Source organism: Momordica charantia (genome assembly GCF_013281855.1).
Source record: "Momordica charantia cultivar OHB3-1 chromosome 6 unlocalized genomic scaffold, Mcharantia_2.0 BLBB01000006.1, whole genome shotgun sequence".
NCBI lineage: Eukaryota > Viridiplantae > Streptophyta > Magnoliopsida > Cucurbitales > Cucurbitaceae > Momordica > Momordica charantia.
The window spans coordinates 26,237,446-26,353,333 of record NW_028275164.1 but is presented as its reverse complement, the minus strand read 5'-3'; the positions used below and the strand labels follow the sequence as shown (position 1 = coordinate 26,353,333).

Sequence of the window (115,888 nt, the reverse complement as noted above, 5' to 3'; positions counted from 1 at the left end):
GGAAATAGTTGCATTAACTAGTTGAGATACTAACCATCATGAGATGACATGGTGGTCAATAAGGACCAATGTAAATAACAAAGAGTATAGAGGAAATGAGTTCAATCTACTTAGGATTTAATATCATACGAGTTACGTACAATTATTTCTTTTAATATTTAACAAATAATTTTGAGGAAAGTCTCTCAATAATAATAATAATAATAATTTTGAGGAACTAAAATATAAATTAAAATCATATAAAAATTTTAAATAATTATCTTTTAAAAAGTATAAATATTAACACCAAATTTTGCAAATATTAAAAGTAGGGTTATTTTATTTTTAGTCATGATAGCATATTGTATTAATTTACCAAATACTATAGAATATTATCTTATATTTATAAGTGATTTTTCTAAAAGCAAATTTACAAGCAATTATTTTAATAGCCACATCAATCCCAAACTAAGTCTAGATCTAGCCTTTTCATTCCCATTTTTGTATGCGAATACCGAAGAATGTCCATTGTACAATACGAGGAGGACGAATAAAAAAAATAACCAGCAAATTATATTCAATTCACGGACTACTTTTAACTATTTTTCAAATTTCAAAAATTACTCATGTCTTCTAAAATTTTATGGATCGAATAGACCTCAAATTCAAACCTAAGAAAAAAAGTATTTTACCCTTATTTATACTACTGATAATTTTTTTTATTTTAACAAACAGAATCATATTAATATATACTTTTAGAACATATTGAGTTTTTTCTTCTTTTTTAAAACTACAGTATTCTATTTAATTTCTTTATTATTTATTATTTATTATTTATTTTCAATTTGTTAACATAGAATATCGATATTAGATAACATCATACAAATAAAACTGATCTATGATTTCTTATTATGAAAAAAATCATACTTACTTTTCCTAATTTATATAATTTTATTAACAAATATTACAAACTTCAATTTAATTTTACGTAGCTGTTATTAATTATTTTTTTAACCGTATTATTAATTAATATTAATTAAACTGTTGAAATAGATTTTTTTTTTTTAGGATGAAAAGAAGTTCAACAAAAGGAATTACAAACTCAGAAGAAATAATTGAAAAAACTTGCTGCAGACAGTACTCCCACACCTCATCTAACTCTTTCTCCAACGCCAAGTTGATCTGGATGTGGGCAGCAAATTTTCCACGAGCATGGATATAAATATCCGTCAATATTTACATGTATCCATGTTTTCATGGATTCAATATCGACATGAGGGATACATCGAAACTTATTATAGTACAAAAAAAAATCGACAAAATATGAAAAATATCAACAAAGTGTCACTAATATATACATAATATCTATATTAATTATTTTTTAACTTATTTAGAAATATGAAAATGTTTATTTGTTAATTTAAATATTTTTTACAATTTTCCAATTTCTATAACTTTTATAGAAATATCCATCGACATCGACACATTATCGATATTTCTATGAAATTGAGACCTCGACATTTCTATCGACATTGATATTTAAAACCTTGGCTATAAGTGATAGTGTTTGAGACCCAAAGTATACGCTCGTTTGTTAATGTTATGGTTTCTTGTTTCTTGTTTCTGTTTCTTCATTTTTAATAAAGAAAAAATGAATTGCATGATCCGACATCCATGAGTTTAAATAAGATAAAATAATCAATTTATTTATGTTGTTGGGATAAAATTATGGAATCAAAACTCCAAAATAAAATAAAAGTGCCAATTGGGCTTAAATAACATTAAAGTCCAATTTATCTTATTTGCCTTTAGGTTTTGTTTTATAAAACAAAATTGGTTGCTAGCTGCGGACAAAGTTCAAGAATAATGTAATTTAAAAAACAAATTAGAAAAATAATGTAGATTTAAAAATAATAACAAAAATAAATTTAGTATAAATAAAAAAATTACAAAATTAAGTTATACATTCAAACTATTGTAAAAAATAGGTTAGGGGCCAGTGAAAGTCAAAAATCGCATCATGGATGGAATTTAGGTGCCAACATGACATAGATGAGGTGGACCTTGAACAATGTGTCAGCAAAGAGTTCCTTTAAAATATTTAAATATTTATTTATGTAGTTTTTATTTATTTATTTTACATATAAAATATTATTTATTTTATTAGTATGTTAGTTATTTTATTTTTTATTTCCTACATAGTTTTTATTTATTTTATTATAATTTATATAAAAGGAATCACACGTAACTAACGACAACCTATAAATTGAAAATAAAAAGAAGTTAAAAGAGTTATGAAATTAAAATTAAAAAAATAATATAATATAAAAACAGAAAATAAAATTAGAAAAAAGTTAATGAAATTAAAAAAAAAGTTAAAAAAACGTTGGAAGAATAATGAAAATGAAAAGAAGTTAAAAGCGAAAATAAAATAAAATAAAAAGGATAAAAGAGAAATTGGAATAAAAGAATTGTAAAAACGCTGGAATAAGAGTACAAATTGAAGGAAAAAAAAGAGGAGTTAAAAAAGAGAATGATATAGAAAAGGTTAAAAGAGAAATTGAAAGAAAAAAAAAAGTAAAAAGAGAAATGAAATGAAGATGAAAACGCTTGAGGAAGGATTCGTACCTGAGAATTGAAGGATGGTAATGAAGGTTATAACCACTGTTGAACAACTCTAATCGTAAAAGAAATAATATATATAACATATAAAACTTGCAGTAAATGCATACGATTACCATTCCAACACATAGCTTCCTTAAAGCCATGTCACACCGAATTCACGGTCAATGACTGCGACTTTCACAAAATCGCAGTCATTGGCTACGATTTCGACTTAACTCGCGTCCGAAAATTACGATTTCACCTGAAATCACAGCCATTAAATGCAATTTACCTGAAATCGCACCCAATAAAAACATTATTTAGAAAAAAATCCGCTAGCTGCGTACCTTAAATTAAAAACAATGGCGGTGTGTTTTGGGTGGTGGGATGGTTGCACACATATATTGTGGCGCGGCAGTGTTGCTTTTGGCAGAGAAGAAAAAATAGAACTTGGATCGTCATCGGGAAATCGTTCTCATGGGTATTTGGTAAGGTTTTTCATTCCTATTTCTTATGATCATATTGTTGTAGTTCCCTAGAAATTAGGTGGTTTTTGTCTAGGCCTGTATTATCCATTGTATTTAGACGTAGCTCGTGGTTGGGTGAATCAATATAAATTATTTGTGTCATTTCTATACTTTCCCTATATCTGTTATAATTTTTGTGGTTGATTGTGTTTTTCACAGACTAACTGTGGAAGTGGGAAAATATTATTGATAAGTTTTGAAATAAATTGGAAATAGAAATAAAATATAAAATATTGTTTCCAAAATTTTTATATAATTTTAAGGGCCTTCCAAAAAAAAGAGAAATAAGAAACACACTTTAGTTGTAAAATGTTTAGATTTCTTAACGAGAAATAATAATTGAGAGCGTTACCAAACGGCCATAGTTCCTCTTTCCTATGGTTCCCATTTCCTCACCTGAGAAGTTGACAGATACGATATGAATGAAGAATTGGGAAAATGCCTGTTTCAACGGCCCAATCTCTAACTTCAATAAGAAAAATGTGTGTCTAATACCTTCCCTTTCCTACCACAAAATTTACTAAGATTTGGTATACTCTTCTACTTAATATTTTGGAGATTCTATTTCAAAACTAATTAATAATGAAATGAGTAGTACATATTTATTATAAACTTTTGTTAGGTTCTTATTTTCGATGTATTATCCTTAACATGTCCCTTTCAAGATCGTGATTTTTCGACTCATCGATTTTGGTCGGATTCTATTTTTTGGACTGTATGCTCATTTGAAAATTTGCAATTCTGATACCATATTAACAACATTTATGAGGTCACATCTCAAAATCAATTGTACGAGAACAGTAGTCCATGTCTATTATATCCTTTAACACCTCAAGAAATTTGAGTACGTAGGAACTTGTCCCAAAATCTCTCTAGAAAAAACTTTATTTTGCTGGGAAAAGTTACATATGCCAAAAATCTTTCCACCACCTCATGAAAATTTCTTATACAAATTCTCTCGAAGTTAGGGGTCAAAATCCTCGCAACCTAACCTCCCTTACTGTACAGTATAAAAAAGCAATTAACAGATCGAGAAAAATAAGACATTTAATTTCACATCAGGAAAAAGATATTTTCTTCTTGCTTAAATACTATTTTGTTTATTTTAGTTCATTTTGATTTATGTAATATTAAAACATCTATTTTGGTAATTTTATTTTCAACTTTGGTTCGTAAATTTATTTTCAAAACGTCTATTTTGGTCCGTACACTTTTTAAGGATGATCATCTTGGTTCATTCATTTTCTTTTTAATCTCACTTCTTTCGATCTTAATTTTAGCATGACATGTACTCACTAAATGTTTTGAAATGTAACCACAAATTTGATTAAATAGTTTTGATTGTGTATAAATTTTGTGTTAAAATATTGTAAATAAGGACCAAATTGACTATTTATTTTAAAGTATAAGAAAAATAAACGAACATAATTCTGCGGTTAAGATATATTGCTGAACTAAAATAAGTGTTTTAAAAGTATAGAAATTAAAATAGAATTTAATTTTAATTTTTTTGTTTTAGAGGTGTGGGGGAGGGTATTAAATTTTCATCCACCTATTGAAATTTCGATTGACATTTTCATGTGTCCGTAGATTCAATATTAACATTTTCATAATATTGCAAAAATTGTCAAAATATAGAGAATGTCAACAAAATATCATAAATATAGATATAATATTAATATTAATTATCTTTTAACTTATTTATAAATGTTTGAAATGTTTATTTGGTAGTTTAAACATTTCTTAATCTTTTTTAATTTTATAACATTTCTAAAAATATCTATTGACGTAGATATCTTATCGAGGAAAAAAAAACTCATGTAGGGATACATATTTTGTAGTTGGATCAATGCACCTCAATCTGCGGTTCATAGGCAACAAAAAGATGCACCAATGACTAGTACAAGGGTAATTGAGATTTTTACCCCTTTCGTTGGATTTTTTACCAATCTTATTTGTGACATCTTTTACTTTTGCACTCGTATAAAGACTAAAATAACCTCACATCCTCTTTTTTTTTCTTTCTAACTTCTTATTTTGCCTTTTTTCTTTATCTCTCTTATGTTTTCAATTTTCTTTTCCATTTTAACAAAATCTATTAAAATTTTGGAAACGGCATGAATCTCGCCCGAGATTGCATGAATCTCCGTCGTGATTCATGCAATTTCACCTTGTTCTTTTTTAGGTAGGATTCGTTGAAATTGAATAGATATAAATATAGATCGGAATTTATGCAATTTCAGCTTGAGTTTTTCGTTGACTATAAAAAATTGAGAATCATTCACGGCAAGAATCAAACTAGAGTGCAAATGACCACAAATTTACTTAAGTTTTTAAATTTCTACAATAAAACCTCGGGCGAGTTTGTACCTCGGACGAATTTTGGATCCGTTTTGAGAGTTCCATAAAAGAAAGTATAGGCAAAAACTTGGATGGGTTTGTAAAAAACCCGCTCGAGTTCAAAAACTCGTCCGAGTTTGCTCGGGTTTTCATTTCTATGGGTGAGTGTTGTAATCTCGGGCAAGGTTTATTTGTTGTATACTAATATTAGAAGTTTTGTTAGCAACATTCTCCTTTGCTTGTTGGCTTCATATGTCCCGTTTCTCCTTTGTATCCCAAATTCCAATTCTCCAGCTATCAATTTCTAGTTTTTAGGTTATTTTTGCATAAATTGACCAAAAGAAAAATTGTAATCTCCACTGGATTTGAATTTTTTTTTTTTGTTGGGAAGCCAAGCAGAGCTTTATTAAACTAAGATTAAATTAATAGGTATATAAACAATATTGTCCTAAATTGGAGCTCGTTCAGGGTGAGTTATCAACGAATTTGTCCGAGTTATAGTCGAGATTTTTTGCTCCTGACTTAGGTTTTTTCACCCTATTAATGCAATGTCTTACTTTCAATTGACATGTCATGTTAGAAAAAGTTGATTTGGGTTAGAAAAAATAATTTTAAATCGAATCAAATCAATCAATATCCCCTAAAATTAAAAAAAAAAACATCTATTAGATTATAAAAGTAAGTTTTTAAAAAATGGATCAATTATTGAGCAAAGTGAAAAGTTTTTTTAGATTATGCCTATCAATTTTCTAGATTGAAGAAGCCATAAACACCAAATTATGGATACATGGACATTTTCATCAAATTCTACCTTCTAAACTCCAAAACTCTTTATTTCTTCTCCCAAGCTGGTTTTTTGCTGAAAGACCCAACAAAAAAAGAAGGAAAAAAAAAAGATCTCTCGCGTGAGAGAGATTCTTTTTCCAAAAAGAAAAAGGAAAAATCCACCTTTCTTCCTCGGACCAGATCGATTTCCACTTTACCAAAATTCTACAGTTCCTCTTTCTCCATCAGTCATCATCATTCTTCCCACTCCTGCATCTCCATTACCCATTTCTCTCTTTTACTGTTCATGCCACCGTTCCTTCTCAGACTTCTCAATCGCCATCAATGGTGACCATTACTGAAGAGCCAGACGAGTCACTGACGAACCCATCACAGCCCAGACCCAGAAAATCGAGCTCAACCTCGAAGCCGCCGCCGATCGCCGCCGCTGCAACCGCCGAGACCTCCAAAACACCTCCCTCTCGGACCCCAAATCCCTTCACCTTCTGGTTCTACTTCACTCTAATCGTCTCTATCGTAACATATTTTTTCGCATCTCTTCCGTCTCTCTCTCCCCAAGACCCCAAATCCTGGTTCTTAAGCTTACCCACCAGCCTCCGTCACCATTACTCAAAGGGTCGTCTTCTGAAGGTACAGATAAACCCTAATTTGTCCCCTATCGAAGTTTTCGCCATTGAAAATGGCTCAAAAGGGAGCGAAAATGTGGTCGTTGTTCATGGGCTGGGGCTGAGCTCTTACTCCTTCCGCAAGGTATTGGAGTCATTGGGTTCCAAAGGAGTTCACGCGGTGGCGTTTGATCTGCCCGGAAATGGATTTTCCGACAAATCCACGGCTGAGATCGACGAGAGCTCAAATGGGGTTTTAGGGAGGCTTTTGGATGTCTATAATTTGATTCAAGAAAAGGGTGTCTTCTGGGCATTTGATCAGATTGTTGAAACTGGGCAGATTCCTTATGAAGAAATTCAAAAACATGTTCCAAAGAGGAAGATCTTGAAGCCAATTGGATTAGGCCCTGAAGAGATTGGTAGCATTTTGGGGCAAATCATAGATACAATTGGTTTGGCTCCAGTCCATTTGGTTCTTCATGATTCAGCTTTATCAATGGCTGGATATTGGGTTGCAGAGAATTCAGGATCAGTGAGAAGTTTAACTCTTATTGATACCTTATCAAAGCCTTCTATTCCTTTATGGCTCTTGGAGTTGCCTGTTGTGAGAGAGGTTGTTTTGGGATCCAGTTTTGTGTATTCTAGGTTGATTAACTTATGTTGTTCTAAAGGGAATGATGTTGCCTTGGATGTGGAGGCTCATAGGGTTCTTCTGAAGGGCCGGGGCGGGCGGAGGGCGGTTGTTAGCATGGGGAAGAAGTTGAATCATAGCTTTGACATTGCAGAATGGGGTGGTTTGGATGATCTGAAAAGTGTGCCGATTCAGGTTATTTGGTCGAATGGTTGGTCGAATGAATGGAGTGCAGAGGGACGTCGGGTTGCTGACATGCTTCCACAGGCGTCTTTTGTTACACATTCTGGTGGACGGTGGGCTCAGGTAAGGATTCTTTGATTATGTAGTTTTAATGAGTTCGGCTTATGTTTATGTAATGAGTTTCCTGTCTATATTTTGTGTTTTGCTGGGTTCAAGAGTATGATTAACTCCTTCTAGGATGTGGACTTTCATGGATTTAAAACGAAAACGTCATATGGGTGCTGTTTCAGCATTCGAGTCGGAATTTTCATATCTTAGATTGAACCATTGTTTTTCTAAAGCCCAAGGCATAAGTTTGAGTGAAGTTGGGGTGCTAAAACAAATATGTTACTTTGAAATTGAACATTATCAACCATGACATGTTAAATATGAAGGTTGTTCAAAAATCAACAAATTCATGTGTTTTAACATCAAATTCGAACATTGAGAGCTGGGGTGCTTGGGTATTAAATTATGATAGAATAGGTGAAAGTAAAGTTGGGAGAGGCTAGGGATGGGAGAGAAATGTCAAATGAGAGGTGCGACATCGGATAATTTATCGAGGAAGCATAGTTCTGAGACAATAGTCCTGTCAGCCACTTAGACAGAGACAGAGACTCACTAATGTGTTTGCTGAACTCGAACTGGAGATAGCAGGGAGTCGGGAAGAGATGCTCAATACACCGCAACTTTGTTTGAATCATACAAGAGTCTAAAAAAAGTGAAAATAAAAACAAATTGAGTTGAGCATCTTAACACCCGATGCGATGTGAGGCATCAGGTGTGCTTAAGCCTTGCCCATAAGAGATTGCTTAGGCTTCTGGTGCCATTTTTGCCTGGGAGAGCCCCTCTTAAAACTCTACTTAATGCATTTAGTTATTTAACCATGACTGTTTTTGGCTATTGTCGGGGTAATAGGCTGATTTCGTCTGGTTTGACTCTCTAATTATCATTTTTGTTTGCCTAAATGGTCTCTGTTAGCCAGTGAATATTTGTGTCATCTTTTTATCGAGACTTGGGCTGCTCGATGTCGCGTTTTGTTCAATATCTCTGCTTGTATAATAGACTTTTCATTTTCTCTTTCAAATTCAAATACGCTCTTTATCTTTGTTAACCTCAGGAGGATGCAGCCGATGTAGTAGCTGACAGTATAGCTCAGTTTGTGTCCACATTACCTCCCACAGTTATAAAAACTGCCGAGGAGCCTATTCCCGAACACGTTCAGGAAGTACTCGATGGATCGGGGAATAGTGACGGCCACCACCACCACGATCATGGCACCCATGACCACATTCATGGAGGTGGTTACATGGACGGATACGGGCTCGGCGGTCATTCATGGTGAACCAATATCCTCTTCTTTCTGCAGGGACGGTCCCTAATGAATCGCCCACATTTTTCTGCCAGATTGTTTGTACCTTTGCTCGAACTCCACACAAATGACTTCCTGACGGTAAACGTATCACCACGACTTGTTAGCTTCTTAGATATCTCAGAAGTTTTTTCTTACAGGACGTAGAAGATTGTTTCTTGCTGATTGCCTTGAAATTATTTAATCATGTGTTGCTTGAGTGTATCTGATCTTACACTTTCTTTTCTTGATACTGAATTCGGTTCTGCCAAAGACGAAGAAGTTTAGGACTTGTTTGGTATGCAGTGTTGGTATAGTTTTGTGTTTTAGGATGCAAATTTTTATAAATGTAAGGATTTTAAGAATGACAGGAACTCGTAACATGTGTTCTCAGCTTCACTTTCTTTTAGCTCTTCTTTTGACATTTTACTTGTTTGTTATTTACTTTTTCTCTACTTTTCTACTCGTCTTCGGAAAGAACTTGGTAACAACAATCGCTCGTTAGCTGAACTTGAGCATAACTTAGCTAGTCAAAGCATGAGTAACCTCTTTTCAAGTTCATTGGTTCGAATGCTACGTTTGAGGTTTGAGGGATTAGTAACTTAAATTTCTCAATGCTAAAAGATATGCTTTTAAAGAAAAGTAATGAAAAGTTGATAAGTTCCTTCAGGTAAAGACATGTTAAGAACTTAATTTTCCTTCGTTTCAAAACCCTTAGAGGTCGTTTGGTTGGAAGTTTCAAAAAGTAGTATGAGATTAAGATGGTTGAGAATAAATGCTTAAAAACCAAAGATAATTATGTGGTGGTATTGGAACTCATGATTTTTTTTTGGAGACGGGTGTCTTAACTAAATGATTAATGTGTCGTTGAGGGGATGGTGTTAGATTTGTATTAAAATTAATAAAAACCAGATTTCAACAATTAATTTACATTAGATAATTTTAAGTAAATAATTGGTAGTGAATTTATTTTTAAGTTAAATTATTTAAAAATAATTCTAAATAATTTGTTATTATTATTATTATTTTAAAGAAAAGTGGTCGTAGTTCTTCAAATTTTCAGTTCTGGGGTAAAGTTAATTGGTTGTTCAATCTTGATCTCTATGGGTAAGAAAGAAATGTGAGGTTTTGATAATAATCAAAATTAAAAGAACAAATAACAAAATGAGAAAAAAATAATAACAAAGTACCAAATAAAAATCAAATAGGAAAAAAAAGGAAGGAAGAAGAAATGCACGGACCAAGAAAAAACAAATGGCAGAGACAAATCAAGATGAGAGGGAGATCATTTCGAAACCCTCCTACTTATAGTGTTAATGTCCGGAAAAACTCTTTTTCTAACATGAGTTTAATATGTCAAAGTCCATTTTCACCTTTTTAAACTCTCTAATTAAACGAACTCTTCAGATGTCTGGAATCTTATATGTCCGAAATTTTAGACGTCTCGAATTTCAAATAACCACATTTGAGATATCTGGGAATATTTTGATAACCATGTTTGTTTTGCAGGATTTATTCGTGGGAATATTTTAAATTTATGTAATGTTCCAAAAATGCCCTTATTGGTCATCATATAATTTATATGTTAAATTTAATATTATTTGAAGTCATATAAAAATTGTACTTTTATTAATTTAATATTATATTTTTATGTCAATTTTAGTTTATGTTTGGTGACTATTGGAAGAGTAAAATAAACGAAAGATTGCACCTAGATTTGAATTAAAAACAAATTAAGATATTATACCATTAACTAATGTTTATTTTATATCGAAATGTAACATATAAATAAAATTATATTTAGATGTTTATCAATTAATTAGTGCATACATTTATTTTTAAAATAAGATAAAATAAATGAGAAATAAATATTATTGATGAAAAAATATTATAGAATAAAAACGATGAGGGACAAAATTGTCAAAAGAATATGCACTCAATACGGGAATCTTAAAAATCCATGTTAGAGGACAACATCTAAAATTGCTAAGATGTCTCCCGTATAGGCATCCTGGGATGCTAAGGCATCTAAGAATGTCCGAGAATCCAACATTCCTATCAAACAAACACGGACATTTGGATGACCATCTCATAAAAATCTGAGATTTCCATCCAATAAAGATCCATGATCAACTAATAAATATATATAAATTATGGATAAAAATATTGGAGTTTCAAATTCTGACCTCCACGTGGCAAATTCAAAAAGAAAAAAAAAAAGAAAAACCATCAAATTCTTTCCTTAGTATAACTGGCGAATAGATCTTTAGAATTATTATTTAATTCCAAATATATAATATCATAATGACCTCTTGGACTAACTTCATGATTTTAAGTGTAATGTATTGACACTCTCGGCTTGGAGTTTTGAAGGCCATTCTTAGGTGAGTTTGGCACAAATTTTAATTAAGTACTTTTATTGTTAAATATTTTTAATCTTTTTTTTTATTATATATTTAGTTACAATTTTTAAAAAATGCTATTAATGACAAATTTGTTTGGTTGTACCGCATTCAAAAAGTGTTTATACTTGTCACAAAATATATTTTTTTTGTTATCCCCTAATCTTCAGCCAATAACTTTAAAGTTTTTTTTTTCTTAATAATCCATCTGAAGTATTTATTCAAAAAAATATTTTAAAATAAATATGATTTTTATAAATGCCTTTTACTTATACTTTTCAAAAAAAACATATCTAAAAATCACTTAGAAATATATATTAGACATAGTCTAAATTAGTCAGAAGTAATTATAAAAAAATATATATTTAAAAATAATTTTTTTCTTCAAAAGTCATCCTAAATCGACGGTTGAGTGCTTTCTTTAGGGGAGAACACTTAATTTAAGTGGAGACAACACTCATGAGTTTCTCATGAAGCAAACACAAATTGATATGCAACCAGATGTTCAATTCTCAAATATTAATATATGATCTGTGAATGTTGATGACACTCATGAAAATCATAAAAGTGTTGAGAGCACTCGTGAAAATCAAGATAGTACAATTTCCCAAGGCACATCAACAACCATAGAAATTTTGAAGGTGTCTTCTGATCAGGTAACATCGTTTGACTTCACCTCATGTAATACATGAGTGATCAACTCCTATAAAATGGAACCAAGATATTTGATTATGATAAATATATGGATTTAAAAAATTCAATATGATCATGATCTTAAAGCCAAAACTAAATACCTCATTAATAATTATACATCTTCTCATCGTTTGTCAAAATCTGATGTAGTTGTTGTAAAGCAATTATCCCTTGTATGTATTGTTGGAAAAATTAAATAAACCCATGATTATCTAAAATAAAAGCCATAAAATTCCAGAACAATCAAGATCAAGGATCTAAGCATGGAAGAAAACCAAAATCTATAAAATGGTTATAACTACCTGAAACCATTAAATAGATTGACCATGATCTGCAAGAAGTTGTGATTTGTGGTCTTCCTCAACTATGCAACCCAGACCAAATATGGGCAATACTCTCTGTTTGATGGGGCACAGGAGGCTCAAGAAGCATAGTGTATTGGGGACCATAACCATATATTTATATAGGTTAATCCTAGGGTTTTCCATAATCCCCTAGGATTAATGAGTTGGTTTCTACTCAGCAAGCCACACCACTAAATAGGAAGTCATGGACCCATCATTAAGATCACTTGTATGCCCATTAAATAGCCAAAATATAATTGCACTTTAATTTGTTACCCACATATGAATTAATTATTAAATTAATTCCAACATGTATTCCAAGTAATGAGCAAGAAGCACCGATGGATTCAAAATGGAAGAAAGCTATCAATGATGAAATGAAACCTTGCAGAAAAATCATACATGAGAACTTGTATTACTACCCGGATGGAAGAAAACAGTTGGATGCAAGTGGTTTTTTACCGTCAAATTTAATCTTGATGGGATCATATATCGCTACAAGGTAAGACTTGTTGCTAAAAGGTATACAGAGAAGTACGAAATTGATTATGGGGATACATTTGCTCTTGTAGCAAAAATAAATACCATACGTGTACTTATTTTCATAGCAACAAAACAAGATTGGCCACTAGGCCAGTTCAATATTAAAATTTCATTTCTCAATGGAACTTTGGATGAAGAAGTATACATGGATCCTCCCTTGGGCATAAACTGTGATGGTAAAACATGCAAGTTGAGAATGACTTTATACAGATTAAAGAAATTCCCTCTAGCGTGGTTTGGGAGGCTCTTTACTTTCATGAAGAAGATTGGATATAAACAAAGTGATGCCGATCATATACTCTCTTCATCAAGCAAAGTTTTAAAAGGATGATTGCTCTTATTGTGTATGTTGACGACATGATTGTTACAAGAAATAACTTAAACGAGATAGCTGCCCTCCAAGAAAGACTTAAAGTTGAATTTGGACTTAAAAGATCTTCGGTACTTAAAAATATTTCTTAGGCATTGAAGTTACAAGATTAAGTAGCAAAATCTCTCTTTGCCAATAAAAATATGTGTTGGATTTACTAGTAGAAACTGACATGCTTGACTCTAAGCCTGTTGAAACTTCCATTGAAATGAATCACAAGTTAGTCATTCAACATGATCAAACCCCAACCAATAAGGAGATGTATCAAAGATTAGTTGGGAGACTAACATACGCGTCCTGACATTGCACATGTGGTGAATATTGTTAGTCAATTTATGCTTGCACCAAGTGAAGATCATATGAAGCTATTTATGAGAACTTGCGATACCTGAAGTCTTCTCCGGGAAAATGATTATTTTTTGCAAAAAATTGAGATATGGAAATCAAGGGCATACATATGCGGATTGAGCTAGAAGTCAAACTGATCGAAAGTCTACATCAATGTATTTTATATTGGTTGGAAGTAACTTGGTTATACAGCGAAGCAAGAAATAAAATGTGGTAGTAAAATCAAGTGTAGAGACAGGATTTCGTGGAATGGCTCAAGGTATATGAGTTTTGCCATGGATAAAACGTATTTTACACGATCTTGAGATTGTCTGTCAAAATCTATGATGTTGTTATGTGATACAAAGCATCCATAGCAATTGCAAATAATATGGTTTAACATGATAGAACCAAACATGTTGGAGTTGATTGACACTTTATCAAATATCATCTCGACAAAGATTCAATTAGTCTTCGCTCTGTTGATCTAGCAGATATTCTAACAAAGTATCTAAACAAGATTTTCGAAGCTCACCTAACAAGGTAGACATGACTGATATATGTTCACAATTTGAGGAGAGTGTTGGCGTGAGCATTCTAACGAGAAAAATCTCTGGTCAAATATTTACAGATTGTGTAAATATTCTATTTATAATTAATTGGCATATTTTTAGGCGGTAAAATAGGATCTTGTTGTATTTTTTTTTTGGTTATATATGGACTGTAATAGTTTCAAAGTAAATATACAAAAATTGATTCTCCATTTCATTTTTCTACATCTTTTAGGGCCAATTCTGCAATGTACAGAAAGGCTAAGACGAGTTAAAAGGCAACCGCTTGATTGAAGTTTGATCGTTCAACCTATATTCTTATTCTTATTTTATTATACCAACCAATCGAATTGCATTCAAATTTACTGGATAAAACATATCAACTTCCTAATGCGATCCTCGGCAGATAAAAAATAGTATATATATATACACACTATTTTCTATCCCAAAGTAATTATTTTCTTTTTGGAAAGGATCCCAAAGTAATTCCCTCTTTATCTTATTGCAACCATGATTCATAATCGATAGGAGTCATTAAAAAAACCGATGAACCGAAAATCCAAATGCGAACCAATCTAAATCCACGAGTTTGGTTCGATTTAGATAGAGGAAAATCTCAAACATTTATTTTGGTTACTTTCAAGTTTCAAAAAGATAAAAAAGTTTTCGATTGGCTCGGTTTATATAAAAAACTCAAAATCTCGGACCGAACCAACCCAATAACAAATATAATTTTGAAAAACCCTAATCTCCGCTTCCCTCTCCCGCTCGATTTCTCAGTCGCTCTCGCTCGCCATTTTCTCTCAGATTCACGCAATCACGACTCGATTCTGCTTCCCTTTCGATTCCTCAGACGCCGCCGGACTGCTCCCGCCGCCGTCGCCGCCGCACTCCAGGTTCGATTCCGCCGCCTTGAAGTTCGATTTCCCCATCTCATATATATAAAGATGATAGTTGTAAATTTGCTTTTTGCATAAATTTTCTTGGTCCAGTTTCTTTTTCCAGTTTGACATTCAAGCTCAACGAATTGGCATCACTGCCCATTTTTGTTTAGTTCACTCATTTATACCTTTCATTTCTTTATGGGTTTCCTGAAAAAATGTGCTTCTTCCATTTTATTTAGCGCCCCGCCCACCAAGATCCGCTGTTCTTTGGTTCACACTTCCCTCCTTCACCATCGCGGCTTACAGGATCGTGGCCCGATAAATCCTGTCCTCTAACGAAAGACCCAATAAGCCCAAACCGAAAATCGACCGAACCCATCGGTTCTGTCTGTCTCTCTCTCTATCTCGACAAGCCCTCAGGTGACTGTGAGATCTCTGCAGTTTTCTCGCATCATCATTCTCTCTACTGCTCTCTCCATAGCACCAAAACCTCCGGGTTTCTCGCCCCCTTTCGGTATTATGTTGTTTATTTCCTTGTTCTTAATTTCAGTTTCTGTTTATGTTCAATCTCTTCACAGTCTCTGAGCAATGTTCCTAGTGGTTAACTCTCGATTATGGACCTTCCTACCGTTGTTATATCTGAAATTTGGAACTGGGTCGATCCAAATATAAGCACCTTTCTGGAGTTTAGCACTTGGTTGTTCTGTAATTTTTTTTGAATGCTGTTTATCGCTTTCGAGACGTTTTCTGGAGGACTTGGTGTGATTGTTTTAATTACCAAAACTAGAAAGCTGGTCTCTTCAATTGTACCTGGTGATTTCAATTTGAGAGGTGAAGTTGGTTCTTTTTTTCTTTCACAGGTCCGATGATTTACACGGCTATTGACACCTTTTATCTCACTGATGAGCAGTTGACGAACTCACCTTCGAGGAAGGACGGGATTGACGAAGCCACTGAAACCACTCTTAGAATCTATGGTTGCGATCTTATCCAGGAGGCTGGCATATTGCTTAAATTGTATTTTCTTGCTTTAACTCTATGCCATGGTTTTTATTTATGATATGGGAGCAAGAGTGTGTGTGTATATACTACAGGTGTAGTTTTACATTTTTTTTTCGTAAATTGCTTCTTTCAGGCCTCAAGCTGTCATGGCTACTGGACAAGTTCTCTTCCACCGTTTCTATTGCAAGAAATCATTTGCCCGCTTCAATGTCAAGGTTACTGTCGTTGCAAATATTATTTTTTTCTGTAATTGAATGGAAGGTAAATAATAACTAAATCCTACTTGGATTGGTCTAACTACAGTTATTTGTATTGCTCCATTTTGTCTATTCTAGCCTACTAGAAACTTTTTTTTGCTAAGACCTCTCTCGCCCCTCTAAACCTTCCATTCCTTCATTATCTAAAAAAATTCTTATTTTTATGCTTTTGTGTGATCTTCAACATTTTAGTAGACATAATCATTGCTTAATTAAGTCTGATAGTTGTATAAGCTCTAAAAACGTCAAGGATTTACATTTTGATTCCTTTTCTTTTTAAAATTCCTTTTTTTAGCGCGAGCGTCCATGGGTATAGGGGATCAAAGCTCCAACTCCTAGTTATTAAAAAAAAAAATATTTTCTTTAATTTTTCTGATGTGATGCTTTGCTGGTTTATGACAATCTCCTGCAGAAAGTTGCTGCTAGTTGTGTGTGGCTTGCATCAAAGTTGGAGGAAAGCCCGAGGAAAGCCAGACAAGTAATCATTGTGTTCCATAGAATGGAATGTCGAAGAGAGAACTTACCCATAGAGTTCTTGGACCATACTCTTAAGGTTTGAATTTGAAGTTTTAACTTTAGGTTTCATTTTCAATCTTAAGATCCATGCTTTCCTCATTCTTAAACGCATGGTTGGAAATCGTTATTCTTTTGTTATATAAAATATTGTGCAATCTAGCTTTGCTAATATATTCATATATATTCTTTTTGTTTGTGTCTTGGCGATGTTATAGTTGTTTCATTATTCTTTTACATTTTTCACTTAATTGATCTCCTATTTTTTTTTTAAATTTAAATTTTAATCTTTACAGTTTACATCAAATTTTAATAATTTTGTTGTATTGACTTAGAAATATGCTGACTTAAAGATGGAGTTGAGCAGAACAGAGAGGCACATATTGAAAGAGATGGGCTTCATTTGTCATGTTGAACATCCGCATAAGTTCATATCGAACTACCTTGCGACCCTTGGAACACCTCCAGAACTGAGGCAAGAAGCTTGGAATCTAGCCAATGATAGGTATAACAATCAAAAGTTTTATTGCCATATTGAAATTCTCTTGCACAGCTTGGTTCTACTCTTTTGGATTGGAAGCCCTTTCTTTAGATAGGGCTCCTCCTTTTTGGCTTTTGTTTTTGTATGCCCTTCATATGCTTCTATTTTCATTTGTCATAATGAAAAGTTCGGTTGCTTATCAAAAGAAATTCTCTTGCAAACTTATATCTTGTATAGATTCAAAGAGCTTAAGTAAGAAAATACAAAATAAATCTTATAAATTGCTTTTGAGTTACAGTTAACACAATGAATTCTATTAAACGAGATTGATTGGTAATGTGGATTGTATCTTAATGACTGCCTTATCTACTGTGCATGTATATGTTTGTGTGTGTATTGTATCTGTACATATATACGTTATATTGGGAGGCAGTCATTAGGTGAATTAAAACGTAATTTCCTTGCTGAAGTTAATAGGAGGTCGTGGGTTTGGTCATGGTGGAAAGGGGGATTTTTCTTTGGACCATTGAACTTGTTCTTGTGCCCAATGTTTCTTGCTTGTAGAAAGGGACTACAATCCTTAATCATAACCTCTTTGAATGAATATGGAAAGTCAAAGATCTTTAAGAAGGTTAACCTTCAGAATGGACTTTTGTTTTTAGAAGGTTAAAAAAGTACCTCAAAAATTGTATTACCTAATTTAATTTGCATATGATACATAACTTTTTAGGGTCTTGTCCAACCTACCTACAGTTCTCCTTGAATCTTTTAGACTGGTTGCTGCACGACCAAAGTGGCCAGTGACTTTAAGGTTCTCAAGAGCTAAAACAGATGTCAATACAGCCGTTGGATTTCTTTTAATCTTTTTTTGTACATACTTTGGTCAGTGACTTTAAGGTCCTCGAGAGCTAAAACAGATGTCAATACAGCCGTTGGATTTCTTTTAATCTTTTTTTGTACATATTAGTTGTCCATATGTAATAGCTCCCACGGGGCTGGTAAGGGCTTGCGGCTTCTTGGTCATACTGGCTTAGAGGTCTCAAGTTCGAACCTTAGCACCAAAAATCCTTGATTTCTCTTGGGTCCAGCCTTGGGGCAGGTGTGGGTACCCTGGTTATATGGGAGCAGAGCTCCGACACCCTTGTAAAAAAAAAAATAGTTGTCCATATTTATGTCAATATTTATGTATTGTTTTTTCCTTATTTGTATGTGGTTTTTTTTCTAAGAAGACATTGTATTTGATTTAGAATATAGAAGAAATATAAAAATTTTATTTCTTCCCAAATTTCTAGTCCATCTCATTGTCTACTACCAAGTTCTTTGCTTGAGAACCTAACTGCGTTTAAGTCTCTAATGACCAACCATGGTCCTTGGGTGCATGGTCTCTAATAAGAATCCTACACAGGCTTGTAGGATTCCGTTAGCATATTTACAGACTAATTACCTTTTGTTGATAGTATTAAGGAGAATTACACTCTAGTTTAGACCTTTGAGAAGAGTCTGATGCTCTCCAATTTAGTTCTATTCAAGACAAAGACTGTCTTCTCTCTCCTTTTCAATTACTAAATACAAATATACACATATAACCGACTTACTAACTACTCATAAGATCAACACATAGTACATCTCTCCCCTAGCTCTAATTATCTATAACTACCCATAAAATCTTCAAAGTACAATTGCTACCTGCCCCCAACCCTTAATCGACCTTTCAAATTCTGTGCCAAGTACAAGTGTAACAGATTGGAGGCCTATCAGATTGGTGGTAATTTGGCATACTATTGGAGTAGAAGATCTTAACTTTAAATCTTACATATTTATTCCTCCCTAATTTGAATAATGATAGTCTATATGTTTGCCTCGATAGTACAACTAATATTCGTATATGTATGAGCAGGGGTGTTGAATAAATTAAATAATTATTTTTTAATGGTAATTAATTAAACTCAACCTAATCTAATAGTTGAAAGGTCCTGGGATTAGTGGTAATTATACATGGACATATCACGAATGTGAACATTTAGAAGATTAAAGTTCTTTTAATACTTCGAAACAGAAGTTCTATATTGCATCACCGAATCAATCTCAATATTGCTAGTACATGCTGAATTATTATTATTCTCAAGTAGTGTGATAATTTTTCCCCAGTAATTGGTATTATTTTATGAGAATTTGTAATACTTTGAGAGGATATTTTTTGATGAAATATACATTGAGAGGACATTTGGGGGGGGGGGGGGGGGGGGGGGCAGGTTAGTGTTCTCTCTCTTTCTCTCTCGATAATTATGGATATTTGATACATGTTATGGGTACGTAATTATTTCCCTTAGGGGTGCAAATTTCTTTTGTTGTTGTAACTTGTAGTTTTGAACTAAAAACTACATCTTATGTAAGTTCTCGTGAATATTCCATGCATGCTAATTGCTATGGGAGTGTGTGCTTGTTTGAAGTTTTTTGTTTTGTTTTGTTGTAGTTTTGAACTTTATTTACTCTCTCTATTGATGTTGATGGATATCCATGTTAGCTTTTTAGATAATCGGCTGGAGTATGGTGACTAATGAAAGAACCTTTTAGGATAGGTAAGAGATGGAAATGAAACTTATACTTGCATCTGTATTAGTGTGAATGATACCTGTATTTGTTTTTTTTAAATAAGAAACACGTATATTTATGTATTTGTGTTAACGAACTTTGGGGTTCCCTAGAAGTGTCACATGTACTTTGTTGCATTTGTGTGAAAGAAACTTAAGTTTCTTCTTAGTTACCTGGGAAAAAATCTAAAAAATTCTCATCCCAACTGCAAAGCCATGTGTGTGACTTCTAATTTTAGTTTTATTTGGCCTCATGCTTCTTGTATCACACATTACCTGACTGTATTAGCAGGATATAACTGTAACAAAATGTTGAGTGCACTGTTCAAATTCCTTCATACTCTCTCATCAAAGAAAAAAAAACCCATGTTATATTAGAGCGTTTAATTTCATTTTTCTTTTTTACATGGAGTAGTTTGCGTACAACCTTGTGTGTCCGATTCAAGAGCGAGGTTGTGGCATGTGGGGTAGTATATGCTGCTGCTAGAAGATTTCAAGTACCCCTTCCTGAAAATCCACCTTGGTGGAAGGTGTTCGATGCAGAGAAGTCGGGCATTGATGAAGTCTGTCGAGTTCTAGCACACTTGTATACCCTTCCGAAGGCACAATATATCCCAGTCTGCAAGGATGGAGACTCATTTACATTTTCTAACAAGTCATGGGATTCACAATCTCTTCCAGTCTCCAAGGTCTTCATATTTTGCTTTGCTTATTTTTTATGATTTTGTCTTTTTGTTTAGTTAAAGGATTTTGAGATTCAAATCTTCAAAATCCACTTGGCAGTTGCACCACTTGATCGAGCATGAATGCAAATATTGCAGTTTTGAGCAGAAAAACTCCATTTACTTGGAAGTTTGTTGCCATTGCCAAGGAGGAAAATTGGAGTGCAGTGTGGTGTTTTTGGTATAGACCTCCGTTGCATAAGTTGATTCTTCATCTTCCCTTTCGCAGGAAGTTCCACAGAGTAGCCCAGCAGCCAACGACGATGTTTCTGCTGTCAAAGTCACTCCAGGAACCAATCCTGAATCAGGTGGGTCCAAAGATGAGTTGGTTAAGTTAGCCCTACACAAACTCAAGGAATCTAAGAAGAGTGATGATGAATCCAAGAGCATTCCTTCAGAAGCCACTGCCAGGGAGGAGCTCGTGCCGAAATCAAAATCTGATCGAAGAGCTGATATTGGTGGAGAAAGGAGCAAGGACAGAGAGAGGGACAGGGATAGGGAAAGAGAGAGGGACAGAGACAGAACGAAGTCCCGAGATCGGGATAGGGGCCGGGATTCTGACAGAGAACGTGAGAGAGATGATGCAGACAGAGACAAAGTCAAGGATCGAGCTCATCGATCGAAGGATAGAAGCAAGGAATCAGGTTAGATTCTGAATATGATTGTTTCATGCACTTTGAGACAAAAGAATATATATGGACTTCAAATTGAATAACAATATTTGCAATAATAACTGCAGGAGGGCATTTGGAGAAACCAAGACACCACTCATCGCGAGGTACTGGTTTATTTATTTTTCCCTGATATTTGGTTAGAGGGTCTTCCCCCTACTTCTATTTGTCTACTTACTTTTCACGTTTAATGAAAATTTACTTGGTTCTCGAGTCTCTGTGGTCTTTACTATGTGATGGAAATTCTTCGCTTTTTGTTTTTGTTTTGTTTTTTTCAGATCGTGATTACCATGGCTTGTCTTATTCTTCACGCGATAAAGATCGCCATAGGCATCATTGATACAACGGGATCAGGTGAGCCCGGTGCCCGCTACACTTAAACTGGAATCACGAGCTAGGTATTGATTTGCATACTTTCTACTGATGTACATATTGTGCCCCGTGCCCGCTACAAATTCCATCGACTCATGGGGGATGTTGTTGTACTAACAAAAGGTCACCGAAGCCCATGTTATTAAAAGTTAATTTACGTTAACATTTTTATGAAGTTATTAATACTTATTATAGCTACAATTACAATTATTGTATAATCTATAATAGCAGTTTTTTAAAGCTATAAAAATTTGTGTAGCAATTCTTCAAACATCAAAACATTTTTATGACTTTTGTAAGTGTTGGTCTTTCATAGCATGGGTTGTCATGACTTTGCTCAAAATGCCATAAAATCTCTACAAAGTTATTATAGGTCTTCTTTGTGGCAGTGCTTGTGTTCATATTGATCAATACTTTATTAGAAACTCTTTTTAAAAAAATTTAATCTAAAAAGAATTTTTATTCAAAAGTATTTCTAGAAAAAAAAAAATTCTAAACTACAATGTTTGACAAACTCACCTTTAAGTTATAAATTCTTAAATTTTAAATTAGGTGGACTAAATTGTTACTACCGTTAAACTGTGAAAACAAAATCATGACATACTTAAATATATTGACTTAACCATTAATTCTTTAAATTATATGGGCTAATTAATTATTACACGCCAACATGTTGTACTAAAAAAAAGGTTTATAGACTAAATAACATCAAATTTATTTTATTGCCAAAATAATGATAATAAGAAAAATAAAATAAAATGAGAAAAAAAAGAACCAAATGCAATCAATTAAGTTTTCAATACTTATTTTAATTTTTAATTTTTAATTTTTCTGTGGTCGCATTATATGTTTAAAACGGAAAAGATCATGGGCACAGACCATGAACCTTGTAAAATAAAAAAAGATTATTTTTTTCAAATTTGTGCCACTAGAACACAACTCATCTAAGGGAGAGTGGAACTTTTCACTAAACTACTTTATTTCTTTTAAATATCTAGAATTAAAGTGAAATGTTTTGAATTAGAAAAAGAGTATAAAAAATAGCTGAACTTCAGTCCGTGAGTATTTTTTTAAAGTACAACAAATGTGGAAATGGAAGATTGAACCTCGAACTTTTAGATATATGTCAATTATCGATGAATTATTGTTCGTTTTGACGATGAGTGACAACATTTAATACAGATTCACCAAATAACTATAAAAAAGATGATAATATGAACTGGAACCCAATTGTAGTATTAAAAAACAAAAGAAAAAGAGATAGCAAAAAATTGGTAGAACTTTATTTATTTATTCCTTTTTCTTTTCTTAATTACAAATCATGCATCTTCCTACACAGTTATTGGGCAAAAATTAAAATAAAAAGAAACAAAAAAGAGAGAGAACATTTGTTTAAAGTTTTGTATGTGTAATATTAATGGCATCCAACAAATTGGTGTCGTGTGTAATGCACACTCCTCTTTCTTGAGAATTGATAAAAGTAGAACTCTTTTTGCTCCTTTCGCATGCTCTTCATGATGATTAATATAATGTTCATATATTTCTCGACTTTTCGAATTATTTTCTTTTGATTTTTAAATTTTCAAAAGGTGTATTTTAATCTTTCTAACTTCCAAAACTTATGCTATTCTAGAATATCAACTTTTTCTTCCAACAAATTAATGATCACATGACTTCGAGTATATGCATTAATGCGTTGACATGAGCATGCATGTATTTGAACCATACAAATGTTGGGAATGTGACTAAATTAAGTCTCACATTGACTAGATAAGAGGAAGATTATGAGTATTTAAGTGAGAGATAATATTTCTATTGGTATGAGATCTTACGAGTGAAACCAAAAGCAAAACCATGAGAACTTATGCCTAAAGTAAACAATATCATGCCATTGTGGAATGTATGGAGGACTCGTTGTCCTTAACAAGTGGTATAAGAACATGATCTAAATTTTAAACCTAGTTGTGTGTGAATGAACTCAGTTACCAAACAAAAACGGATTTATTAGAGGTTTCTTTTTGTAGTTGACACCAGGTTCCCTCAATGTGTGATATGTGTGGTTGTGCTATATTTGGATGTGTTTGGCAACTCTATATAAGAGGAAGCTCTCCTTGCTTGTTGGGAGTGGATGGATGAATGACTATTTGATGTAAGATACAAGTGATATTTTGTTTGTGGAGATGATTGTTAGAGTGCAAACAAAGTTTTCTACATTGGTTAGGCAAGATCCATAGTAGGGAAACAATTATCTCCATTGGTATATGAGATATTTTTGGTGGAACAAAAAACAAAGCCACAAAGATTATGCACAAAGTTGACAATATCATACAATTGTAGAGATACGTGGTGGTCTGTTGTCCTTAACAAGTGGTATTAGAGTCATGGTCTAAATCTAACTGTGTCGATCAAATCCTTAGAATTCTAACAAAAAACTAGTGAACCTCGTAATCGTATGAAAATTGTGGATGAATCTCCAAATCAGACAAAAAGTGCTCTGAGTGGCGAGCAAAACAAGCTCTATCATGTTTGGTAGACTGATAGAATGCGAAGGATAGCTCTATTAAGTTAGGTAGACTGATACGAAGAGGATGCTTTGTTTAAGGAGAGGCAGAGCCGACTTAAGCTATAGGCGAGTAAGGCAATCGCCTAAGACTCCCAATTCTAGAAGCGTCTCGTATTTTTAATATAAATATAATATATGTATAGTATTTTAGTTTTTAATTATAAATGAAATTTAAAATATAAAATAATATACTTTCCATAAAATTTTCCTTATAATATTGAAGATACAAACTAATAATTCTCTGGAAAATTAAAAATCCATGATCGAGGAGCTCATAAAATTTACATCATTTCAAATTGGTTAACTTTTATCTTTTTTTTTTTCTCTTTGCAATTTTTTTCAAATTTCTTTAAAAATATCAATCATTAATATAACTTCCTCAAAACTCTTCAAGTTTATGTTGGTGACTGTCCATATTTCTTATATTTTTTTCACAAATAAACCCTTTCAACTTCTCTTTAGAAAATCCGTAAATATATATTTGGTAGCTGGTTAATAATTTTAACTTTCTCTCTCCCCCTCACCCTCTCTCAATCTCAAATCATGTTGCCAAATAGAGCAACCTCACATCAGAATGTTAAGACATATGTATCTAATCATAAGGTTCAGAGTTCGAATCCTCATTCCATAGAGAACGGTTATGGGTCATGATGAATTATCATCATATGTTAAAGAGAAAAAGTTGATAAGCATTATGTTTTTCTAATCACTCCGATGTAATTATCCCAAAAAAAAGTGGGGTTCCTTAAAAAAATTAAATTATAAAATTGGAAGAATTTTTTTTTATGGGATTTCTCCACCTCGAGAACCACCATTGGTATATTTTATGGTTTTAATTTCCACTCATATTTAATTGTGAATTTACTCTAATTTCCTAATCCATTCTTCTCTCTCATCACTTTAAAATTAATTAAAAGTAAATTTGGAATTACAAATATTTTACTCACTTACAAGATTTGATGATGGTTGATATTTATTAATTTTTTCAACCCCAGAGAGAAAATATAGAGAGATTCTGTATGCTTCTTGTTTTGTACCAGCCACTTCTCTCTTTCTTACATTTGGTTGAAGTTTTATTTATTTATTTTTTCATCATTATTATTTGAAAAGATTCGAATCATATATATTTTTTAATACGTGGGTGGAGATTGACCTTACAACCCCTGGTTGGAGATATGCGTCAATTATCGTTGAGCTATATATTTACTTTGACGATTCCAATCATATTTTAATTTCTAGATTTTGAGGTGATTTTTATAACTATAATTTAAATTAAAAAACTCTATTGTATGCCGATATTTAATACTTTATAAGTGTTTTATTCTTAGCCCTAAACTCCACATTAACTTCACTAAAATGACCTAATTTATGTATTATATTTAACAAAAACCTTAGACCAACCTCTTTCAAATCTATATTGGCTCAGATATATATTAACTTAAAACATAAGTCCATATTACCTATATTAGTAGAAATTAGTGGAGAATTTATAAGGTTTAATTTGCAGTCCCCAACTCCCCAAGTCCTACTAGAGTTTGGTCAATTAATATAAGTCCATTAAGTTTCATCTAAGAGATATTAATTTGATTTAAAAAATATATGTAAGAGATATTAATTAATTGTGAAAGGGCACCATGTGGCTTGTGGGTGTAAGTTGCATGTCACAAGTTCAAAAAAATTTAGGCAAAAATATAGTTTTGACCTAAAAAGTATTTACCCAACTTTTAATTTGTTTCTTAAAGTTTAAAAAGTTGTATATCAATCTCTCACATTTTAATAAATTTTGAATTTGTCTTTACTTCGAAAATAAATATAATAATTATGCATGTGTTGATACGTGTTTTTGGATGGGGTGACACGTCAGTTGTTGTCTTACATGGCGTTAATGATGTGTGCTTCATTTGGTACATGCAAACAAAAACTTGCACGTGTGGTGCTCGACCACGTATACTTAGAAGTTTAAGTTAGTAATAAGTCTATTGGTTTCCAACCGAGCTTAATTAAAATGCAAGAGATCAATTGCACGTACCTTTGAAAAGGTGAGACTTCGTCTTTTATAAAAGTTGAGCATTTTTTTTCTGGTAGAAAATTGAAAGATCTCTTGACTGTCGTTCTTTTCCTGAATGTCAGTGGATTTCCTGCTTCCCAAGTTTGGAACTAATTAGTTGAGCCCTCTCTATGATGTTCGAGGCCATCCCTCCTCGTCTTTCAGGTGTTCGAGCTAATTAAGGTTTGGACATATGTGTCCAAGTGGAAGAGGACCATGTAATTGATGAAAAGACTGAATTAATGTGGATTGTGGTTTAGCTCATATATATGTCACATGTTAAAAATATTTAGAAGGCTTTTTCTTTTTTGAAAAAAAAACGCTTGATATTTAACAAAAATTTAAAAATAAATATATTATATGAAATCATTTAAAATTTTCAAAATTTGACTAAATCTTAAGGAAGCTTTTAAAAACATGGAAGATAATAAACAATATTATTATTAATTAATTTGTTCTTCCTTGAAAAACTAGAGAGGTAAAAACTCATTATTAAATTTCTTAAATAAATATTTTAATAAATATCTTGTTCTTTTGACAACCTAAATATAGTAGGCTTAGACGGTTGCCCATTAAAATTAGTCGAACTGTGCGTAAATTAACTTGAACGCTTACAAATATATAAAAAAAAAATTATGAGCTCTATTATTGTGCAAGTCTCATACCATATAAAACGAGTAGCTGCATATAGGATATTAACATCTACTTCTATATTTTACTCTCAATTAATTGTTTCCATTTTTGAGGGTCAAAAGGGTTCCTAAAGTATATATGGTACGTAGAAAAAGAACCTAACAAGTATAGGTTTCATGTAATTTTTTTTCTTTTGTTAATTAGGATTTATAATTAATTTTTAGGTAACAATGAAATTTTGGTTAATGGAAGAATTATTAATATAATAAAATAGCTCCGAAGAACTCCTTTTTTATGATACTACTAAAAGATTTTCTGTAGACATGAAATACTAAAAATCAAAATGTGATAGAGAAAAAGTGAGAAAAAACTAATTAACTTTCCCACACCCTCCAAAAAGAAAATAATCCACAATATTAAAAGAAAAATATTATAGTGTTCACTGTTCACATGATAAAAAGTCAGTAAATAGAGAGAAAAAAATCTTAGAGCAACCAATTTTTTTTTTTCTTTTGAGGCAAGAGCAACCAATTAATATGATATTATGTCTTCAAATTTGGGGACCTAACTTATAAAAAAGGGTAGCCCTAATTTCATTAATGCATCATGTATTAAAAGTTTTTTTATATATATATAATTAAAGAGAGAGGTTATATTTTTATATAGATACACAGATATAAAAAGGGAAATCTTTATTATTATTTTTCGCTAATATTGGAATCTTCATCAGGTTTTCATTTTAGTTACATTGTATCTAAAGTTTTTATTTTTTTATTATTCTTCTTCTTTTATCCCTTCTAGATTCTTTATTAACAACTTGTAAAACAACATTCATTTTGAACGATGACACTTTTCATGCCTGATCTTAATATATGTTATAAAGTTAGTTATATACTTTATGTATTTTTTTCAACAAATGAAATGGTTTATTGTGTTGATGCTGGATTTTGCCGAGCTGAATAGATCAGCCTGCGTCGAACTCGATCGGACAACCAAAATCGAATTGGACGGGTAGTTAACTTATATTATAAACTTTCGTTGTTAGGTCTCTTATATTTTCAACGTGGGATCCTTAACATGTCTTCTCAAGAAAGTGTTTCTTTTGTATTCACCAATCTAGGTCGAATTCCATTTTAAAATCAAATGCTCATTTGAGCGTTTGGACTCTGGTACCATATCAATATTCATGAGTTTCGTTTCAAAATTAATTAGTAAGGAGATGAATAGTCCATTTATATCGATGTGGGATCCTTACCTAGGTGGGTCCTCTCCATTGAGTGGCCAGTTGAACAGATTTGACCTCATAGAAGTGATTGGTCCACATATGATGTCTAATTTTAACCTCCAACCAAAATGCTTTCAAACAAGTATATATATATACATATACATACACATGCGTGTGTGTTGCAACAACATTGCTGATCAGATTAAAGTTTGATAGAGCTTCAACATGGGAGACGACAATTGGGAAAAGCTTCAGCTGCCAAGTGCTAACGTTGGAAGATTGATGAAGAAGATAATTCCTCAAACGTCAAAGATTTCTAAAGAAGCCAAACAGACAATGCAAGAATGTGCAACAGAGTTCATCAGCTTCGTGACAAGTGAAGCTGCAGAAAAGTGTAACAGAGAGAATCGTAGAACTCTCAACGGAGAAGACATTTATTGGGCTTTTGGTGCTCTTGGCTTGGATAACTATGCCGACGCTACCGCCAAGTACTTGCTCAACTACAGGGACGCCCAAACAATGAAGATTCATAACAAACATTGTGGATTTCAACAACAAGGAGAACATAACAACCATGACGACAACGGTGACGACGACGGGAAATTTTATCTGGCTAACAAGGGTGAAAGTTCTCAAACAAATTAGCAAACTATGTATATTATCTAGTATGGCTCGTTTAGTAATGTTTCCGCTTTTGTATTTCTGTTTCTATTTCCTTATTTTTAACGAAGAAAAATAGAGTATCTCCAACACTTATGCATTCAAGAATGATAAAACTATGTTTTTATTTATGTTTTGGAACAAATTGGTAATGGGAACAGGAATAAACATAAGTAGTTGTAAAATGCTTAGATTATTTCTTAAGAAAATTCGAAATGAGAAACGAGAAACGGGAGCGTTATCAAACAGACACCCAATGTCTTCAACCAATGTTCCAATTTCGTTTTCTCCGAACTAATTTTCATTAAGATCTATAGCCTCCCGGGAATCTCATTCTAAAATCACTTGCGAGAGACCTAATCTTTTGACGTAGAACTTCACGGAGGGCACAAATCCTAGCCAACAGGACAGTCTCTACATCATGAGAAGAAGAATGTAGCTCACTTATATTATAAACCTTTGTTAGGTCTCTCATCTTTTCAATGTGTGATTTTATTAACAATATCATTTAATTGTTTGATGGTAGAATAATGACACAATAACATCATGGATCAAAATAGACATTTTGAACATTTAAGTACTAAAATAAAATAGGAACATATAGGACTCTTTGGTAGTTAGGTTTCCGTTTCTTGTTTTTTACTTCTAATTCACAATTTTTTAGAATTATAAATGATTGGTAACTGTTTCTGTTTCTTGTTTCTCATTTTAAGAAATGTTTCCAAAATTGGATAGAAATTTTAAAAATTAAACACGACAAAATCACTCACAATCTTTTAATTGGAGATATATATTAATTACGGCTGAGCTAGCTATATGCTCACTTTGTTGGCCACGGTTATTTCATTTTGATTATTATACATATATTTTAAAACATAAGTCATGTGATGTCTCACATAAGTTTTTTTTATTAAACACGATACAAAAGTTTAATACAACGACAAACAAAATTTTAAACAAAATTCCTAAGCAAAAAAAGAAAATTGGGTAGAATTAAGTATGAAAATAGTTCAACGGAATGCCAAACACTTAGGGGTCATTTGTTTCGTGGGAATCCAAGATATCCATTGGACGGACATCTGTATTCCCACGTTTGTTTTGTTGGGAATGTATGATACTTAGGCATCTTGAGATACAAGTTTTGGATGCTTTTTTGAAACGTGGGTATATAAGGTTCTCGTGTTGAGGGCATCGGCTCTTTACATTTTTGCTTCATTTTTTCCATATATTTTCTCTTTCATGAATTTTCTTTATTTTTCCCCCAAAAATTTTTTATTTTAATTTTTAATTTATAATTTAAATAAAATTAATGGACTCATTGTCTAATATTTAATTTTATGCAATTAAATATATTTGTATATTACATTTACATATAAAATAAACTGCAATTAAATTATATAATATCTTGACTTATTTTTAATATTTTGAAGGAATTATATTATTAATAATATTTATTATCATAAATATATAATTTTAAAGCAACAATTTTTTTGACGACCAATATATCTGTGATATTTTTCCTCTTAAAAAAATATAATATGATGGTAAGATAAATAAATTTTACCCAAGATAATACCAATTGTATGATGGCCTTTTTGGAAAAATATTAAAGTTGAAAATGAAATATATATTGAATTAATAGAAATTAATTTATTCTACAAAACAACATATAAAAAAACAAGATATTAAATTAATTCAAATAAATCTATTATATAAAATGAATTTATAAATTATATGAGTATTCGTAAGAGTATTTTTGGAACATTTTATAAATTTAACACATCTCAAAGAACAAACCCTGCAAAACAAACGTGACTATCCAAATATTTCCTGACATCCTTAATAAATTTTCCTACGAAACAAACATGGATATCTGAAGATGTCGGACATCTGAAATTTCGGGCATCTGAAGTTCTAGGCATCGATAGATGTCGGGCATCTATATTTCAGAAAAACAAACGATTCCTTAGAGCCTTGAGGTCCTATTTACTTTGATATTTCAAGTTCGAAACCTACATTAGTCACACTATTGCTCAACCTAGGAAACAAATCAATTATACGGCTCTATTAACGTAAGTATTCACACACGTCATTGATTTCGAAAAATAAAAAAAGTATGGAAATACAAATACCATAGTATGATTTAAACATTAATATATTTTCAACTTATTCTCGAAGGACATTGCTTTTGACTTTTGAGTGATGATTATATGAAAAATCTCAAGAAACTCTGTGACATTTGACCACAGGTAATAGTTTCTAGTAGAGCTTCTTAGTAATTATAGCCATAGGACCAAAAGAAAAAAAAAATCAGAGAGAGAAGTCTAGATCTTTTCATAGATTAACATTAATCTCCAAATCTTTGAAACTTGGGACCAACCTAAAAATGATTAAAGAATATTTTAAGAAAGCTATCAAAATGCATGGATTCTGCTCTTTGATCCAATAGCTTTGAAGGAATGTTTCCTCAAAGAATTGATTAATTAGCATTGCCTTTGGGTTTTGTGTGCAATAATGTATATAAGCTGCAAATTTTTGAGCTATATGTCAAACTATAATATTTTATGTATTAACTAAAGCCTTCATTTTAATCACAATCTTTTATTGCAAATTTTTTAGAGCCAAATTAAATCACACACATGCCTCCATGTGATCATAGAGCCCAAGCAAGTAACTTGCCTTTTGCAACATTCAATATTATATGTACACATTCATCATCCTTCATGGACTTGCCTCTGAGGCTAATCTAATCATATTCTAAAGTCATGAGAATCAAGATGAATATATATATATATATATATATCCATTTATCTGCACGCACAAAAATTTAACATCGATTTGGTACTCTGTTGAATACACTCCGATACTTAAGTTAGAAATCAAGTAGGGAGTAGATGGGTACATAGTAGAAAAAATATGAAGACAGCAATCTTGAAGGTGAGAGTTTGTTTGAGAGTGTGTGTCGAATTCTCATATGGAATTGTGTAGAGGAATGCGACTTATCTTCATTAGAATTAGTACTCTTTTATTTATATAATATATATAGGGAGAGAGAGACATAGTGCACAGTCCTCCTCCCTCTCCAACGTCTACAAGAGAGCAGATCACTGACATAAGGGATCACACTAAGAGTACGTGGGGATCATTGACATCCTCTGTTTCCCATGTCTCGTAGATAGGGGCACCAAAACAGTGTCTTGAGCAATCCCTTGAAGCGCATCATAGTTTGAGTACAGGGTGTCAACACCCTGCTATTTGTATAGAGTGAGATGAATAAATTATTAAACTAATTACAATTAATTCATATATGTAAAAATTTAAATGGCTAATATATTTGAGCTATTTAGTAAGAATATTGATTAAGCTTGATTGTGGATAATGTGAACTTCTCATTACGTGGCTCATTGAATAGAAACCAACTTAAGATTCTAATTCCTAAGGGATTATGTGAGTTCTAGCATATATGGTTGATTATTGGGATGAACAAAATAGAGATGAAAAACAACGAGAGGAAGCTCCACCGAAAGAAGAAGAGGAAATAAGTCAGACACAATTCATGTAATGTCAGGGTGCCTATGGCAGTACAGTGAGAGCATATATATACAATTAATGTATATATTTCACAATTATAATCCCCAACAAAAATACTATGTTGCCTTGGCTTTTTGTTCCTCATCAAGCTGCAAGTATTGCCCATGAATTGTTTGAGCCTCTCGTTTCTCATATCAAGCCGAGAGAATTCCCCATATTCATTTTCAGGGTATATCAAAAGAACACAAAAAAAATTTGTTGCTCAATAATTTCTTATGTGAATTTGAGACAATCCATGTCAGTCAAGAGTTAGAGACGGCATGAAAGTGAAAACAAAGCAAATTGTTTCATCATATCGCTCTTGGAGGCTTTTCCAACAATGCAGATAGGTAGACTTCATTTTTTGATTTAGGAGCAATAGCCCATTTGTGTTTCTTGTATCTAAACTGCAGAAACATATACATGTAGTCGTCGAGATCCTTTCGATCGCAAAAGAACCGGTCGATCCACAACAAACCTCCTGGCCGTAGAACCCGATCCCAGTCGAAAAGTATGAAATCCAGCAGCAGCATGTCCAGCCAGCCATCCATGAACCCAGTGGTGTGAATCAAGTCCATTGTGTTATCAAATAAAGGAAGGCGTTGGTTTAGTGTCACATAAAGAGGAATCAAACCTCTCAATGCAATAAACTCATTGAAAGGAGCCCCAAGGTTCAAGGCTGTGGTCACGATGGTCACATTTTGTTCTTTCATTCTCGCAGCGAAGCTCCCCGAGCTGATCCCGAAATCCAACCCGACCCGGATCTCCCCCGCCTTCAATGCCAGAACATCCGATAGCACAAAGTCGACCGAAAGAGAGCTATTGGTGACCCATTTTCGCTTCTCTTTCTCCAACTCGAAACAACCGCTACACTTGTTATAACCTCTTCTCGGATTCTTGCTTGACAAGCAAGAAAAGTTCCTACACTGATAGTTACTCCATCTTACATTCCGATCGTCGGGCAACTTCCATAGAGATTCGTTCACCGGATACGGCCTTTGGTAGACCTTCGATGCTCTTGCCAGACACCGTCTCCGGGGCAACGGATCGCAGCCATTGAGCATCAACTTTTGAGCCAAGTTCCAATCATCTTTGCAATAAGAACCAATGTCATAATCCATATAGTCCTCCAATTCCTTCCTATGCAAAACACAAGCATGTCCAATAGTGTTGTATATTTTCTCAGTCATATACATGTTGAGCTTCCCAATTCTACTCTTCTTTGGAGAAATGTACTTTCTTATTTCCTCAACCACAAAATTGTTGATCAAAGGCTCCTCTTGCATATTAGAATTTTGATCATCAATTTTCTCAACCTTTGGTAACCTAATTTGCCTCAAGGCAATGTGAGCATTATAGAGAGGCCTTATAACCTCTTCCTCCAAGTACTTTTTGTGCTCAAGCCTTGTGATGGATCCATTGCTCAACACTTGCTTGTTCTTCTCCATTTCTTCGACAGCGGATTCAAGCTTCGCTTGCAAACCGTCTAGCTGATCGAGCACTTCTTCGACTCGGTCCGACAATGCTTTCACGTCGAAGCTGGCCTCGTAGACGTGCTTCGTGGTGTAAAAGTACCGGCAAACGTCCTCCTTGTGGAAGAAGAATCCAGCAGAGTAGAATTTGAAGAGGCTCAATGTGGTAATGAGGATAACAAGCCCTCCTAATAGAATCTGAAGCCATCCCATGGTTCTTCCAAGCCTGCATTTTGTGTGGATCAGCTTCCTCATTTTCTTAGAGACAAAGTGCAAGAAAACTTTGTCCTTTTTTTTTGCTGCTTAATTCTCTGCCTTCTGACTCCAAGGTTTCAAGCCCTGAACAAACAAAGTAAAATTCCAAGAAATTATAGGAAAAATCTGAATCTTATAGTTTGAAAACCAGTACCATCCTAAATTAACAACATATTCGGAACTTTCGTTTTCTTAGCTATCAAATCATTATCAGACCTAAAAGTTTAGAATATATTTTCTGTTAAGGATCACACGTTGAAAAGTAAAGGACCTAAGAATTTATAATATAAGTGGTTCTCTTTTTATTGCCAATTGGTTTTAAGATGGAACCCATGAATATTAATATGATATCAGAGTCAAAAGCTCTAACGAACATTCGGTCCAAGAATGGGACCCGACCAAGATCGATAAGCCAAAAGAGCTACGAACCTAACAAGCATTATACTCTTCTTACCAATTAATAAATATCTCATCAGGTGGGACAGCTATACTTTTTCAACATCCCCTTGTTTTTCTGGACATAGGATATCACACAATCAGCCAAATTAGAAAATACAAAATTTCTAGCATAAGAAACACACCGTCCAAACCATAACAACTAAATTTGAATTTAACTTTGAGATAATTTCGCAGAGATTTCAGTTTGTAGATTGGACCAAAAAGATTTAGTTCATAAGTTGAGTAAATCTATTATTATTTTCTCAACACACATCAACGGGAGAAATTCAGGAAACTTGTAATTAATTTGATGAATTATCATTTCACAAATTTTCGTCTTTGATATTGTAAATATTACAATACAATATTTCATTTACTTTTCTTTGTAATTATCTCAGCAACCAAACAAATTCTATGAAAGTAAACAGAGAAAATGGCTGCAAAGTTGAACTAGCATTTAATGGGGATTGAAAGTTGAGAAGTTTATTTCTATTTTCTTACCTGAATTCATTCAAACCCAGATGGAAATCTTTCAAGAAATGCATCAAATTGAAGTCAAGTTCCCAAAGGATTTGAGACCATTCATTGAACTGAAACACAAGAGAAGAAAGGGGTTTTCCCATTGTTTACTTCTGATTCAGATCCAACTTGAAATTTGAAACAATTCCCATATGAAACTTTAGAGCTGGAAATTCGTAGAAATTAAGGTATCTTCTATTTTACTCATTGGTTTCCCATAGATTCATGAACTGAAATTATTAATTTACTGATTAATTATTAATCTATCAACTTGGTTCTTGGATTCATGAGTTGAACGAGCACAAATCTCGAGGGTAGAAACCCATGCTTTCCTTGAAGGTAGAAGGCATACTTTATTGCATTAAGTCGGGTTAGACAAATTTATAACCCAAACAATTGAGTTAGACTAAAATGTGATTGAGAGAATCAAACCTCTCCAATCTCTAAGGAATTAGTAAAATATATTAATTATTGAGTTAAAGCTATTTGTACCATTTAATTTTGAATTAGTTTATTTTCATAAATTATGAATATATGCTATAACGAGAATTTCTTTAGTACCCAACTTATTATGCTCTTTGGAAGATTGCAATAAAATCTAATTTCTAGGTGATTTGGTTAAATAATCAGGTTACCTTTGTTAGCAAGAACTTTGTAATGTTTTGTTTTCGGTTTATTCAAATTAAATTTGGGTCCGCTTTAAACGTTTTCAAAAGAAAGAGAAGTGGGTGTCTTAATCACTGAACTATATTTAGGTTAGACACCACTGCTCGGATCCTTTAATTTCTATTGATCTATAATAATTTTAATATATTGAGATTAGTCAGATAAATGAGAATGCTAAATTTCTAAAAAAAAAAAAAAGAATAAAAAAATGCTAAAGCTTAATTCTTTGGAATGGTGGGAGTATATTTTTTTTATTTCTGTAACTAATAATTTAAGAAAAGAAAAATAATAGATAAATTACTATATTTTAGTTCCTATAGTTTGTATTTTGGTTTTAATTTAGTTTTAAAAGTTTCAATTTGATTTTTACAGAAATTTGGTTAAATCTCTACAATGGTTTCTTGCTTGATTAGATGTTAATATTTTTATTTTATTTTTTTTTATTGGACCTCCTCTTTACCATGTTCAAAAGAAAATATGTTATAGTTATAATTGCGCCTCTTGGTTCTACACTACAATATTTATAATACTTGTCTATGCTTATTTTTGGATGAGTGCCACGTAGGTCTTCGTCTCCTAATTCAAGCTGAATCTGCACACATAAATTTAATATCGATGTGGTGCTCTTTTAAATGCACACTCTTGATGTCTAAGTTTATACTTAAGATTGGAGCAAGTCGATATGGAGCACGTAGAATAATTGCAAGAATCTGAAAGTCTGATGTGAAAGTGTGCGTGAATATTGCAAAAGAATATGTGCGCTCGAATCCACCTACTTTATTCCGCTCGGACGTTGTCCACGCAATTGATTGGGAATCCGGACGTGTGTCGCCTTAAACTTATCCGATAACAATATTATATTGTCAAAAGAAAAAGGAAAAAATGGTATTACGCACCAAAAATAATGTGACATTAGAAAACTATCCCCATTCAATAACTTTAGAAATATTTTGAGATATTTAACAAAATTCTAAAAGACCAATGTTACTTTTAAAATTATAAACACTAAATTGAAATTAAACATGATTTGTTTTCTTTAAGAAGCAAAATTAAGGACTAAATGTTTCTAAGAGTATAAAAAAAAAAGGAAAATAAAGGTGAAAATTTCAACGCAATGAATATGCATGCTTCATAATGAAGATATGATTGACAATTTTTAACCTCAGATCTCTATCAATAAGCCTCACTTGTGGACCCCACGTTGACTGAAATTCACACAAAATAAATAAAATGTTACTATCAAGATTTTTGCTTAGCCAAGACCCACCAATTTATTTTTCCTTCCTTAAGGTAACGTTTGCCTTATTTTATTGTCATCATAAATTATAGATTTAAAAACATATTAATTACTTTCAATTGTTATATCCTCTTATCGATTTTATAATTATGACTTATTATATATATATATATATAAACATTATAATGTTTTAGATTTCTTTTGTAAAATCGATTATAATCCACAACTCCTCTCCAATTGATCATATTAAATATATTATAATTTTATAAGATTGATCTTATTTCATTATCAGATACCTTGACCTAACGAAAAAATCAATATTGTTTATAATCGGTTATCATTTTTAAACTCATACTCTCAAAATTAATCTAACACAAGCTATGTACTAAAACTACAAGATTTCACATACAACACTTGTTTTTTACTAGTTATAATAAAAGAATTTTCAAAATTTTAGATCGTGAAGATTGATTTTGAAACGATAATCTATGCGAAGTCAATTTTCTTCTTATTTCCCCTTAGGTTTTCTTTAACATGTTCATCAGATTTGGTGAAATATGGATAGCTAGATATTTTTTATTATAGGGATTGATTTAGCTACTAGATTTTATGGTATGACTATATAGTTTGCTTGTTAATGAATTTACCTTGTTCTATTTATGTCTCTTTGCTTCATGCACATTTAATCTTTTAATCACCACCTAAAATTTAGTACACTCATAAGAGGTGATTAAGAACGAATGATATAGATGTATGATTGAAGGGTTCTAAAATCGAGAGATATATTCATAAAATTTTTTATAAAAATTTTGCTAAACACTTAGACTAATTTCGATATCTGTCTGACTATTGAAATTGAATAGAAGTATTGATTCCATAATTAGCAAGTTAGTTTTAACCGATGCTAGAGAGTCAAATGAATGAAATTATTCTAGGATTTATAATCATTTGTTCTTAGCTAGGATTGATTTGTTAATTTGGTGGTCCAGTCGATAAAATCAAATCCGGAGTGTTTTCTCTCTTCCAATCTTTTTCCTCATTTTAGTTGACTTTCTACATTCAATTAGTTTAGAATTTCATACCTCGATTCCTTATTACAATTGAGTTCTAGTATCAACGTATAAATACTCTAGCAAGCTTGAAATCCAATTGTAAGGATGAAATTTTTTTTGCTTGATACTGTATGCCTGCGGTTAGCAACTCATATTAATACTGTATGATCAAAGTCTGAACCTTGACTTGGGTGAACGACGACCTGGTAGACAAGAATAAAGGACCTACAAAATAGAAGACACTCTGACGTTCAAGTCAGTGAATGACCGAGCTATATTCGAGAGAATATAGTTTTGTGTTCCGGGGAATGAAGCGGAAGGTTTCCATAGGCGGAGCTTCCGATAAGATTCCCGACAAGGCTTCAACGACTCTTTAAGGTTCCGAAATCTATGGTGTGTCGTCGTGAAACATGTCGGAGAGATTATCCTGACGAAGTGTTTTTTGCTCGGTTCGACCAGATAATTGGGATTTCGACAAGCGAAAGATAGGTTCGGCTCGATTGCTAAGAAAGGATCTGACCTGGACGTCAGTTTGGCTTGGCCCCATTGGATGAGGTTCGAGGCTACAAATCTTAGGTATCTTTAATTTTGTAACCAATCATAATTTTCACCGTATCAAGGACTGCCACGTGATTGGTGAGAAATCACCTCTATCAAATACAATTGCCAAACTACCTTACTTATTAACTAGTTTTTGAAAGATCCAATAAAATTGGAAGACAAAGTAGACAAAACAAAGATTTTCTTTTCTACGAGTTACCATTTAATTGACATAGTCCAATTGATTTAAAATTTTGTTTTCCAATTTGTATCCATATGAAAAAGAAAACAAAGCTTATGTATTCATGTTTGATATCAATAGTGTGTTCCATGTCTTTAAAATTATACCTACCACCAACAAAGGAATGGTGTCTTTTAGCAAAACAAAATGACAGACAATATCAAACAAAAAATCGACAACACCAAAGAATTTATGACAATAATGTGCAAGAGAAGAGAAAGTGTTGTTTTTATTTATTTATATATATTTTTTTTAACTAAACCCACAAGAGAATTAAATGAATTTTCAGAATATTCACCTAAAAACATGGGAATTTTCAATCAAACGCATAGTTACTATGTAGGCATAAATATATACTTTTTTTTTTCTCTTTTGTTGAATATTCTATGCAAAATGAGAATATTCAACATTGTGATATTGAACAAATTTATGAACAACTTGATTATTATTATTTTTTGGGTTAAAATATTATTTTGATACTTGTACTTTCAGCTTTGGTTAATTTTAATCTCCATAATATTTTTTATGTTTTCAACTTTGGTTTATTTTAGTTCTTAGGCTTTTAAAATGTTCGTTTTGAGTCCCTATACTTTTAAAAATTTACCATTTTTGTTTTTAAATTTTATTTTTAATCTCATTTTTTCTCGTACAATATATTTTAGTATGATACTAAACTCTATATATTTTTTGCAATGTAACCATGATTTTATATTAAAGAGTTTCCATTATGTATATAATTTATGTTTAATTTTGATAGTAGGGACCAAAATGCTACTTTTTAAAAGTACAATAACCAAAACGAACCTTTTGAAAGTATATGGATTAAAATAAACAAAAATTAAAAATACAATAACCAAAATAAACCTTTCGAAAATTATAAGAACCAAAATAAGCAAAAACTGAAAGTTTAGGGACCATAATAGTATTTTAATCTAATTTCTTTTTAGTTTCTATTTTTAAGTTTATCCTTTTAAAACAAAGTAGTTATCAAACCAATACCGTTAAGAAATTCATTATTATGTTTTTCTATTGGAAAAAAATAGTTTTAAAATCTTAACTAAATTATTAACAAAAGAAAAATAATCGAGGCAAGAAACTTTAAAAAGTCAGTTGTCCTATGTTAAACAAAGAGAATATACATACATATATATATATTAGTACTAGTACTACTATTTCAAAATGCCTAATTTTTTTATAATTATTTTTTAGTTTTTAAAATTGGATAAGATCCTCAAGAAAACATTATGTAAATTGTGCAAAAAGAGGAAAATGTTAATGGATAAATTTATTTAAAAAACAAACTATCAAAAATAAAATGAATATCAACGTTCTTTAACTAATTGATTTCAAAAGTTCATCTAATATTTTATTAATTTATTTAATGCATATTAGAAAAAAGCAAATGATGATTAATTGAGAAAAAAGAAAGTTAAAATCTGATATTGATGTCTATGGCCTCGGTTTGTTAACGCCATTTTGTTTTTAATTTTATGTTTTTAAAATTATGCTTGCGTGTTCATAATTTTTATTTATTATTATTATTATTATTTGGTATATTTTCACCTCTATGAAAAATACATTTACATTCTTAGTCAAATTCTAAAAACGAAAACAAAATTTTTCAAAACTACATTTTTTAGTTTTCAAAATTTGACTTATATTTTGAAAATATTTTTAAAAATTCGGTAGCAAAATAAAAAAAATAAATTGGTGATAGTAGTGTTTACCATTTTAATTTTAAAAAGTAGAAAATAAAAAATAAAATGATTATTAAACCGGACCTACTTTTAATTTTTTTTCTTTTTTTTTTGTCTTTGAATTTTTTAAATATTTATTTCAATAATAATGTTAAAAAAATTACATTTTTAGTTTCTAATATTTTAAAATGTTAATTTTATCTCCAAACATTTTTAAAAGTAACTATTTTGTCCCTTAATATTTGTCCATTTGATATCACACATCAGTGAATATATGAAACATCAATACGTGTCTATATTAACATGTTAATACAAATATTATAGTCATGTTATCCATATATTAAACAATATATTAATGACAATATATATAAATTAAAGTTGGTGCCAACATGAAAAAATATAAGCTATTAAAGCATTTATTCATTCTTTTAACATCCGATGTTCAAATCCACACACCCACATTTGTGGTACTAGAAAGGAAAAAAAGAACTAAAATTGACATTTTCTTAATAGTTTGGAAACTAAAATAAGTATTTTCAAAATTGAAAGAAAAAAAAAACTTGAAAGTTCAAATAAGACATTTTAAAATTTAGGTATAAGAATAATATTTATCAAAGTTGAACCACCAATATTTTAAAAAAAAAAACTTGAAATATAATTAAATATGTCTCATTCTTGAAAGTGATCAAGTCTCTAAATCTTTGTTTCTCGGTAAATAGAAACTATATAAAGGATGGGAAAGTAAGAAAAGAAAAAAAAAAACAAAGAAAAATTTGAACCAAAACATTCTAATTTTGTCAACATTGGTTGAGCATTTCCCACTTCAAATTATGACCAAGGAGTTTAGATTCTATTTGATTACACATTTGTTTTTATAAATTATGCTAGAACGATATTTTATTCTTATAACTTATTTTTCATAAATATTTTTTTAATTTTAGTCAGAGTTGTTGTTAACTTTTAGAGGATGAGAGAAAATAAAGCAAACAATAACCAATAGGTTTAATTGAATTGCTCCAAGTATAAATCTAATAACATATTTATACTAATATAATTTCTAATCATAATCGAAATATGAAATCTAATTCAAATAATATAAGCTAAACTAAATCTAATTCAAATATAATTATAATTAAAATAATATTATCTCACGGTTCTAAACTCTAAATAAAAAATAGTTTATTTAGAAAACATTTCTTTTAGTTTTCCAAATTTGATAGAGATTTAAATTGTTGATAGAAAAACAAAACTAAATAGAAAAATCGTCATGAAGAGTGGCCTTGATTTTCTCTAAAACCCTAAAATAAATAATTTTCCTACTAAATTTCGAAATGAAATCAACTCCTAGAAATGAAATCATCTCTCTGTTTTTTTTTTTATGGAAACATTAATACGACTCAACAACTTATTTATTTATTTATTATTATTATTTAAAAAATTTTGCTTAAAAATTCTTTATAGAACAAGAGTCTAGTCGGTTAGGTGTGGGAGAGGTTCAAACGTCAAATTCTTCCTATGTCTTACAAAAATAAATAAATAAAACTGTATAAAGTAATACTAATATATGAAAGAAAAATAATTATGAAATGTTTAAAGTGTTTACGGTCCTAAAATCTCTACTTTTTTTAGTACGTTAAGTGGGGTGCGGAATTCAAATTCATGAAATCTTGATCATGTCATTTATTGCTTAGGCTCATGTTGGTGACATTTAATCTCTGTTTTTGTGTTTTTGTTTTTTATTTTTTTTTAGGAAAACCATATAATCTATGTTAAACTTTAATATTGTAGGTCTTTAATTTCATGCTTTAGTATCATTCTTAAACCATTGGGAATTTAATAAAAATGTCCAATTTGGTCCAACCTATATCATTTTGGTTCAGTTTATATTACTTTCAAATCATTTTTTTTCCATTTTTGTCCATATTCTTTTGAAATGTTCATTTTGGTCCCTCTATTTTTAAAAAGTGACTTGTTTTGGTTCTTTTATTTTATTTTTAATCTAATTTTTTTATTCACAATTTTAATATAATACTATACTCAATAAATTTATTGAAGTTTTGTATTAAAAATTTCATTGGGCATACAGTTTGTGTTAATTTGTAAATAGGGACTAAAATAATTATACATTTCAAAAGTAGAGGGATCGAAATCTTTTAAAAGTATAGGTGTAGCATGTCATTTATGTGTTCTTTATGTCATTTATAATGAATTCTATCCTTAGTTTCTATCCTTTAATCTTTGGTAACTATTTGATTTTTTGGTTTTGAATTTTTTATAATTAAACTTGTAAATGTTATTTTCTGTATATGAATTTATTTGTTCGTTTTATCTAATTTTTTATAAATATTTTCAAAATCCAAATTAAAATTTGAAAACTAAAGGAAAAAAAGTAGTTTTTAAAAAATTGTTTTTTGTTTTTCAAAATTGACCACGAATTCAAATCTAAAGAAATTATGAGGAAACTAACATTATTTTTAAAAATAAAAAACTAAAAAAAATGAAATGATTATCAAATAGTTTTTATTTCTTATTTTTTATTTTTAATATAAAAACAAAAATAAAGAAGGTATTAAGAAGACAAAAAAAAAAGGATGGATATATAATAATAATAATAATAGTTTAATATATTTATTATGGCTTATTTTTAAATTTAAAAAAATGCAAAATAAAAAGAAAGACAAGTCACAACATCACATATGACATGTTTTAATCAATAAAAATCAACCCCACCATAAATTAAATATTTTTTTAAATAATTTGAAAGATACTTCTAGTAATTTTTTTTTTCTTAAATAGATTTAGGGTGGGAGTTTAACTTCGAACTTAAAGAAAATGAGTAAGATGTCTTAATGGTTGAATTATTTCCGTATTTGCGTAATAACAATTCTAATGTGCTAAAACTTGCCCATGTTACAATTTATGGAATGAGCCAAATTTTAGGGCACATTGGACTTCTCTATACTATTTTAAAGGATTTATCTAATTTTCATGTTTATTAACTATAGAATTAGATGTCAAAGCGAACATAGCTCAGCGGTGATTGACATATACCTCCAACTAAGAGATTGCGAATTCAATCCTCCACCTTACCTAGAAAAATGTCAACTTACCAATTTAACATTTAACCTAAGTCTAAATTAACTTTGAAAATGAACTGATAGATTCTGCAGTTGTTATAGAGATTCAGCGACTATAACATCTTTCATCACTATTTATATTTTTATTCTTTATAGCAATGAAACAAGATATTCCACGTAAGCTTTGCGAAATTATCAATTTTTTTCATAAGTTCTGAGAGAAATTATTCTCGCTCATTGCTAGATTTCGTGGCAAAAAGGCAAATTTTCTTGTAGTGAAAAATATAAATTTGAAAAATGTGTTGTATATCTTTTATATCATCCACATTGAGGATTTCGTTTCAGCCTAAAACATCTATATGTTTGAGTAAACAACCCTTGTTCTTGGAACTGGCCGCTACAGAACTTTTGGGTTTGGTAATAAAAATAATAAATAGTCAGTAAAAGAAGTTGACTCCAACTTCATCCAACAAATCTCTCAAATATATTATTTATTTAAATTAACAAAAGTTTTTTCCTTGGGCAGAAAATTCCCCTAAATTAAACCTCAAAGTTTTTCAAACACTAGCTAATAAACTCCGACAGGCAAGTTTATTACACCCCCAATGAAAATTTAGAACTTAGAAAAATTTATTTGACATAAAAATGGTCATCCCAACATGAATATAATTCAACTTATTAAAATATATATTTTCGATATAAAAAAATTAGAGGTTCAAATTTCCACTTCAATCCTTCGATATGTTATTCAACTATAAATATAATCGACCTTAAAGATACATTGAATATATAAAAACTTAAAATTAAACAATTCCACTCGTTCTTAAAACTTTACAACACTCGAATTTTATTTTATTTTTTTGGGTTTTGTAGTCCAAATCTTGGGATCAAAAAATTATTGTTAATTCTTCTTCTAAGTTATTGATTTTAATTATTAATATAAAAGTATTCTTAAATGGTTTTAGTTATTAATATAAAAGTATTCTTAAAATATATATATATATATATATATATATATATAATAAACCAATTTTTTAAAAAGGAAAAACTTATTTTCTTTTTTTTTAAATGGAAAATACTTATTTTCTAATTTTAAATTGCGTCTTTACATTTCAAATTTCAAATTTTGTGTCGAATAGGCCACTAAATTTTTAAAGTATTTAATATATCCATGAACTTTTAGTAATGTGTGTCTAATATATATATTCATGAATTTTAAAAAATATTGAATAGGCCAAAAACCTAATAGATACAAAATTAAGAGTTCAATGTGTTATTAAACACTTTTAAAGTTGACAACATGAGCTTAGCTTAGTGGTAATAGACATATGTGATTTTTATTTTATGCGTGCAACGGTGTAGAAGTTTCATTCACATAACAATATTTTTCCGTAAAAAACGCGTCTACTTTTTCGTGACATTTTCTCACTGTCATCGAAAACTTGGTTTTCATGACAGTTTTTAACGGTCATAAAATTTGAAAAATCCGAAAAAGTTCGGTTTTTCGTACGAAAAACGCGTCCCAATCATTTATGATAGTTTTTTTCCTTTAATTATGACGTGTTTCTAGTTTGGAATTTATCCTCCATCAAGATCTCTTTTTATTATTTTTTAATTTTTATTATTATTTTGTAATATTCAAATTACTATTACTACCTAACCTCATGTGAAAGGTAGACTTTTCAAATTCATGTGGACCCCGCTATTGCAATTTAAAAATTATATATACATTGTGGAGAACTGATTTCATCAAAAATGAAATTAAATTATCTAGAGAAAAATGATTAAAATCATATAACACATTTTCTAATGAATAGCTCATTTTAATGTATGATAAGGACTTTTATTATATTTAATTTTTTTCAAAAAAAAAAATCATCATATATGTTTACTAGTAATTTTCTTTGTTTCCTAATAGATCTAACTCTAAAAATAATCTGGAAACCTACCTAATTAAAGTAGTTTTGAAAATATGTTGAAATGAAAATCGTATTGAGGAGTCATTTGAAAATGATGAATTTCAAAAATCCATATTAATTATAAAAAAAAATAAAAGGAAAAACCTCAAGTTGATCCTTGTGATAGCTTTCCTAATCCAGCTCTAGGACAAAAGACAACAAAATAATATTAATAATACAATTAGCATTTTGAAATCAAGTTTAATTATTCTAACTTAAAAATAAATTGTAACGTCAACATGAATTCAAGCATCTTGTTGAAGAGGTTGCAAGTTCAATTCTTCATTTTCGGATTTGTTGTTACAAAAATTAAAAAAATAATCGTAAGTATAACCCATTGATGAAATCAACAATTTTTTCTTATTTCAACCTATAGCATCTCTAATTTTAGCAATAGAATTTAATGGAAATTTAAGCTCAATTTGGAACTTTACTTTTGTTAAGTGGCTATCCTCAGACCGCAGGTCTAACTGCACAACTTTACAGTGGCATTTTGGGAATACACAACTTTTAAACTTTTTTTTTTTTTTTTCCTTTTCCTTTTGAGTACAACAATTGTGGAACTTTTCTTTTTGTTGAATACTACCAGAAGCAGACAAAGCTTCTAATTTGTTTCCCCTTCCCACTGGACACCATGAAATATAAATTTAAACTTTTGTGGGTAAAATACCTATTTTACCCTCCAAATTATATGAATAACCAGACATGAACCATAAATAGTTTTAATTTTTTCATCAAATAATTTAATTCAATGATTGAATATAATCCTAGTTTAAATCTTGTTTGGGTTCATCAACCTTAAATAAAAAATCATCAATTTTTTATTCTCATTATTCAATTTTGTTACGTATAAAATAATATTTTATGTGCTGCAGATCGATTTCTAACCTAAGATTCTAATAAAATTATAATATAATACCAACAAATTTTAAAACAAACAATAAAAACAGATTTTCATCAAAGCTCAAGATTAGATCAAAGAAGAAATTCAATTTTAAAGATCATAAGAGACTATATGTGATATATAGTTGAAAACAAACCTAAGATTTAAAGCAAAAGCTTTGGTATAATAATGAAGCACAAATAATTGATTTGAATTATTAAAGTCCATATTTCCCATATGTTCCAAATTTACAAAATTACCCTACTGAGTTTTTTTAGTGGAATAATAAGTGGATTGAGGATTTCAACCTCTGATTTTGATGGAAATATATGTACGTTGTCTTATCCAATTAAATCATATTCAAGAGATATGTCAAAGCAAGCATAGCTCAACGATAATAATTGACATATATTATTAATTTTCTAATTAAAAAAATGAATTATATATAAGAACAAGGATCAGTGGCATTTCCTATAATTCCAATAAGATTAGGGCAAAGCTTTGAAACCCATATATAAATTCTCCAATGGCAGGCCAAAGAAAGACCCTTTCTTTTTTCTACATCTTCTTCTTCTTTGTATCAGCCATGAAAAAAGCTTCCTCTCCACCATGAAATAGAAGACAAATTCCTCCCTTAACCCACAAATTTCTTACTTTCATTTATTTACAATTCCCCAAAAAAAGAAAAAGAAATAAAGACAACGAGAATTCAACCAAAAAATTAGTATTTCTAGGGTTTCTCTCTTCTCTCTCTTAGTTTTTCAATGTCCAGAATCTCAGGGTGTTCTGAGGATGGTGAACGTGAGAAATTGGGGAATCAGTTCAGCCATGAAAGCTCTCAGCTTGGAGCTCCCAAGAAGAAGAGGAACTTACCAGGAACACCAGGTAGTTTTAATTTGCCTTTACTTTTTTGCAAATTCTTTTTCTTTTTAATTGATTTATTTTTCAACTTATCCCAATAACAATTTCATTTTAGTTTTGTGTTGGTGAAGATTTGGTTATAAGAGATTCGAACCTCCGAACTCGTGGTTCATAGTCAAGTTTCTAATCTTAATCATGGTTTATAGGTTTCATTCCGTCTCCATTGAATTTGTTCACGGATTTTCATTTTAAATTGAGAAAATGGGAAATTAGCGCCGCTGTCTCGGTAGGAAAGATAAATTTGAAGGTGTGATGTGAAATGAGAGAGAAAGATGAGAGAGGAGTTTCATAATTGGGAATTTGAATAAGACGACTTTTTAAAATAATTTGTCTCTTCTCCCTGTTTTTTCTTCGAAAATTTGGTTAAATTTTCAAAATTATTTTTGAGGTAAAATACAAGACCAAATTAAGACGATGATCGCATTCAAAGTGAGAATTAAAAATAAATGTGTTAACTACGTCTAACTTGACAAAATTAAGAAGATTATTAGTTAGTATGATTTTTGAAAATAAAATCATCATTAAATGCGCACTAATTTAATACTTATGTCTCTCAAATTTTAAATGTCTGAGTAGTTGGAAGGACTTCAATTATTGGAGGGGGATTACAATGATTGCTATGTACTGTTTGGACTTTTCCCATGTTCATCATCCTACTTTTTAAAGACTTTTTTATTAATTAAAATTAAAAAGAAAACTATTTTATTACATTATTAAAATATCCAAATTAAATAATGGATTTTTGTTAAATTTAATGTTGTTTTCAAAAGACTATTCTACTGGTAAACCCATAAAAGTGTTAGAACGAGGATATTTGATTTATTAGGAACGTTACTAATGTCTTTAATCATTGAGTTTTATTTAGATTGATATATCCAATAGTTATATTATAATGAAATTATATTACTATAGAGCTAAACAAGTTGAAAAGGAAAAAATGGGAAAAGACTTGATGAGAATAGTAAAGGCATGTCATATAAACTTTGAAATATAGATTTAAATAATTGAAATTGTATTGTAAAATTGTATAATTGGAGAAAAAGAAATTTTTTTTCCTTTTTAGAATACAAAATCATTAACACGAGGGTTGGAGATTTGGACCGATCTTTATAGAAATATTGAGGTCTCAATTTACAATAATTTTGATAGAAATAATAATAAAATATATAATGTTGATTATTTAAACCGTTAAAAAAACAAGAAATTCAACTTAAAAATTAAAAAATAATCATTTCTAACTTTTCTTGAACAAGTTTAAAATTTTGTATTATTAATATTATATCCACATTGATTATTTTTTATATTTCGTCAAATATTTTACGATATAATAGAAATGTTCATTCACAATAGAATTGTTAACAAAAATTTAATACCTTGGTATATATGTAGGAGATAAGATTGATATTCATCAATATTTTTATATTTCCATCAATAATTTGATTATGTGAATATAGATTTAAATTCATACTTTTGACATTTTTATAGATATCAATATTTTAGTCTTTGTATATGCATAGACCCAGATGCAGTAGTGGTAGCTCTTTCTCCAGAAACCCTAATGACAACGAATCGATTCGTGTGCGAAATATGCAATAAGGGATTTCGAAGAGACCAAAACCTACAATTGCATCGGCGAGGGCACAACTTGCCATGGAAGCTGAAGCAGAGGACGGGCGGGAGTGGGAGCGAGATGAAGAGGAGGGTGTACGTGTGCCCGGAGCCAACGTGCGTCCACCACAGTCCCGCGAGGGCGCTCGGAGACCTCACCGGAGTAAAGAAGCATTTCAGCAGAAAACATGGAGAGAAGAAGTGGAAATGTGAGAAATGCTCCAAAAAGTATGCTGTTCAATCCGACTTAAAAGCTCATACCAAAACTTGTGGCTCCAAGGAATACAAATGTGACTGTGGCACAATCTTCTCCAGGTTAATATTTTACATTCAACAAAAAAAATTTAAATCATTTTTTTAAAATTATTTTTATCCTTGTTAATTTTTTTTAATAAATTGTTTAACAAAATATATCGTAAATACTTGTTTTTTTCCCTTAATCTAATAATTAAAAGCTATATGTACGGTCGAAGATGAAAGATGAAAGATGTTTTTATATAATTAAATGCAGTTTTTACCACATGTTGGGGGAGGGTTCGAACCCACAACTTTTAGTTGAAGATATATGTCAATTACTGCTGGAAGTATGCTCGTTTTGACCACGTTGTTGATTATTTAGTTAAAAGTGATTTTGGAAATTTTATAAGTGTTAAAAACCACCCTTAAGAGATTTTAAAATATCTTAGGAGTGAGTGTTTATAGAAAAAATATGATTTACTTAAAAACATTGTCAAAAGTCAACCAAACAGATTAGGTATGAGATTTAGAAACAAATTTAAATGATTGATGAAAACTTAACTATAATAATGAAATATTTTTTCATATAAAGTTGGGAGAAGTATAGAAAACTTAAACCTCAAAAATCATTTCATTTTTAGTTTTTGATGTCTTTTAAAATTATGCTTGATTGCTTATAATTTCTATCATATGTTTATGCATTTCTTTAAAAACATTTGAACACCAAGCCAAGTTTAAAAAACACAAGCAAGTTTTTTGAAAACTACTTTTTTTTAATTTTCGAAATTTGGCTTATATTTTGAAGACATTTTCAAGAAGTATATAAAAGTTAAAGAAATATATAAATGAAAATAGTATTTACCCGTTTAATTTTTTTTAAAGAAAAAGTCAAAAATAAAAATGGTTATCAAACGAGACCTAAAAACTTAAAATAGAACCTTCAAACCTTTAGAAAAATAAATAAATATTTTATAGATGTTCACTTACAATCTAGTCAAGCTTAATAGTAGAAGTGTTATTGAACTATATATATGAACTTGGAAACATCATTTGAGTTGCGAGTGGGTTATATAACTAGATAGGTTTGATTCTATAGCAAAATATATGTTCAGTCCTTAAACTTTGAGTTGATTTATTCCATTTCGATATCTAAACTTTCCATATCTATTTCAGTTATTAAATTAAGTAACTATTTTGATCTTTTTTTTATATTTTAATGATTCAATAATATGACCTCAAAAAAAAAAAAAATATATATATATATATATATATATATGTTTTTGCACTAACGTGAAATTCACATAAGTTGAAAACAAGTATTAGGGTAAGAAAATTTTATGTTTCAAAATAACCCAATTTGAACCAAAATTTGTGAAAGTTCGAGAATCAAAACAATAACTAACTTTTAAAAGTTAAGGGACCAATTTAGGAGACTAGCAAGAATTAGAATGGATTAACTTTAAATGTTTGCTAAAATGAGTTGATTTCTTCTTTCTACTCCATAAATCTTATTTGAGTTTGAAGCTTTTTGCAGGAGAGACAGTTTCATAACTCACAGAGCTTTCTGTGATGCCTTAACAGAAGAAAACAACAAATTAGCGCGCCGAGGCGCCATGGCTTCCACCATGGCCTCTCCCTTCCAACAACAAGTCCCTCGCCTTCCCTCTCCGCCATTAACGCTGCCACATGACCTCATGCCCATTCCCCCGAAGCCCCTTAACGTATCAGCCGGAGCCATGTTCTCGTCGTCCAACTCCGAACGAAATGACCACCAGTTTCCTTCCCCCTCCGCCCTCATGTCTGCCACCGCATTGCTACAGAAAGCGGCGCAAATGGGTGCTGCTGTGAGCAGCAGTGGAAGCCCCACCACGAGCTCATCAATGACCCAACATAAGGTGTTAAATTCTCATTAAACTCAAAAACTTAAACGGATAGGTTGGAAGATATTTAATCATTTATTTGTATTTTTTATATATTCCCTCTATTTTTATGAGTGATTATCAATATTAATTGAAAAGAAAATGATACTATAACATTTAAGTACATAAATAGTTAAACTAACTCGGGGTAATAATCGGAGAAAAGTCTACATTTTCTTTAAGGATATTCAAAATTTTTATGTTCCAACTTTCTACATATATATATAATCATTCAAAAACTTTAGGAGAGCAAATGAGAGGAAAGTTATAAAATATTAAATATTCGATTTTGCTTGTTCAATTTTACAATAACTAAGGCATTCGTCCTTTCTTCTTAGTTCTAGATTTAACTCAAAAGCTTTATCGGATAGGTTACAGTATATTTAATAATTTATTCATATTCTTATCAGAAGGGCTACGTTACAAGGATGGCTCCTTCTTCCTTTGGCGGACTATTTCCCCAGACTGTTGCTAGCTTGCCCACCAGCTATTTGCAGAAATGCCCACAAGGAACCACTTCAGCTCAGCTGCTTTATGATTGCAGCACGGTGGACGTCGAGATGATCAACGACATTTCGACGCTGAATGGGATGTTTGATCAGCCGCTCATGGAGGCCACGAGGAAGAAAATGAACGACAAAAATGGCGCCGCGAAGACGATGACATTGGATTTGTTGGGGGCTGAGGGAGCAAAGAAGGAAGATCCCTTTGGAGGGTTGATGGAGAACATGAGTTACTTTCGACATCAAGCAGCAATGGGAAGGCACACATGGGAGATTTGATACTATGGTGTATGTGATTTTATAATTCTCATATAATGAAATGAATTTTTGGATCGTCTTTCTTTTTCTTTCGTTTCCCTCCTGATTTTAGGTAAAATATTGTAGAATTTGAAATTTACTAGAAAAAATACAGGTGCTATACGAAGTTTATTTAAGAAATGTTTCGCTTACAATCTGTGGCTCTGAGAGAGGTGATTTCAAAAGTCTAGATTTTATAGTCTCTGTGGAATTAGCAAACTAGAATAAATAAATTCATATAACCAAACATTTAATTAAACTTGATAAAACCTTGGGCTATGCGAATCCAACCAGTAAGTCAATCCCTCGCTTTAGAGAAGACTTAATTAAGTTTGTAGGTTGAATAAATCTGTTTCAAATAATTTGAAACTGAAAACATTGGGTTTGTGTAACTTGTGTTTAAATTTGTGTTTAATTGTATAAAGAAATGATATTAATAGAATTTGGTTTGCATGTAATTAACTTGTGTTTTTTGTTTGGAAGCTGCACAAGAAAATGGTAAATATAGTCCAAGATTTTAGAAACATGAGTTTAGAGATAGAGAAATGACTCTGATAATAATTTAGTTCAACGTGTTCCAACACTTGATTGAAACTTGAGATGATTTATAATATAATATGATATAAATTATACAACATTGTAAAAAAATAATTATACGAAATTTGTAGCATAGCTGGTTAATAAATTAAGTAATATTATTTTAGACTAAACTAAATATTTAGTCGCTGACTATTCCTAATTTACAAATATATTGCTAAACACAAACATTTTTTTTAATTGAGATTCAATTTTCAAATATGAAAAGAAAGAATACAACTCTATTTTTCATTGAATCCTTGTTTTCGGATTTTTGTTTTGTGAACACCAACTAAATGCACCCTTTGTAAATACATCAATAGTTTTTTTTTTGGGTCCGATTGAAGAAAATTTCTAATAAACAACATCAACAAAATAACATTTTTATTCTGATTGCTTATCATTCTGATTCCTAATAAGTTAAAAATGTCAACCTAAGTATAGCTTGAGGGGTTAAATTACCTATTTCCGACCAAAATGGTATGAGTTTGGATCTACACTCCCATCCATATTATACTTAAAAAATAATAAATAATAAATAATAAAAACCAGGTCTAAATTGAAAATTTGTGAACAACATAAACTAAATTGAAAAGAGAATGAAATATTAAAGATTAAACCATATATTTAGTGAGCTTAAATAATTATTGTGTGTGTGTGTTTTTTTCTCTCTAGTTTCTCATATGTTTATATTGTATTTCTTATGTTATTTGTCTATTTATGGGTCGTTGTTTGTTTTTGTTGTATGTTACCGTAACATTTTTGCAGTTCATTTCCTTTGGCGGCGAAAATTCCTCTCCTCCCTCCCATTCAGTACCCGATCAAATTTTTCCTATTTTGAGCTCCCAAATTAAATCCATTTCAATTTCCCTCTTCCCCCAATTCCTTAAATTCCTCAAAAATTTAAAAAAACAAATAAACAAAAATCCCCCAAATCTAATTTCCTCTGGTTCTCTCTGTTCCTCTCAGAGAAATGGAGGTCCGGCCATTGGAAATCAGAATCCTCAAAGCCCATGATCTCAAAGACGTCAATCTCATCTCCAAAATGGACGTTTACGCCGTCGTTTCCATCTCCGGCGACCAGCTCAACAACCCCAAGCTCAAGACCGCCGTCGACAAGGACGGCGGCACCAGCCCCAAGTGGAATTTTCCGATGAAGTTCGCCGTCGACGATGCCTCCGTCATGGAGAATCGCCTCACCCTCAACATCAAGCTCATGTCCAATCGGAGCTTGGGGGATAGAGAAATCGGCGTCGTTCATGTTCAGATCAAGGAGTTGTTTGACAGTTGCGGCGGCGACGGCGGTGGAGATGGGAGGAAGGAGGAGGAGGGGGAGAAGTCCGGTAGCTATAGTGTTCGGTTGTCCAATGGGAAGGTGAAAGGGACTTTGGATTTGGCCTATAAATTTGGAGACAAATATGAAGTTGAAGTTCCGCCACCGCCGCCTCCGCCGTGTAACGAGAAGGGAGTCGACGCGCCGCCAGTTATGGCCTATCCATCTGGGTTTCCTGGCTCCAGCTCTACATATCCGCCGCCGTCGACGAATATGTACCCGCCGCCACCGCCCGGTGGATACCCCTACGCGCCGCCGCCGCCGGGGGTTATGTATCCGCCGCCACCGCCGGGATATGGGCAGCCGCCGCCGGGTTACGGATACCCGCCAATGCAGCCGCCGCAGGGGCCAAAGAAGGGCGGTGGCGGTATGGGATTGGGGCTGGGGGCCGGTTTGCTTGGTGGGCTGTTGATCGGAGATATGATGTCGGACTTCTGAAAGGCAACGGCGGCGCTGGCTTTTGTGGTTGCTGGTTTGAAAATCAGTTTCGACCCAAAGGATAGAAAATCATATGAAAACTAATTTTTATAAAGTTGTGTAATTGATCTCTTCTGAATTTGGATTTAAAATCCATTTAAAATTGTAACATTTTAAAGTATATTGAAAGTTGGACTCTTTTCATATAGAGTTCATAACATAATAATATTTATATAACAAAATTATACCAATTTTGTCACTTGCTCTTTCATCCCTAAATTTTATAATCTAAATTACACTTTAAATTATGTTTACCTTCATATTATTAAGAAAAATATTTGGCTCCTATTTGAGAGTGTTTCTTCCTAGATGTGCATGCTTTTAGGGTTTTGATTTGCTAGTTTTTTAAAATGTTGTTTCATTTATTTTTATTCTTTTTTTTTAAATGCCGTAATCTCGAGGCTTTAATATAATAATTTTACAAACAGTAATAACATATAAATTCTTCCTTCTCGAGACTTTAATATAATAATTTCATAAAGAGTAATAACATATAGAGAATGAAACAATAGAATGATAAGAGTGCATTTGTTTGATGATCTAAAAATAATCAATAGAATTCTATCCTAGTGGAAAATTCGAAAAGAAGAGGTTGGAGAACCCAAAAACCGAGATTTGGGAGGGGGTCTTCGTTTACAAGGGGAGTATCAAGACAGACCAGTGATCCTGATGGGCCAAATGGTAAGGCAAACGAGGGTCCAGAAGATTTATTTCTACAGGAAAAGGTTGCGGGAAAGAAGAAAGCTTTTGAGTTTGAATCCAACAACGAACCAGGTTTTCAAGGTTTTGGGGTGCGGAGAGGAAGAGGAAATGGGAGGGGGATGGGTTACAGTTATGGTTCTTTTGGATCCCCCTTTGAAAACTCGGATTGGAACAGTGGAATGAATCCAGGGGGAAATGGGAATCCACCATGGATGGATGGGGAGCTGGATCCCGGCGAGTCTAGTTCGGACCATGAAGAACTATTCAACCGGGATCGAGAGCCCTTTCAGTCCTTTAAACAGAATTTCGATGGGATTGATAAGAGATCCTGGGAGTTTGGGGACCAGAGAGGATTGAATCCCAAGCTGAAGATCTATTCAGAAGACGTAGATGCAAGGAATCCTATGGAACAGGAGAAAGCAGAGGGGACTACCCAGGTGGACAATGATTTCATCATGAGCATGGAGGGTGGGGAAGACTCATCCACAGGGAAGTAATCTTTTACCTTAATTTGTTTTTAATGATTATTATATCCTGGAATTGTCGAGGTGCTAGTAGCCCTCGTTTTAAATCAATTTTTCGTGATATGATTGCTTCGTATAATCCGAATATTTTAGTTGTTCTTGAACCTAGAATTAGTGGTCATTTAGTTGAAAATGTTTGTAAGAGTTTTTCTAGTTTTTCTTTTACTCGTATCGAAGCTCAAGGATTTAAAGGTGGGATTTGGGAGTTCTGGCAAACTAACCAAGTGTCCCTATTTGAATTAGACCGTCACAATCAGGCTTTCCACTTTAAAGTATCAAAGGGTTCTTTTTCTGGCCTATTCACGGTCGTGTATGGGAGTCCTCAGAAGGGTTTTAGAGGGGAATTGTGGCAGTTCCTTGAGTCTCTCACTCCTAGTTCTGAGGTACCTTAGTTAATAATAGGAGATTTCAATGAAATCCTGGCAGACGAGGAAAAATTAGGGGGTGCACCGTTCAATCCAATTCTGGCCATCCCTTTCATAGAAACTATAAGTGTAACCTTATGGACCTTGGTAGTTTTTGCTCAAAATTTACATGGAGAGGCCCAGTTTTCCAAGGGTATAGTCGTATCTTTGAATGGTTAGATAGAGGTCTAGTTAATCAAAAATGGCAATTAGTCTTCCCAGAGCATCTATTCGAGTGCTACCAAGGGTTAAATCGGATCATCATCCCATTATGTTAGATATACATGGGTTTTGTGAAAGGTCCGTGTACAAAGACCGTTTAGGTCATGGCGGCTTGGCAAACTCACGGCTCTTTCCAGAATCTTATTAAGGAAGGCTGATCGAACATTGAATACTTCCAAATTGTTTAGCTACCTGTTGTCAACTAATTGTGCTACCAATTCTTATATGTGCAAGTGTACACAATCATCACAACAAGTAATAAAAGTTCGAATTCACGTCGACTAAATGTTTAAACACTCAATATTCACTTAAAGAAGCAATGCAATAAGCCAAAGGGGTTTTCTTCCACTAATAACTAAAAGATGTTGAGATAAAAACCATTTAAAATGATTTTCTTAAATAAAACACAGGTAGTGAGTTTGCTAGAATTACCGCACATCCACAATCACTCAGTAAGATCGTATGAAAACAAGGGCGCAACAGGGAGAGGAAGTCGATTCTTCTAGGCTACCCTAACTATGCTGCAGCATTAATAGAGTGAATGCAGTGGTCAAACAGACAAGATGTTCTTCCAAACACCTCAGATTTTCTACTACTAACATTCATAGACAAACATCAATAGCATGTATGCACAGTTTTTAAGATCAAGTTAGGTGATGTTTATCCCTAAGTCACCACACGCTAAACTCAAGTAGACTCTAGCCTAAGATGAAGGGTTTCGCTCCTTAATACATTTTTCCAAACATTATCAAAGAGGTATTTCAACATGGTGATCAAGCATATTGAAAATAGAGTGATAAAACAACTTCAACTCAAAGCAAAATAAGTTACAGCCCAGAAACTGAGTTTAGAACATCTCCCACTTACACAAGTTGATTAGCTAGACAATGCCATAGAGGGAGTCAAACAAAATGTAGGAATAAAAACAATACAAAGATGATAAAATGAAGAGAAGGAGCTGAAGGCCAGCTCCCAATAGCCACTGATATGAGCCTTCTTCTTCTTTTGATTTTCTCTAACGGTTTGGAGAGGTTTTCTTGGAGTCAGGGTGGATTCCTTCAAGAATGAGCAAGGGGAATGTTTCTTGGTGTTTGTGTGTCTTCGAGGCTTCTCTTCTTGTTTGCATTTATACCCCCTTCAGATATTAGGGCAACAACACGAGCCTTGAGGGACCCAGCTCTCACTTTTGGGTAAAAACCTCCAATTACTATGGTAAATGCCGCTGAGAAACCCGTTTAGTGCTGGCTTGCTACTTTTTGTCTTTTGTTTTTATCTGGAAATGATGTTGTCGCATCGTCACAGCTGCAGCAAAAAGTGCTCAAAATCAGATCATTCAATCGAGTGCTAACATTGAACTCTTAGTAATGCGAGACATTGATTTATCTTTTAATTCAAGCACACTTACTGAATATTTGGGGCTATAATAGACTAACTTTAGTTATTTCATGCAACTTATAGGCACAATTAACTCTCTTTAGGAGAGTTATCACTACCTTGAAAAGTAAGCTAATAAAGTGGAATAGAGAAGTGTTTCGGAATATTGTAGGAAGGAAGAGATCTATTTTAGCTCGGCTGGCTGGCATCCAGAGGATAATTCCTCATAATAGCAACCTTTTTTTTAGTAATCTGGAGAAAAGCCTTAGCAGTGAATTGGAAACTATCCTTCTCCAGGACGAAGTCACATGGTTTCAAAGATCTAGATGTGATTGGGTTCGGTTTGGGGATAGAAACACTAAATATTTTCACACAAAAACTATCACAGCTTGCAAAAGGATTAGAATAGACACATTAAAAAGTGAAAATGGGGTTTGGATAACAGATGAAGAGGTGTTGAGAAGTATGGCTTCTAACCACTTTTAAAATCTGTATGGGAGTCTGAAAAATGGTGCCAAGCTAGACACGTTAATTTCTTTTACTACTCTTCCTTTGGAAGCAATTGATATCTTATCTAAACCAGTGTCACTGAAAGAAGTTCGTAGAGCAGTTTTTTCTATGGGGGCCTTCAAAGCATCGGGGTCTGATGGATTCCAACCGGTTTTTTATCAACAGAATTGGGACCTGGTTGCTCCAGCAGTCTTGGCATTTGCTAAAAGTACAATAGAGGAGGGTAAAAATCAATTGATAAAGCTAACTCTACATATCTAGTGCTTATTCCCAAGGTGGATCATCCAGAAATTATCTTTCAGTTCCAACCCATAAGTCTGTGTAATGTTTCCTATAAGATTGTCACAAAATTAATCACTCTAAGGCTTAGGAAATACATAGGAGGGATTGTATCTCCTAATCAAGCTAGTTTTGTGCTTGGAAGACACATTCAAGATAATATAATCATAGCTTAAGAACTAGTGCATACTATATGGATAAGCTAAAGAGGAAGAAGAAATTCATGATGATCAAAGTAGAATTGGAGAAAGCTTATGATAGAGTTTCTTGGGAATTTCTAGAAGAATCTTAAGATTAGTAGGAATTCCAGTTAGTCTTAAGAATGTAATTATGGATTGTGTTTCAATAGCATTTATGCAAATCCTTTGGAATGGGGATCCTACTCCTATGTTTGAGATGCAAGGGGGTTCGTCAAGGGTGTCCACTCTCCCCTTATCTTTTTGTATTATGTTTAGAATGGCTGACACATTGTATTGCTGATTTAGTTGAGGGAAAAGATGGAAACCGATAAGAGTAGGGACTCACGGGCCAGCTATATCACACTTGTTTGCTGACGATATCTTGTTATTCGCTAAAGCTTATATGGAGCAAATGATGGAATTAAGTTCTGTGTTAGGGAAGTTTTGTGGGGCATATGGCCAAAAAGTAAACAACTCGAAAACTATCATTTACTTTTCTAAAAATATGCTACCTGAGGAACAAAATCTAATAGCTAACACCAGGGGTTTTAGATCAGTTACGTCGGATGTAGGGAGATATTTAGGTATTCCGATAGTCCATGGCAGGTTTCGTAGCTCGCATCTTCAGGGCATAGTAAACAGAGTTAGCATGAGGTTGAATAATTGGTCTGTTGCCTCCCTTTCTTTAGTAGGTCGGGCTATGCTGGTCCAATCTGTGCTTCAAGCCATACCAACTTATTCAATACATATATTTCGGTTTCTAGGAATTTTTTGTAGGAAGATGGATTAGTTATGTAGAAATTTCCTTTGGGGGCACACAAGGTCTAGAGCTAGGATTCACCTAATTAGTTTGGGAAAGGATTAGTAGACCTAAGAAGGGAGGGGTCTTAGTCTGCATAAATTTCAGGATTTTAATACGGCATTGATGGGTAAAATTATTTGGGGTTTAATAACTCGTCCTAATGAGTTGTGGGCCCAACTACTTATTAATAAGTAGGGTTGTTGGGAAGAAGACTGGAGCTTGAAATTTAGACAAGGAGACTCCTGACTTGGGTCTTCAATAGTGAAGGCTTGGGATGAAATTAAAAATTGTTGGGAGGGGCATTGGTAATGGGTGCAAAGTGAGATTTTGGACGGATCCATGGGTTAATGGAAATATACTAATAGATAGCATTGGTGAGAATTGTTATAGAGAACAAAGACGACCCAAAACGAGACAAGAAATTGAAGCCCGAGATCATCGATTGGGGGAGACCAGCCCGCGATGTAACGGGCCGGCCCAAAGGACGACCTAGCACCAAGGCCGACGCCTCGGTGCCGACCCCACCTCGACGCCGAGACCTTCTCAGCGCCGAGGCGCCAACTTCTCAACAATCACCTTCGGGCCAAGATACCATGTGGGCATCCTCCGCTCGGATCTGTATCAGGAGGTTAAACACCCTTATTCGGGGTCGAGGCCGATCATTGGGCCTCGCAACTCTGAATTAGGGCTCAACTACAGAAGGTTCTGGAACTACCCTCACAGCTATAAATAGCAATGCAGCCTAACCCTAGAGGAGACAGGTGATATATCCCTAGTTCACTATTTTCTCAACTTTCCCTTGCTAACTTAGGCATCGGAACCCGTGTGACTGAGGTCACACCGGTTTAGATCGGTTTGGTTTTGCAGGTATTGGTTCCCTTATCATCGAGTTAGGTGTGTGCGAGAAGAAGAACCAGAAGGTCAAAATCCACGCATCAACAAGAATGTAATTATAGAAGGGGATAAGGGGCACCCGGTTAGAGATTATATTACAGTAGATGGTGAGTGGAATTGGGAAGCCTTTGCAGGAAAGATTAACCAATCATCACTTCTAGCTATTGCTAGTATTAGACCACCAGATATTTCGTTAAATCTCCCATATTTCCCTATTTGGATTGGATCCAAGAATGGGAAATATTCTGTGTCGTGTACCTATAATAGTTTCCAGTGCTTAGGAGCTTTGCCACCACAATCCAAATTATGGAAAACTGTTTGGAATTGGGAAGGCGCTCTTAGGATAAGTTGTTTTCTATGGTTAGTCTCGCATGAGAGACTCTTTAACGAATTATGAGAGATTTATGAGACATCTAAGTTCATCAAATAAGTGTGGCTATTGCCCGCAATATGCTGAAACTATCACTTATGTCTTAAGAGACTGCAAATTTGCTAAGCAGGTTTGGATAAATCTAATCCCTATTAATATATCTAATGGCTTTTTTAATTGTGGATTGCAGGAATTGTTAGAAAACAATTTGGTTAAGGTTCCTCTGTCACCCCAATGGCCTTCCATCTTTGTGAATTGCCTTCCATCTTTGGGTTGGGATGCTGGCTACTATGGCAGTGGAGGAATAAAGTCATCTTTGATTCAACAGCCCACATACTTGAAGATCCAAGCATGGTGGTCAGACAGACTGCTGAGAGCTTCAGAAATTCATGGGAATTGGTGTCTAAACTTTCAAAGAAGCCTATTCGCCGCTGGGAAGAAATTAGTTGGAATCCCCCACCTTTTAACTGCTAGAAGCTGAACACAAATGGGTCTGTCCATGGGACCCTTGCTTTAGTCGGAGCTAGTGGCTTAATTAGAGAATCTGATGGGAAATGGATAAAGGGGTTCCAACAGAATCTAAGCTGCTCAACAGTTATTGTTGCCGAGTTCTGGGTCATTCTTTCAAGATTAGAACTGGCTTGGAATGTGGGATGTAGAAATTTGATGGTAGAATCTGACTCGGAGTCGGCGTGCATCTTAGTTCGAAACAGAACCAATTCCACAGCTATAATTAAACCAATCTGGACAAAGATTTCACAACTGTTGAGTAGGGATTGGATGGTATCGATCCATCACATTTATAGGGAGGCTAATTTCTGCGCTGATTGGTTGGCAAACCGCACCTGTAACCAACCTTTAGGTCTCCATATTTGTGAAGAGGCCCCTAGAGGACTTCTGCACTTGTTTATGCCTTATCTCTTGTTAGTTGTACTGGGTTGATGCCCCTTTTATCCTCCGAAAAAAATATATAATCATGAAAATTCTTCCAAAAAAAATAATCATGAATCTGGAAACAAATTATTTGATGAAAACAAGGGTTATATTTTATATATTTGGTATTTGGTAGCAAAATTAGAAATGGAATCTAGATTTAAAATTTTAGAGAAACTGTGTTTTCTTTTTTTCCTTAAGAAATGAAACTGTTTTTTATAATGAATTCATAAGAATGAAAATAAAATAGGTTACAAAATAATTATTTTGATTGAATTTGAAAATTTATTAATAAATAAGGAGAAATAATCCATTTTAATTTAACTAGGTGGTTCCATTAACCTTTCAACTTAATTTCAATAAATTAGAACGGTTACAATTAATACCTCTTTAATCATGTTGATGAATCAACCAATAATAAGTTATAAATATTACATATTGTTATAAAACTAAGAATAAAAGTAAGAACAATGGAACACTTGAGTCCGTCCATATGAAGAGAAAGTAGGAAGAAAAATATGAAATTTATCTATTGAGTATCGACCCAAATGTGTTTACAAATGTTCTCTACAACATCTATTTTAATAGTCAAAACGAACATCAGCGATATTGGTATATGTCTCAAATCAAGATGATCTCTCATATGTTGTATTAAAAAAAACATCTATTTTAGTATAATATTTATAACAAATATAACATAATTTTAATATTTTGTTCAAAAAATTAATTTTAGTAAAAGAAAAAATATTTGTTTAATTTAATTTAGTACAGCGAGAGAATAAAAAACGAGAAATAGTTACTGACAAACAAAAATAAGAGATTCTATAAACTATAAAGATTAGTTTATTAAGATAATTATATAAATTTTAGTTTTATATAAAATTTTCCATTTTGGGGGTGAAATTGATCTAGAAACCAGCATCCCCAAATCCGGCGTCGTAACCGGCGTCGAACGCCGCCATTTCTCCGACGTCGGAAATCATATCTCCGATCAACAAACCACCGAGCAAACCAGCTCCCAATCCCAACCCCAAACCGGCGCCGCCGCGGCCCTTATGCGGCGGCGGGTGTCCATACCCTGGAGGCGGCGGCGGCGGGTATCCACCGTACCCATACCCCGGCGGTGGATAACCAAATCCCGGAGGCGGTGGTTGATACGCGCCCTGCGGCGGCGCGTGGTAGGGGTAAGCCGCGGGAGGCGGCGCGTACGCGGAGCTGGAGCCAGGATACGCAGACGGATAAGCCATGGGCGGCGGCGCGTCGGCGGCGGTCTTCACGCTAGACGGCGGCAGTTGCGGCGGTGGTGGTTCGAATTTATATTTCTCCCCAAATTTATACGCCAAATCCAAAGTCCCTTTGGCCTTCCCATTCGACAAACGAACGCTATAGCTACCGGATTTCTCCTCATCGCCGCCGCCGCCGCCGCCATTGTCGAACAATTCTTTGATCTGAACATAAACGACGCCGATTTCTCTGTCTCCCAAACTCCGATTCGAAATGAGCTTGATCTTGAGGGTGAGGCGATTCTCCAGGACGGCGGCTTCTTCGACGGCGAACTTCATGGAGAAATTCCACTTGGGGCTGGTGCCGCCGTCCTTGTCGACGGCGGTCTTCAACTTGGGGTTGTTCAATTGGTCGCCGGAGATGGAAACGACGGCGTATACGTCCATTTTGGACAAGAGATTCACGTCTTTGAGGTCATGGGCTTTGATGATTCTGATCTCCAATGGCCGCACCTCCATTTTTAGAACCAAAACAAAAACAGAAAAAACAGAGAGATTTGGGGAAAATAGAATTGAGAGTTGAAATCTTGATTGAAATTAGAGGAAGGGAGGAGAATAAATTTTTCTTGGTCAAATGAAATTAAACTATATACGCGTTTTGTGTTTAATTTAGAAAATGGTTGACTTTTCTTTGTGGTTTTCCTGCTAGGGGTGGTGTGGATTCCACCTCACACTTAAGATTTTCATTAAAAAAATTGATAAGGAAAGAACCAAGTATTATTCAACCTATTACATTATACATGTATGGTATGAAAATTGATGAGTTTTTGAGTTTTGAGAAATTTATTCAAATGTCATTTGATTAAACTTAATTATTTACACTAATTTTTTTCTGGCTTGATTTTTATTTAAATTAGTTTTTTTTAGTACAATAAATGAGACTGCGAAATTCGAATACATGATTGCTTAGTAATAGACAGATGTCAATTACTATTGAATCAAGCTCTTGGTTTGAAGGAAATTGTTTAGAAAAAAAGTACTATGATGTACATTTAATGGGTATAAATGGAGGGTAGAAGTTGATATTATGAATTCATTTTTATTGAAATAAGTTAGTTTTGGGAGATTTAATTGTGGTTTGGTTTTATTCTGTGCACTGATTTAATTAGGGCTTTATTTTCATGGAAACCAGTGAAATTTTTAAATTTTGTAGAGGTAATGTAAGCAAGTCGAATTAAAAGTTTAAAAAATGGAAATCTCAATTGATGGTTATTAATAAATGAATTTTATATTCATTTATTAGGACTAGTTTCAATTATTTTTATTCAACCTCATCGGGCAGGAGAACTGATAATCAATTCCATGAGTGGCTGTAAACTGAGAGAAAACTGATGAGACATATTCCCCCCGAATCTTAGTGCAAAACAGGAATCGTTTATTTTGAATATTTCCCCAAGCAACAACATATGTTTTTTATTTTTTGTTTTAGGAAAATGAATATTACTTTTTAGAGGCTACTTAGAATATTTTTCCAAGTAACAACAATACTAGTTTTTTTTTTTTATTTGTTGTGGTAGGTAAACAAAGATTAGTCTTTAGAGGCCACTTTGAATATTTTTATACCAAATCAAAAACAAACAAACAATAACCTAATCGAGCAAACTCAAAAGGATGATTTTGAAAATACGTGTTCCCAATGCCTAGACACTATGATGATATCCATACCTATAAGTTCATATTTTAAGTTATGTTTCAAGGAGAGGAGAGAGAGATTGGAGGTCTTTTTAGAGATGATGATTTTTATTTTCTTCTTTCTTTTTCATTTTCTTTATTCTTTTAACTAGTGATTTGGTGGATGCCAACTTAGTTTTGTGTTATATTCGTATATTTCTAAGTTATTTTTCGTTGTTGAGTTAATATTTTAAATTTAGTGTTTCTAGTGATTAGATCATCCATTATAGGTTGAATTCTATATTCAAAATACAAGATAAAGAGAATTTAATATTTCATGTCTTATTGTGATATATTTGAGAATAATACTTTGGATGATATTTTTCTTTTTAATATTAAATGAAAACATAGGGCAAACATTAAGAGTGAAAAGTAAATAAACAAATAAAATGTTGAACAGCAAAATGCGCGTCCGGGGAATCGAACCCCGGTCAGTACCGTGGGAGGGTACTATGATACCACTACACCAGATGCGCTTCTTTTGCTAAGGATATTTAGCTTATTAATAAGTAATAGTAAATTGTGATTAAAGTCACATAAATAATAAAGTTTAAAATTAGAAACTCCAATACGGGGGGAAAAGCCTGCTAAGATATTTGAAAACCACAATATATTTATTATAAAAGTACAAACTTATTTAAGTATAATTATTTTATTATGTTTTTTAGCCCAAAAAATAATAATAATAATAATTATTATTATTATTATTATTATAATATTAAGAATACGGCACTTTGAAAATTTGAACAATATTTTAAAAATTATAACACTTTTTATTAATTAAATATGTATATGTTCTTTTTCTCGTTCCTAATTTTCTTAAGAAATTTAAACATTTTTACTATTAATTATAATTATGTATAACAAGTTTCTTCTTTCTTGTTCCCATTTTCAATTTGTTCCAAAACATAAATAAAAAACTTGTTTTATCATACTTGAATTCATGGATGTTAGGGTCATGCAATACATTTTTTTTATTAAAAATAAAAAATCAGAAACAAGAAATAGGAATATTACCAAAAGAGACCTAAGAAATCAATATGTTTAATTCGCTACTGTTTGAAAAGTTGGGTATTACTGCCTGAAATATAAATTATTTTGCTCTAGGCATAATAATACAATAATAACAACAATAATATAAGTTGTGTCCAATCCATGTAACTACAGGTTCATAACGAAGATTAAATTAAAATCTTATTGGATGAAGATTAAATTAAAATAGGATTAATAAAGAGATTTACAAACACCCCTAAAGTGGTCTCTATCATATCAAAACGTCACAAACCAAAAGTTAATTTCACTCTTAAAAGTATAATTTCACTTAAAAAGTATGTGCTTAGAGAAATCCGTTGAAAGAAAAATTGCGAGTTTATTTTCGTTGATGTGCCTTGGTCTTTAGTGGTGAGATCTCATTTCTCCCTTCAAATTTTTGAAAAAAGAAAAAGAAAGAAAAAACTTAAATTGTCTCCATATGAAAAATTGACTATCTTTGGAAAAATAAATAAATAAAAACACATGTTAAAAATTTACAAAATGATGAAGAAAAAAGGGAGAAAGAATCCATGTAGAAAAAAAATAAAAATAAAAATAAAAAATTTGAATTGTTACTGAGCGTTGGGTGCAGCCCGCCAAGATCGTTCAAAATCTTCAACTTCCAATCTTGAAGCTCTTACAAACATTATCCAACATCCCCAAAAAATCTCTCACAATCACGAAAATCCGGAGCGGATTCGTCTCCTCTTTGCTCACATTTCCATGGAAGTATTCTGTGATCTCTCTCACGCACGATCGCACTCGTTCTTCGTCCCTCCGCACCTCCTCCATCGCCTTCTTCACGTAATTCAAGAACCCTTTCATGGCGGCGACGAAATTCCGGCTCCTTTCATCCACGCGTAAGTCGTTGCTCACCAGTTGCTGCAGTTTCGCGATTCCCTCGTTCAGATACGCGGTGGAGCTCGCCAGGACGTTCAGATCGATCGTCGCCGCTCGCTTCACGTTGTACAGTTCGGTGCTCAGGCCGGACACCAGATCCAGCCCCATTCTTCGGTAATCCTCTTCCCTTTCTTCCATTGTTCTGGATTTGTTCTTCTGGCTGATTTTCCCCATTATGCTTCCGGATACTCTGATTCCTTCTGATCGGATCATTTCTTGGACCACGAAGTGGAGTAGGGAGGTTTTGCCGTCGGTTCCTTTGACGTCGGAGAGCTTGAGGAGCGCGTCTAATTTGAATGCTCTGGCTCCTCCTCTGCTTGTGCCGACGTTCATTCGGTTCCCTGTTTTCAGCACGGCTTCCAGTAATTTCAAGAACAGTCTGCTGGATCTTAGTTCCTTGCAGGCCTCCTGATACAACAAAAATGGAAGTAGAATTAGAGAGGATGAGTTCAATTTTCCATGATTGATGTCACTGCAGCCTCTGGTTAATTCATTTTGGGGTTAAATTATAAGTTGGTCCTAAAGTAGTCCTTAAATGCTTTAAGATTTTGTTTATTTAGTTCTATAGTTTAAAGAACGAATTTATAACGGGCACCTATCACACACCAAACAATTTTGGAAGTTGAGGGAACTTATAATTTAACCTTTTGTTTTGTTTTGTTTTTTTTTTTTTTTTTTACCTCTAGCATTGAAAACGAATTCCGGAGATGATTCACTTCATCTTCAAAAGTTTCTCTGTAAAGCATGGCTTCTACTCGTTGGAAGGCAAATGGTATTCTCAGAATTGCTATGACAAATTTCTCTGTACACCCCAATTCACTGATGTCCCCTTCATAGCTTAACAATTTGGCCTCTTCTTCCTGTGTTGGTACCATCTTTACTAGTGCTTCAAGTTGTCTTAAGCGCAACCCAATCCCTGATTTTCACCATACAGAATTAGACCGTGGCAAATAACAATTTTACTGTAAATGGCTCATGGGAGTTAAATATGAGATTCATGAAGAAACTATGGAGCTCTGGGTCTATTTGGTTCATATTCTATGGTTCTGTTTCTCTTTAGAAACTAAAATTTTTGTGTATTTGTTCTGGAATTACAAGAAGGGTATTTCATATTTCCCGAGAATTTGCTTATTTAAAGGTAGCTATACCTTGTTCTATTGCTTCACAAACTTGTTCTGCTGATAGATTCAGGGCTTTTAGGAGTATGGTTAGGTTCTGAAGTCTCTTTGCCTCGAGTATATGCTTGCTTGGAGAGGGGCTTTTGTTGCTAGTATCACCATTTTTCATTGGATCTTGTTGGTTGTATCCAAATAGTGACTCAATCATTTCTTCATCTAGCCTGTTTTTTCATGAGTTCTTCAGGTTCAATCAGAAAAAAATTGAAATAACATATGATAACCAAGGGCAAGAACTTACTCAAATGAACTCCATCTTAGTTTGTCCCATACCATTGATCGATCTGGTGCAGCTCTTACTTTGTCCCAATGGAGAGGCTTCAGTTTCGGCCGCAAATTTTCATCTTTTCCAAATGCCATGAATTGAGGGAGCTTGGAAGGAGGAGGAGGTGGAGTTTTGAAAGAGTAAGAGTTTGTTCTTAAACTTGGTGGTGGGCAAGGGGGTGGAGGAATAGTTGATGATGATTGTGAAGGTTTAGTACCATTTTGAGGCGATGGCAGATCATTCCATGGTGTTTGAGATAGTGCTGAAGAAGAATCTGACATTGCAGGAGATGATGATCTTAACAATGCAGAGGAGGAGGTAGATCCAGTTGAAAAGGGTGAAGAGAGGGAGAAGGAACTGCGATCGGTGAGTGGAGGTGGAGGTGGAGGAGGCGGCGGCGGTGGAGGCGGAGATAGAGATGGGATATTCTTTTGAAAACCTGCAGACTGTGAAACCATCTGCACTTTGGGTTCTGAACTACAAGGAGAAAGGGTAAAATGCAACTGATCAGAAGTTAATGGTTTGTTAGATTCATCAAATTGGGTTTCCAATTTATTTGATAAGTTCACAGTCGGCACTGAACAAGTAGTGTTTGTTGTTATCACATTAGCAGAAGAAGATTCCGAAGCATTCGAAAGGCGAAGATTTGACAAATTCGAATCACCACAAGAATGGAATGATTCATCATCACCCGAAGAACAAGATTTAACAGGAGTAACCCTCTCCCCAGAAGAAGAATCAGCTCCATCAGATTCACATTGTATTGACTTCCCATCATCTTCCCCATGAACATACCCCATTTCCTTGGTTGAAGAAACACTTACATTTTCAAATTCTGAATCCAGCATCTCTTGGCCCCTCTCCCCTTCTTTGTGAACTGATAACCCTTTTTCACTTTCAGAAGTTTGCGTCTGTTCTTCAACATCCCTTCCACGTAAACTGAGATCGAACAGATCAAGGCCAGATTTTGGTCTTGTTGCCTTCTCTCCTGTTTCATTCTTTACAGAAAGTTTCTCAGTGGGTTCATCTCTCTGGCTATTGAATTTCTTGCAGACCCAGAAGGCAGCAATAGAGCATATCAAAATGGTGGCTCCTGCAGATACAAGAACTGCAACAAGAATTCTTCTGACTCTGCCTTCTCCTCCATCTTCTCTTTTAGGCTTGTAAACTGGTTGGCTCTTGTGCAGGCGAAGCTGATGAGGGTGGGAATGTTCATGAATGTGCACTCCATGTGATGCAACAGGAGCAGGAGATGGAGCAATGGCGGCCGGGGACGAGGAAGGCGATGGCGACGGCGAAAGCGAAAGATCTGATGGGGTTTGATTTCCCAATCGTAAGCTCTTGAGTCCAAGTAGAGCTCTGACTCTCTCCAGAATAAAAGGTTCATTTCCTCCACTCTCATCTTCCCCTGAAACTCTCTCAAGCTCTTTAACATTGAAGCTCTCTGCTGCATTCAACAGTGAATTAGCAATCAAAATGTGGGAGTTATGAGATGGAAAAGGCATCGACATGAAGATAACAATCATGAAAACGCAGTTCAAAACACAACCCATTTCTCTTCAACCAAGATTCATCAAAACCCAAATGAGAATTTCTAAAAGCTCTGTTCTTTTTCACATCATTGAAACCTAATGTCTGGGAGTGCAGGAAGATTCGATTGCAGAGAGGAGGAGAAAGAAGAAGAAGAAGAAAAATACAGTCTTTAATGCTACTCCAAGGCACCTCTCTGAGCCTGGCAGTTGTTTGTTTTTGGGTATGTAAATTGACCTTCCTTACTTTTCTTCTGATTCACTCTTTTTTTTCCCCAGTCATTATCTCATAAACCCCATCTGCAGAAACACCATTAAATGTACTGCTCTCTGCAGATCTTTTCAAAAAACCTTTCCACTAAGACTTGGACTCCATTCTGTTGTCTTGTTTTGTTTCTTCTGCTTTGTGTTAGAGAAAAGCTAAGCATGCTTTTTTGCTGCAACTTGATCCGTGATTCGGAGCTTTCTGAAGCAAATGAAGCCATCAGATTTGCTTTAGGCTTTTTAAAACAAACTTGAGTTTGTGTTTGAGGTTGAAAATTGTAGGATTTGGCAGATGATCAGAGGGTTTTAGGAGATAAAAAAGTTCACAGAATCAGGACAATGCAGGGAAAAGTTTGTTGTGGGACCCCTGTTTCTAATGGAGTTGCCTAACGATGGATGAAGACGGGAGCCATAAGTTTTCACCAACTTCATAATTAAGAGAGAGAAAGAGGTTAGGGTGGGGACAAAAATTGTTGGAGATGCTAGTCTCACTTCTACTAGAAGTGAAGAAGATCCTTAGTACATGTAAGTAATCACCTTACATATCATTCACAAAATTATTTGGGTAGACTTGAAAAGAATTATTTGTGTTTAGATCTAAAGTGGTTTCGTTTTAGCTCAACAATGCTAGGGTTCGGAAAAGCATCAATATTTAGGACAGTATCTCTTGAGATATGTTCGGATTGGCTAAATCTAAAGTGAGCTAGACCTTACTTTAATCTCTAAAATTTCAAGTCTATTTCAAACTTATTTTATTTAGTCATTTATTGCAAATATAGTCTCACGTTGCTAGAAGTGAAGAAGATCCATAGTACATACAAGTAATGACGATATCATCAACGAAACTGTTTGAGTAGAATTGAAGAGAAAACTATATGAGTTTAGATCTAAAGTGATTTCTTTTTAGTTCAACAATGGAAAGGCAAGAATGAGCCATCGACTTTTTGAATGGTAATAAATGTTTTATTTATTAAGATATGCTCCTTTGACTCACTAATCTATACCTCATTTTAGACTTTGAAATTTCAAATTTATTTTGTTTTGGTTTTTAAGTTTTTCTAAAATATGATCATTTTAGTTTTGAAACTTTCAAAATATCTATTTAAGTCCCTAAATTTTAAAAAATAATAACAATCAAATAAATAACTAGTTTAGTTTGGTTAATGTTATTATTCAGTCATCTAATATATGCTTATCCAAGAGATACTTAGACTAATTTATGTAGCTTCAATATATATCTATGTTAGCACGTAAATACACCTAAAGTAATTCTCAGTTTGTTAAAAAGTTAATAAAAAGACAAAGAGAGCCAAAATTGTATAGTCTTACCATTTAGAGAACAAAATAGAATGAATGAACTTAAATAGATATTTTGAAAGTCCAAAGACTAAAATAAAATGCAAAATTTTCTTATACCACAATCGTATGCATATGAGAAAATTTCTAGTAAGGAAAAATTTTTCGATCCTATTTATTATTTGCCAAATTACTTACATTTAAGAATGGCGTGGGTTGAGATAATAAAATAATATATTATTTAATGATGCATCCAATAGTAGAAGGGAGGAATACGTACTCAACATCGTACGAAAATTTTTTCATATGGATACTTCTCTTCCCGTTTGACGTCATAATAATGTTGGTTGAGTTCAATTAGCAATAAAGAATTATTTATGAAAGAAAATTCATAGTGTGGTAGAAAAATACTAAAATTTCCCCCAATAAAATTGTCGATGTTGATTTGATTGATGATGTAAAGGGTTGACAACTAATGCAAGGTGGATTTCCAATGAGCCCGCAAGGTGATGAATGACCTGCAATAAGAACTTTGTAACAGTAGTATTCGACCATATACACTTCGAAGCTTAATTTAGTCTATTTAGTCCTACTTGGTATCTGAATCAAACTTATTTAAATTGCGTAGAAATTAGGTATCTTTGTGAGGAATGGACTCGGTCTTTTATAAAGGAGCTTTTAGCATTGCTCTGTCATTTTGACACTTCGTATCCAGTATTCAGCGAATTCTACTTCAATGTCGTCTATGTTTTCAAGTTGGTGTTGGCCTCCCTCTTCCCTCCAGCCCTCCCTACTCAATCACCCACCAACGATCAATTCAGCATCGATTTCAGCTTGAAAATCGACCCAATCGACCGATATCGAACATTAAATTATTGTAGAAATGAAGAGATAAAGGTCGAACCCAAAGAAAGAAATGGTCCATCCCATCCCTGTCTCATGTGAAGTTATGTGTGGTTGTGAAATGGAAAAGGGAAAAGAAAGAGAGAGTTTGATGAGTGAATTGTGGGAAGCAAAGGGCCTTAAATCCTTCTTCTTCTCAACTTTCGATGTGGGACACACAACATGAAAACCGACAACCAACATACAACAAATATGGGAATAATTAAATTACATTAGTTTTGTATTTCTCATCATCTTCCCTCTTTTCCCGATTCAATTCAAATTAAAAGTGGATTGGAATTGGAACAACTGTACTGGCTTCTGCACACAACACAGAATAAAGCTTTACTTAAATCTACCTAAATTATTTAATCACAAATATTCTCTGTTCATCCTAGAATATTGTTATGAGCGAGAAGATAGCGGGATGATTTTAGAAGTTTCAATTCACAAGAATATATCCTATATTCGAAATGAGAAGGTATCCTAATGGTCTTAGGATTTTCCTCTAATAAATACTCATAGTAATACGCTACAAGTCTCTACTAATTACTACGTCGAAACACTCTACTCTCCATACTAGACCACCGGTCTTTAGTACTCGTTTTGGAGGTAGATTAGTGCAAATTTAACGGAATCCCAGGAGGCCAAATTTCTACATTAACAAATATTTTTAATTGGTATCCCCAATTTGAATATAATTCAACTGGCTCAGATTTCTATCTTTGACCAAAAGATTGTGAGTTAAAATTGTGAGTTGGAATTTTTACTCTCACACCTTTCCACTAAAAAGAAATATTTATTCTCGCTTTTACTTAATTATATATCTCCTTTCCGAGAAAAAACTTTAGATAAATTATTGGGATTCTATTGTTAGGGTAAAACAAGCTCAATTAATGATAGATATAGCAGCAGTATTTTGAATTTGCAAATATAGTAAAAAATAATAATAATAAAAATAAAAGCAAATATAGCAAAAAAATAAAAGTAAAAAAAAATCCCCACTCACAGAAAAGATTGGAATAAGCTTGAAACTCATCAACATTGTATAAGATGTTTAGACTAAACAACGAAATTTTACCTGAAAACTATATTTTTCTAAAAAATAAAAAATATTGTACCATTTTAACTCCTTTAAAATTTATCATACACAGGAAAAAAAAAACTAAAAATTTTCTCCAAAATTTATATTACTTGTGTTGACTAAAATGAAATAAATAAAAAAAGTTGAAGAAGAAAATAAGATTTAAACTAAAATATTATTACTAATTCAAATGTGGAAAAAGTTTATGTAGGGAACAAAAAGGGATCTACATCAAACAAAATAATTCTACAAATTAAAAACTCTACTATGATGATATTAAATTTTGATTATTGGTACTCCATAATATTATATGAAATGAAATTGTTTAATACATGTTGGTTATATTTTAATATGGTAGTAAAATTATAATTAAAGAGATTAATGTTGGGATCAAGAGCCTTTTACGAAAGGTATTAGGCTTTTTTTTTATTATTATTATTATTATTATTATTATTATTATTATTATTATTATTATTATTATTATTATTATTATTATTATGGAATATGGAAAAAAAAGCCAATTTGTCTTATTTCACATGCATCTAAATTGTCCTATTTGTATCAATGGATACAGATAATGAATATTTAGAGTTAAATATTTGAAATATAAATATTTAAAGTATATAAAATATCCCTACAAAAATTAATATTTGAAAATAAAATTTATCATAGAACTCATTTCATTACCATGAAGTAAAAAAAAAACTAAAATAGGACAAGCATGAAAATTGTATGTGTGGAAGTTATATTTTCAATTCTCAAGACATTGTTTTTAATTTAATTTGATTTAAATTAAATTAAAAACAAAATTTATTGTCTATTCTCTATTTTCAAGTGTTTTGTTCTTCAATTTTAACAATTATCCTTAATATAATGATTAATATCATCACATCACCTATTTGGAATATTAAATATTTTATAAGTTTTTGAAGGTGTCGTAGGAATAAATGGTTGTACCATGATTGCTATGAATAAAATTGATAAAAATTGAAAATTTTTAATTTTTTAGAGAACAAAAATCTTTGTGAAAAAAAAAACGAGTATGATCTCAAAATTCATTTAACAAATTCTCTAGAACATAATTTTAACTAATCAAGATATTACTAGATTTTTAAATTAACGTAATTACCTAAAAACCTAATCTAATAGGGAAGGACCATTCTATATTAGATTTTCAAAAGAATAATGCCATGGTAATTAAACTACCTTTGAACCAAATTTGTAATGGGAAATAAAGTAAGCTATTTATTTCATAGCCATCAAATGAGAGAGAAATATTAAATGCACATCTAATTATTTTAAGATCAAAGAGTATCCAATGTTGAAATACCCACAAAAAAAAAAAAGCTTAGTATTTGATTGTTTTTTTTTAATACTTTTCAAAATACAAAGTCAGAGAGAGAGAGGGGGAGTCAAATTCAAAATAAATGATTACAGACATTATTGAGCACATTTTCATCCCCATATGAGTACTTTAATTGAAACAACATATAATAATTAGGAGAAGGAATTTTTGTTGTTTTGTAGATAATATTTTTTTTTTATTTAATGGTTTTCTTAAATATGTAAATCCAAATATTTTCTTGGAAAATTCCACTTATTTGGTAAACATCATAATATTGAAAAGAAATTATTCGATCTCTTGGAAATTACAATGAAGGATAGAAAATACTTTTTCCAGGAAAAAAATTAGTAACTAATTTTACGCTTTAATCACGTAAACAATTGATTTTCTTTAAATTGGAATCCAATTTATGTTTTTTTAGACGTAAACCTAATGCTATATATAATAGATATAAATATAAAATATCTTCCTTTTTCTGGAATTTTTCTTTGAGTTAGAATATGAGGAGTGAAAATTCGAATCGACGAGCTTTTTCGTTTGTCTTACTCAGTTAAATTAAGGTGCCTGAGTATTATTTATTTATTTACTTATTATTATTATTTATTTTACCATAGTTGCCTTGAGTATTTGTTGCTGTAATAAGTTGAATGATTTTGTTTTTAATTAATTTATTAATTGTAATATTTCAACCAACTGATTGAAATCAATTCTAAAATTTATAGTAACTTATTTATTAATAACGAATATCATAATATTAAACTAGAAATTTGAATCAAATTTGCATTCTTCTCCTAGATTAAAGATAAAGTTTTGCCCTTGATATTCGTATCATGGAGAGAAAAATACAACAAGACACATAGATCAATCAAGTCAGTTCGATACGATTGGATATGTCCAACTAACCCAATGGAGAAAACCGAATGTCCATTAGGATAAGATTATAAACCAATTGAAGAATCAACCAAGTTCTCTACAACCAACTTGAGGTTTGATAGCCCGTAACCACGAATGGAGCAGTTTCAACGATCTTATCTCCCCTACTGCCTATAAAGGAACAATCCTCCACTCATTCAGGTATGCTATTATGTTTGACTACGACCTACTGTAGTTCGAACTACTTTGACTTGATATTTGGAGTGTTTGTTCCCTCTGTGCAGATCACTCCTTGCCAACTCGCTCCTTCTCAGCTTGCTTCGATTCAACGCAAACCGATCTACTAAGCTCGACAAAATTCAACGCATCAACAATCTCTAATATTTTGTTTGTCGACATCGTGATGATAAAGATGTACCTTCATATTTTTCATAATGGTATGAGATTGTTCAATTTTAACCTAAACCTTCATGAATTTTCTTTTAATTTCACCCAAACCCTCTCATACTAATAAACATATTGCTTGTATTACATAGATCTCGTTTCCTTTTAGTGAATGTGCTGAAGTGGAGTAAGGAGTACTTTCATAGGGTGGGACAAATTTTTATGTTTTTTCCATATATAGAATTTGTCATATCTCCTCCTCCCCTCCCGTACACTCATCTTTACTGTTATTTTTTTTTCAAATAGAAAAGATTCAAATTCATGACCTCTTAATTATACCGACAATTATTAAGTGTTAAAAGAAGAACCATATGTGAATTTAAAAAGTACTACTTTTACAAGGTATTGAATTGTTAGTAGAATAGTATTTTTTTAATAGGTCATTTTTTATAGCAGGAAGTCATAGTTATCGCAATTTACAAAATAATATCCTATGCAATGAGTAAATTTACTTTTATAGATGGTATGCTATTTTATTAAATTAAACAATAACATATTATCAACTCACTTAATAAAATGTCAACATGAACGAACCTTTAAAAGGGATCGTTTTCGCCTATTTTCATTTTCTTTTTTTTAAGTTTTTTTTCGGCCACAATTTCAACGTGACAAATTTCTTGAAATATAACCATAATTTTATATTAAAAGACTTTCATTGTGCATAATATCCGTGTCAAAATTTTTGTAAAGAGATATCAAAATAATCACTTTGAAAAAGTATCAGATTAAAATGAATGTTTTGAAATTACATGGACTAAAATGAATTAAATCTGAGAGTAGATGACCAAAATGGATATTTTAAAAAGTAGAGAAACTAAAATGAATCGAAGCTAAAGTATATGAACAAAAATAGTATTGTAGAACCAAAAAATTTGGGCCAATCATAAACGGGCACGTCATTATCTATTTTATTTAGGGATTAATTATATATTAACCCTAAATTAAAATTAATGATAATTTGACAATTAAAATATGTAATTGGGTCATATGAGTATTGTTGGGTGTGTTGCCCTAAACTCGTAGTTTGTATTTTGTAAAAACAAATGTCTATTTAATAAAGTTTTATTCAATAAATTTGTTGTTGAATCATAGCTTTGCATTGTCCAAAATTCAATAAACTAAACATCCAAGGTTATTTTTGATGTAATCAGGACAGTATATATACTGGGTATATAGTTGATATACGGGGTATATATTTGATATACCCCTGATATATGAATAGATAATATCCCGTGAATAACCTAAAGGGTCTATAGTATATGGATAAGGTTGGGTACCTTATCCTGACAACACTATGGATACGGCCCACTCTGTAAAGGTTACAGACGACTCGATCCAGGTCGTTCGTGTGGAGACATGCGAGTGGGAGTATCCTGTACAATGAGTTTGTATAAGACTGGACCGCAAAATAGGCAATCTTTAGGTGTAACACCGTTAACTAATAGATTGCTATTTCTTAGGATGACCAGACAACTCATTCTCAATCATGAGTGAGTTATGGACTCCTACCCGTGAGGGCTCGTCCTTTGATCTGTATGGGTGAGAGTGGCCCGAGTCGCCGACTCAATATTCCTACCATTTTGGGGACGAGACCGAGTGGGGAGCTGGGAACATAACTTGACAAAATGGAATTCACTCCTCCCCGACTTTAGGGGAGTAGATGAGTGTTCCCTTAAATGCTGACTTCGGGACTTGAACAAGGGGCCCCACCCTCTCATTGGCCGAGAGGGACTTCCGGTTATTGGTTGAACCATAACCGGGTTGTTCATTAGAGGAGCAGTGGTGTTTAAGGAGTAAGATCTAACTCAGAGGTAAAACGGTAATTTGACCCAACTTGAGTTACGAACACTCGTGAAGGATTGACTCGTCATTAATTGTCATATATCCATGGACACGAAAACATTCTGCAGTGAGAAGAGTGCAACTGCGGGTGTTTAGTGGAATGACCCGTAGTTAACGAATCTAGATTAACTCGGTCAATGAGTTTGACCGATTAATCTTGCATCGTTGGAGCTTCGGATCTGTAGGTCCATTAGGTCCCCTTGCTAGCTCATAACGGGTAAAACGAGGATCACGTTTTTTTGAAGAATTTGAATTATTCAAATAACTTAAGGGATTATATGTATATTGATACATTATAATATATAGTTAATTGTGAATTAAAACTATATATTATGAGAGATATTATTTGAATGAGATTCAAAAAAATTGATATGAATAAGATTCATATTAAAACTATAGGTTAAAAATAATGTGCATAAGATGTACATTAAAACTATAGCTTATACGAGAGTAATGTTTTAGAATATGATTCTAATTTTATAATAAATAATTAACTGTTAATTATTTATATATATATATATTTATTAATTATTAATTGGATTAATAATTAATTATATTAATTAATTTGATTAATTAATTTTATAAATATATTAATTATTATATATATTATTATATATATATTAATATTAATATTAATATTAATATTATTATTAATATTAACTCCCCTGCAAAATTGCAGGGGGGTGGGGGTTGCTATGACCTGGGGAGTTATCCCACGCCATTGTTCTTCTTCTTCAATGGTTGAAGAAAACAGAACAAAGAAAGTGAAAAAATAAGCATCCCTAGATTTCTCTCAAGAAGCTCAATCTCTCCATCTCGTTCCAAATTTTTGCTCCCACCAGCACGATCCCGAGACCCAAGAGGATAGCGAGGAAGAAATAGTGGTGGTGTTCGAGGAAAACTAGTTGAAGAAACGTTCTTCAAAGGTAAAGTTTTCTCTGTATTTTTCTTCTGTAAAATTTGGTTTTGTATCCCGAAAATCAGCAACGAAAATCCGTTTCCGCTCCGGGATTCACATCCCTTCAAGTATTGGGCTTGGAATCGATTTGGTTCACAAACTTCGCCCAAAACCCAATTTACCATGTAATAAAGTGGATTAATATTTAAATTTAAATAAATTCATTTAAAGAATTGGGCTTGACCCAAAATTACCCAAGCTCAATGGCCCACCAAAGCCTATGGAAATCTCTATAAATAGAGGGGACCTCATTCATTTTAGAGGTTCAAATTTTTCAGAATTGAGAGAATTCAAACCAAATTGAAGACTCTCTGAAGATTCGAAGACCAACTTGAAGACTTTGAATACTTGAAGACTTGAAAACTTTCGAATAACATATAACTTCGATCCAAATTCAAAAATAACTTCGATCCAAATTCAAAAACAAGCATCTCAATCTTCACATCAAGTTTGAGAGAAAGAATCAGAGAATAAAAGATTAGAGATTAAATCCACTATACAACACATACTTCAAATATAAAAGTTCAACTCCACGAAAGATAATTTCTTCGGAAATCTCGTGTGAACAAGTATTTTAACCAAAGTTTTAAATGTTGATGTCGATAGAAATGTCGAGGTCTAAATTTTATGGAAATGTCGAATGTTGATGTCGATGAATATTTATAGAAAGATTATTAAAAAAATTCATAAAAAAATATTTAAATTAATAAATAAGCACTTTACCATTTTTAAATAAGTTAAAAATGATTAATATTAATATTATGTCTATATTAATGCTACTTTGTTGATATTTTTTTTATATTTTATCGATTTTATTGCAACACCGTATAAATGTCAATTTATCCTTCATATTGATGTCAGACCTACATGAACACATGAAAATATCGACACGTCCATAAATATTTAACATAAAGTTGTGAACAAGAATCGGTTGATAAAAGAAGATCTATAGAATTCGAAATATTGAAAATTTTACAACATCATATTGGAAAGAAAAATCCAAGATTGAAGGGTAAGATGTGTAGAAAAGAAAGGATGATTTGTTAAGATGTCAATTGTCAAGACCTAGTTTGTCTATCAATGTCTTTAATTAAGACAACAGCTCCCATCTTTCATACATTGTGATGTTTTATGCAACATAGTCATGTCACATTCCAACATATTTGTGTGTTACAAATTGCATAGCCATCTCTAGACATAATATTTATTATATTTGCGAATTGACCATTAATGTGAATTCTGCATGGTTTGTTTTCGATTGTTTTTATAATAAGCGTTTCTGTTGTTAGTATATAGATACTCGACTAAATGTAAGTTTTCATCTCTGGTATTTATGTTATTTTTTCAATTTGGTCTTTATCTATCTATATCTATAATTTATAATAGCTATAAAAGTACGAACGTGGAAAAAACATTTTTTTGGACGATATTAACCTTGACTTTTTTAATAATACCTCAGTTATCTTTCTCTATATCTATTTCCCCCTCCATATCTCTTAAGTATGTCCCCCTTCCATCCCACACTCATTTAGTTTTAGAATTTTAATAATTAAATAATTTATAAAAATAATAGTATAAGATAGATTGAAACTATTTAAATACATCCACGAATCATAAAGTTGACGAACGATAAAAATATGTTGTGTTAGAATATGAAAAGATGAATATCAAAAATTTGTCAATAACAATAAACGACAAAAAATTACGTTTTTAATGGCTCCTTCAATTGTAAGTTAGTACGAGACTAAATCAGATATTTAGTTACGGTCAATAGATTTTGTCAAAATTTCCTTATTGAGGTGGTTGTGTTTTATCCTTTCCTTTTGCTTTACCCAATTTACTAATTATTTGCTCAGCTTTCCTTTCAAATTAATGCACACTAAGAAATCTAAGAAATCTTAATAGACTAATTTTTGTATAAAGTTTTAGAAACCTTACGATGGCCACCTACCTTATAATTAGTAATTCCTATGTGTTTTCCCCAAATATTGTAAGGTCAAAATGGTTATCCCGTGATATTAGTTGAGGTACGCGTAAGCTGATCCAGACCCTTACGGATATTTAAAAAAAAAAGTAAAGTTTTATAATATAACTTTGATGTTTTTGACTCCCATGTTTACATCAAACATTAGTCTTCTATTTTAAATTTTTAAATTTTTTTTCTTACTTATAGAATGAGGTATCACCTTCCTACCAAATTTCTCTCTCTTTAGCATTAATTTATTAGATTATTTTTAAAACATTAAATGAAAAAAAAAACCTTCTATTTTTTCGGATCAAAATATCCACTTTTAAAATTAATATATATCACATAAATATTGTACGTATACTTATATTTGTAGTTATAAAAAATGTATCAAATATATATTAGAAGTGTATCATATATGAGTAGTCATGTAATTTTGTTAATTTTAATTTGTATCGCCGTATTTGCAACTGTTCCAAATAATTATTAAGCAGAAATTTTAAACATCGGGCCATGGCGCATTCCGCAATTCCACTTTCTCTCTACTGCTTCTTCGACGTCTTCTCCGGCCAAGAACCACATCGGCCCCCGCACCGCCGCCGCCACCGACACCACCAGTCGCGTCGACAACAACCCGTCTTCTCCGGTAGAAACGGCGAGATAGGCAAACAAAACTGAGGGTTTTGTTCGGTTAAAACTGATCGAATCGGTTCGGGGCGGGTCGGTTCCGCACACTCCTTTTATAGCTCCGTTAGATTTTCCCATTTCTGAAGCTCCATTTTGTTTCTTCGATTCGCTTTCTTCTGGTCCCTCTCAGGTTTCCAGCCATGGCTGACGGTCAGCTCTACAATAACATCTCTCTCGGCGGCCGTGGAGGCACTGTGAGCTCTCTCTCTCTCTCTCTCTCTCTCTCCCTCTCACTCATCCTCTGTTTGTGCGGCTGTTAACTTAACTAGGTTTCTTGGTGGACTAGGATCATTGGGTCATCAATCTTGTATTTAGTATGGGCATGGGAATGCTGTCGTGCTTTTCAAACCCTAAATTTCAAATTGTTTATAAATTCCATATGCATTTACTTAGTGGTTTTGTACTGCAAAACGAAAACGAAGGGTGGATTTTGTTTACATATCTCCTAGTGTCCTGCAGGGGCAAGGGCAGAGGGAGAAATTTTTACATGAGGGGCTTAGTTTTACCTTCTACGTTCTAACTTTCTTTTTTCCCCATGTATATAATCTTTCGTCTTGAAAATTTAAGGGACAAATTGAAAACTTTTGTATAATCTCAACAATTTCACATTCCAGAATCATGAACTTTCAACAATGCATTATACAAAAGTTTGTACAATTCATCTGGAAAGTATGCAGCCCAATAATCAGCCATAAATTGGCTCATATTTACAAAGAAAAAAAACTGCTGTATTTCCTAAGCAAGGCAACGGTGATATTTGCCAAAGTAGGGAATTAAAGATAATTAACTTAGGTGCAATCATTCACTAATTATTTGGGATTTGGTGATTGATTGTTGGTTTTGTTCCCATTTATTTGCTGAAAAAAATCAAGGAGGGATGCTGCTGTTTTGAGAAAAAGTGGAAGATTAGTTTGGAAAGTTTGCTGTCATATTTATCAAAATAATTTTCTGCTGTCATGAGTTGAGTGATGGTCTTGATTTTCTAATGTCACGAGTTGACTGATGGTCTTGATTTTCTGCTGTCATTAGTTGAATGGAGTCTTGTTCTTTTACACAAATTAGAGAGAATGTTAAAATTGTCATGTTTGTATATGGTTTTTTAGTCTAAGAGGAACTAAGGGGCCAATTGGCCCTCCTCCCTTCTTCGCTTATCCTAGGGGTGAGGTGGTGTTCAGCTTAAAGCGTAATTACTCTTTGCACATTTGTTAGGGGAATGGAATACTGGCTATTTATTGCAAATGTTCTTAGAATTTCCAGATTTCACAAATTTGATTGGTTTTTATTTTTCCCGAGTGCCATCTGTTGGAGCATGTGGGTGAAGGGTTATATTTTTGTAATTTTTCATCCTTGACATCTAACTTGTTGCATATGGTGAAGTAATTTGTATTGGGGGATGCTGGATGTGAAAAAGGAAAGGAAATGATCTTAAATAGTTACAATTTTCTGGACTTTATTTGTGAGCTTCGATACATGGAATCTTACTTCACTACGTGTATATGTTCTAATGCAGAACCCAGGTCAGCTGAAAATAGATCAAAGAGGTATTCAGTGGAAGAAGCAAGGAGGTGGCAAGGCAATTGAGGTGGATAAAGCAGACATTGTCGGTGTAACATGGATGAAGGTTCCAAGGACAAACCAGCTAGGAATTCGGGTCAAAGATGGATTGTATTACAAGTTCATTGGATTCCGTGACCAGGTTTCATAATTGTTTAGAATGATGTTGCTTTTACTTTGGGATTTGGCTATGAATCTCTAGGTGTTAATATCTCATTTACGAGTTGTAACTCACTAAATCATTTCCTTTAGTTATTAATAGCTTTTTAGATTGGTCCATTTCATCTGATCAGCAGTAGTAGCTCAATGATATGATTACAAATTAATATTTCAAGAACTTTTGTATTTCTCATTATGCAGTTGAAATGTTCTGATTGTATGACCTTTTCTGTTCGTGTAGGACATCACTAGTTTAACCAAATTTTTCCAATGTAATTGTGGAATAGTACCTGAGGAAAAGCAGCTTTCTGTCAGCGGCCGTAATTGGGGTGAAGTTGATTTGAATGGTAAGTTGTTCTGATACATTCATTCTATTCTATCAATTGTTATGGCAGTAGTTTTTGGTTCATCAATTTTATATTGAAAGAATTCTTACTTGCATGTGCAAGATTGCAACTGTAGAGCTATAAGAAGAGATTAAGTGGATTTTAAGAAATTGCTGATCTTGGTTGGGAATTATACCATATTGGTCATTAGCTCTAGCTTACATTTCCATGATTTTTTTTTCTCACTTTTAAGTTCTAGCCTGGATTGTTATGTGAATCAAATTTGGTAGCCATCTCTTTATGCAAAATCATTTTTGGAGGTTAGACTATTTTCTTAAATGATGCACTAGCATATGCAATCACTTTTTTTTTTTCCTTAAAATTATTTTATAAGTTCTCCGAGCACTTTGTTCGTTAAATCTCCCCACCCTCTCTCCCTCTGCTTTGTCTTTGTACTTTCTCTATCTAGGATCAGAATTCAGACGTTTAGTCCTTTTCAGATTTCTATAGAATTCACATGTATAGAAAATGTATCTTCTTTTCATTACTTTAAAATTTTTGGTGTAGGGAATATGCTTACTTTCATGGTTGGTTCAAAGCAAGCATTTGAAGTGTCTTTAGCTGATGTTGCTCAAACACAACTTCAAGGAAAGAATGATGTTATGTTAGAGTTCCATGTGGACGATACCACAGGAGCTAATGAGGTCAGTGATTATATTTTTTCATTCTTTTATAATACTTTAGTGTTTGTTCCTATCCAATTGATGAGTGATATAAAATCTCAAACTACAAAGCTTTTGTTTGAAGTTGCTTTATTGTAATCTAATACTTTTATCAGTATGGTCACAGAAAGATTCTCTAATGGAGATAAGTTTTCACATACCAAATTCGAATACTCAATTTGTTGGTGATGAAAATCGTCCTCCTGCTCAGGTAGGATCATTGATCTGTTTTAGGATACAATGTGTATTTTTTGTGACTGTTCATAAAATGTAGTTTTTTTAGGTTTTTCGTGACAAAATCATGTCCATGGCGGATGTTAGTGCTGGAATTGAGGAAGCTGTGGTCACATTTGAGGGTATTGCTATCCTCACTCCAAGGTAGACATCTATGCAATTGAAAATTTAGTTTGCATGCTGTTTGTTATGTGCCTGCACATGCGTAGAAGTATCATAACATGCACATGTATCTATTCGATTACTTTGCATAGTTCCTTCTTACTGTGTACCTAGTAGTTACTGATTTTTTCACTTCTGGCTTTTAAGTTTTTATTTTGTCTGAAGGTATTCTAAAGAGATTATTTTTGTCATATAGGGGTCGGTACAGTGTTGAACTCCACCTTTCATTCCTGCGGCTTCAAGGACAGGCCAATGATTTCAAAATACAATACAGCAGCGTTGTTCGCCTTTTTTTACTTCCAAAGGTTTTTCCTTCCTTCTATTAACCTTAGATGTTACACTACCAAGACTACTCGATAAGATATGAAGTCTTGCATGCCTGTTCTGTTTTTATGCAGTCCAATCAGCCACATACTTTTGTCGTTGTGACTCTAGATCCACCAATCCGCAAAGGGCAAACTTTGTACCCTCATATTGTTCTGCAGGTATTTGTCACTTCATTTGTTAAGGTTTCTCTACATTTATTTCTTAGGATAACCTTTTGTTACTATGCATCTTTGCAGTTTGAGACCGACTACGTGGTTCAAAGCACCTTGCAAATAGGTGATGAACTTTTCAACACAAAGTACAAGGACAAGTTAGAACCTTCTTATAAGGTAGAAATTGCTTCTCCTTTCAGACAAGCAAGCTTCTTTACTAGAGAGCAAAGAAGCACCACGGATATGGTGACATTGTTTTCTTAAAATCTAGAACATATACACAACAATGACACATTTATTATATATTTTTCGTGAATATATATGATTTTTATACTGAAAGGAAATTGAAAGTTAATAAGTATATTATATGTTTAAAAATAAAAGTTCGATGTATATCACTCTTAAAATTTGTTATTTTTGTTATACATCATTGTTTATCTTCGCTTTTTAAAAGTAAATAAGATAAAAGTTTGAATTCTTTAGTTCATTAAATAATTGTTTGCCATATGTTCATAAGTGTGCAACATGTATTTATTAATATTCGACACGTGCTGAACAAGTGCAGACTTGTATTCAATTTGTTCAACTGGTATTTGACACATGGCTATTGGAGTGTCCAACATGGATACTATAGTCACACTAAAGTCTGTATACTTTTTGCCAACCATACTTTATCATACGTTTTCGTTTGGAGTACATGGAGCACATGCTTTGTTGTTTTATCTACAACATCTAGATGTATCGACTAGCCTTGTGAATTTCATATTTTCCTCAGTCAATTGTTGTCTTGAAAATAGGGGCTGATTCATGAGGTGTTCACTACCATACTGCGTGGCTTATCTGGTGCAAAAATTACTAGACCTGGAAAATTCCGTAGCTGTCAAGATGGTTATGCTGTCAAATCATCTTTGAAAGCTGAAGATGGTGTCTTGTATCCTCTTGAAAAAAGTTTCTTCTTTCTTCCCAAGCCTCCTACCCTTATTCTTCACGAGGAGGTATAAATTCCATATTGGGATCTTGCATGTTCTAACATCATTTGATGGTTCAATCCAATGAGTTGCTTACCATTTTATTATAATATGTTTGCCAACAGATTGACTATGTTGAATTTGAGAGGCATGCTGCTGGTGGGTCAAATATGCATTACTTTGATCTTCTCATAAGACTGAAAACTGAACAAGAACATCTCTTTAGAAATATCCAGCGGAATGAATACCATAATCTTTTTGACTTTATCAGGTGAGTCTGATTTTATTTCCTGGTATGTATGAAGGTGGCGTTTATTCCATTTTATCTTATTCAACCCTGCAGTGGGAAGGGTTTGAAAATTATGAACCTGGGAGATGCCAAGGCTAGAGATGGTGTGGCGGCTGTCCTCCAAGAGGATGATGATGATGCTGTTGATCCGCATCTTGAGCGCATTAGAAACGAAGCTGGTGGAGACGAGAGTGATGAAGAGGTAAACTTTGATTTATTCTATTTAGTACTACAGTTCTCTTACGATTGTGGTAGGTACTTTAGGCCTACTGTCCATTTCGCTTAGGAAGCATTAGGAAGTTTACTTTACTGCTGGTTAATGTCATGTGGTTGTAATTACTTGGATGTGGCTGTTTAGATCAAGTTGGTTAGCAAGGTAGCACTAGCAGTATCCGACCTAGCTGGTCGTGTTTGAGAATACTGGAAGGAGATGTGTGGCATTGTAGAGGGAAGAGGTCATGCCTATTGAAAATTCTGGAACTTGTTACTTAAACGATGCAGTACTACCCTAGCCAATTATTTTCTATCCATATATTCTCGGGCTCAATCAGATTGTTATTGTTTACTTGTCCTGGTCTTGTTTGTTGGATCAGGATTTAGGACTGTTGATGGCTTTTAGATATGTACATCAAGAGGGTTTCAGAATATGATGATGATACTGTCAGAGTACTTACTAGAAGGAAAACAGCGGGAATGTTAGTAGTAGTGACACATTTGTAGTTATGGAAGGTTGGTTTGTGTTGATTTATAATAGAGTAAGTTATGGGAATGTAACTCCCACTTAAAGTTATTTGTAGTTATGGGTAGATATGAGTAGTTATGAAAATGTAGCTCCAACCAGAAGTTACTTGTAGTTATGGGAAAGGATTAATAGGAAGGACACTGGCAGTTTAAGGGTGTGATCAAATTGCTAGAGTGTTTTGATGTTTCATGGAGAGACTTTGGCCCTCTCGAATTTGCCATCAACAACTAGGATTGTACCCTTCATTAGAAAGGTAGTTAACAAATAAAGTTCCTATCAGATACTTATTTATTCATGATGCATTGGTGCTTCTGGATGGCTTGGTTGTGTTTGGTGGAAAATTGATATAACCCATGCCTCCCCAGGCCCCTTGCCAACTGGGCCGCCACTTGGGGCCTAAAAAAAGTACTTTTTTATTTTTTTTTAGTTCAACGTGTGTCGGGTGAAGCTTTGAACCTCTCTCCTCAGTCGAGGATATGTTTCTCAACCAATTAAGCTCAAGTTGGCTTTTAAATAACATTTTTAGTCGTGTACAACGCACCTCGCACCCTAATGCTTGAAAGTTAATGGTGAATCTTTCATTGAGGCATATTTTCTTTCTGCACATGCAGTCCTTTTCAATCTTCTTATGTGGCTGGCTTATACATGAAGTTCTGAATTTACTGCAGAAATCTATATCATGTGTTTTAAAAACCTTATGTATGAGGCTTTTTAGTATGCGTGTGCAATTCCATATATAATATGGTAGCGGTCATGTAGGACGAAGATTTTGTGCTTGACAAGGATGATGGGGGTTCTCCAACTGATGATTCTGGCGGGGATGATTCTGATGCTAGTGAAAGTGGAGGTGAAAAAGAGGTCAGCTAGTTTGCTTTTCTTAATACTTTTGAGCTGAATTATGAAAATGTATTCTATAGCTCACTGATCTTCTACTTTCAGAAGCCTGGCAAAAAGGAGGCTAAGAAAGAGCCTTCAGCTTCCAAGGCACCTGTCAAGAAGAAATCTAGGGATGGGGCTGACGATGGTTCAAAGAAGAAAAAACAGAAAAAGAAAAAGGATCCAAATGCACCAAAGAGAGCGATATCTGGTTTCATGTTCTTCTCTAAGATGGAAAGAGAGGTGATTTCCTCACACCATGCCCTCAATGCATAACGTTTTCTAAGTTTTATTTTTACTCAATCTTTTAATTTGTTTCGTAAGAGACTAGGATTAATTAAGAGGGAACGAGTTCAAACCCCTTCACGGTCACTTACCTTAATAATTAGTAATTCCTGTGTTTCATGGCATCAAATGTTGTACGGTTGTGGTTGCATCGTGAGATTAGTCGAGTGTACGTAAACTGGCCCGGACACTCTCAGATATCAAAAAAGAAAAAATAATAAAATAATTTGTTTCATAAAAAGACCCTTCGTTGCTCAACTGATTTATACGTCTAAATGGAGAATAAAAGATGGAGAGTAAAGTTGAAACTTTCAAAATGGTAGGAGAAACAGAGACCTTCTGTATAGTTTATTTTATTTTAATTTTTTACCCCTAATCTATGCACTTGGTTTCCATTTTTGCTTTTAACCTTTTAAAAGTTCTAAAAGTTCCAATTATAAGGGCAATTGGTAATGGAGGTTTCTTTGTTGAAACACATTGAAAGATGGGAGTCATGTTGAAACTTCTAAACACAAAGGGTAAAATTGATATCAGCTGCATACTAATTTTCTTGGGTTGAGTTCTGCCATTGTTTCTTTTATTTTGATTAATTCTAGGAAATGGATGGTTTTGCTTACCTATATTTCCCCGTTGCAGAACATAAAGAAAAGTAATCCTGGAATTTCTTTCACCGAGTTGGGGCGAGTACTTGGAGATAAGTGGAATAAGATGTCTGGTATGTGCGACTTCTAAAACTATTCAGATCTCTTGCATAAAAAATATCAATAAGTCTTCATGTATTTTCACTGAGCCATGATCAATTCACATTGCAGCCGAAGACAAAGAACCATATGAGGCGAAGGCTCGGGACGACAAAAAACGTTACAAGGAGGAAATCAGTGGCTATAAGAATCCACAGCCAATGAATATAGATTCGGGTAACGAATCTGACAGTGCATAGTAGATAGATATCAATTGCTAGTCTCATGTTGGCTCGTTTATATAGTACAAAGGAGATGATGCCACCACCAACCGACATGTTTTGCGTTTTTTTTTTATGCAACTTATAATAGGTTGTATTGGCATGACATTAAACTAGTTCAGGGATAGTTGAGGAATCCCAAGTGTTGAGCTGAGTAGAGGTGCTGGTTAGAGATTGAACTTTAAGCTAACACAATCTAGTAAATATTAACAATTATTTTGCTTCTGTATTTTGGGTATCAGTATTTTTTTTTTTAATATTACTAATTTTTAAACCTTTTATTAATATTACTATTTTTCAAACTTATTTTTAAAATATTCTCACCATTAAACTTATTCCAAAAATAATACATTCATAAATTCCTCTATCTCTTGAAGAGACGAATTAACGTATGTGGCAAAATATTGCTTAGGTGACCTATCTTTCTTTTCTTTAAAAATAATCCAGTTTAGTGGACCGTCTATATATTTTTCTTGTCAACTTAATCAGAAGTTCAACTTTTTTTTGGATGTGAGAATATTTTAAAAATAAGTAAAAAAAAAATAGTAATAGTAAAAAAAAAAAAGGACTTAGTATTTTGCTTGGGTAAAACGACTTTTATTGGTTTGAGAAAGATGAAAAATTGATGCAATCAGAAAAAATTGTCCGACAAAGTAAGGATTGATATTCATAGAAAATAGCATGGCTAATATTTTCTAGAACTTACTTAGGAATGCAATAGGCAAAAATTTATTGCGGTCCCGTAGTTTCAAAGCATTCATTTAGGTTCTTTTGACTTTGGTTCATTTTAATCATTTTATTTTAAAAAGTGATCCATTTTGTCTCTAAGTTTAACACCAATTTTATATTCAATAGAAATTCTTCAATACATATTTATCACTACATTTCAAAAAATTTAGCGAGCGGAGTGTCATACTAAAATTATGATAGAAAAAAAAGAGATAAAAATAAAAATGAATTGACAAAAATGGTCAGTATTCAAAATTACACATCAAAGTTATTTTCCATATTTTTTTAATGTTAAATTCAACTATCTAAAGATAATCTTCCTTTTTGCAATGTATTGATTTGACCCCATAAGTCAAGACTGCCACCCAAATGGATGAAATATTAACTTAATGTAGGGGTTGGTTACATAATGATTTTATTGAAGCCTAAAATTAAGGAACCAGCAAATCTAACAGAGAATTGTAATTAAAAAAAAAAAAAAAAAAGTTCACCAATCACTAAGGTGGGAGATCAAAGCAGTGGGTATTCTATCTATTGAGCTATATTTGCACTGACAACACTTACTTACAATTAATAAACTCAGCTAGTTATTTGTGACTAATATTCATTATATATTTAGTAATTGATTTACCCATTAAACGTCAACCTAAACATAGTTCAACTAATTAAGATTCTTATCGATTAAAAGTCTTGAGTTCGAATCTTCATCACACATGTTGTACTAAAAGAAGAAAAAATTACACACAAAACATATCAATGAGCGAAAACCTTCAAGATCATAGATAAAGTAGTTTAATTTAAACATATGAGAGTGATTGACACCTCTAACTACATTTAATACACCTACTTAGAATTAATCTAAACTTAAGAAATTAAATCTATAATTAGTATTGGTATTTACTGAACTTTTAAATTATAAATTTGTTAATCTCAAAAAATCATCGGTTGCATAGGGATGTATCAATTTTAAAATACTTGCACATTATTATCTAACATCTAGTCAAATTGATTGAGACTTAAAAAAAGAAAAGAAATCTCTATCTATGTAAGTGTGATGGATAAAATTTAATTGATTAGAGAGTTTCTTTTTAAGTATCAAAAGCAGTGGAAAAAGGAGATAATTATATGAAAAGAAGACAAAACATTAGAGGACAAATTGAAAAGTTTTGGGAGTAGTTTGGTAATCAATTATTTTAAAAAAATTAAGTTGATTTACTCCCAAATTTGTTTGTCTTACAATATACTTTTTACTTATATCTTAAGATTTAGAAAAAAACATTAAAAACTAATAGAGATGTTTGACATCAATCTATCAAATTTAGGTTCTTGAACTAAAATTTTGCCCTAATTTTTGAAAGTTAAAAGATTGATGTGACACATTAATTATACTAATATAACTGTAGAAGGAAATTTAATCAGCTTAATTATCACAACCACAATTATTGATATCGTCGATATTACATTTATGTCATTTTTTTTTTTGAATTTCCTAGGCTTGTGTCACTTCTTCATAATTGACTATAGGATAGTAAAAATACTCATATTTTTAAAAAATGGTAAAAAATAAACGTCTTTAAATCGATTGATGACATTTGATTAATGTTTGATGTATTAGTAAACTAGTTTGATTGATGTTGTAGTATACTTATTGAATGATTTAAATTAAAAATAGTTAGGCAGTGACAAACATCTTATACATATTTAGTAACTAATTTACATTAAACATACTTAAATCATTGAGTGATGTACTATAAATTTGTTTATATAAAAGAATTGGTTGCATCAAGATCTATTTGTTTAAAAATTGATTACACATTGTTATCTAATACAACTAGATTATATCTACTCGAATTGATCGAGATTAGGACTAAAAAAAATTATTAAACTCGGGATGAAAAGTGTTTTGGAAATAGAAAAACACAAAATATAAAATTAAACATTTTTTGAAATTCATGGATTACTTAAAAACTAAAGTATTAAACTTGTAATTTAAGCCTTCATAAATCATATAGATGAGATGCACAAATTAAAAAAGGATCAAAATCATAAACCTACAGATTAGAAATACAAAGTTACACAAATTTTTGGAAGCAATTTTTTATTTTTTTTTTTTCTGAAGCAATGTTGACACTAAACTTAAGCCATAAGTATTAGAAAGATAATCAAAATATATTTCAATAAATACACGTAAAATAAAGTGCGAATTCTTCCCCCAAATAATAACGGGTCAATTATTCTACAAAAAAAATGATTATTTTTGCCACGTGGACCATGAGGTTGTCAATTAATAACACTTTTTTTTATATTCATCACAACACGAGTTACACTAATCCAAAATTTTCTCTAATTCATTTCTTGGGTCTAAATACATATTACACAAGTTTAAACGTTATAAATTCAAGTTTTATTAAAACCGTAAGTGAAAAAATATCTCTCTTAAAAGTAAAAAAAATACTAAAATTACTGTTGACGGAGAAATTTCGGCTAATCCCTAAATGTCACGTCACAAAATTAAAATTATATTTAGGACCAATCACAAATTTACACGTGTCTTAAATTGATTTTTAAATCAAGAAATCAAATTGTGTCACGTGTCTCTCTTATGGTCGTCCGATCAAATCAACTAATTGGATCCAAACCCATGGAGAGACTAGGCTCAAGCGGATGGCCCATTAAGCCCATGGCCCATATAAGACCCACCAAAACTCTATAAAGATCCATTTTGTATCATATCTAAGGGATTCCTGGGTTCGGGCCGAAGAAGCAATGTCACTCGATCATTATCAAATCGACTGCAATCTTTTTCTGTCCGTGAGGATCCCAACAGAGCGCCTTCTACTTCTAATAGGCCATGAACTAGATCAGAATCATTCTCAACGAGTCCATAAGAAGTGATCCCATTTTTTTCATCGGGTCCGGGTAGAGACCAAAGGTCTTGAACGACCGATCCGGCAGAACAACTCAAAAGATAAAGAAGTATCGTTAATTTCTTCATGCTCGTTCCAAGTTCGAAGTACCATTTGTACAAATAAGAACCCCCTTCGTTACATGATTTCTTCTTCATATAGATAGATATAGGATCTAGGGAGAGCAAGAAGAAAGAAGAAGAGCCAGAAGAAAGGAAAAAGAAGCCAAGAGGAAGAAGAATTGGAAGAGGTCTAGAAGAATTGGAGATTAAGAGCACTCATAATCGTCTACGATCCTTCGGAGTCAAGTGAAGCATCCAAAGCCAACAAGATTTGAAGAATTAAAGACTTGAAGAGTACGAGACTTCAAGAACATTGAATATTCTCTCCCAAGCAACAATATTTGAAGACTCCATCAAACTGCAAAGTCTTCATCAAACTGACTAAAGAACTTCAACAAGCAGCGCAAAGCCGAAGCATTTCACAATCTGCAAAACCAAAGAACTTCACAGTGACAGGCCTAACATTTTGTGACGTGGCGTTTAGTGATTAGCCGAAATTTCTCTTTCAACAATTACCATATTTTAATAAAAATACACATTTATAAGGTGTGAATTCTTCCACAGAATATTTGTTTTTCCCTTGTATCTAGACAATGAGGTTGCCAAATTACTGTTGTAGAGAGGTAATTTCAACAAGCCGATAAAGGTTTATCTTAGTATTTAAGAATCAAATGCAAACACAAACTTCACAAATTCAAACTAATTAAAATTGGGAGTTCAACATCCCCTTCAAGCGCATGGACCAAACTTACATGAAACTTAAAGTTCAAGAAAGACAATCAAATCAAATTCTAGTGAGTCTTTGGCAGATATTTTTTAAAAATTCAAGACCTATTAACCCCAAAGTTTATTAGTTATGAATGTTATGAGTGAAATTATATATGAGGTGGGGACCACAAAAGCGATACGAGTCCAAGGGTTAAGGTGAACGCCCAACCCGACCAGATCCATACGAGATCACCGAACCACCCGAGCAAACTCAAACCCACAAACGAGGCGATTAAATCCGGTCGAGCCGATCTAACCGACCCAACTGAAGGAGACTCTCTCTATAAATAAGACGAGAGACTTTTGACTCGAGGTACGCTCTCACAACCCTGCACTTACTTATCTTAACGAAACTCTGTGCTAACTTAGGTATCCGAGTTGTTGGGCTTAGCACCATATCAATGTGCAGATCTCTTTGTGTGCAGGTGTACGCCGTAAACCTGAACCAGAACCAAAATCCTGCATCAACAACGAATTTTTAAAAAATAGTTGAATAGGTTAGGGACCTATTGATATAAAATTGAAAGTTCATTAATCTAATAGACAAATTCATTAACCTATCAGAGATAATCTATTAGACATTTTTTAAGATTTCAGAACCCGTCACATATCACACCCTCTTAAAATTTAAGGGTTAAAGTTGTAATATCACCTCACAAAAACACACATAAAGTATAAGGTGAGGATTCAACCACAGAAGAGATTGTTTTTCCCTCTAATGGTTTATAGGTTGAACATAGCCACCACCCACCAAAGGTCAAGGAGAGTGGCTTCTACTTGGAATTGTTTTAATATATATATTTTTTTCCCTTTTTTTATTTTGGTCCTCTTTTTAGGTCCATCATTGAAATTTGAAAACCATGAGGATGCTTTGGCTGACCCCATAAAAAAACCATCAACTTTTTCTGCACAAACTGAGAGTGGATCATTATAAAACCAAATCTATTCTCTATCTTTTTAATTAATTTAATTAAGTTTCCACCTTTTTTTCTTTTTAAGAAAAATCCACTTTTTTTAATTATTGTTATAATGTTAGGCCTGTCACTGTGCAAGATCTTCGGAAATTATGCCCAACTTGCCCTCTTTTAAAGCTTTATCTACTCCCCACAATCATTTCTACATTTTCTATTTTCTAATTTTCTAAGTCATTAAAGTTTGTTTGATAATTATTATTTTTTATTATGCAGTAATTAACAAATTATTATCTCAATTTTTATTGATGATATAGAAGGAATTTAGATCCTCCTTTTTCCAATTACCAGACGCGAACAGCTTAGTATTACTATTTATTATCACTATCACTACATATCAGGATTGGGTAATTTGCACGCCTACTACCTTCCTTAGATGTGGTAGTCGTTTCTCAAGCTGAAGCCCAAGCTCATGGAATTGTTGATCTTGTAGCGGTTGAATAAATTTATATTTGACTTCCACGTTGAACCTATACATCAAGTTTCAATCCTATCCTCAATAAAGTCATGTTCCTTTTTTTTTTAGTTCAACAAGTGGTGGTATCAAATTTTCGACTTTTTGGGGAGGATATAAGTTTTAACTTAGATGGACTAATCCTATAATTTAAACTTTTTCGTCAATTTGAGCGTATAAAATAAATAAATAAAACTTTTTGACCACCAAAAAATTATAAGATACTTTCTAACTATCTAACAAGAAAATAAGGCAAAAATGAACAAACTCTCTCTATCAGATGATGTGTGGTTTCAACATTACAAAATAAAAGGAAAAAATTAGTAAATAATAATAAGAATAACAAATATTGTACATTTAACATGTTTGGAATTATTTGGGAAGGAGCATATTAAAATAAAGTTCCACCCCAAAAAGTGCCTTTATAAGTGTTTTTTTTTTTTAAATAACTGTACTAATTAAGGGGCTGAAAGTTGTTTTTAAAATTAATTTTCTATCTTTTAGGGAAAAAACAAAGCAGTTCAAATATTTGGTTAAGTATTTTATAAAATTTATTTACTTTTTTCTGGATTTGACCCCAAGTGGTCTATTTTTAAGAATAACTAATGGAAGTTGTCATATTTAAAGTCACGAATTGCACAGAAATATGGACAAATTACAGTTGCATTCCTTAGATTTAATTTTAATTTAAAAAATCTTTTAATTTCTTCAAATATGGCATACATTTAATATCTATGAATGCGCTTACGATTGTATCTCAACGGTAATTAATAATATACTATTTCCCTCAAGATCAGAGGTTTGTACTAGAGGAGATGGAATGAGGAAGAATAACTGAGGACAATGAAGTAATTTACTCTACAGAGGACCGTCAAAGAAGATTAGAATAAAAATTAAGTATGGTTTATTGATGATGACTAAATGTTCACAAAGATTATCCAAATTCCTTAAACAAATATATCAATTACTTTATCCAATTATATTGTGTTGGGTTGGATTCCTCAAAAGCCAAAAAAAAAAAAAAAGACTGAATTGTCAACCTATTTGATCTGTTTTGACATATGGAAAAAAAATGATCCCATTTTGACAGTGAAATGCACATGATCATGATCATGATGATGCATTTTAGTTATGTAGTAGGTGGGCAAGTTGGCAAGCAATTGTTTTGTTTGTTACATTCTCAAAACTTTTGGCTTCTTTTGAGATACTATTTTCCTCTTCTAATTCATTCAAATCAATCGTTTCATATCCAATTTCTTTATATTATCTTGACTTTTACATCATTCACGCTAAAAAAGAAAGCCTTTTGATTAATGTAATTTCCATTCATTCAAAGTTAAAATATATGTATCTTTTCAATTTTTGTTTCATTTTATAACATTTTTTTATTTTTTATTTATTGATTTTTAAAATTGTGTTTATTTACTAACAATCTTTCTTTTCTATTCTATTTTAATCTACTCTTTTAAAACATTTTTCAAATCCTGACCAGATTTTTCAAGAGTGATGAGAAATTTCTACTTTTTTTTTTTAATTAGCTTATTTTTTATATAACAAATGAAAAAGTAAACCAAACAGATTGAAGCATAAATAGTTTTCATAACCTTGGTTTTAAATATAAAAAAACCAAAAAAACAAAATTGGTATCAAATGAAACATAAACCTAGTTTGGTAATCATTTCGTTTTTTAATTTCCTGTTTTTAAAATTAAGTCAAGAAATTCTGCTTTCACTTATGTATTTCTTTGTTTTGTTATCTACTTTTTTTTTTCTTTCACATTTTCAAAATCCAAGCTAATTTTTAAAAACTAAATAACATATTTTTCAAAAGCTTAATTTTGTTTTTTAAATTTTACTAAGAATTCAAATATATTTTTAAGAAATTTTGAAAAAATATAGCAAAGAAATTATATAAATCAAGCCTAACTTTTAAAAATAGAAATAAAATAAAAAATGGTTATCAAATAGGTCCAAATATTTCTATCTCCATTTCCATACTATTGAAAAATTGTCCATTAAATCCTTATTAGAAAATACTGTTGAAATTAAATTACAAAATAGTGAATACACATGTCATTGTTCTATTACTTGATTCCAATGATGTTATTGAGATAAAGTTTAACTCTAAATTCTGAAAAATGCCAGAGACTGAAATTGAAAATTTGAAAGTATTTGAATAAAATTGATAATTGTATATTTAATCTTTAATTGAATAGTATTATTCTTAGTTAACTACTCTAATATCTTAATGCAACACATACGGACATATGGGAGAAATATTTTATGTAGGATTCGTTTGTCCAAAATTTAAGAAAATTAAAGTCCTCGTTTACCACTTAGAATGATGCTATAAATTTTGAAAAGTAGGAAACTATAAATTAATCAGAGAAATGTACCATATATATATAGGAAGGAATGACGGTATAGGTAATTTAAAAAAGAAAATTCAGGGACCAAAATGAATTTTGAAAATAAAATAATTAAATGAACAAAAGTTGGAAGTATAGACACAAACTAGATGTTCGAATAGATAGAGATCTTTAAAATGAAACTATTCTACATAAACAAAATTTATTTTATTTTTATATACATTTTTCACATATATTATCTACTTTCAAAATTTATAATGATCCCACCTCTAAAAACATTCTCATACTCAAATGAAAGGGTGGGAGATGAAAATAAGAATAAACGTGAGCACAATATATATATTCTCATTTCACTAATAGTTATTTATCTATAGTTAGAAAAATTAAAATAATTTATAATTTTAATTTTTTAAAATATTAACAAAACCGTACCTTATCATATCATTTTAAGCAATACTCTTTAATAAACAATAAAATTCAAGAAATTGAAACCAAAACGAACATAACTCAACAATAATTGACATATATCTCCAACGAGGTTGTAAGTTCGACCGCCCACCCCACATATTGTACTAAATAGAAGAATTCGAGAGATTCAAAATAATGATTTAGTCTTCCGTGATCAACAAATGTACCTTCTATCTTCAAAATGGGAGCAAGTAGGAAAATTTTCCTCATCTATCAAATGAGGGCCCCTCAAAGCATGAAGAAAATTGATCCAGCAACGTGTATGTGTACATATTTTATTAAAAAAATATTATATGTAAAATTTTTTTCATTTTTGTCTCTATACTTCTCATTTTACTCTGTGTATTTTCGAGATATCCGTTTATGTTTTTGTACTTTAAAAAATAACCAATTTGGACACCATTTGCAGAAATTTTAACACAAATTTTTTATACAATGTAAACTATTTAATACAAATTTATGATAATATTTCAAGAAATTTAATAAATAAAGTGTCGTGATAAAATTACAATCAAAATAAGATAAAAGTAAAAATAAAATGAATAAAATGATTATTTTAAAAAAAGTGGACATTTCAAAATACAATTGCTAGAACAAAAAGTTGAAAGTATAAAGAGTAAAATAGACATTTGAAAAGTACAAAAACTGGATCAAAATAATATTAAAATGTTTTATTTCTTCTACCTTGGCTTTGATTATGAAGTACGGACTCATCCATATTCTCCCATTCTTGCTAGGGACAATAGACGTCTCCATTGTTCTACAATATTATAATATTATTGGCAAAGTCCTCGTGACTTTGCTTGTGATTTTACTCAAAACACACCGTCTTAGTAGAAATAGGTGCTACTTTCGCACCCCCAACAGTTCTAACTTTAGGCCATGAGAGTGGTCGGTTAATTGAGTTTAACAGGAAGGCCACAGAGTAAAGTTGGGTTCATTTCCTCTTTGTTTTCCCTCCGTTGGTTAAATTTTTAATATTGTTTGACAGGATTGACCAAGTTTGATATATTATGTAATAAAGTTCTTCTAAGAAGAAAACAGGCTTGATGGCCAACAACCCCACTCTCTCCAAGACAACCCAGATGCGCCCCTAGATTAAACCATTAACTTTGAATAATCTTTTCCTCTCATCTTTTAAGTCCTGGACTATAAAGCTCTATCCCTTCTTCCCTTGTCAGCTTCAAACTTCACAAGCTTTCCCACCCTTCTCTTCAGGTTTTAACTAATTCCCCTGTTTCTATTCCACCAAAACCGACTAAAGATTGCCTATATACCCCATCCATTCGATCTTTCAGGAACTCCAAAGGAAGAACTCAAAGGTCAGCTCAGATTATTCAAACTGTTCTTGATTTCTTTGTTTTGAGTCATTAGTGTTCTTTTAATCCTCTGTTGGGCCTTTTTCCAATATTGTTGTGTTCTATTGATTCTCCCTTCTTCCTGCCCATAGTCACAGCTCTAGGAATCGATTACTGTGTAGATTTTCACGAGCTTCTTACCCATTTTTCCCAGTGCAGAGTCCTGTGAATATGATTGTATTGCTTTATCCTATGATTCTTTCTTGGGAAAATGAATAAAGTGTTTGAATAATTGTAGCTAATAAGATTTGAAAAGCCCAAACTACCCTTTGGGGGTGGCACTATTAAAATAATTTTGTTGATGGCTAACTTTTCTAGCCTATTTCTGTCTTTCAGGCATAACAACAAACACCTGGTGTGCGCGTCACAGTTGTCAACAGGTTTAGCAGTGAGAGATTACAAAGCCAAAAAACAGAGAGTTCAGAACCAGATCCATCAATGGAGGGCCATGAAAACAAACCTGCAGATTCATGGTCGGATGCAGAGAGCACAGGAAGCTCCAAAAGAGTCGGCTTCAGCGGTCCATTAACCGGACCTTCTGTCGCCTACAAGAGGACCAACAGCCACAGCAGCAGCACAAGAAGCACTATGAGAATCAAAGACGACGATCAGTACGTGGAGATTACCTTAGACGTTCGCGATGACACGGTTTCAGTGCAGAACATCAGAGGCGGCGATTCAGAGACGGCAATGTTAGCGAGCCGGCTCGAGACGAAGCGCCCTACGCTCGGCTCTCAGTTGTCGTTCAAATTGAAGCAAGTCTCGCAGGAGCTGAGACGGATGACTTCCTCGAAAAGCTTCAATCGAGTGGATAGAACCAAATCCGGTGCCAATCGTGCCCTAAACGGGCTCCGGTTCATGACCAAAAGCGTCGGAAGTGAAGCCTGGTCGGAGATTGAGAATCGATTCGATGAACTCGCCATTAACGGCGAGCTTCCGAAGACGCTGTTCGCAAGATGCATAGGTATAAACTATAAATGACATTTTGAAATCTGTGAACCAATCATTCGTGTGAGATTTTATCGATTTCGAGTTGGTGATTGGTTGATGGATCAGGAATGAACGAGTCGAGCGAGTTCGCCGGCGAGCTGTTTGACGCGTTGGCTCGGCGGAGAGGCATAACTTCAAACTCCATAACCAAGGCGGAGCTGCGTGAGTTCTGGGAGCAAATTATCGATGAAAGCTTCGATGCAAGGCTTCAAATCTTCTTCGATATGTATGAATCTCTCTCTCTCTCTCTCTCTCTCTCTCTCTCTCTCTCTCTCTCTCTCTCTCTCTCTCTCTCTCTCTCTCTCGAACCGCCATGGCCATGGAGATTCAGAAGTTTGTGTTATAAAATGGTATGATTCTGCAGGGTGGACAAGAACGCTGACGGTCGCATTACAGGAAAAGAAGTCAAAGAGGTAACCGAGCTGTTTTTGTCTTTTATTTATTTATTTTTTCTTTTGTATTTGATTCTTTTAACCTTTTAAAAAACTACACGTGGTACATGGATAAACATACTAATTCATTTTATAAATTCTTTTTGTTTTCGTTTGAATTAAAATAGGTAAAATATAATATATTAAAATAATGGTTCTACAAATTTTATAACATATACGATATTTTGAAGTACCAAAAATGTCCTCACTTTTTTCAAAAGTGAGGTTTCTTAACAGCTAAGTTAAGCGAGGTCAATATTGACATTTATAAATATATTACTAAGTACATATTAAATAATTTTTTAAATTGAGTAACAAATTTCTGATACCCAAGTTGCTGAAGTTGATTTTCAAATTTGTTACGAATATATGTAAAAACACACAAAAAAAATAAGAAATACAATTTTTCATGAAATTTCTTGTTTTTTCAATTTCTGTTTTCAGATTACTAACCCCGACCACAACTTAAATGTTTAATACTTAGCTATATATATATATATGTGCAGATTATTGCATTGAGTGCTTCAGCTAATAAGCTATCAAAAATCCAAGACGATGCTGAAGAATATGCTGCTCTAATTATGGAAGAGTTAGACCCAGATAATCTTGGATATATCGAGGTTTGTAAATAGTGATTTCAACATGTATATTCAAATTATTATTATTTTTTAAATTAATAATATACAAGTAGAGATTTTGAACATCTAATTTATAGTGTCGTAACTAATTTAACCTATAATTAGAGTAGCCATTAATATTATATTTTGCTTTAGTGATATTAATCTGTAACATTAATATCAAATATATGGTCAATTCGAGGCTAATTAAATAGACAAGACAATTACTATCATAACACATCAGAAAAATAGAAATTGTAGTTTCAACATTGGATAATGTATTTTATTCACTTTGAGCAAACATTAATTCAAGGAAATTAGCTGTGAGCACACATTTGTAAAGTACTGTCATTTATTCAATCTATCCCACACATAAAAATGTTAAAAATGTTAACGGTCTTGATGAAAATTTAATACATTTATTTTACAAATGAACTCCTAGTCCTAAAGTCAATATCGATTAAAGCACAAGTTAGTTGGTCGAATATTTACTACCTCAATTGAAAGTTCTATTTCAATCCTGCAAATTTAATACGTCTTGTTCACTAAAACATACTCGAATCAGCCTTGATTCCACATTTTTTCAATCTACCCGACACACGAAAATATTGACACGTGGACGGAAATTTAATACATTGGTGACTATATGTATATATATTGTAGTTATACAACTTGGAAATGCTACTTCTGCAAGCTCCAAGCCAGGCGTCAGCGGCGAACAGGGTGACGGACAGCCGCGTGCTGAGCCAACTGCTGAGCCAGAAGCTGGTCCCGACCAAGGAATACAACCCCGTAAAGCGCACCTACCGCTCCCTCCGCTACTTCGTGGAGGACAATTGGAAGCGAATCTGGGTCTTCTCCCTATGGCTCGCCATCTGCGCCGCTCTCTTCACCTGGAAATTCATCCAGTACCGCCACCGCGCCGTCTTTCATGTCATGGGCTACTGCGTCACCACGGCCAAAGGCGCCGCCGAGACGCTCAAGTTCAATATGGCCATTATTCTTCTCCCTGTTTGTAGGAATACCATCACTTGGCTCCGGAGTAAGACCCGGCTTGGCGCTGTTGTCCCTTTTGATGACAATGTCAACTTCCATAAGGTATTTTTCTTTCTTCCTTTTTGACCCTTTTGACTTTGCGTACCATGTGTTTGATGATTTGTCTCTTCCGAAATTGCCATGTATTGTTTGATGGTATTGCTGGTTCCAAATCCTTGGGTTTGAAGTAGGAAATGATAAGGTTTAAATGGCCCGGAATTTCAAGATTTTCCCATTTTGTTCCCACAAGCTTTTGGGTTTATCTATTTTATTAAATCAACTTCTGAAGAACGTTGAAGAGATAACTATTTTGGTCATCATCTTTATTTTACTGATGTGGTTTTGAGATATGTGGATTGTTGTGTTACAAATATGTATATATTGGAGTCACATCAGTTAGATAGTTGTGAATATTTGGTGAGGAATATTAGGAGGCATAATAATAGTCTGTCAGACTAAAATAAATATTTGAAAGTCTCGGGATCAAAAGTAGACATTTTGAGTTAAGGGACCAATAGACATTTTGAATTAAGGACCAGAATGGAGCCAAAGTTCAATTACCAAAATGGGATTTCAACAAAAATGATATCATTGAATTTTGATTGAAGTTGTTAAAAATATATATAAATGATCAAATATACCCTAACTTGTTAGCTTAAATTTTCTGGATTTAGTGAAGGGTATCCTTAATTCCAACCTCTACAGTGTCATATTCCTCCGAATATTAATAATTTACTTGTTAAGTTTCACGAACCATATACAAAAGAGAGTATCAAGAATATGCAGATAAGATTAAATGTCGTGTAATCCACCAGCCTAGGCTTTTAAAATTACTCAAAATTTTAAGTGGTTAGTTTGGGAAGATTCAGTTAATCTTATTTGAATTTGCATCTGCTCTGTTTAGGTAATTGCTGTTGGCATAGCCATTGGGGTCCTTTTACATGCTGGAGCACATCTTACCTGTGACTTTCCAAAGCTACTCCACGCAACTGATGCCGAATACGAACCGATGAAGCCGTTTTTCGGCAAAGAGCGGCCGAACAACTACTGGTGGTTCGTGAAGGGGACGGAAGGGTGGACTGGGGTGGTGATGGTGGTGCTGATGGCTATAGCATTCACCTTGGCTCAGCCATGGTTCCGTCGCAACCGCCTAAACCTCCCGAAAACCATAAAGAGACTCACAGGCTTCAATGCCTTCTGGTACTCTCACCATCTCTTTGTCATTGTCTATGTCCTCTTCATCATCCATGGTTACTACCTCTTCCTCACCAAGGAATGGTACAAAAAGACGGTAAGAATTCTCAGAATTCTCATCTCAAACAAACGTTATATCAAACAAAAATTGTTATCAAATAAGACTCAAGTGACGTTTTGTTTTCTTTGTCTACCACAGACATGGATGTATCTAGCTGTCCCAGTTCTGCTATACGCGTGTGAAAGATTGATCCGTGCATTCCGGTCGGGCTATAAAACAGTGAGGATCCTAAAGGTACACAGAACGCCCTTACCCTTTGTTTGTTTGCCAAGAAACTTCTCAAATTTTCTCGAGAAAAAAAGTGGAAGAGAACTTTTTGCTGATAGAAAAGAGGAAAAATTTTAGGTTGCTGTTTATCCTGGAAATGTTCTGGCGTTGCAAATGTCAAAGCCTCAAGGATTCAAATACACGAGTGGGCAGTACATTTATGTGAACTGTTCTGCCATCTCCCCCTTCCAATGGTAAATCCTTCACCGTTTGATCTTCTCCATCACCATGATCATCATGATGATTGGTCGGAATTAACGGTTGTGATCAAATCTTGTTTTGCAGGCACCCATTTTCAATAACCTCTGCTCCTGGGGATGATTACTTGAGCATTCACATCCGTACTGTGGGAGACTGGACTTCTCAACTCAAGACCATTTTCTCTAAGGTATTTATTATATATATTTGATTACCTTAAAAGAAAATGTTTCATTGGGTGAACTTTATTATGAGTTAAATGTTTCAAAGAATTAGATCCGGTTTTTTAAAATTTTGGTTCAAATACTATTTTGGTCCCTCTGCTTTTGATTTTTTTCGACCCTATTTTTCAAAACATCTATTTTGTTACCTATATTCTCAACTTTTTTTCATTCAATCATTTTAGCAGCACACTTACTCATTAAATTTCATGAAATATAGCAATAAATTTGTATTAAAGAGTTCTCATTATAGGTAAAATTTGTGTACAAAGACCAAAATGAACGTTTTGAAAGTCCAAAAACTAACATGAACAAAATTAGAAAATTCAAGTGCCAAAATGAACCAAAGTGAAGTAGTTGGACCAAAATAGTGTTTAAACAGGAAAAAAATTTTAAAACTAGATTATAAAACAAAAGAAATTTGTTCATAAAGTAAACCAGCATGATCAGTAAAAATAAAAAATCATATAGAAAATATTATCAAACAAGCTATAAATTGTTTCGATCTTCTTTTTAAATAATATTGCCCTTTCTGTCTTCAGATATGTCAGCCTCCATCTGTTAATCAAAGTGGTCTTTTGAGGGCTGATATTGGCCAAAGCAACAACAAAATCAGGTATTTATTTCAGCTGTACCTTCATTTTTTCGATATAAAAACTCGAATCGATACCAAAACTTAATCGTACTGCAGACTGTCAAAGATGGATAAAAAATGAAATTAACTTGAAAAATTGTGGTAGGTTGCCAAGGCTCTTAATAGACGGACCATATGGAGCTCCAGCACAAGACTACAAAGAATACGACGTTCTTCTTCTTGTGGGGCTGGGAATCGGCGCAACTCCGCTGATCAGCATCGTCAAGGATGTACTGAACAACATAAAGGAGCAGAAAGACATTGAAAATGGCGTTGCCGAGAAGCAGCCAAAACCTTTTGTCACCAAGCGAGCTTACTTCTACTGGGTCACCAGAGAGCAGGGCTCATTTGAATGGTTTAGAGGTGTCATGGACGAAGTTGCCGAGAACGACGGAGACAAAGTGATCGAGCTGCACAACTACTGCACCAGCGTTTACGAAGAGGGCGATGCTCGGTCTGCCCTCATTACCATGCTCCAAGATCTCAACCATGCCAAGAATGGTGTCGATATCGTGTCCGGGACGAGGGTGAAGACGCATTTTGCTAGACCCAACTGGCGTAATGTTCTCAAGCATGTTGCTGTTAATCACCCTGATCAACGAGTTGGTAAGCCTTTGCTTAAATTCACATATCATTAAGTCAATTTTACGATCTCGAAATAGATTACGAATGATTTTACAAATTAAAAAACCATCATTTCTGAACTTTAGATTGTGTTTCTATCTAGTTACTGTCATGAGTACTATTAATAGATTGCTAATGTAGCATGTTAACAACTACATTCTACTTGTTACGTCACGTTAATTCAACTAAAATTTATCTATTCGGGGTGTAAATGTATATGCAGGGGTGTTTTACTGTGGAGCACAAGGACTTGTAGGAGAACTAAGGAGGTTGTCACAAGACTTTTCAAGGAGAACAACCACCAAATTTGATTTCCACAAGGAGAATTTTTAGATTATAATTTGATTAATTTTTTTAAAATTTTGATATTTTTAAGAAATTGTAATATAAAGTGTAATCCCCTTGTTATTGGGTATATACCTACCTTTATATGTTTGTTTGATAGCTCTATTCAAAATTTTCATGATCCCAGTATTATAGGTAAATGTACTGAATATTAATACAGATCTTGGTTGAATAAGATTTCATATTTAATCCATTATTTTCATAATTTCCTTTTATCTGATGTATATATTTGTTTACTTCTATACTTGATTGAGTGATATTTAATTTCCTCACGATTCAATTATTAAATTTTACGATCAAGTAAAAATAATTTTCAATCTAAATATAACTCAATAATAGGTATTTGTTTTTTACCAAAATATAGTGAGTTGGAATTCTTATCTCCATATGTTAGTACTAAAAAAAAATTTGAAGTAAAAATAATTCGTACAAGAATGTCCAAATTTAATCATTAAAACATCAAAAAGTTAACCACAAAATCGAATAATTGAGAAAACGTCCACATCGAACACCAAATATGGAAACAAACTCTCTAACATTGTTCATATCTATTCACAACTTTTTTGGATGAAAACATAACTTGATTAATAGAGTGTATTAATTTTACTCCTTATGAAAATTCAAGGCTGGATATGGTAAAATTAAAATTTTAGAGTTAAATTAATTCGCTGGAAACATTTTTTTGGACAATATTACCCTTCATTTTTTTACTTAATACAATACATGCCTTCATTTATGCTTAAGCCATCATTCCATGTATTTATGTTTCTCTACCACCTCTTTTTTTGTGTATCTCTCTTCTCACTCCCACTCATTTATCCTTCGTTTAATTCTAATTTTCTCTTTCCTATTAACCTTTGATTCTTTCTTTCTGCTTATCCAAATTCCTTTCTAATTTTTTTGTTTTGTTTTATTTTATTTCCTCTTTTTAAATTGTTGTCTTCTTTTTCTTTTTTTTTTTTTTGTTTATTTCATCTTTTTTTTTTTAATTTTTTTTTTCTGAAACTTTTAAATTTTATGGTTTAAATATTAATACTATAATTATTTGAATTTTATATAGAATTTTATTTCTATAATTAACAATTAATTATTCTTTTTGAAATCATTTATGCTTAATATTTACAATTGTTTTGCTTTTTGTTTTTGTTTTTGTTTTTTTAAATTCTTTTCCAATTTCATGGGTTGGTTATGCATTGGTTTTTATTTGATTTTATTATTTATATTTTTTGTTTTTTTTACCTTTTAAAATTCAATTTCAATTCCATTTAGTTTTGCATAAATGTAAAGATTTTTTTTCCATCATCATTTAATAGTGTTTAATTATACTAAAGGATAGTAAAATTTTAAAAGTTTTGCAACCTCTTTATCCTTCTATATAAAAAGACTTTCTTCACTCATTTTCAACAATATTGTGAGCTTTATTTTTCTTTTTCTTATTCTTTGAGGATGAGTCAGGGCCTCGTCGAAGGTGCAGTTGATGGACAATAGGTATTCTTTTTTCCCCATTTTTATCTCCCACAATATTTTGATTTCTTTCTATTCTTTTCCATGGGTTATGGGTTGGTTTAGATTTGATTTTTTTTATTATTTTTCCTTTTTTTTTCTTTTTGCCTGTTGAAATCCTGTTTTAATTTTGTAGATTTTCTTTTGATATTTTTTTTACCTTTTAAAATTCTATTTCAATTCCACTTAATTTTGCATAAATGTCAAGAATGTAAAGAGTTTTTTCCATCTTCATTTAATAGTGTTTAATTATATTAAAAGGTGATAGAATTTTAAAAGTTTTGCAATCTTTTTATCATTCTATATAAAAAAACTCTCTTCACTCATTTTCAACAACATTGGGAGCTTTATTTTTTCTTCTCACTCTTTAAGGATGAGTCAGGATCTAAAGATGAGGTTGAAGGGCGTAGTTGATGGACAACATGTATTCTTTTTTCCCATTTTTTATCTCTCACAATATTTTGATTTCTTTTTATTTTTTACAATATAACCCTTCATTTTTTTTAGTAATACTAAATATGTCTATAACTTATGCGTAGGTTTTGTTTTTATTCTTTTTTTTTTGGTTGCCTTTTGAAATTCTTTTCCAATTTTATAGGTGGGTTATGGGTTGGTTTTTATTTGATTTTTTTATTTTTTTATTTTTTTTTTCTTTTTGCCTTTTGAAATCCTGTTTTAATTTTGTAGGTTTTGTTTTTATTTTTTTTTACCTTTTAAAATTCTATTTCAATTCCACTTAATTTTACATAAATGTTAAGGATGTAAAGAGTTTTTTTCATCGTCATTTAATAGTGTTTGATTATATAATATTAAAAGGTGGTAGAATTTTATTAGTTTTGCAACCTCTTTCTTTTTTATTATGTAAAAAGACTTTCTTCACTTATTTTCAATAATATTGTGAGGTTTTTTTCTTCTTATTATTATTTTCTTTTTCCCCTATTTTTCCTCTCTACCAATATTTTGATTTTTAAGATTCAGTGTATAAGATCGCATTCCAATTTTTCAGAGCATTATTGTTAACATCCTTGAATATTGGTGAGAGGTAAATATATATGTAATTCAATCTTTCTTCTTGTTTATTAATTTTTGTATTTTTAAGTTTTATTAATCAGTATATCTATATATATAATATATTTATATTAGTACGGATATAGAATAATTTTTTTAGCAATATTACCCTTCCATTTTTATTCAATATCATATATGCCCTTAATTTATGGGTAGGTTTTGTTTTGATTTCTTTTTGTTATATTTTTTTCTTTCACCGTTTGAAATTCTATTTCAATTTCGTGGGTTCGTTTTGATTTTCTTATTTTTTTTAATTCATTTAAAAAATTGATAATAAAATTTCAAAATTTTAGAATTTTGATAGTCTTATAATTTTACAACATTCTTTCAATTATACTACTATACAAAAATTCTCTCTCTCTTATTTATTTATTTATTTTTTAAATTTGTTTTAGTGTTATTTTTTTATTGATTAGTAATAATAATGTTTCTTCTTCTAACTTGATATACACAATCATCTTAATTGCATAAAGAATTTAGATTTCTTTCTTTAATAAAATTTATCATAAATATCAAGTCAACTTCACACCTCTACATAAACAATATTAAATATCTCAATTGAAAAATAAAATAAATATAAAACTTATGTGTTAATTTCTCTTCACATTCTTACCTCCAAAATTTTTAATTCTAAATCTTTTATATATATAATATTTTAATTATAAGAATTCAAGAAAAAAATAGATTAAAACTACAAAAGATTATATAATATATATATATATTTTCAATAACGGCGACATATTAAAACTACAAACTAAATTTTGTCATCTTCCTTCCATATAATTTATCTTTCTTTTATTGTTTTTATATATAAATTTTATTTGAATTTTGCAAAGTCTAAATAAGTCGACAATTTGAAAATTGATTGTCTAGCTTACATTTTTTCTTTAACTTTACTTCATATGTATTATGAATTTCAAGCTATTTTGAATATAATAGTGTGTGTATATATATATAATACCTAAAAATATAACGTGCACGTGCTAAAATACTAGTTGATGAAAAAATGGGTATTTCTTCCAGCGGAGAGATTTTAATTTATAGTCTTAATAATTATTGAAAGCTTATCTAAAATTTTTTATTCATGAAACATTTGAATGCATAGCCTTTAATTGAAAATGAGATTGGAATAAATTTATAAAGTATAATTAATTTAAGTTGCTTTTTAACATGAAGGGACACAAAATTAGAAAACATAGAGAATAATGTGAGTTATTATCTTAATTTTTTAAATGATAATATCTTTTTGCTATATCATTGGCTCATTTGACAACTTTACAACAAATGAAATCAATATAAAGTTTTATTCTAATTAAATGATTGGTTATGTATAATGATAGAAATATCTTCAAAAAACAAAAAAAAAGGTCACTTCTTAATTCATTTTTAATATGTGAACTTCTAATGTTAATTATAACGGTAGTTACAACTTTATAAGTGAGATTGAAATATTGAAACATTAGGTTAAATTTTTGTAATATTAGGTTAACTTATTTGAAAAGGTACTCTTTCGTAAATTTTCTGTTTTTTCAAAATTAAAAGTCCGATTTAATTTCAATCGATCATAGTTCAATTGGTTAAGTCATATATCATTGAACAAAAGGTTGAAGATTTGAATCTCTACCTTCACATGTTAAAGAAAAAAAATGATTTAAGCCTTATGGGCTATTTTTTATTATTGGGAGTTGATGAAAAGTTCTTTATTTTTCATTCTTTATAATTAAGAGGAACTTTCAATTTTGCATCTCCGAATTTACTTCGCATGTAGCTAATTTCTTTTTTAGGTACATTGTTAATTTTCTTATAAGAACCAAACTAACCAAAGTTATTACATTTAGTGCTCGTACATTTCTTATATGCTAACTAGAACATATATTGTGAAATAAAATAAAATAAATACCACAAATGTAATATAAACTTGACATATTTATGTTAAAATTGTCATAAATATCAAAATTTTTATAGTGGTACAGAAGAAAAATGAATGCAGAAATTCGAATGAAAATCTTAAATCAATTGAACTTTAACTTTCAAGTCATCACTAATAACTTATTCTTACAATTATATATTCGAACTCTCGACCAAATAAAGAAGATTAGAAACGATCTAATTGAACTACACTCAATTTTTATCAGTTATTGTTCTTGATTGAGATTGCATAGGTATCAACAAAGGCTTTCTTTAGATGGTGTACAAAAAGATTATTTATTTTGGACCATACTTATTTATCTTAGCAATAAAGTTGTCTATAATTACATTAAAGAACTCGAAAGAAAAATGAGAGTGAAAAGCATCAAAATGCTATTGTAAAGGAAATCCAATTCAAGTTCACACATTTAGCTAGTGAATTATTGCCAACCCAAAAGCACTCTTTTTTAGCCCTAAAGAACACAATTATTCTTTAGGAAAAAGAAAAAAAACAATTTTTTTTTAAATATAACTCTCAAGCCCATGACCATTGATCATAACTCTCTCTCTCCCCTGACTCTCTCTCTCTCTCTCTCCTCTTCCTCTCTGTTTCATTCTTGTGCTGCTCATGGCAAAACCAGAACCCAAGGAAGTAGGAGAGACCTCACCATCCTTGAACTATAAGGTAAAAAATAAAAACTAAAAAGTCAAAGTTTTTAAGTTATTTCTTCTTCTTTTGGGGAAAATTTTGAGTTTGTTCTTGGTTTGGTTTGATAATCTTTCTTATTTTCTGCTAAACTTTTGTAGACATGGGTGTTGAGAGTCTCAATTCACTGTGAAGGTTGCAAGAGGAAAGTCAAAAAGATTCTGCAGAATATCAATGGTATGTCGATTTAATTTTTACTGTTATAAACCAAAATATTTACTGTTATCTTCTTGCATGGTTTTTTTTTTTTTTTAAAACTTTTTTTCTGCTTTCAATCCACTGTTTGTGTTGTTTCTTTCGCTCAAAACCTGGATTTTCTCATCTGGGTGTTTTTTAGTTTCTCTCTTACACGGTTTTTTCCCCTTCAAATTTTGCTTCATTTCTTCAGATTTTGATTATTGTTGTGTTTACAAATCCCAACTTTCTCTCATTTTCTCTTCTGGGTGTTGTTTTCTCTGTTTCATGACTTATTTTCTCAAATTTTGCTTCATTTCTTCAGATTTTGATTATTGTTGTGTTTAAAAATCTAAACTCTCTCATTTTTTCTTCTGGGTGTTGTTGTGTTTCCTCTTTTTCATGACTCATGTTCTCAAATTTTGCTTCATTTCTTTGGACTTTGATGATTGGTTTTGTTTGAAATCCAAAATTTCTCTCATTTTCTCATCTGGGTGATGTTTATTTTCTTTCTTACATGGTTATTTTTCTTTATTTTGCTTCATATCTTCAGATTTTGATCATTTTGTGTTTAAAATCCAAAATTTCTCTCATTTTCTCATCTGGGTGTTGTTGTTTTCTCTATTTCGTGACTTCTTTTATCAAATTTTGCTTCATTTCTTTAGATTTTGATCCTTGGTTTTGCTTAAAATCCAAACTTTCTCTCATATTCTCATATGGGTGTTGTTTATTTTCTTTCTAACATGATTCTTTCTTCAGATTTGGCCTTATTTCCTTATATATATATATATATATTTTTATCACTGGTTGTGTTCAAAATCCAAAATTTATCTCATTTTCTCATTTGGGTGTTGTTTGTTTTCTCCCTAAACATCACTTCTTTCTTCATTTTTGCTTCATTTCTTTAGATTTTGATATTTTTTTGGTTCAAATCCAAAATTTTCCACATCTTTGCCACCTGGGTATTGTTAATTTTTCCCTCCAACATGACTTCTTTCTTCTAAATTTGCTCAATTTCTTCAAATTTTAATAATTTATTTCCTTCAAATCCAAAATTTCTCTCATTTTCTCATCTGGGTATTCTTTATCTTACAGTAACATAATTTTCTTATAAAATTCCCTTCATTTCTTTAGATTTAGTCGTTGGGTTCCTTCAAATCCAAAATTTCTCACAATTTCTCATCTGGGTGCTCCTCATTTCTCTGTAAACAACGTCTTCTTCTTCAAATCCCTCCAATTTCTCAAAATTTTCTCTCAAATCTTCTCCAAAATTTCAGGAGTTCACGCGGTAGAAATCGATCGCAAGCAGCAAAAAGTTACAGTAACAACAATCACAGACGCAGAAACACTGATTAAAAAGTTGGTAAAGGCCGGGAAGCACGCAGAGCCATGGCCGGAAAAAAAACCCAACTCAAAAAACTTCGTAGAAATACAAATCCCGAAGGAAATCCTCGCCGGCGAAACCAGCGCCGCCGTACAAGACGGCGAAAGTAAAAAGCAGAGGGCTGAAACAGAGGCGGCGAAAGAAGTGAATGACCCACCAAAAAATGAAGAGAAAGGTGAAATTAGTGGAAATGCCCAAGTAGCTGAAATGATTAACGACGGCGGGGATGCGGCCGAGAAAATCGCCGGCGCCGGCGTGGGACGAGTCGTGAAGTCTCCGCCGGAAGGCGGCGGTGAAAAGTGCACCGCCGGCGAGGCTCAGCCCGGCGGACCGAGTGGTGCAGTCGCTGTCGAGTCAAGCGGCGGCGAAGGGAGGAGAAAGAAGAAGAAAGGGCAGAAGAAAGGGAAGAGCGTCGGAGGAGGCGGTGGCGCCGCGGCCGGTAATGAAGTGGGGCCACAAAGTGTTCCTGCACCTGCAAGCACTGGATCAGCCACTCCTCCTGATCATCATGATCAAATCCCACCACTCAATCACGGCCCTCCATGCCATCAGCCGTACCATTATCCGGTCCACATGCCCGTATCACAACCAGCATACGTGGCAAGTTACAATACGGCACACCCGAGTAGTAGCTATGGCCCGTACTATGTCACACCCTCGCCATTTTCGTATGCGTACGTACATTCGACTGTATCAAGAGATATCTCATCATCATATTCGTCGTCACCACCACTGCCACCAGTAGAACAATCGAACTCTCCATCATCGAGTCCGTTCGACTTCTTTAGCGACGAGAATCCGAGTGGATGCTCGATCATGTGACGAAGAAAATTGTGCTGATTCGGACAGTTTTGGACACTAAGAGCATACCACAATTGTACAACTTGTATCAGTATGTGGGGGGTAGAATTGTAATATACATGTATATGAAGGGATTATGTATGTTGGTAAAAAAATGAAAGAAAAAAAGAAAAACTTTGTGGGTTTTTGTGCTTGCTTTATTTAGTGTACTTTTACTCTTTCAAAGTTTTTAGTTTTTCTTTTTTTAAAGTAATTTGTCTTGTAATGCTTAGATGTACTTTTTTTTTAGTACAATGCTTAGATGTACTTTAGTGTTTAGCTTTTTGGTCAAATTATAAATATAGTTTCTCAATTTGTATCCATTTTGTCTATTTAATCAAGAAATTTTGAATCATATTACAAATTATTTTTATCCGAAAGTAATAATTTAATCAATCAACTTTAGTTCGTAACAATTTAGTTTTTACACTTTTAAAATAGAAATAATTTAATTCCCGAAGTTTGTGTAATAATTTAGCCTTCGTAATTTAAACCACAATGACTGAATTACTATAAACTAAAAATTTAGAAACTAAATTGTTACAAAATTGAAAATTCAATGACCCTTTTTTTTTAAATTAAAAGAAAAGTAGTTTGAAATCTATTTCATAAGTTTATAATTAGTTTTAAAATTTTGTATTTTTCATTTTCTAAAATTTTCAAGGGCTTAATTTAGAAAAAAAAAAAAGAGAACAAAACCCAAAATTGTCACACAAAAAAATATTAGCATGCGAAGTGAGAATTTGAATTCATGATTATTGGACTTGAAATAAACTTTTTAACCGGTTGAACCATGAAATAAATTTCTTAACCAGTTGAATTATGTTCAAGTTTGCTGATAAATTAAATAGTTAATAATTAAAAAAAACTGCATCATAAAATTATTGAAATTATCAATGGAATAGTTACAAGTAAAATATCTAAAATTCATTCTCCAATGTTTTACTTCTCTCAACATATTAATGATAAGGATAAAATTGACACAACGTAGAGGTACAAGGATCTAAATAACCTAATTTAGGAGACTATTTGATTCGATATTGAGAACCATACTCTTTGGTAAGAACTTCTAAGACAACGAATAGGAGTTAGGCTTGTTTGGCACGAACCCTCTCCTCATCTCATAGCTTGAAATCTTACTATTTCTTGTTCGAAATTACTACTTAATATTTATATTCTAGTTTGATCCTTAAACTTTCATACCTATTTCATTTCAATTTTTATCCTTTTGATTTTTGAACTTTTGTCATACTCATTTTGATTTTTATCATTAAATTAGATATCACAAATTCTCTTAACCTTTTTTTTTTGTTAAGTTCCACAATTACATCGATTAAGAAATTATCTACAAATGAGATATATATGATTAAAATTTTATTTTTAAGTTCTTACACTTTAATTCATTTTCATTTCAACACTTTCTGTTTTTCTATTTTTATTTCTAAACTTTCATAAATATCTTTTTTTGTCTGTCAAATGACATATATATCTTTTCTTCTCTTGAGGGTGAAGGTTCAAATCTCTGTATTCTATATTTGTTGTATATATCCCTTTTTGTCTAAACAACCTCATAGTTTTTCTTTTCTTTTTTCCGAAGTTCCACAATTGCATTCTCTACTAAGAAATTAACTAAATTTCAAAGACTTAACTCCACATCTCCTACCAACATATGCTTAGCTCAGTGTTTAAGATACCTTGCTCTCTTCTAGAGGTCGGAGGTTTAATCTCTCATTCCTATATTTGATGTATTAAAAAAATACTCCAAAGTCTCTTTTTTTAATGGCAATTTTTTCCCTCTTTCTCCTTAGGCTTACTATTCATCACTTTTTTTTCTCTCTTTTGCCCCAAATGTAATAATTGAAGTCATAGACTTTAGCTTTTATGAGAGGCTTAGGTTGTATTTGGTGTCTCTTTGTCCCTCCCCAATAGAGCTTTCTTCCCTCATTCCTAAATGCTTGTGATGCATTTGTTTGTGTGAAAGTTCCCTTTTAAAAAAGATAAGTTGGGGAGTTGGGATAAGAATGACTTCTTTGTCTAACAACATTTGCTTTACCTTACCTTGTCAATTATTGCTTTTTTTGGGAAATGGGTTTTTCATATTTTAGTTAATTTTTAGGTTAATTTTTAAACTTAGTTTTCAAAATTTTTTAATAGGCTTATTTAGTGGACCTTTTTTAAATAATATAAAATTAAAATTTTATTTGCTTATTCTCGTGAAATTTATTTTAAAAATAATGTTTGAAAAATGGTAAGTCTTCGAGAGACAACTTATGCCACTTTATTATTTTTAATTTGACTTTTCTTCTCAAGAAAATCCAAGCATGTAGTATTTAAAGGACTCCAGCCATGTTTATTGGGCTTAGTCTCTCAATATCAACCCATTGTGGGCTATCAATTTTGCAGCCCGTATGCAATATAAAATTTAAGGTTGATGTACGTTGATATTGTCAATATTTTCATATATTATCGACATATTGTCGATATTTTCATATATTATCGATATATTGTTGATAGTTTCTTGATTTTTCGAAATATTGAGATATCGTTGACAATGAGGAGAAATTAAGTTTTCTCTTATTTGATGTGTGGAGCACTTTGATACGTCAACACGTGGGCGATCCAACAACTTTCAAAATATTGGTTGAGACAGAATTGAAATTCAAATCTCGAAATCTAAATTTGTAAAATTTTGAGCACAACATTTGTCATTATTAAATTGAGGATAATTTTCCTATATATACCATACAATAAGTTTTTTTAAATATGGTTAATTTTGAAATTTATTT

General features: G+C 32.4%; 11 protein-coding genes, 2 long non-coding RNA genes, 1 other non-coding gene and 1 pseudogene across 18 annotated transcripts; 10 read left to right on the top strand and 5 right to left on the bottom strand.

The window, feature by feature from the left end:
* Positions 1 to 6,268: 6,268 nt before the first annotated feature.
* AXR4 (alpha/beta-Hydrolases superfamily protein) lies at positions 6,269 to 9,454 on the top strand. The gene is made up of 2 exons (XM_022290323.2): positions 6,269 to 7,778; positions 8,815 to 9,454. Exons 1-2 carry the CDS (start codon positions 6,561 to 6,563, stop codon positions 9,037 to 9,039), a joined length of 1,443 nt encoding a protein of 480 aa, XP_022146015.1. The 5' UTR covers positions 6,269 to 6,560; the 3' UTR covers positions 9,040 to 9,454.
* A 5,561-nt stretch (positions 9,455 to 15,015) lies between these two features.
* Positions 15,016 to 22,067, top strand: RCY1 (arginine-rich cyclin 1). 4 transcript variants are annotated; one of them, XM_022290372.2, is made up of 9 exons: positions 15,016 to 15,171; positions 16,020 to 16,176; positions 16,295 to 16,376; positions 16,831 to 16,971; positions 17,267 to 17,436; positions 20,419 to 20,692; positions 20,955 to 21,369; positions 21,465 to 21,503; positions 21,675 to 22,067. In XM_022290372.2, exons 2-9 carry the CDS (start codon positions 16,025 to 16,027, stop codon positions 21,734 to 21,736), a joined length of 1,335 nt encoding a protein of 444 aa, XP_022146064.1. In that variant the 5' UTR covers positions 15,016 to 15,171; positions 16,020 to 16,024; the 3' UTR covers positions 21,737 to 22,067. The 4 variants fall into 4 exon arrangements, with proteins under 4 accessions (XP_022146064.1, XP_022146063.1, XP_087981806.1 ...); XM_022290371.2 differs by lacking the exon at positions 15,016 to 15,171 and adding an exon at positions 15,502 to 15,673; XM_088125680.1 differs by lacking the exon at positions 15,016 to 15,171 and adding an exon at positions 15,507 to 15,673 and having other exon boundaries at positions 16,070 to 16,176.
* A 6,371-nt stretch (positions 22,068 to 28,438) lies between these two features.
* Positions 28,439 to 29,005, top strand: LOC111015264 (nuclear transcription factor Y subunit B-4 pseudogene; annotated as a pseudogene).
* Positions 29,006 to 32,549: 3,544 nt separating this feature from the next.
* On the bottom strand, positions 32,550 to 34,270 carry LOC111015349 (S-adenosyl-L-methionine-dependent methyltransferase). The gene has a single exon (XM_022290354.2). The coding sequence runs from the start codon at positions 34,191 to 34,193 to the stop codon at positions 32,778 to 32,780; it is 1,416 nt and encodes a 471-aa protein (XP_022146046.1). The 5' UTR covers positions 34,194 to 34,270; the 3' UTR covers positions 32,550 to 32,777.
* A 12,723-nt stretch (positions 34,271 to 46,993) lies between these two features.
* On the top strand, positions 46,994 to 52,026 carry LOC111015250 (protein indeterminate-domain 7). 2 transcript variants are annotated; one of them, XM_022290211.2, is made up of 4 exons: positions 46,994 to 47,386; positions 48,940 to 49,345; positions 50,802 to 51,162; positions 51,600 to 52,026. In XM_022290211.2, the coding sequence occupies exons 1-4, from the start codon at positions 47,266 to 47,268 to the stop codon at positions 51,966 to 51,968; spliced, it is 1,257 nt and encodes a 418-aa protein (XP_022145903.2). In that variant the 5' UTR covers positions 46,994 to 47,265; the 3' UTR covers positions 51,969 to 52,026. The 2 variants fall into 2 exon arrangements, with proteins under 2 accessions (XP_022145903.2, XP_022145902.2); XM_022290210.2 differs by having other exon boundaries at positions 51,597 to 52,026.
* A 1,299-nt stretch (positions 52,027 to 53,325) lies between these two features.
* LOC111015331 (protein SRC2-like) lies at positions 53,326 to 54,557 on the top strand. The gene has a single exon (XM_022290327.2). The coding sequence runs from the start codon at positions 53,536 to 53,538 to the stop codon at positions 54,331 to 54,333; it is 798 nt and encodes a 265-aa protein (XP_022146019.2). The 5' UTR covers positions 53,326 to 53,535; the 3' UTR covers positions 54,334 to 54,557.
* A 296-nt stretch (positions 54,558 to 54,853) lies between these two features.
* Positions 54,854 to 61,262, top strand: LOC148211022 (uncharacterized). Its single transcript, XM_088125347.1, has 2 exons — positions 54,854 to 55,567; positions 60,823 to 61,262. Exons 1-2 carry the CDS (start codon positions 55,194 to 55,196, stop codon positions 60,830 to 60,832), a joined length of 384 nt encoding a protein of 127 aa, XP_087981473.1. The 5' UTR covers positions 54,854 to 55,193; the 3' UTR covers positions 60,833 to 61,262.
* Positions 61,263 to 62,059: 797 nt separating this feature from the next.
* Positions 62,060 to 63,427, bottom strand: LOC111015316 (protein SRC2). The gene has a single exon (XM_022290313.2). It carries the CDS (start codon positions 63,305 to 63,307, stop codon positions 62,474 to 62,476), a length of 834 nt encoding a protein of 277 aa, XP_022146005.1. The 5' UTR covers positions 63,308 to 63,427; the 3' UTR covers positions 62,060 to 62,473.
* A 1,497-nt stretch (positions 63,428 to 64,924) lies between these two features.
* Positions 64,925 to 64,995, bottom strand: TRNAG-CCC (transfer RNA glycine (anticodon CCC)). The gene has a single exon. It is a non-coding gene; the product is annotated as a tRNA-Gly (tRNA).
* Positions 64,996 to 65,963: 968 nt separating this feature from the next.
* On the bottom strand, positions 65,964 to 69,444 carry LOC111015351 (Actin-binding FH2 (formin homology 2) family protein). Its single transcript, XM_022290356.2, has 4 exons — positions 67,868 to 69,444; positions 67,600 to 67,790; positions 67,132 to 67,367; positions 65,964 to 66,859 (listed from the first exon to the last, which is right to left on the bottom strand). The coding sequence occupies exons 1-4, from the start codon at positions 69,442 to 69,444 to the stop codon at positions 66,167 to 66,169; spliced, it is 2,697 nt and encodes an 898-aa protein (XP_022146048.1). The 3' UTR covers positions 65,964 to 66,166.
* LOC148211021 (uncharacterized) lies at positions 66,425 to 69,795 on the top strand. The gene is made up of 3 exons (XR_015791186.1): positions 66,425 to 66,565; positions 69,079 to 69,272; positions 69,352 to 69,795. It is a non-coding gene; the product is annotated as an uncharacterized LOC148211021 (long non-coding RNA).
* Positions 69,796 to 80,879: 11,084 nt separating this feature from the next.
* LOC111015262 (FACT complex subunit SSRP1) lies at positions 80,880 to 89,047 on the top strand. Its single transcript, XM_088125793.1, has 16 exons — positions 80,880 to 81,255; positions 82,572 to 82,757; positions 83,016 to 83,121; positions 83,668 to 83,804; positions 83,950 to 84,033; positions 84,106 to 84,200; positions 84,415 to 84,523; positions 84,617 to 84,703; positions 84,782 to 84,874; positions 85,495 to 85,692; positions 85,791 to 85,936; positions 86,009 to 86,156; positions 87,456 to 87,554; positions 87,636 to 87,815; positions 88,494 to 88,572; positions 88,670 to 89,047. The coding sequence occupies exons 1-16, from the start codon at positions 81,202 to 81,204 to the stop codon at positions 88,795 to 88,797; spliced, it is 1,929 nt and encodes a 642-aa protein (XP_087981919.1). The 5' UTR covers positions 80,880 to 81,201; the 3' UTR covers positions 88,798 to 89,047.
* A 4,168-nt stretch (positions 89,048 to 93,215) lies between these two features.
* Positions 93,216 to 99,503, bottom strand: LOC148211020 (uncharacterized). Its single transcript, XR_015791536.1, has 2 exons — positions 99,363 to 99,503; positions 93,216 to 93,742 (listed from the first exon to the last, which is right to left on the bottom strand). It is a non-coding gene; the product is annotated as an uncharacterized LOC148211020 (long non-coding RNA).
* RBOHB (respiratory burst oxidase-like protein) lies at positions 98,726 to 105,724 on the top strand. Its single transcript, XM_088125312.1, has 13 exons — positions 98,726 to 98,866; positions 99,239 to 99,866; positions 99,959 to 100,118; positions 100,257 to 100,305; positions 100,830 to 100,943; positions 101,604 to 102,038; positions 102,880 to 103,266; positions 103,369 to 103,464; positions 103,576 to 103,691; positions 103,783 to 103,885; positions 104,459 to 104,532; positions 104,657 to 105,156; positions 105,398 to 105,724. The coding sequence occupies exons 2-13, from the start codon at positions 99,341 to 99,343 to the stop codon at positions 105,505 to 105,507; spliced, it is 2,670 nt and encodes an 889-aa protein (XP_087981438.1). The 5' UTR covers positions 98,726 to 98,866; positions 99,239 to 99,340; the 3' UTR covers positions 105,508 to 105,724.
* A 4,796-nt stretch (positions 105,725 to 110,520) lies between these two features.
* Positions 110,521 to 113,423, top strand: LOC111015261 (heavy metal-associated isoprenylated plant protein 35). Its single transcript, XM_088124899.1, has 3 exons — positions 110,521 to 110,683; positions 110,806 to 110,881; positions 112,156 to 113,423. Exons 1-3 carry the CDS (start codon positions 110,627 to 110,629, stop codon positions 113,082 to 113,084), a joined length of 1,062 nt encoding a protein of 353 aa, XP_087981025.1. The 5' UTR covers positions 110,521 to 110,626; the 3' UTR covers positions 113,085 to 113,423.
* The last annotated feature ends 2,465 nt before the right edge of the window (positions 113,424 to 115,888 follow it).

Coding starts and splice junctions, on each gene's coding strand:
- AXR4 (XM_022290323.2), top strand. CDS start 6,561: ATGGTGACCATTACTGAAGAGCCAGACGAGTCACTGACGAACCCATCA. Junction 7,779..8,814: donor CTGGTGGACGGTGGGCTCAG/GTAAGGATTCTT, acceptor TGTTAACCTCAG/GAGGATGCAGCCGATGTAGT.
- RCY1 (XM_022290372.2), top strand. CDS start 16,025: ATGATTTACACGGCTATTGACACCTTTTATCTCACTGATGAGCAGTTG. Junction 17,437..20,418: donor TGGAATCTAGCCAATGATAG/GTATAACAATCA, acceptor TACATGGAGTAG/TTTGCGTACAACCTTGTGTG. Junction 20,693..20,954: donor AATCTCTTCCAGTCTCCAAG/GTCTTCATATTT, acceptor TCCCTTTCGCAG/GAAGTTCCACAGAGTAGCCC.
- LOC111015349 (XM_022290354.2), bottom strand. CDS start 34,193: ATGAGGAAGCTGATCCACACAAAATGCAGGCTTGGAAGAACCATGGGA.
- LOC111015250 (XM_022290210.2), top strand. CDS start 47,266: ATGTCCAGAATCTCAGGGTGTTCTGAGGATGGTGAACGTGAGAAATTG. Junction 49,346..50,801: donor TGTGGCACAATCTTCTCCAG/GTTAATATTTTA, acceptor AGCTTTTTGCAG/GAGAGACAGTTTCATAACTC. Junction 51,163..51,596: donor CATCAATGACCCAACATAAG/GTGTTAAATTCT, acceptor TATTCTTATCAG/AAGGGCTACGTTACAAGGAT.
- LOC111015331 (XM_022290327.2), top strand. CDS start 53,536: ATGGAGGTCCGGCCATTGGAAATCAGAATCCTCAAAGCCCATGATCTC.
- LOC148211022 (XM_088125347.1), top strand. CDS start 55,194: ATGGGTTACAGTTATGGTTCTTTTGGATCCCCCTTTGAAAACTCGGAT.
- LOC111015316 (XM_022290313.2), bottom strand. CDS start 63,307: ATGGAGGTGCGGCCATTGGAGATCAGAATCATCAAAGCCCATGACCTC.
- LOC111015351 (XM_022290356.2), bottom strand. CDS start 69,444: ATGGGTTGTGTTTTGAACTGCGTTTTCATGATTGTTATCTTCATGTCG. Junction 67,791..67,867: donor CTAAGATGGAGTTCATTTGA/GTAAGTTCTTGC, acceptor ATGAAAAAACAG/GCTAGATGAAGAAATGATTG. Junction 66,860..67,131: donor ATTCGTTTTCAATGCTAGAG/GTAAAAAAAAAA, acceptor TTGTTGTATCAG/GAGGCCTGCAAGGAACTAAG.
- LOC111015262 (XM_088125793.1), top strand. CDS start 81,202: ATGGCTGACGGTCAGCTCTACAATAACATCTCTCTCGGCGGCCGTGGA. Junction 84,034..84,105: donor AAAATCGTCCTCCTGCTCAG/GTAGGATCATTG, acceptor TAGTTTTTTTAG/GTTTTTCGTGACAAAATCAT. Junction 88,573..88,669: donor TAAGTGGAATAAGATGTCTG/GTATGTGCGACT, acceptor TTCACATTGCAG/CCGAAGACAAAGAACCATAT.
- RBOHB (XM_088125312.1), top strand. CDS start 99,341: ATGGAGGGCCATGAAAACAAACCTGCAGATTCATGGTCGGATGCAGAG. Junction 100,119..100,256: donor CTTCAAATCTTCTTCGATAT/GTATGAATCTCT, acceptor ATGATTCTGCAG/GGTGGACAAGAACGCTGACG. Junction 100,944..101,603: donor ATAATCTTGGATATATCGAG/GTTTGTAAATAG, acceptor TATATATTGTAG/TTATACAACTTGGAAATGCT.
- LOC111015261 (XM_088124899.1), top strand. CDS start 110,627: ATGGCAAAACCAGAACCCAAGGAAGTAGGAGAGACCTCACCATCCTTG. Junction 110,684..110,805: donor CACCATCCTTGAACTATAAG/GTAAAAAATAAA, acceptor AAACTTTTGTAG/ACATGGGTGTTGAGAGTCTC. Junction 110,882..112,155: donor GATTCTGCAGAATATCAATG/GTATGTCGATTT, acceptor CCAAAATTTCAG/GAGTTCACGCGGTAGAAATC.